The sequence below is a fragment of the Labeo rohita genome, chromosome 17 (genome assembly GCF_022985175.1).
Source record: "Labeo rohita strain BAU-BD-2019 chromosome 17, IGBB_LRoh.1.0, whole genome shotgun sequence".
In the NCBI taxonomy this organism is placed as follows: Eukaryota; Metazoa; Chordata; class Actinopteri; order Cypriniformes; family Cyprinidae; genus Labeo; species Labeo rohita.
In genome coordinates this window covers 8,002,082-8,146,260 of record NC_066885.1, presented here as the reverse complement: position 1 = coordinate 8,146,260, position 144,179 = coordinate 8,002,082, and positions in this window count along the sequence as shown.

Below are 144,179 nucleotides of genomic sequence, written 5' to 3'. Positions count from 1 at the left end.
AACTTTCAGAGTAGTTTTTACAGCTATGAATTCTCAGCAATTGTAAATACCAAATATTTACAATTATACACAGAAAAAATGACATTAAATGAAAATAAAAAATAAAAAATGAAGGAGAACTCTCCTTATAATGGACTTCATTGGTGCCCTGATTTTGAACTTCCAAAATGTAGTTTAAGGGTGTACTCACACTAGGCAGTTTGAACCGTGCCCGAGTGTGTTTGACCACCAAAGCGCGGTTCGTTTGACTAGTGTGAGTGCTCCGAACCGTGCCTGGGCGCAGTTCGTTTAGCTGTCCCTGGCCTGCTTGGAAGAGGTGTGCCAGAGCACGGTTCAGTTGGACTCGGGCACGGTTCACATGTAGTGTGAGCGCTAACCGTGCCAGAGCACGGAACAGGAAGCGTGACGTCACGTTTTTTTTCCGATGTACGGGAATTGTAGTCGGTAATCAAAGCTGCAAAGTCCTTGCTGCACTTCAGCTGGTACTTCAGAGGGGGAGTGGGGAGGGGGGACAATCATACCCGGGCCCGGTTCACGGCAACCATGCCTAGTGTGAGTACACCCTAAATGCAGCTTCAAAGGACTCTAAAGGATCCCAGCCAAGGAAGAAGGGTCTTATCTAGCGAAATGATGAGTCATTTTTTTCTGAAAATACGTTTTTTATACTTTTTAAGCACAAAAGCTCATGTAGCACAGGCTCTGGGATGCACGTCCACAACGCTATATACTATTGAATAAACACCCAGTTTACCAAAGACTAAGAAAGTGCAAGTACATTTGCAAACGCTGTTTACAAACAAAAAGGTACAACGATGTCCTCCTCTCAAGTTGTAGGAGAAAATAAGATGGAGTTTTTCGCCATACTCAGTACACAGACATGAACTTGCACGTGATTCGTAGTAGTGAAGTTCGGATCATTTTACCAGCTCTGATCTTTGAGTCTCGTTCAGCAAAATGAACAAATCTTTTTTTGAGTCATATTGTTCATTTTAGCAAAATATAATTCAAATGTTATGTGTTATTTCGCTAACACATCTACTGCTTACACAAACGTTGATCACACTACAAACAAGACAAAACTGTAATGCTATAAGAAACAGAAAAGATGAATTCATTGTTTACCTGGGTTTTCAGTCTATGATTAGCTCACCTCACCTCTTATCTGACAAGTTTTCGGGTTTGAGTTGTTCGTTCATCACGTGACAGCCCCATAAGATGAACGAATGATTCGAAAAAAAAAAAAGTTGTTTTATTTTTTATATCTTCTCAATCATTTAAAAAAACTATTTGATTGACAGCAGTGGTTCTTTAGACAGAGTTGTCCAGAAAGAGGAGGTCTATCATATAATATGAATATCACGTGTATGTGTGTAAAACCGTGCAACATACAATCGTTTACAACTTTGAAAAATTAGAGATTTTTTTCTCTCTTATAGCGCCACCAAGTGGCCAAGCTCTGCGATTATTTTCCTGTGACCTCAGATTGAGCTCTTACATAAGTGTTCTGAGTTTGGCAGAAATATCTCATTCCGTTCAAACGTTTTGGTGTCCCTTTGCGACGGTGAGTCAAAAGTTCAGCTTTTTTGATAATTGTTGATATTCACTCTCCAGAGAATCTTTCTGCACTGGTTTGGTTTCTGATCGAGCGAAAAACCTAGGACAAAATACCCCACAGATCTTTTATTATAGCTTATTGTAGTCCAGTTTGCCCTTTTTTGGACATGAGCAAAAACACACTCTTTTTGTGTTTGTACCTTTAAATGCAAATGAGCTGCTGCTTCCGCCCCTTTCCAAAAGAGGGCGGAGCCTTTAGAGCCCGCGCTTCAGATAGTCTGTCAACAACAATAGGATCTCATGCAGATTGTTTGAGCAAGAACAGTCAGAATTGACCCATCTTTCAGAATCAGCTTCTGTCCAAATACATGTTAAACTGACCCTTGTTTACAAAGCAGTCCAGCATAAAATGATTTGCACAAATATGTAAGACTCTTTGGTACAAATTCATCCAGTGTTCTCCATGGCTCAGAAGCAGATTTGTATATCCAAAAACAATATTTGTATTGTTTATGTGGCACAGACAATATGTAAATAGCTATAGCGATGATATAAACATGTTGGATTATGTGTGGCTCAATCAGGGCGGGGCTTACTGTGATGTCACAGTAGGGGAAATCAGAAACAGCATATTTTCAGATACTGCTACTGATTTATTGGGATTATATATAAAAAAAGGAGTGGGTGTATTTTTACTATTATAGGCTGGTTGTGTACACACATTAGTGTTCAAACAGCATGCAAAAGTGAATTTTGCACAATAGGTCGCCTTAAATCTGAAGTTTTAAGGAAGTAGCTTTAGCTTCTCAAATGCTGGTTTGAACTATAGACTGATGCACTAATGAGGCCACTCATGAGATCATCTGGTCTTCCTCCTCAGCTTGTGAGTCTGCATGTGGGAGTAGGAAAAGCCTGATAAACGAGGAACCAGGTTAGCAGAAAAGAGCAGAATGCTTGGGGTGCCGTCGTCAGCCGGAGCACCATCATTTGTCAGCATTAGAGCGGTATTAGCTGACATCTCTCCAAGCAGGGAAACACTTAAGATGCCAGCCCCTCTCAGAAAGTCATACTAAAGAGCTGCCCTATGCAGCCCTACATCTAACAACAGCTTGACTGGACAGCGTGCATGGTTTTCAGTTTTTAGCAGGAATAAAAGAAGTGTCGCTTAGCAGGAATTACACTATTGTGTTTTTCTTTGTAGGTTTGCCAGGTTTCTGAAGGCAGGAGTGAAAACAGTGTCAGGCCCCTGTTTATATCTGCATATTATAATGTTAATCTGCTATAATCACATTCATCTGCTCTAACTGTGAGTCACATATGCCTGTGGCTTGTGCTACTTTTGCTCAGCGAGAATACGACGTCTACGACAAATCTTTCTAAAACGTTAGAGGCACCACTGCATGCATTTATTTAGTCGCTCCCAGATGTGCACAGGCACTAAATATGCAAATAACTGCACATAAACAAACACAGACAGACACACAGATGGCAACGGGGTTAAATGGTTAAAGATATGGTATCAAATCAAAAAAGCAGATTGCATTTGCCCATTCTGATTTGATAAGTATAGGACATGGCAAAATGCCCAATTATGTTAAATTAGACCTTGTGAAATGTTGAAAACCCAGGATGGGCCAATATATAAAACCTGTCAAACTGCCTCCTTGCAGGAAGCAAAACATACCACAATTAAGTGAGTGTTTATACAAACAAATAAAAAAATACAACAAAACAAAATGCGTAGAGTACTCATGTGAACGTGCATCGAAGACTGACCAGAAAGAGAGGAAACTGTTGAGTAAAGTCGTTATTTTTGTTTTCTTTGCATACAAAAAGTATTCTCGTAGCTTCATAAAATTAAGGTTGAACCACTGAAGTTTTCTGATGTTGAACGAAGATCTTATGGGTTTGGAACATTTTTGGGTGAACTAACACTTTAAGACCCAATAAATGCTGTAGTCTTTGAAAGAACAACAAAACAAAACAAAAAACTAAACTAAACAAAAAGCTAAATAAAACAAAAACAACCTTCTAAAAAAAAAAAAAAAAAAAAAAAAAAAAAAAAAAAAAACACAACAAAACAAGGATTTTCTTAAAGACTATAAATGCTGCAGCCTTTGAAGGAACAGCAAAACAAAAACTGTTTTACAGGATTTACTTTGAAATCTAATAAACGCTGTAGCCTTTAAAGGAACAACAAAACAAAAAACAACAAAACAAACAAAACTAAAAGCAAAAAAACATCCTTGCAGGATAAGACACAAACTCTGTAGACTTCAAAGGAACAACAAAGCAAACAAAACAAAAAACAACCTTTTGCATTATTACTTTAAGACCCAATAAATGCTGTAGCCTTTGAAAACGAAACAAAACATACATAAAACATTATTATAAAAGTTTTAAAGCAATTAAATTAAATAAAAATTCTTGCAGGATATACTTTAATCCCCAACAAATGCTGCAGCTTTTTAAGGGAACCAGTATACAAAACCAAAAAAAAAAAAAAAAATAATTCCTAAAAATAAGAAGGACAACTATAAACAAATGTATAAAAAATGTACAAATGCACTTGAGATGTATTACACAATATGAAACCAAACACCAGTAATTATTATTACATCCAATAAAAATCACCTCAAGAGCAGTTAGTTTAAGCAACTGGAAAGAAATATATGTATATAAAAACTGTTTGCAGGTGCCACTTGGTCTGATATTTTTTTTATCTAGTGCAGTGCAGTGACAAGTGCGGCTGAAGTACAGTATACAAACTCATTTTTGAGGGCCGCTCTATAATGTTATCTAACTTCCGTGTTTATGTTTCATGGAAACAGACCTCTAGGCTCAAGTGGAAATGTCTGCACAGATATAAAATATCATTGATTGATCTGTTCAAGTCTTATCAGCCTGTTCTCTCGATCAGCCCTATTCAGTCCTAAATGAAACTGCCATTTATTACACAAATGAAATCGGTACTCATGACCTAAGTCATACATTTGCATAAATTGTATCAGCTATCTCTGAAAGCCCTTACAAGATGGCCATGTATTGCTGTAGGATGTTTCAGTGACAGAGGGTAATATTCAAATCTGAGAGGTGAAAACTCTTTGTGAATATCCTATTACTTGTATGAGTAATGACAAAATTACTCTTCCCTTCACAGCCTTTTTTCTATTGTGACATGGGTAATTTCTCTGGCCCCAGCCTTTTATAATTTACTAACGGCTGAATATTGCATTGGGTATCTTCCTTTTAATTGGTCATTAACAATTTACTTATAATCTACAGTTTAATCTAGAATGTGGCATCAAAGGCATAAATCAGGATGTGCTCTAATGAACTTCACAATAAGCAACCAATTTAAACCGTAGCTGATTACTTACTGTTTACATATCCAATGCACTTTAGGTTTCGCCACGCATTTACAAATTACACAATTAAAGGACTAGTACATCCAAAATGAAAATTCTGCCATCATTTACTACCACTCATGTGCTTCCAAACTTGAATGAATTGCTTTCTTCTGTGGAACACAAATATATGGCAACCTGCCTCCATAACAGAATAAAATAATAATAAAAAATATAAAAAGTAATTTTTATCTCACAATTTTGACTTTTTATTTAGCTATTACCTTCCTTAGAATTCCGAGAAATAAACTCAGAATTCTGATTTTTTCCCCCTCATAATTCCAAGTTTTCATCTTGCAATTCTGACTTTTTGTTTTGTTGTTGTTTTTGAATTCTCAGTTTACATCTCGCAAATCTTTCGTTTTTTGCCACAGAAAATAAAAAAGGTAATCGCATCTTATCTCAAAGTTCAGAATTTCGTTTTTGCAATTCTGAGTTTATATTCTGAGCAATTCTGACTTTTTTTCCCTCACAATTATGAGACAAAAACAGTGAGAAATGTGACATAAACTCAGAATTGTGGGGCAAAAGTCAGAATTGTGAGATAAAGTCATAGTTACCTTTATTATTATTATGCTATTTAAATAATATATATATATTTTTTCTTTGAGACCAAATAAATGCTTAAAACACAACAAAACAAAAACAAAACTGCCTTTTCACAGGATTTACTTTAGGACCCAATAAATGATGTAGCCTATGAAAACAAAACAAAACAAAACATACATAAAACATTATTATAAAAGTTTTAAAACAAACAAATTAAATAAAAATCCTTGAAGGATATACTTTAAGCCCGAAAACTGCTGTAGCCTTTGAAGACACAACAAAACAAAACAAAGCAAAACAAAAAATAATCCCTAAAATTTGTAAACAAAGCATATAATTATGACTCTTTTTTTTTTTTTCAATTCTGACTTTCTTCACATTTTAGATTTAGTTTAGATTTAATGGTAATTTTACTTATTTATTTATTTATTTATTTATTTATTTATTTATTTATTCATTCATTCATTCATTCATTCAGATTGAATTTTTGGGTAATTTTAGTACTTTGAATTTAAACTTAATTTCAGTTTATATATTTTATATAATATTTATCACATTTAATTTTATTTTTTTTTTAAATATATATTTTTATATTTTTTCAATACCACTTTTTTTTTTTTTTTTTTAAAAAAATCAGATTTAGTTTTTGTGTAATTTTAGTACTTTGAATTTAAACTTCAGTTTATATATTTCAAATTACATTTATCTCGAATATTTTTTTATTCTATAACATAATATGTTTATTTTATTTTATTTTATTATCTCATAATGCAACTTCATTTCTTACTATTTAATTTAATATTTATTTTAAAATTTATTTTATTTTATTTTATTTTATTTTAATTTAAATTATTTTATTTGTCTCCATTACCAGAAATTATTTTTCATAGTTTTAGGTTCACAATTATGAGTAAAAGAAGTTTGAATTGTCGCATATAAACTGTTGCGAGATAAAGTTGAAATTACATTGATTATTATTTATATTTTATTTAATTTTACTTTATTTAATTTAATTTTATTCAGTTTATTGGGTTTCTATACAAAGACTATATTTTGGGGAAAAAAAAAGTCTCGGGAAGGAAGGAAGGAAGGAAGGAAGAAGGAAGGAAGGAAGGAAGGAAGGAAGGAAGGAAAGGAAGGAAACGAAAAGGAAAGGAAAGGAAAGGAAAGGAAAGGAAAGGAAAGGAAAGGAAAGGAAAGGAAAGGAAAGGAAAGGAAAGGAAAGGAAAGGAAATGGGACCCAAAATTGTGTGGTTACCAACATTTTTTTAAAATATCTTTTTTGTTCAACAGAAGAAAAAAATGCATATAGGTTTGAAACAACATCAGGAACAAGTAAACAATGATAGAATTGTCTTTCCTTTCACAGAAACAGAAACATTTCTATAACCCAAACCTATATGACTTTCATTCTTCTGTAAATCACAAAATTACCTGACAAAAAAAAAAAAACAGCTAGTACAATGATTAACAATATCTTCTTGCGTTTGTATGAGAATGTGAAAGTACTAAATAATGACAGAATTTCCATTTCTGGATGAAAACATTGACCCTCATCCCCTGGAGAAAATAACTGCATAATTGAGCAGAGTTGAGAGCATGTTTTCAGCTTCACATGAACACATCCTCCCGGCCACCTCCTCATCAACCTTCTTGATTTCTTTAATATGAGGCATTTCGCCTCCCCGCTGGCTTCCTGACCCTGCTCTTCAGACCTCGAAATGTTCAAGAGCCGTAAAGCAGAAAACACCTTTCATGCCTCATCAGTCCCAATCTTGCTGATAGGGCATTTAAGGACTGTGAAGACTAATTCCTCCGTTATTGATGGTTAATCTGTAGAAGTGTCTATAAGATGAATTGTCAAGTGAAAATGAAGGCATTTGAAGGACGAAAACTGAACATGCTTTGCTATAATTCAGACATGCAACTAACAAATATCACATTATGTTAGTGACTTTTATATCTGCTGCTGTGAGGAGTGAAGGGCATACAATTGGAGATTAAATAAATATACAATCCAGCAGACAGGACAGAAAAACGACCTTCACGGACATGAAACAAGATTTTCCTTATTACTAGGACAGCGAAGTAGCTGTTAGCGCCAAACAACAAGTGTATATACACAATGAATAAGCATAAACATAAATCAAAAATATATTTGTATGCCAGAAGTGTTCTGTGCAGAGCTACAGCTAAAATTCATGAGGCTTGGATATATTTTTTTATTTTATTATTATTATTATTATTATTATTATTATTATTATTATTATTATTATTATTATTTTTTTTGACAAGGAAAAAAATCATGCTACATAATAATAATAATAATAATAATAATAATAATAATACATACTTATGCATATTTAACTAAATTAAATACAGGTTAATTTGTAGTGACTGTAATCATGGTTTGTGCAGAACTATACTACTATAATACTTAAAATCATATCTTGAAATAAAATTCACTAAATAAATAAATTAATTAATTAATAAAAATGTAAAAAAAAAAAAAAAAACTTTAAGGTAATTACCCATTACCTACCTACTATTCCAGGTAATTAACTTGATGTAAATAAATAAATAAATAAATAACTTTATTTCAGGTAATTGGCAAGACAACATTTCACATTTAAAGTTGGTTTAACTTGATGTAAATAAATGAATAAATAAATACTTTATTTCTGGAAATTGCCAAAATTTCTCATTTTAATTTGGTTTAACTTGCCGAAAAAAAAAAGAAATAATAAATAAATAAATAAATAAATAAATAAATAAATAAATAAATAAATAAATAAATAAATAAATAAATAACTTTATTTCAGGTAATTGCCAAGACAACATTTCTCATTTAAACTTGCTTTAACTTGCCGAATGAATGACTGAATGAATGAATGAATGAATGAATGAATAAATAAATAAATAAATAAATAAATACTTTATTTCTGGTAATTGCTAAAATTTCTCATTTAAATTTGGTTTAACTTGACGTTATAAAAAAGGTAATTGCCAAGACAATATTTCTCATTTTAATTTGGTTTAACTTGACAAAAGTAAGTAAGTAAATAAATAAATAAATAAACTGGTATTTCTGGTAATTGCCAAGACAACATTTCCCCTTTTTTTTTTGGTTCTAACTTGACATAAACAAACAAACAAAATACATAAACAAATACTGAATATTGCATACATTGCAAAAATGACTAAAAATAACAAAACACAATAAAATAACTAAAAATGAACTACAATTAAAAAAAAAAAAAAAAAAAAAAAAAAAAAAAACGATTTAGAATATGAATAAAATTCACGATGGAATCTCAATATTACTAAAATAACAATGTCATAGACCACAAAAAAATCCAGTTAACAGTATACTCCATTTTAATAGCTTCTTATCTTATAAAAATATATTAATAATTTCTAAAAAGTAAGAAACAATTTTACCAATTGAGGAGCTTAGTCAAATATATTTCTGTTCCTGAACAATGTTTTCTGACTGCTGAGCAAACTTAATGCAATTAAATTGGTATAAACTACTGTGATATTAGCTTGGGCCAGTCACTACCCATCATGCACCTGCTTTTGTAAATAAATCTCTATTTACCAGTACCACGTAATGTTGTTGGTTCATTGCTACATTAGCGCTGGGTTTGTGATTGTATGTGTTTGCGGTCCGTGTGGTTATTTATGCGTTTCTACATGGCCCGCCTGTTAGTCACCCGCCGTCAGCTTTAATGACCAACCTGTTGTTCTGCTCAATGAGTCTGTCTAAGTGTGTCATAATACAGCTCTGCTGAGACTGACCTTGACACAGAGATAATGGACCTACAGCTCACCACAAAACTACAAACAAACACTGAACACACTGTGTTTACATGCACCATTTTACACAATAACAACACTGACAACACATAAGGTCATGTAAATGCCTTAAACTGCTTGCTTTTATCTGGAAAAGGTCACAAGTTGTTTAAGTAAAACTAGATTGACGCATTTAGGTATCACCCACTCTTCTCTACACTGGCTGACTTAATGTCTGCTTTCCAGTATTCTTTATATACCATTAATATTTTGAATTCAATTTTATTGGTTAACTTTTAGTTTTTATTTTAGTTTTTAGATTTTAGATTTAACAGTAATTTTGACATTTTTATTAGTTTTTTATTTTTAATTTTTTCACTTTTATCACTTTTTTCATTTTATTTTATTTTATTATTTAACGATTTTATTTTATTATTTAACTATTTTATTTTATTTCATTTCATTTCATTTCATTTCATTTCACTTCACTTCACCTTATTTCATTTCATTTCATTTCATTTCATTTCATACATTACCAGAAATTATTTTTCATAAGTTTTTGAGATTAAAAAAATCAATGTAAAAAAATGTAAAAAAAAAAAAAAATGTCAGATTAGTTTTTGGGTAATTTTAGTACTAAAATTAACTACGTAAATGTATTTATTTCAGTTTATATATTTAAAATCACATTTATCACATTTAATTCTAATATGTTTTATTACATAACATAATAAAACGTTTATTTATTTTATTTTATTATTTAAAGATGTAACTTAATTTCCTATTTATTTATTTGATTTGATTTTTGTTTTGTTGTGTTTAATTTTTTTCTTGATTGCCAGAAATTATTTTTCATAGTTTCAGTTTTAACCTTTGAAAAAAAAAAAAAAAAAGAAAGAAAGAAAAAAGGTTCAGATTTAGTTTTGGGGTAATTTTAGTACTTCAAGGTTATTTATTTAATTTTATATATTTCAAATCACATTTATCACATTTAATTTTATTTTAAAACATTGTTTTATTTTATTATCTCAGAATGCAACTTAATTTCTTATTATTTTATTTATTTATTTTTTATCATCTCACAATGCAACTTCATTTTTTCTTTTCTTTTTTTTTTCTTTCTCAATTACCAGATATCTAAAAATTATGAAAGCCTGAATGTAAAAAAAGTCACAAAAAATGTGCAGATTTAGTACTTCAAATGTTATTTCATTTTATATATTTCAAATCACATTTAATGCTAATATGTTTTATTTTAAAACATAATAATATGTTTATGTTATTTTATTTTCTCACAATGTAACTAAGTTTCTCACTATTTTATTTTATTTTATTTATTTTTTCAATTACCGGAAATTATTTTTCATTGTTTAAGTTGTTAAAGGTAGCTGTGAACATATTTCTTGCTTGTGTGACTTTATAACTCAGGTTTGTAACATTTTTTTTTTTACCATATATGTCACAAGGTAACTTAATTTCTTACAATTTATATAATTTTGAGTTTACATCTTGCAACTGCAACTTTATTTCTCACAATTGTGATTTTATATCTCACAATGTGACTGCATATTTTACAGCTGCACATTCATTCAATTATATGTCTCACAATAAGCCTTTTAATCTCCCAATCTGGCTTTATTTCTTACTTTAAACTATAGCTCTCAATTAGGTTTTACTTTATATATTTTTAAAAAGCAGATATTTCAAATTCACTGGTCCTGGTTTTTAGTTACCAGCATTTCTTTGTGCACAGAAACATACACAATGTAGATTTCATCATACATATTTCATCGTATAATATGTACACGCTAACTCTTACCGATTTGGAAGTGCAAGTGCACCGAAGCTTGTTGATCTGTGACAAGGTCGGCCCCAGATGCAGCTAGCGATTTCTGCTTCGCTGAAATGTCATGATCCTCTTTGCGCCGATGAGAGTGTGACCTGTGTTAGCCAGAGGCACCAGCAGAGCCCTGAGAGCCTGCATCCTGACCAGAGCACTGTACACAAAGAAACACAGGCCTGATGCTGCCAGCCAAGTGGATATCTATAGAAGAAGACACATCTTGAAAAACAACTCTAGGAACAATAATCTGTGTCTTGCACTTTGACTATTTCAGGTCAAAGAAGATATTCTCCTACCCCCGGACTCGCACTAGACAGAAAACACAGCTACGCGCAGAAGAAATGTCAGGATTAGCAGACTGGTTTTGCCTCAGCAGTCAAAGGCAGTACTTATTTATTATTTATTATGATCATGTTCTTGTAGCAGCCAGGAAAGACAAATTTCATCATGCAGTAGCATTAGACCAGAGACAAGGACAAACTAAAAGGTCAATTACAGAACAGCCGTCGTACAAATGCATTTTAAATTAAGAAGTACAAACAAAGCCAGGATACAAAGTTTACTGAAGTTGTTTTACTATATTTAACAACTGTTTTACAATATAAATATTAGTAACTGTATTGTCTGTATTGACTGTATTGCAGTGCTATTATTTCACTCGTATACTATTATAGTTTTATTAATATTTCAAATCAGTTAATTTTTTTTTGTTTTCATTTTAAATCTAGTTGTGTTTTCATATTTTTTTGTCTCATTTGGTATATATTTTATATTTATTTGATATATGTTTACATTTATTATATTTATATTTTTATTATTATTATTATATAATTGTATTTCCATTTTAGTTGTAGTTATTTATGAAAAATGTTTACTTGAATTAAAAGGAAAAAGTTACTGTATATATATATATATATATATATATATATATATATGTATATATATATATTCTTATGCTTATCAAGGCTGCATTTATTTAATCAAAAATCCAGAAAAAAAAACAGTAATATTGTGAAATATTATTTCAGTGTAATATAACTGTTTTCTATGCAAATATTTTTTAAAATGTAATTTATTCCTGTGATGCAAAGCTGAATTTTCAGCATCATTACAGTCAGTGTCACATGATCCTTCAGAATTGATTTTATTATGCTGATTTATTATCAATGTTGAAAACAGATAAACTGCTTAATATTTTGTTGGAATCTGTGATATTTTTTCAGGATTCTTTAATAAATAAAAAGTAAAAAATAACAGCACTTATTTAAAATAGAAAATCTTTTTAAAGTTTTTTATTTTATTTTAATTAAATAATTAATTATTTATTTATTTTAAAATAAATTAATACTTTTATTTAGCAAGGATGTGTTAAATTAAATAAATTGTAATGTGATAAAAAAAAAAACAAGTGATAGCAAAGATACCAAAATATATTGCTATTTTGGATAAATGCTGTTCTTTTAAACTTTTTATTCATCAACGAATCCTGAAAAAAGTATCACATTTCAAAAAAATATAAATAAGCAGCACAACTGTTTCAAACATTGATAATAAAAGTGATAAATCAGCATATTAGAATGATTCTGTAGGATGTGACACTGAAAACTGGAGTAATGATGCTAAAAAGCTTTGTTTCACAAAAATAAATTACATTTTTTAAGTATATTAAAACAGAAAAACAATATTAGAAATTGAAATAATATTACTAACATATTTTCTGTATTTTTGATCAAATAAATACAGACTTGATGAGCATAATAGACATTAAAAACATTTTAAAAAATTACTGGTTCAAAACTTTTGAACAGCAGTGCATGTTAACATTTGTATATTTTTATATAAAATATATTAAAATAATTTATGTGATGCAAAGCTGAATTTTCAGCATCATTACTCCAGTCTTCAGTGTCACATGATTCTTCAAAAATCATTCTAATATGCTGATTTGCTGTTCAAGAAACATTAATAATAATAACAATAATAATAATTGTAATTATTACTATTCTATTATTATTGTACATATATTATTATTGTTAATATGCTGATTTGCTGTTCAAGAAACATTTATTATTATTAATGTTGAACTGTTCTGCTTCATATTTTTGTAGAAACACAATACACTTTTCTTCAGGATGCAACAGCATTTTTGTAAAATAAAAATTTTCCGTAACACTATAAATGTCTTTACTGTGATCAATTTAATGTGTCCTTGCTGAATAAAAGTGAGACTTTCTTTCAACAACATAAAGAGGTCTTTTGAATAGTAGCGTGTATGCTATGTATGGTGTTGTGTTCCACTACAGAGTGCTCAAATGTGTCAGAAGTGCCCTGTGTTGTGACGCTCCCTTCAGGGTTAGTTCAAAGAACTGTCAACGGCGTTCAGAACGAGCCAGCTTGGACATTTTTCCCAGCCCTAGCGGAATATCGACGTGCCCAATCTAATTACAGAGATGCTTTATCTGCGTTGCGGGTGAACTTTGTCTGAACCGCCCCCTTTGCAGCGCCAGAGGTGAAGATTAGCATCGGACCACGGCTAATACACTTTGGGCTGGTTTTGATGTCAATCCTATTAAGATCACTCCATATCTGGTTACTGCATGTAAAAATTAAGAAATTAAGTAGAGAGAATACCAATTAGCTTGTCTGTTTGACAAAATGATTAATTACATTTGTGCCAAGTTAAGCGGGGAGCTTAAAATCCCACACTGAAGGACACCCACTTTGAGCTTCTGCCATTTTGATAAAACGTTTTAATGAAGGTCTGTTTCGTTTTAGAAATTCTTGCCTTTCATGGATTTATTTAAATAAATGTGTTCAATATTAATAACTTGTATAATATTAATACTTTTATTCAGCAAGGGTGCATTAAAATGTTCATAAGTGGTTGTAAATATATTTCTTTTCAGTTCTGGTCTTTTGAACTTTCTATTCATTCAAACCTGAAAGAAAAAAATATCACTGTTCCACAAAAATATCATGCAGCAGAAATGTTTTAACATTGATGATAACAACAACAATAATAATTAAAAAATAATAATTATTATTATTATTGATGTTGTGTTGTTGTTGTTATTACTACTACTACTACTACTACTAATAATAATAATACTTATTATTTTTATTATTATTATTATTATTAATGTTTCTTGGACAACAAATCAACCTATTAGAATCATTTCTGAAAGATCATGTGACTCTGAAGACTGAAGTAATAATGCTGAAAATTCAGCTTTGCAACACTGGAATATATAGTTAAAAAAAGTTTAAAAAAAAAAAGTTACAAGTTAAGCAAAAATGTTTTAACATTGATAAGAAGAAGAAGAAGAAGAAGAATTGTTGTTGTTGTTGTTGTTGTTAATATTACTACTACAGTTATTACTATTAATATTATTATTTTTATTTATTTTTATTATTATTATTATTATTATTATTAATGTTTCTTGGCCAACAAATCAATCTTTTAGAATGAATTCTGAAAGATCATGTGACTCTGAAGACTGAAGTAATAATGCTGAAAATTCAGCTTTGCAACAGGAATTTTTTAAGAAATTTTTAAAAAAGTTTCAAAAAAAAGTTTAAAATCTTAAATAAAAACTTAAACTAAAAAACTATTAATACTTGTATTCAGTAAGGGTGCATTAAAATGTTCATAATGACTGCACATGTCAAAATATTTTTATTTATTTTACATTTTGTTCCTCTGAACTTTTCTGTTTTTACATTAATAATAATAATAATAATAATAATAATAATAATAATAATAGAAGTTTCTTAAGCAACAAATCAGTATATTAGAATGTTTTTTAAAAGATCATGTGAAACTGAAGACTGGAGTAATGATGTTGAAAATTCAGCTTAATAATAATAATAATTATTATTATTATTATTGTTGTTGTTGTTATTAATATTACTACTACAGTTATTATTATTATTATTATTATTATTATTATTATTACTATTACTATTATTATTAATGCTTCTTGGCCAACAAATCAATCTTTTAGAATGACTTCTGAAAGATCAAGCAACTCTGAAGACTTAAGTAATAATGCTGAAAATTCAGCTTTGCAACACTGGAATAAAAAAAAAAATTATATTAATAATATTATTACAGTTGTTGTTGTTTATTTATTTATTTATTATTACTATTATTGTTATTTTTATTAGTATTATTATTTTTATTATTGTTGTTGTTGTTGTTGTTATTTATGTTTCTTATGGCCAACAAATCAGCATATTAGAATTATTCCTGAAAGATCATGTGACACTGAAGACTGGAGTAATGATGCTGAAAATTCAGCTTTGCATCACAGGAATAAATTACTTTTAAAAATACTTTAAAATAGGAAAAAACATATTTTACATAACAATATTCTTATTAAAAAACATTACCAACCTCAAAAAGGGAAGTAATAAAATAGTGAAGGTATTTACCTTTACTCAGCAGTGTAAACAGGAGACAAACAGCCATTTTTAATTGCACTGTGGCTGATTTTATTCTGAAACCATCTAAACGTATCGCATCACGATAATCAAGTTATCATGATTACTTCCTCTCAGATCAACTGAGATGGTCTGTGAATACTAAGGCAAACTCTCGTTCCAGGCCCCGGAGCCCCCTCCTGTCATCCCCTAGTGCTAGCAGGCAAATTGGGCACATCAGAGCACAACAGAGCATGCAAACATGGGCAGGCGTGCCAGGAATCCTGAGAGATCCCTTCTACAGAGCCGGACAACAGGAAAGCTGCAGTATTCTGGCTGTCCAGCCTAACAAGCATGCAGAAGACGTACAAGAGAAGCTCCTCAGAGGAGCTGGCAGCGCTACAAGGGCCTGCAGAGCATCTTAAAGCACAGCGAAGGAAACACACACTCCTGTGAGCTGCTTCTGACATTCGACTCTCTTTGACAACACTTGAGTTCAAAGACACATAAATGTCAAACAGTTTAAATCGGATAGTTTGCAAACTGTAACTTTTACGTTTGGTTTTATTTGTAATGTTGTAATTGTAAAGGCCATATGCTATAGTGACCTGGATGAATCAAGAACTTTTCTGTTTAGAAATTTAACATTGATATTAGTAGATATTGAAGCTCTACATTAGATATTTAAGTTTATACAACAGTTCTTTCTGGTGCTCGAATCTGATTGGCTGATAGGAGTGCGATATTCTAGTAATAACAGAACTCCAGCTGTTTCACCGTTTGTATCTCTCCGCTTGTGGTATTTTTCCAAGCAAGTGTCATGGGGGACGCCCAACTCATCATAATTTTAAAAATAATGTTGTTTTGGTGAAATGTAGTTTTAGAAGTTTTTTAGGCAAGAATGTACATGTTTAGACTGCAGTTTGTTAATAAAGATAATGTCTATTTGAAAATTTGCTTCGATGTTTTCAGACATGTGAGCTCCAGGGCGTCAGCGGGTGCTCAGTGCTCACGAACTCGCCAGGAGCAGCCTCATCTCGTCCAGCTCTCCTGGAGTTTGCCGCTGGCTCTGATGTCTCTATAGTGGTTAAACATGAGATATAATTCATTTTTGGTAAATCTAACAAGCAGTCTTTGGTTCTTTGGTCTCATTAATCTATATTTGTTCCAGAGCAAAAAGTTTTTGCTGAGGGCAAAATCTTATTACATTATGTGTTATGTAACATTTATGCTGTATATCAGAGCGCTGCCTGTGTAATTTTGGCTGAACTGGCCAGCAACTTTTATGATGGCTGTTGTTGTTCATTAAGTTTTATTCAATAAATAATATTTTATATAAACAATAGTAGTATTTAACTAGATAAAAAAAGTTTGTCAAGACAAACTTTAAGTTGGCTTGAGAAAGCCGGACCAAAAAGTTAGAAAAAAAAAAAAAAAAGTTTGAAAAGTTTAAATAATTAAAACAGTTTCAAAAGTTTAAAGAAACTGAAATTACTTTAAGTTTGATGGTTTTCAGTCTGAAATAGTTTGAAGTTTAAAATAGTTTTAAAAGGTTAAAGTTTGAATGTTTTGAAAGCAATACAGTCTCCGATAGTTACTAGCATGTTTTTAACATGATTAGCAAGTTGCTAGCATAATTAGCAAGTTGCTAACATGTTTCTAACATGATTAGCAAGTTGCTAGCATGTTTTTAGCCTGATTAACAAGATGTTAGCATGTTGCTAGCATGATTAACAGGTGCTAAAATGTTTCTAGCATGATTAGCAGGTGTTAACATATTTCTAGCATGATTACAGCATGATTAGCATGTTGCTAGCATGTTTCTAGCATGATTAATACATTGCTAGCATGTTTCTAGCATGATTAGCAGGTTGCTAGTACATTTCAAGCATGATTAGCATGTTGCTAGCATGTTTCTTGCATGATTAGCAGGTGCTAACATGTTTCTAGCATGATTAGTAGGTGCTAACATGTTTCTAATATGATTATAGTATGATTATCAAGTTGCTAGCATGTTTCTAGCATGATCAGCAGGTTTCTAGCATGTTTCTAACATGATTAATAAGTTGCTAGCATGTTGTTAGCATGATTAGCAGGTGCTAGCATGTTTCTAGTGTGATTATAGTATGATTATCAAGTTGCTAACATGTTTTTAGCATGATTAGTAAATTGCTATCATGTTTCTAGCATGATTAGCAAGTTATTAGCATGATTCTAGCATGATTAACATGTTAATAGCATGTTGTTAGCATGATTGACAAGTTACGTTTCAAGCATGATTATGATAGTAGGTTGCTAGCATGTTCTTTACCATGATTAGCAGGTTTGCTAGCACATTTCTAGCATGATTGGCAAGTTGTTAGCATATTTCTAGCATGATTACCAAGTTGTTAACACGTTGTTAGCATAATTAGCAAGTTGTTAGCATATTTCTAGCATGACTAGCAAGTTGTTAACATGTTGCTAGCATGTTTCTAGCATGATTAGCAGGTTGCTAGTACGTTTCAAGCATGATTAGCATGTTGCTAGCATGTTTCTTGCATGATTAGCAGGTGTTAACATGTTTCTAGCATGATTAGCAGGTGCTAACACGTTTCTAGCATGATTATAGTATGATTATCAAGTTGCTAGCATGTTTCTAGCATGATTAGTAATTGCTAGCATGTTTCTAGCATGATCAGCAGGTTGCTAGCATGTTTCTAGTGTGATTATAGTATGATTATCAAGTTGCTAACATGTTTCTGGCATGATTAGTAAATTGCTAGCATGTTTTTAGCATGATTAGCAAGTTACTAGCATGATTAACATGTTAATAGCATGTTGTTAGCATGATTGGCAAGTTACGTTTCAAGCATGATTAGTAGGTTGCTAGCATGTTCTTTACCATGATTAGCAGGTTTGCTAGCACGTTTCTAGCATGATTGGCAAGTTGTTAGCATATTTCTAGCATGATTACCAAGTTGTTAACACGTTGTTAGCATAATTAGCAAGTTGTTAGCATATTTCTAGCATGACTAGCAAGTTGTTAGCATGTTGCTAGCATGATTAGCAAGTTTTAAGCATGATTATAGTTGCTAGGCTTGGCTAGATAGATCAATAGATTTGAAATATTAGATAGAATGGAAGTTTGAACTGATTAGAAATAGTACATAGAATGGAAGTCTTGATTTAGTCTCAAGTGATTCTGGGAGTTTAAGTTTGAATTTTGACAGCTGAAGTTTAAATAGTGTTGGCTCATTTGAACATTCCATCAATGTAAGTCTATGGGATTTTTAGGATTTTTAATCTTTAATTTTATGAAAACTATAAGTCATATCAGTTAGAAACTATATAGCAACCCGAGTCAGATCAGTCTGAAGATCTGGGCTGAGTTTGGTGGTTCTACCTTGAAAGCTCTAGGAGGAGAAGCGTTCAGAAATTTGGCTAAGAAGAATAATAATAAAACACTTAAATAGCAGATCAGTAGCCGACCTAATTACAGTATTTAGTTTTGCGAAACTCTGTGTTCCTGATGGGGATTTTAGTTACATTACTCCATTTTGTGGCAACAAGAGACTTTATGAGTGAGTCAGCAGCAGGGTTGCCAGGTTTTCACAACAAAACCTACCCAGCTGCTACTCAAAACTAGCCCAATCACTTTTCGAGGGGGGTCGCTGGGTAAAATACACATTTTTTGGCATGGTTCCCCTAGTAAAATTTGTATTCCAAGGGATAAATATCATGTTATTGGGGTCGCTTCAACCTGTGGCAACAGTGTTAAAGTAGCCCAATCCCATGGTAAAACCACAGACTTGGCAACACTGGTCAGCAGTAAAGACTTTTATATTAAAAGACACTGTTGTAAACAAGGAAGTTATTTTTACTTTCAACAACACCTTGTAAGATGCACTGAGCAGTGCTGTCATTGGAAATCACCCTTAATAGATGAAAGGATAGTACGATAAAGATATTGCTCTCCTCAGCGGACATTGAAACTAATCAAAACAAAACAAAATAAGAACAAGCAAAATAATCTTGTTTTCTGCTTGAGATAAGATTAGTTTGCTTACCCCATTGGCAGATTATTTTGCTTGTTCTAAGCAAAAACTCACTTATATTTGATGTCTTTTTTCTGAAAACAAGACAATTTTTGCTTGTCTAGAAAATCCTTCTTGATTTAAGAATTTTTAGATATTTAGGCTGGAAACAAGACAAAAAAATCTAAGTAAGAAAAGCATTGTTTGCAGTGTATAGGCAAATAATGAGAAAACTGCAAATGGTAAAACTACACTACAAACCAATGTGTTTGTAATTAAGACAATACATCAAAATAACATGGTAAGACACACCAATGTGAAATATCCAGCATTAAAACGAGCTGTTTAATACAGCTAAGAACTCTGGACGTGGATGAGACCAGAAGCCAGACCCAAAAAATGTACAAATGGCTGCAGCCACTCTTACGGAAAGAAAAATGTGGATAGATTAAATGAATAAATATATAAATATGGCAAATATGTTACTAGACTTTTGGTTTGTTTTCCAGACCCATCTAAGAAATCAGTCAAAGATTATTTGTTTGCCTTCCTGCTCAGTTCACTTTTGGCTATATTTCCATTGGGCTGAGCCAGGATGATGGAGGAAATCAGATGAGAGAATATCAATACCTTTGACGGTGTATTTTGGTATGACACCAGACAGCAGACAGCAAACCTCAGCAGACCAAATGAAGAACGCACTCTATGAAGCTCTGATAAAAAATCTACCTTGTGAAGACCAAACCTTTCCTCAGCATCACTGAACTAAAAATAAACTTAAGAGCATTGCACAGAACAATGCCAATGTGTTTGATAATGCCATCTACTGGTAAATGGTACATTCTCATTACATGTGTGGATATGCATGTACATTCAATCTAAAACAATAGAATATTTGATATGTAAAATATAATATTATCATTTGTTGTGTATAAGCTGTACAGTGGGGATCAAACGGTTTTACTAAATTACTAAGTTTTAATAAATTATTATTATTTAGTAGAAATTCTTAATGACAAATTATACGTTTAATAATTTAATATAAATTGTAATCAATTAAAACAAATTCAGAATTTTAACAGACGAGTAATTCACTTTATAATATAATATAATATAATATAATATAATATAATATAATATAATATAATATAATATAATATAATATAATATTTATTTTATACCTAGTTGTAAATATTTGAGGAATATTTGAAAATAAATCAAAATAGAATAAAATAAAATAAAATAATCTTGTAGCAATGCTAAGGTCATAGGTTTGAAATGCATGATAATAACAACACTATCTTAAATGCATGTGAGTGCAATGCTTATTTTCTGTATTTTTTCAAACTTTTAAAATTAAATAAATTATTTTATTTATAGCTTTAATTTTAAAGTTGTTTAATGCAGACCTTAGACCTCACTGTACAAGAAAAATAAATATATAAAATAAAATAAAATAAAATAAATAAAATAAAATAAATCTTGTAGCAATGCTAAGGTCAAAGGTTCAAAATGCAACAACAACATCATTATCTTGAATGCATGTGAGTGCAACACTTATTTGCTGTATTTTTTCACACTTTTAAAATGAAATAAAATAAATGTTATTTACAGGTTTAATTTTGAAGTTGTGTAAAGCAGACTTTTTCCCCACTGTACAAGCTAAATATTAAAAAAATAATAAAATAAAATAAAATAAAATAAAATAAAATAAAATAAAATAAAATAAAATAAAATAAAATAAAATAAAATTATGTAGCTCAAATAGAGAATGGCACTAACAATGCCAAGATGATTCCTTGGGATGCAAAAATTTAAAAAAAAAAAAAAAAATTAAATAAAAAATGTAAAAATTATATATATTTGCATGCTATGATTGGACAGTCAAAGTCTAGTAGAATGTGCAAGGGTGAGTGTGGGTGCATATACATGTACTGAATTTGAATCAGGTGAGCTTAAGCCATAACTGACAATGAGTTTGATAGCACATTAAGCAATTTATAAAATGACACATAATGAGCTTGTCACATCATTACACCTGGTAGCATGCATAATGTCCCATTAATATCCCTATAATTGATACAATGAGCACAGCACTTTAAGCTTTTCCAATCAACTCGAAAAGCGTGCACGGTTCAACTATCAACAAGTCCTTTTAATATTTAGGTGGTAATTGACTGGTTAAAAATAAACACGACATTGTGTTATTAGCTCATGAAAAATAATCTAAATTGGGAAAGAGAACTGAGAGTGAAAAAGAGCTGTGAGTGAACAATGAGTCACTTCATCATGTTTTTTTTTTTTAATACAAAGAGAATATTACACACCTAGCATTTCTAGCCATTGTTCAACAAACTTAATAAGGTATGACACATTTTTATAAATGCATAGCTCCATAACTCAATTTAAAGTGAGAGAACACCTCACCTAAAGATCTGGAAAATAGAACATTTTCCAAAACTCACATCACAGTTTATAATGACTTCCAATTAACTGTCTCTAACTTCTTGAGCTCACATTAAAGCACAGGAAACAAAGGCAAGAAGATGCAACATTACAAAAAAACAGATTTCTTTCAGGTGGTTGCCAACATGATTTAATTGCTCCAAAAATGTCCCTTGACGGTCATTACAATGCACAAAACAACTTAATGGTTTTGCTGATAATAATATCAGTGTCTGTGAATATTGCACATTTTAACACTATTAACCAAACTTTTGCAAATATCAAAATGAATATCTATTTTTATACTGTGCATTATAATTTTGTGATGCATACACTCAAAAGAATCTAAAATGGCAGATTTTTATTGTTAGTTTTTTATTTTGAATGTATTTACGTGGGCCAAATTTGACCCATGATGACATTTTATTTGGCCCACCATCCCATATTGAACCATATTATCATATTAAAAATAAAATAAAATAAAATGTATCAAGTGAATCTGATTAATTTAAATGAAAAATAATATATTATTAATATAATATAATTTAAATATAATAAAATAAAATAAAACAAAACATGCCATTGAAGCATATATTATTTTTAAACATTATTTTGTCTTATTTTTGCAATTTATCAAGTGAATTTGATTTAAAACAAAAACAAAACAAAACAAAAAAAAATACTGTACATTATAATTTTGTGATGCATATATTCAGAAGCATCTAAAATGGATGATTTTAAATTCTCAAAATGTATTTATTTATTTATTGTATTTAGGTGGGACAACATTGACCATGGCGACCTTTTATTTTGCTCATCATCCCAAGTAAAATAAAATAAAATATGGAAAAACACGCCATTGAAGCATATATTACTTTTTAACATTATTTTGCTTTATTTTTGCATTGAAATGCAAATTTATCAAGTAAATTTGATTTAAATAAACAAATAAATAAAATGTACACATTTTTAAAAATAAACATTAAATACTGTACATTATAATTTTGTGATGCATACATTTAAAAACATCTACAGTGGCTAATTTTAAATTTAATTCTTTTTATTTTGAATGTATTTAGGTGGGCCAAAGTTGATCCATGATGACCTGTGGCCCACCATCCCATATAAAATAAAAAAAAAAAAACATTAATTAAAATAAACATTAAATACTGTACATTATAATATAAAGCATCTACGATGGCTTATTTTAAATGTTAACTTTTTATTTTGAGCATTTAGGTGGGCTAAAGTTGATTCATGATGACCTTTGGCCCACCATCCCATATAAAATAAAATAAAATTAAATTAAATTAAATTAAATTAAATTAAATTAAATTAAATTAAATTAAATTAAATTAAATTAAATTAAATTAAATTAAAAAATTGAAGCATGTTTTTTTTTTTTTTTTGGTATGGAAACGTGCAGTGAGTTTGATAAAAAAATAAATAAATAAATAAATTATTATTAATGCATTTATGGGGGGCCAAAGTTGATCCATGAAGACCTTTGGCCCACCACCCCAAATAAAATAAATAAAATAAAATAAAATAAAATAATTGAAGCATATATATATATATATATATATATATATATTTTTTTTAATACATTATGTAGTTTTATTTTGCATGGAATCGTGCAGTGAATTTGATAAAAATAAATAAATAAATAAATAAATATATAAATAAAATCTAAAAAAAAAAAAAAAACATTAAATAAAGCATTATACATTTTAAAAATATACAGTTTACTAATAGTTACTAATAGTTACTAATAGTCTGGCCCAAGTTTGATTTTAGGCCCTCTGTATTTAAAAGTTTGAGCGCCTTTGATATACTGTTTATGTTAATATAGATTAGTATAGATTAATATAGACTAATTTACTATTTATATAATATAGATAGACTATTTATGTTAATATAATAAAAGTAATTATATAAGAATAATTGATGCATCCCTAAAATTTTTATTTTTATAATATTTGTACAGTTCCTCTACCATTTAAATGCCTTCTATACTTATTATTTTACATTTTATTTTAGCTTTTGTAAAGCATTTTGGTCAAAACTGGTTGCTTTTAAATGTGCTATATAAATAAACCTCTATTGTACTGTATTGTAAAAATTGTCTGTGTCTAAAGTCAAACCGTAACCTTTTATATCATATATAAAAGGTTTATTTTTATAATAACTATTGTGGAACATCACATTTATGAGGTCAAACCGCAATTTGAACCACCTATGAAAAAAAAAAAGTGAGTAGAAGTGGGTTACAACGCCAGCTGATTCAGACCTGCACTTCCCACACAAGTCTAAACCTCATGTGCTAACCGCTAAACCACAGCTCACATCCTTAAAATCCCATTTACTTAAAAAAATCCCAACACCCAGTGTTTTACCTATAAAGAAAACTACAGACTGCATGATAAAGCACCAGTGTGTGTTTAAAATAACGGAGGAAAGTTATGATTAAAAAAGCACAGTGGGTGGCAATAAATCAACATGTGAGACAAGCTGTCTTTGACTATCTCTGTTAAAGAAGAGAACAGTTGAGCGGGGACGTGATAGATGAAAGGTTTTTCAGACAAACATCAGAGCTCAGCGCAGTCGGAGTGGAGAAACATCACAAAGCTGGCTGTTTGTTAGCTCCTGACTGACGTAATCCATAGTTGCAGACAAATGACTGACTTTATTGACAGCTCCTGCAAAAGCCTGTGGGCGGCTTTCTTCACCGTCACAAAAAATGTTCACACAAAGCGGAAAAAAACAGATACGTTCCTTCACAATCAGAAAGATGCTCTGCGATGGGCAGGGAGGAGACGCTTAAAGGGTTTTCTGAGGTAAAATGCTGTGTGAGGACCTTCGACACGCTGCATTTCAGAATAATCCGACTCTGTAATTTAACGAAATGACCTTTTAAGGAGGTCACGTCAAAATAAGATTAAAAAGTTTTTACTCAGCCGTCCACTAACACAGCTTGCGTTGGACCTTGGGTGAACTCTGAGTTTCTCCTGGCTTGCATCAGGTGATGGAAGAAAACATGCCACTATTTGTGCAACATACAATATGTGATGACGCAGATCTGGAGAGGAGGGCACTCAAAGGTCTACAGTACGATTTATAATAAATAACATAAGTAATCTCAAGATTCAATCTCACAAATCCACAAGAACATACCTCGAAAATCTAAAAGAAATAAATAATAAATTAATAAAAAATATAGACACTCTTACGATCATAAGGATTTATTCTTTTCAAGACAGTTGAGCATATTTCCCTAAACTTTTGATGCAAAAATTAAATTAAATTAAATTAAATTATTATATTAATTGCACTTATTGCCTAAAAATAAATCTTATGCAATAAATTATAAAGAAAATGAAGACATTCTTGAGATTTTAATCAAGATTTCTTATTTTCAAGAAAATTAAGTATATTTTCCTAAGATTTAATGCAATTAAAAATGTAATTAAATCAATTGCCCTTGTTGCCTAAACATAACTCTTATGCAATAAATTATAAAGAAAATGAAGACATTCTTAAGATCATGAAGATTTCTTATTTTCAAGACAATTAAGCATATTTCCCTAAATGTAAATGCAATGAAAAAAAGTCATAAAATTATTAAATTAAATTAAATTAAATAGAAATTAAATTTAAAAAATAACTCTTATTGTATAAGAGTTATTTTTAGGCAATATCGGCAATTTAATTGAATTTTTAATTGAATTGTATTTTATTTTAATTTAAATTTTTGTAATTAAATTAAATTAAATTAAACATTAAATTAAATTGCCCTTATTGCCTAAAAACAACTCGTATACTATAAATTATAAAGACAATTAAGACATTCTTAAATTACCAAGATTTATTATTTTCAAGAAAATTAAGCATATTTCCCTAAATTTTAATGCAAAAAATAAATTTAATTTAATTTAATTGCCATTATTGCCTAAAACTAACTACTATGCAATAAATTATAACGAAAATGAAGACATTTTTAAGATCATCAAGATGTATTATTTTTAAGAAAATTAAGCATATTTCTCAAAGTTTTAATGCAACGCAAGAATTAAATTAAATTGCCCTTATTGCTTAAAAATAAATATTATCCAATAAATTCTAAAGAAAATTAAGACATTCTTGAGATTTTATCACAATTTCTTATTTTCAAGAAAATTAAGCATATTTCCCTAAATTTTAATACAATTAAAAAATTTAATTAAATATTAAATTACATTTTAAATTAAATTAAATTGTCCTTATTGGCAAAAATAACTCTTATGCAATAAATTATAAAGAAAATGAAGACATTTCTTATTTTCAAGACAATTAAGCATATTTCCCTAAATGTAAATGCAATGGGGAAAAATATAATTAAATTATGAAATTAAATTGCCTTTATTGCCTAAAAATAACTACTATGCAATAAATTCAAACGAAAATAAAGACATTTTTAAGGACATCAAGATTTCTTATTTTCAAGACAATTAAACATATTTCCCTAATTTTTTATGCAAAAATTAAATTAAATTAAATGTCCTCATTGTCTAAAATAACTCTTATGCACCAAAAAAATCTGTAATGTAGAAAACATAAATAAATAAATAATATGCATAAATGATATGACATGCTGATAAATGACACGCATTACAAGTGTAAAAGGCATGAAAATAATGGCAAAAAAAATCATAATTATTAAACAGCCTTCATTTTTGCAAAATATTCTATCTTTTCTTTCCTTTGACTTTGAGGTAAATTAATGTTTTCATGACTTCCTCCCTATTATCAGAACCCACACCAAGTGCATTTCTGAATAATTAAGAAATCCAAACGAGAAAGTGCGCTTTTCACCTCCTCACAAAGTTGCACGGGTGTTACTATCCATCTAAAATAACAGCCGTGTGTTTTTTTCAAGACTGACAGATGAGTGCAGGGTGGAGATTTAGAGCCTGAAAACGTGAGAATCACAGCCTTTAAAAGGTTGCAAAAACTATTTAGGGCCATGCTGACAAACCACATCTGAAGATAAAACATCTGCTCTAGTTCTCTTTCAGTCCCTCATATATAAAGCAAATGGTATGTTGGTTTGCAACCGTTCATCCCTATGTCCTGTCAAACAAAACAGACTTTAATAAAAATCCCCGAAGTGAGTCTCCTAAGCAGGGTTCAACCTCAAACCACCTTCCTTCTAATTCCTAAAAGCCGCTTTGCATCACTGGCTTACCTAAGATGAGCGTGAGGTTACCAGGAAGACCTTCACAGCTCAAATATTTCCAAGGCCATTGATTTTTGAGGTCAAAGGTGCTTGACTTTCACAGCGGGACTGTCTTGTCATTATATACATACTAGTGTCATCCTCTGACACTCTAGTTATGTGAGAAGATTACGAAGGTTTCAGCTCTCGTCAGTGTTGTGAGAAAAAAAAAAACTGTCTCTGAATCATTAACAGTTTCAGAGATGAGAAATCTTTTAAAAATCTAGTGGCAAGCTCTCTTTTCTTTTCTTTAAATGTAAAATATGTAATGGCAAAATATTTATGGTAAAAAAATGTTTTAGAATTACTGTTATTAATAATAACATTGCTAGTAACAAAATGTAAAATAAAAAAAATCTGCTAATTAAAAAAAAAAACTGGACTCATAAACCTGCTCTTAAACAGCTTGCGACAACAAAAAAAAAAAAAATATTTGCATGAAAAATCAAGCCTCATCCTCTCACATAGACAATTCTTGGCCAGAATAAGCTTCATTTTGGCCCTGACTTGATGCAGTTTAGTCAAAAGCCTGGCTCTGTGAGACTTATCATTTTATTGACTGATATTATCATAAAATCTGTTATGGCCAGTGATCCAGAAGTGTTTGACTGTTTGAGTTCTGTGCCAATATTAAATGGCCAGACGCTATTAAATGTGACTATATTGATTTGCTTCAAAAAGTATCAGTCATAAGACACAGTTCACGAATCATAAAATTTTAGCACGGAGAGAAAGGGAAGAGAAAATCACATAAGAAAATAAAACTACACAGAGCAATAATAGGGGCCTATCACTTCTGTGATGCAGAATCACAGCATCCAGTCATAAAAATGAATTTACTTTACTGTAAAAAGCAGAACGGCGTGCAATTTGGGACATTTTGGATGAATAAATCAAAACGTAGGGTTGCACAATGAACCAAATTGCAATATGGAGTACAAGTCAAATCATGGCGTTTGTGATAGTTTTAACATATGCTGTCTCACTATATAAGGACGTGAACACAAACTTCATCTCCAGAGCTGCTCTGTGTGTCACTTCATCAGGAATTCACCATTTCATTTAATAAAAACTACACACTGAAACACACAGAACAGACAGAAAAATGTTCTTTCAAATACGTTTAAAAATATTAAATTACTAAAGTTTTATGCCTAAATAAAATAAAATAAAATAACTCCTATGCACCAAAAAAGCTGTATTTGTCCTTATTGTATAAAAACTTCTACGCAATGAATTATTAAATTAAATATAATGTAATTTTCCTTGTTGCATAAAAAACTCTTATGCAATAAATTATAAAGAAAATGAAGACATTCTTAAGATCTTCAAGATTTATTATTTTTAATTTAATTATAAATTAAATTAAATTGTCATTATTGCCTAAAAATAACTCTTATGCACCAAAAAAGTTGTAATGTAGAAAACAGAATAATTAAATTAAATTAAATTAAATTATTAAATTGTTCTTATTGCATAAAAACTCTTACGCAATAAATTATAAAGAAAATGAAGACATTCTTAAGATCATCAAGATTATTTACAAGACAATTAAGGGTATAAAATTAAATAATTAAATTAAATTAAATTAAATTATTAAATTATCCTTATTGCATAAAAACTCTTGCGCAATAAATTATAAAGAAAATGAAGACATTCTTAAAAGCATCAAGATTATTTGCAAGACAATTAAGGGTATTAAATTCAATTAAATTCAATTCAGTTCAATTATTAAAGAGTCCTTATTGCATACAAATTCTTACGCAATAAATTATAAAGAAAATTAAGGCATTCTTAAGATCATTAAGATGTATTATTTTCTAGACAATTAAGCGGATTCAATTAAATTAAATCATTAAATTGTCATTATTGCCTAAAAATAACTCTTATGCACCAAAAAAGCTGTAGAAAACAGAATAAATAAATAAATAAATAAAAGATTTGCATTAATGATATGACATATCAAACAACATAGAATTTCTGAATAAATAAATAAATATTTTCATACTATATATATTTTATACTATATTTGTACTAGAGAGAGTTATTGTTAAAGTTTTATCCATTCAACCGACTAAATATGCTTTTTGTTTAATTCAATTAAACACTTAACTGAAAACACAAAATTTGGGAAAAATTAAATGGAATTCGGGGTAAAGGAAAACAGATTTCAAATGTCCCTTAAAATGTTTTTTTTTGTTTGTTTGTTTGTTTGTTTGTTTGTTTGTTTTCATTTTGTTTTCTTGGTCAGTTGTATACGTTTCATCATTTCAGTTAATTGGAAATGCTGTTTTGATGACCAAAATGTAAAAAAACAGAAAAACAAAAATTTGGGGGGTAAAAGTTACAGAGAATGTCACAGGTCCCTAAAACAATAATCTATTTAGTGTTTCTCTTTTTTAAAAAAAAATGCATTTACAAATAGTATTTGCATTCCTAAAAAAAGAGGGGGGAAAATTCCTACTCTTTCATGATTAACAGTCACATCAGGCTGTAGGCTCCCAATGGAGCGTCAGATGATGGTTTAAGACCCGCTCTCCATTCCAGTGCTACATCACAGCATTTCTCTCGTGTGCAACAGAAGAGAATAATGCAATGACATTCACTGTGCCTCTATCAATGACTCCGCTTCCGCTGGGAGAAAACATGCAATCTGACGCAAAGTGAATATTTACCCTGCTGTTCCGACTCTCCGGCTGGAAAGAGTGGGCAGGTCTGGCATTTCCACTGTCGGCATAATGCACTCTCGTCAAAAAAAAAACAGAGTCTAATGTGACTTTCACGCATTTAGATGCTTTAATTATACACTACCATACACTAAAAACAAGCTACCAGTGTCTCTTGACCACTGCACTTTCCATTTAAATAATGCATGTAATTTCATTTAAAGCTCGAGGGCCTCTGCAAAAGATCTGGCACTGTTAACATATCAGTATGGCGTTGCATGTGTCATTGAACATGGCATTTAAAATGCAGGTGGTGGCTTTACCCAGAGGTCAGATGGTGGACACACGCAAGCATATCCATCTGTGTAATGTGTTTGGACAGACAGAGTGAGACACCGCTGTCCTTTGCGACACAATGAGCTGATCGTGCATTAACACATCTCATCCAGAAACCACATGACTGAACAGAACAGCGGATGTTCACTAATCAATCTAGACACGGCAAAAGTGTTTATGATGAGGTTCTGGCGCACGAGGGAAACTGGATGGGTTTCAAAAGCGTGTGAGCTGCCTCGCTGTGTACTGTCAATAAAAAGCATAACCGAAATTGAACATCAAAAGTGACAGATTTGAGACGCTGCTTAAGGGCAGTAACGTCAACGGTCACTCAAATATGCCACACAAGAGATTCAATTTGCATTCACAGCTGATGCCAAAATATAACAGCAGGAGCCGTGGTACACATTTTCAACAAATGTACTTTATATTCTGTCCTGAAAATATTTCAAGCATTTCCCTTGACTATATTTCAAATGCTATGGAAGCCACTGAATACTAAATAAAAAAGGTTATTGCAACATTTTATCTCACAGTTTCCCAGAACTGCATGGTACAAACTTTTTTTTTCTCAGAATTTTTTCTCAGAAATAAGAATTGCAAGATAAAAACTAATATCTAAACTAATAAGGTTTTTTCTCAGCTCTGACTTTTGTCAGAATTGTGAGATATAAACTTTCATTTGCGAGTTACAGTCAGAATTACGTGACATAAACTCACAATTCTACATTTTTTCTCAGAATTGCACGATATAAGCTCACAATTGCAAGAAATAAAGTCAGAATTGAAAGATAAAAATATCTTGCAAATATGATTTTTTCGTAATTATGACTTTTTTCCTTGCAATTCTGACTTTTTTTTTCTCAGAATTGGGAGATATAAATTCACAATTGTGAGTTATAAGGGCAAAATTACATGATATAAATTCACAATTGCGAGTTAAAGTCAGAACCGCAAGATATAAACTCACAATTGACTTTTTTCTCAGAATTGCATAAAGATCAAGATTTATTATTTTCAAGACAATTAAGCATATTTACATTTTATAATAAAAAAAATTAAATTAAATGAATAAATTAAATTGTAAAAAATACAAATTAATATTTGCTAAAATATTTAGCTAAAAATTAATTAGTTATTTTTAAAATGATACTTTATATGATTTCAATTAATTAGACAAGCTGTTTTAATGAGCAAAGTTTCATTTAACCAAAGGAAAATAAAAAGAAAAAACAAACACGTAATCCAAAAAAAAACCTCACACACAATTCTACAATTCTAATTTTATAGCTCGCAATTGCAGGTTTATATCTCACAATTCTAAGAATGTATCTTTTTTCTCCTCAAAATTGGACTTTATAACTTGCAAATGTAAGTTTATATCTCAAAATTCAAAGAAAAAAGTCATAGTCACGAGAAAAAGTCATAATTGTAATTCAGACTTTATTTTTCGTAACTGTGAGTTTATATCATGCAATTCTGAGAAAAAAGTTAGAACTGTGAGTTCTAACTTTTTTCTCCAAATTCTGACTTTATCTCGCAGTTGCGAGTTTCTATCACGGAATTCTGACCTTATAACTCATACGCAATTGTGAGTTCATACCTCCCAATTCTGAGAAAAAGTTTTAAACCATCATCTGGCACTCCATTGGGAGCCTACAGCATGTACGTTTTTAGGAGTAGGATTTTTTAGCTCTCTTTTTTATAGGAATGCAAATAGTATTTGTAAATGCATTTTAAAATATGTATTTATTTACCCAGAAATCATATGTTGTTTGATATGTCATATCTATTATTTTTAGGTAATAAGCACAATTTAATTTAATTTAATTTTTGGAGAATTGTGAGTTTATATCTTGCAATTCTGACTTTAATTTAGATGTAATTTAGAGTTTGCATCATGCAGGTCTAAGAAAAAAGTCATAAAATGCACTTTGGCACTGATTTATCTCCAAATAATGTATATAATGCTATCTACAAGGCCTAACTAACTGAAATAGGCACCTCAGTAGATTTTGATGCAGACCTTATGAGTCACATAAATGTTGTCTTGTATTTTCAGTCATTTCAGGCCACTGCGGTTATTTCAGTGTTGTTTGAAAGGCGATTATTAACCTGTCGGGAGACTTGTCATTTTACCCTCTGCACACTTGAGTTAACTTAAGCTAGACAGCCAGCGTTAACATGTGGGTCAGACAGGGCTTCTCAAATGCTACAGGCCCAGTCTGTCTCCTGCTGAGAGAGGGACACACGAGATGAAGCCTTCAGGTAAATTACCTGAAAATGAGAACATCTCAAGAACAGTACAAATAAATACGAGGCATATTAGATTAAAGGAATAGTTGACCCAAAAAATGAAAATGGGTTAAAAATGTACTCACCCTTAGGGTGTCCAAGATATAGATGAGTTTGTTTCTTCATCAGAACAGATTTGGAAAAATGTTTCAACACTTCATGTTTCATCCTCTGTAGTGAATGGGTGCCGTCAGAATTAGAGTGCAAACAGGTGATAAAAATCACAATAATCCACAAGTAATGCAAGTAATCCACAACCTGTGTGTTTGCAATGAATAAATCCATCATTAAGATGGTTTTACCTTCAAACCATTGCTTCCAGCTAAAACACAAATCCTCTGTCATATTGATTTCTCTAGTGAAAAAAACATCTAGTCTGAATCAGGAGAGAAATATGCACAAATAAAGCAACGCTGAAAGTGAAAACAGTCCAAAACAAATATGTGGGTGAATTTTGATGTGACAGGACAACAGGGGATGGACTTTTTCACTGGAGGAAGCATTATCATGGACTTGAGTAACTATTTAAACAGCTTTTTGCTTAGTAAGATGTTAAGTGATGGCCTGGATTTGTGTGTATTATTGTGATGTTTTTACCAGCTGTTTGGACTCTCATTCTGACGGCACCCATTCAATGCAGGGGATCCATTGGTGAGCAAGTTCGTAATGCTAAATTCCTCCAAATCTGTTCTGATAAATGTACATCTTGCATGGTCTGAGAGTGAGTAAATTTTTAGCAAATGATCATTTTTGTCTGAACTATTTCTTTAAATCTTGAAAAAGTACTGTAGTTTGATCTGTAAAATGTCCTCATAAGCTGAAACCTTCTCCAGACGCAGACTACATCAAAATCAACCCATTAAAACGCCACTGTTACTGTCTAGCAAAGTTACCAGAGGCATTGAGAAATGGCTGGTAAATGGAAAGGGAGTTATATCTGTTCCTAGAAATAGACGATTAGCTACGGACAAGATAACCACATGTAGGCATCAAGTTAAGATGATGGTGCACATCCAACAAAGCATGCATTATTCTTCAACTACATCCAACTAAAAAAGATTACTCCAACATCACGGGCTATTTCAAGGTTCTGAATAAAGAGCCTTAATGTCCTTGTCATACAATAACTCCTGATTTTTTAATGGGGCCATTTGAAAGAAGAGGGAGGACAGGGGAAAAAATGGGACCATGCATTGCAATTTGTTGGAGTTTGCAGGAAGCCAGTGAACAGTGTTCACTTTGAAGTGCTCTAAGTGAAATTGGTAGGGAGGCAAGTAATTGGACCTGATCCCATATACTTTGCTAACCGCGGAAGCTAACAATCCCTGAGCTCCTTTATTCTTTTTGCAATTATAAATCCTGGCACCAGCAGAGGGGTACAGTGGGCACTGACAATTTAGACACGTTGACGTTAAATCATATTTGAAAAACAGCTATAGAGCATAATAGGTTTTTTCAGCATGTGAGAAGTGAGGTTAAATCAAACCGAGCTGCCACGTAATTTCATATTTCTCTAAAGGTTTCTATTTCTTGTTCTTTGTCTTTCTCATTCTTCCAAAGAAAATGCAAATTAAACTTTCCTAATCATCTTACCATTTGCTGAAACGAATATGTAATTGTTGATTAAGCAGCCATGTTGGATAAGTCTGGCTACAGGTTTCCTGTTGGTTTTGACAGTTTTTTGCAAACGCAAGCTGTTTCTCTTAGAAGGAAGGTAGGAATAGAGTAAAAATCCCATTCATTTTCTCCATATGGAAATTGATTTGAAAGATAAATTACAATCCTTTAAAGACAGACTGTGAGCTACAGGTTGTTAATCAATGATATATGCTTTTGTTGAAGCTGTCAACTTGCATTATTTCAACTTACTTTCTAAATAATCGCATTTAACAGTGGAATTCTACATTACCAATGATTCAGTGAGGAAATATCACCAGTCAGAGAACTTGAAGCACTGAAGCACGTCAGTTTTCCTACACTCTCAAATTACTTAAATATTTGCATGCATGATATGCACATTTTGCAATATACATAAAATATATTGTTTCTACAGTTGACGTCAAACGTTTACACCCCCCTTTCAGAATCTGCAAAATGTTAATTATTTAACCAAAATAAGAGGGATCATACAAAATGCATGTTGTTGTTTATTTAGTACTGACCTGAATAACACATTTCACATAAAAGATGTTTACATATAGTCAAAAAGAGAAAATAATAGATGAATTTATAAAAATGACCCTATTCAAAAGTTTACATATGCATTATTCTTAATATTATATTGTTACCGGAATGATCCATAGCGGTTTTTATTTATTTATTTTTTGTTTTGTTTTTGTTTAGTGTTGTTCATGAGTCTCTTGTTTATCCTGAACAGTTAAACTGCCTGCTGTTCTTCTGAAAAATCCTTCAGGTCCCACAAATTATTTGGTTTTCCAGCATTTTGTGTATCTGAACCCTTTTAACAATGACTGTTTTATTTTGAGATCCATCTTTTCACACTGAGGACAACTGAGGGACTCGTATGAAACTATAACAGAAGGTTCAAATGCTCACTGATGCTCCTGAAGGAAAAACGATGCACTAAGAGCCGGGGAGTGAAAACTTTTTGAATTTGAAGATCAGGGTAAATTTTAATTATTTTGTCTTCTTTGTATTTTCTGTAGCCTCTAAAGGGTGGTTATAAATAAAAAAAATGTGATATTCAGGCAAAATCCGAAAAATGTCTGCATTCATGCCGTTCTAAAGCTTGGGAGTGCCAGGATAAATTGTAATATAACTCTGATTGCATTCGTCTGAAAGAAGGAAGTCATATACACCTAAGGATGCATGGAGGGTGAGTAAACAATACGCTACAGTAGTGTTGGGTCCTAACATCATGATATTATTGTGCTAATGTATTAAATTATTTACATACTTAGTTTCATTGCCCGAAACCAACTCCAGCATAAGGCTAAAAGCAGCCTAACATAATCAAAGAACATCATCACTGATTAGTTTATGCATTTTAAAAAAATGCTTGTGTTATAAGTGAAGTTATCTACACTGTATGATGAATACATCTCTTACCACACACGTGTGCGGTGCGTTACTGCTCTGAAGCGGCCACTCTAGTTAATGCTTGTGTTTATACCCTCTGCGCTGCGGCTTGTTGAAGTAATTCTCCGCGCTGCATCACCAAAGTTAGGCTAATCCCCCACCTCATCCCTACCCTCCCTACAACAATTCGAATTTCCATGGACGGGATTTAATTTAATGATATTCTAATGGACCGTGTTGTGACATCGTTGCATGACGAAAGCAAACGTTGTAGTCCAAAGGAGCCGTTTGTTGTAGTTCTTGAAAAAGTTATTTTTTAAAAACGAAATATCTCCTTTTGAAGTGGACTTTGAGATTTGTAACTTTGTAGATCTTTTCTATGCCCAAAGATACACACACACACTGACTAAAGTTCAAAAAGTGAAAAAGCATAATAGCACCCCTTTGAATTATCTATGGGAAAAAGGAAAAAAAAAAAAATACCATGAAAAAGTGAAAAGCGGCCTGTTGCACTCTAATAAGGTGCAAGAAAGTAAGAAAGATGATATGTATATTTGTAACTTCTAATTTGAACCAAGTTTACCAAACTCAGATTAGGACAAATGTCAAAACATTAGTTAGTCAGCCTGCATCGATAATGAGTCTGTGGTCAATTAACGTGGTGTATTTGCTCATCAATTTTGCACACAAGCCTACAGCAAACCATCCAATTACTGTTGAAATGAAGACTAAGCCTAATGGCGGGTCCAGTGAAATGTTTAAAAACATCAATGCTGAAGAGACTGAAAAAAAAAAAAAACTTTCTAGTGCCATCTTTTAAAGTTTGTCAGTGGCTAACTTCTAATATAAAACATCCACAAGCTCTCAAGAGATTCATGGCTTTCCATTTCGAGGTTTCACAATGAAAAGGTCAAATCTTCACAAAGTCCTCTAGCAAAAGAGCTCAGCAGTACACTAGCAATCTGGTACAATGAAAAAAAAAAATCTGAACAATTCAAATGTCCATTTGTCATTGGCGGAAAAACACCTGGAGTGTGAGAGAGCTCTTTTTTTAATGTCTAGAATATTAATGGACTAATGAATGGTGAATTTCACACCATGGGGCTGATTTCATGCCATACGTCCTCCAGCACAGCCAACCTGCACTCTAAAACACTCCTTTATATCCCCGCCGAAACGCTGCGTCCTCCTGACTGTTTGACTGCCTTCAATATTTTATAAAGAGGGATCTTTGGAGTAAATGGAGATGGTTGATAACGTTGATGTTTTTCCCTGCACGGTGATATGAAACCTGACATCGGCTGCTGTGTGACTCAACTCTTTGGACCGTTTTTCCCTATAGTTTAATAAAATATGTGCATGGCTGCTTCCTGCGTTGAAAGGCCTGATTTAGGCCATTACTGTCTGCTTGACTGCCGCAGAATTGCGATCACATGACTCGGGTTTTTCAACAGGAAAATACTGTCGCCCTACTGCAAAAGGTCACCTTTATCAAGATGAAATCATTCAAGCTCAGTAACGGGGGAATTAAAAAGAGCATACATACTGCATATTATTCTCCTCATAAAACATAATAGCTTGGAAATACAGAAGCAGGATATACAGGAGTGGGGTTTATTATATTAACGTACAGATCAAAGTAACACTTTACAATAAGGTGTCATTTGTTAACAGTTAAGGTGTTAACTAACATGAACGAACAATGAACAATGCATTTGTTATAATATTTATTAACCTTTGTTAATGTTAGTTAATACATTGTTTGTTCATGTTAGTTCACAGTGCATTTACTAATGTTAGCAAACACAAATTGTGATTTTAATAATGCGTTAGTAAATGCTAAAAATTAAGATTCTTAATTTCATTCTTAGTTCACATTAACTAATGTAGTTAACTGATATTAACTAATGAACCTTACTGTAAAGTGTTACTTTAACTACTTAACACATACTTATTAATACTTCATTGTTCAGTGTACATTTTTGTGTTGCTCTAAGATTGCTGGGATGTTCTGGATTGTTACTAGGGTGTTACTAGGTGACTGTTTACTGTTATTATTATTTACAGTTGTTGTTGTTATTTTTATTTAAACAACAAAAGAGCAATAAACTAAATACTATTGCACTGTAAATTAATAATAACAATTATACACTCCTTTATTACTACTCCTACTAAAAATAATAACCATAATACTACTACTACTAATAATAATAATATTATTATTATTATTATTATTATTATTATTATTGTTGTTGTTGTTGTTGTTGTTGTTACTGACAAATTGCACCTTTAAAATTAATATTTTTTAAATTAATTCATTATTTAAATGATAAAAAATAAACAAAATGTTATTGTACTATTGATAACAACAACAACAACAATTATTATAATTAATTTTGCTGTTATTATTAATATAACAGCATATATTAATATATGTTATGTAATTACAGTATTATTAATATTATTATTGATTTACAGTACAATAACATTTTGTTTATTTTTATAACTTAAGTAAGTTGTAGTTGTTGTTGTTGTGTAATGATTATTATTTTACAGTAAATATTTTGTTTATTGTTCTTGTTTATTGTTCTAATTTAAATAAAAATATATAAAAATAAAATAAAAAAGTTTTAATTTTAACAAATATTTTTTAAAATGGTAATTTTATAATAATAACAATAATAATAATAAAATAACAATAATAACAACTATTAATAATAATTATTATTATTAATATTGCTGTAATTACTGTTGTTATTATTATTATTAGTTGTTGTGTAATTATATTATTATTATTATTATTGCAATATTGTATAATTATTATAATATTATATAATAATATAACATTATAATTGTTTATCATTCATAATAGTTAAAAAATATTATAATATTACATTATTATATAATATTATTATAATATTACATTACTATAAATATTATAATATTATTACTGTATAAAGCATTTCATTTATTTAATTAATTCTTTTAATTTTATTTAAAAAAAATACAAATACTTACTAATACAGATATTTAATATCTTAATTTCTTTGGTCTCATACAATAAACTACAGCACTTTTATTTTGGTTGAAACTTGCTTTGAGAATATAAGGTTTTTCACTATACAAATTTAGGAAGACATTTGGTGCATGGGTCCTAAGATTTACACTGTTTACATGGGTTATACTTCAGTTTGGGAACTACAGAAATGCATAAATACAGGAGGGGGGGCGGGGATCACCTGAAAACAAACATTGTCCCTTTCCTCCTGCTTCACTCTGGCAGCATTACTGCAGGAACATCTGGAAATACTGTTAAGCCCTGTAACAAGAAAATGGTAGAGCACAATTAATTGTACTATCACTTTAACATTGTCATTTAATTAAGCAATTTGTCAATACACTTGGTGCCGCAATCCCCCGATGTTTGCAAACATGACCAATTTATCTCAGTAATAACCCTGGGACAGTTTATAATGAGGGATAAACTCCGGTGGTCCTGTGTGATATGTCTGGGGGCTCCAAAATGCTTATGCATCTGAGTAATTGTTGTTATAAAATCCCGATTAACCGCTTAGCTATTTGTCAACTGCCTATATATTAGTTCCTAGGCCTATTGTAGCAGCAAACAAGTGTTTATCATTTCAATCAGCCCTTCAACAAATCATCTATTATATTACGTTTTGTTGAACAAAAATCCCAGAGCACTGGTAAAAGACATTTTTGATGTTTGTGGTGGGCTGATGACATCTCATTTTTCATTTTTAACTTCCCCTTTGATAAAATCACAAAAAACATACATATGATAGATACATACATATAGCTGATATATTATGCAAATATACGCAAGATATGAAATGACTGCCAAAATAAATGATGCATCAAAAATAAAACAGCATACAGACAAATATAATAAAGTGTCAATAGTGATAATTATAACATTACAGGAATAAATAGAAATAAATAAAATAAAAACGAGTAAAACATAATATTTTTATATATATTATTTTAAATAAATATTTTTGATCAAATAAATGAAGTGTCTGTGAGCATAAAAGCATTTCATAAATCAATTATCAATGTTTTACTGAACCCATATATGCTTTTACTGCAAATAAATAAGTGCATAAATATATAATTAATTTAATAATTGATGCATACACGATAACTCTCATGCAGCCAAATGTAATTCTCAATGTACCATTATCTAAAAAGTCAGAGGTGGCCAATGTCCTCTTTCTGTGCGAGAAAGAGGTGGTTAACCTTGGCCTTTCCTGATAGCAAGCGTTTTTATTACAGTTCTCAATTGAATCTATGTCACAGCCAGATATTATTAGGGCAGCGGCGAGCCATAACATAGATGCGTCCCTTTCAAGTTTCAAAAACAGAACACTCAACCAAGAAGCAGCAAAGAAATAAGCAATCATCCAACACTGGCTGATGTCGCAGTATAATAATGGTTGCTGACTGCTTGAATTGCTTTCAATTACAGACACAGCCTGAAAACAAAGAAGGATCAAGGGTAATTACACCTCGGGGGAAATACATCAACGTCACATTACTCAGCACTTCCATCTTGATTTGTGATTACTAGTGTGCAACTTGCTCCTTATACTTGATGCACAGTCATGCAAAAAGACCAGCGGTTGGTAAACATTTGGAAGACTTTTGTTAAGTCGTATTTTGAATTCCAGATCCTATTTTCCTATGACAGCACGTGATCGAGCATCATTCCAAAATGATTAAGTCAAATTATGTCCGTAAATGAAAAAGTAATGAGTTGAAGGTCAGCTAAAGGTGAATTACATGCCATTCTATGTTCGGTTTCTGATTTCATACCGAGCCAAATCAGGTCCTAATGATGTCTTTGATTGTAATTGCTTGAAGCGCCAAGCAGATGAGCGACTCGCTGGCCACTCATGGTCATTCAGAGATTTACTTCTAGTACAACTACTGATGGCAACTGGAGTTCAATTATTTCACAGCTGTCTAATCCAAAGGTCTTTGTTTCCAAGACTTGAGTAAATTCCAATTAGGTTGGAAACCGGTTCTTATTCAAAAACGGTTCAGCTGCATTAATGGTTCCCTCAGACTGAAATACTTCGACAGAGTTTCCCGCAACTCTCTTCATCACCACCAACTGAATATACAGCGTGATACGCTTCCCCAAAGAACGAAGACATAGAGCTCAACCGGTGCAGTCCAAGTTCCCAACAAATAATTTAACTGAGTACACTGTAAAAAATAATTTGTTGAGTCTACTTAAAATAATTTGTAACCTGGCTGCCTTAAAATTTTAAGTTCAGTCAACTCAAAAAAAGTTTATTAAACTTGAAATGTTAGATTATACTAAGTGGCAACTTAGATATTTGAGTTGAATTAACTTAAAATTTTAAGGCAGCAGGGTAACAAATTATTTTAAGCTGACTCAACAAATTGTGTTTTTTATTTTTTACAGTGTATGAGTATTTATGAGAATTTTCAGCTAATTAAATACATACAATGACTAGTGTAATTTAATTTAACAATAGGTGCGTTTGCAAAATGACGGTGCTTCCATTAATCATTGTTATGCAACTAAAACGTAATTTTTTTTCCTCTCACGATAAGTAATGACAATGGATATTGGTGGGATTTTGACGGATTTTGCCTGTATTTAATCGAAGGAGGCATATGCATGTACCTTTACAGAAAGAGCGCAGAGAGCCGCTTCAAACATGTACGTGTAAACACAAGCATCAGGGTTGCCAGGTTTTCACAACAAAATTGCTACTTATAATTAGCCCAAAACTAGCCCAATCGCATTTCGAGGGGGGTTCCCCTGCTGAAAAAAAATCATTCTCCAGGGGAAAAAACACACATTTTTTTGTTGGAGTTCCCCTTGTAAATTAGCATTTCAGGGGCTAAATATGACGTTATCGGGGTCGCTTCAACCTGCAGACATCAAAAACAACCCGTGGTAACAGTGTTACAATAGTCCAATTCAGCAGGAAAACCGCAGACTTGGCAACACTGCCGCCAACAAAGCCACAGATGTGTGCAGTGTAAATAGTCATTAATGGTTTATAATTAATGGCAGGGAAAGCACCTTATACTTAAGAGCAGCCACGTATGAAGTGTTTCTTGGAGGTTGTAGTACACTGAAGAATGATCACATGACCTTTTTACATACGCCATGTGACCTGTAAATGCGAGAAAAAAAGTTTCCATTGCAGTTTTGCGAAATATTCCTTTTGTGAATTGCCTGAAAAACCACCTCATGCAAGTGTAAAAACATATTTGCGATATATGGGAGTTTTTGTGCAATTGATGCATTTCCATTAGGCGTATTTTCAATTTGCAATTTCAATTTGCACAGTTTGAAGTGTAATGGAAATGCAGCTACTGTTACTAATGAATTGGTTCTCACTTATCTCATCATTTGACAATTGAATTGCATTTCTTTTCCCCAAATATTTCTTCCTCAAAATTGGACTTTATAACTCACTACTGAGTTTATATCTCACAATTCTGAGAAAAATGTCAGAATTGATAGGTATAAACTCGCAACTGCAAAATATAAACTCACAATTGCAAAAACAATAGCCAGAATTGTGAATTTTTCCTCTCACAATTCTACCTGTAATTCTGATTTTGTTTCGCAATAACACTTGTTTATTTTTTATTCAGTGACGGAAACAGGCTTCTACACATTCATGATCGGGCTCACGCGCTAATATTTAGGAAAATGTTACGTTACTTAACTGTTTTATATCTTACAAACAGAGAACAAAAACCCATACAGGAATATTTATTTCAATGCTTTTGGACTCTTTTTTTTTCAACAAAATAAGTGTCATGCACGATAATGTTAGCTCGAATGTCATTAAAACAACAGTTACAACATCATCATAAACGATATCGCACCTCCCTATTTACAAGCACCAAATATACTAATGAAACTATTCAAGACATTTCAACACTAAGTCTGAAATCAAATTTTCCACTGTATGACAGGAATTCAATTAATAACATCCAACACTGGCAAATATAGGGTTAACGAACTGTATAGAGACTCTGTGGACAAGCTGTGCATCAATATTTACTGTCCTGCCTAATGAAGACAGCAGCACACATCTACAAAAAGGTCATTAAACATTCAACTGTACAAAGTACTACAGTTCTTTTCCATGAGCCTACCGTGATCTTTTCAAGCAGAGCAGATATGACAGATGTATTGATGAACTACACTTTGAGTAATTACATAGACCGCTAGTGTTCGGGAACCAGCATTTTGTCAAGGGAGGAACGGGACCAAAAGAACAAACAATCAAGGCTTATTTGCCACCAGGAGACATTGATTATCTTTCTGTCTCAGTGAAGAGTTCCAGCAGGCTTCTGATGAGCCATCATCAGGCGTTCTGCAGTTAACAATCCAAATCAATGTTTCCTTCACATTTTATGCTATTTCTGTAGCCTCAACTGAATAAGGTAGGTCATTTTACCTTTCTAGTGTCATTTCAGTCATGTTTAAAAACTTTCAGGCTTAAACTGTTGATATAAAATGTCAACAGAGCACAATAGACCGGTCCGGAAGTAAAACTCCCATTCATTTCCTCCATAGAGAAATTGATTTTTAAGAATAACTGTTATAAATCCTTCAAGACAGATCTACAATAAACTAAGAAGTTTAGAGTCAGTACATAAAAAAGTTACTATTTTATTTTTTTTAAAGAGTGACAACAACATTAGATCCCATTGACTTTCATTATATTAACAGAGAAAACACTGAGACATTTTTTTTACATTTCTATTTTTGAAAATAAGTTACGGAAAAGTCTAATATTCCTGGGCGAACTGACACTGTTAAAAAAAAAAAAAAAAAAAAAAAAAAAAAGTCAAATCACTGGTAGCAGCGACTGCCAAACAAAAACCTTAAATTAAAGTAAAATATTTTAATTGAAACAAGGAACAATCCATAAAAAGTGTTTTTTGAAGACCTTCAATGAAAATTTCTGTTTTGTTTTTTGTTTTTTATTATTTAAAGATTTTAAATCCTTATTTAGAAAATTAATGTGAAAGATACAATACATTTTTTAAATTATGTATTCGAAAGAAAGTCAAGTTTGAAATGACCAGTTATGGAAAATACAAATTATGTGTGAACTGTCTAAGCACAAAATCTTGTACAATTTTTCCCTTATATTCAAACACTTTTTTCTTTAATAAAAGTGTTTTTTTTTTAATTATTTTGAGTATTTTAAATGCTTATACAGAAAATTAATGAGAAATGTGTTTTTGAAAAAGACGGGTTTGAAATGACAAATTATGAATATTACAAATTATGCGTGAACTGTCTATTTATCTAAGCACTCAATCTTGTACCATTTTCTCCCATTTTCAAAAACTTTGCTTTAATCAAAGTGGGTTTTTTATTTTAAGGATTTTGAATTCTTTTAGAGAAAATGAACGAGAAAAATATAATAAGTTCTTTAAATTATATGATTTGGAAAGAAAGTCAGGTTGGAAATGACAAATTATCTGTGAACTGTCTATTTATATAAGCATACAATCTTGTGCCATTTTCTCTAATTTTCAAACACTTTTTGCTTTAATCAAAGTGTTTTTTTATTTTAAGGATTTTAAATCCTTATAGAGAAAATGAATGAGAAAAATATAATAAATTATGTAAATTATGTTTTTATATGACAAATTGTTGAAATTAAATATTATGTGTGAACTACTGATCTACGCACACAATCTTGTACCATTTTTTCTCATTTTCAAACGCTTTAATCAAAAAAAATTTTTTTAAGTATTTTAAATGCTTACAGAGATAATGAATGTAAAAAATACAATAAAGGATGAAAGAATTTTCACTAAATGAACACTACCCTACGCTAAAATGTTTCTAGCTGTTCTACATTCATGTGAAAAACAAAGATCTCAGGTATCACAAGTACTTGGTGTAAGATAAAACTGGAACAACAAGTTGAGAAATGTATTTTAGAAGTGCTGCCTGGCCAGAGGGAATGGGCCTTCATCAAGCTTACGTGAACTACAAAACACGAGAAACACTACGGCAAAACTGGAGCCTTTCTAAATGGCATTCTTGAAGGTCATGGACGCGTTTTCAGAGACGGCTCAATACTGCCGCACTTTTAATGTCTTTCCCTCAGAGTCTCATGGGGCCGACGCATTGTTTTCCCAATCTTGGATTCTATTCAAAATGTGTGTTTTGTCAATCTACTGAGAATTCAGAGATGGCCTGAATTTAGCACAAGACATCTGCCTGCACAAACGGACAGACTCATCTTTACAAGAATCAAATCCCCAGAGGGCTGACCTTGGGAAACTCCATTTGATGTTTGCAATACACTTGTAACGTGTGCCAGGGGATTGAAAAAAAAAAAAAACTGGGCCCGAACACAAAGCATTAACTGGGACGAGCTAACTGAGTAGGCGAGAAAGGAGGCCATTAGAAAATAATAAGGCTACTGCTATTGGAAACGCATTAAATGAATCCGAGTAGTGAAGTCATACGCAAATTAAATTCTGTAAACTTTGCTTCTAATCTAGACGCCTGTACAATTGGCTCTGTTTGGGAGAGAGGCTCATAAAAAGGTCAGAAAGATTAAAGAAGTGTAACAAACAACAAAACTCAGGAATAAATTATATTTTGGATAAAACTGAAGAACAGTAGACATATCTGTGCAATAAATTCATCACAATTTTCAAGGCAACAGGTTTGAACGTTGTCAAATTATATATATATATATATATATATATATATATACACACTGACCAAAATTATAAACAGAACACTTTTGTTTTTGCCCCCATTTTTCATGAGCTGAACTCAAAGATCTTAGGCTTTTTCTATGTACACAAAAGGCCTATTTCTCTCAAATATTGTTCACAAATCTGTCTAAATCTGTGTTAGTGAGCACTTCTCCTTTGCCGAGATAATCCATCCACCTCACAGGTGTGGCATATCAAGATGCTGATTAGAAAGCATGATTATTGCACAGGTGTGCCTTAGGCTTGCCACAATAAAAGGCCACTCTAAAATGTGCAGTTTTATCACACAGCACAATGCCACAGATGACACAAGTTTTGAGGGAGCATCCAACTGGCATGCTGACTGCAGGAATGTCCACCAGAGCTGTTGCCCGTGAATTGAATGTTCATTTCTCTACCATAAGCCGTCTCCAAAGGCTTTTCAGAGAATTTGGCAGTACATCCAACTGGCCTCACAACCACAAACCAGGTGTAACCACACCAGCCCAGGACCTCCACATCCAGCATCTTCACCTCCAAGATCGTCTGAGACCAGCCAACCGGACAGCTACTGCAACAATCGGTTTGTATAACCAAAGAATTTCTGCAAAAACTGTCAGAAACCATCTCAGGGAAGCTCATCTGCATGCTCGTTGTCCTCATCGGGGTCTCGACCTGACTGCAGTTCGCAGAATCTCACATTCAATGGCGTCTGGCACTTTGGAGAGGTGTTCTCTTCACGGATGAATCCCAGTTTTCACTGTACAGGGCAGATGGCAGACAGCGTGTATGGCATCGTGTGGGTGAGCGGTTTGCTGATGTCAACGTTGTGGATCAAGTGGCCCATGGTGGCGGTGGGGTTATGGTATGGTCAGGCGTATGTTATGGACAACAAACACAGCTGCATTTTATTGATGGCATTTTGAATGCACAGAGATACCGTGACAAGATCCTGAGACCCATTGTTGTGCCATTCATCCACAACCATCACCTAATGTTGCAACATGATAATGCACAGCCCCAAGTTGCAAGGATCTGTACACAATTCCTGGAAGCTAGAAACATCCCAGTTCTTGCATGGCCCGCATACTCACCGGACATGTCACCCACTGAGCATGTCTGGGATGCTCTGGATCGGCGTATACGACAGCGTGTTCCGGTTCCTGCCAATATCCAGTAACTTCACACAGCCATTGAAGAGGAGTGGACCAACATTCCACAGGCCACAATCAACAACCTGATCAATTCTATACAAAGGAGATGTGTTGCACTGTGTGAGGCAAATGGTGGTCACACCAGATACTGACTGGTTTTCTGACCCCCCCAATACAGTAAAACTGCACATTGGATGGATTATCTCGGCAAAGGAGAAGTGCTCACTAACACAGATTTAGACAGATTTGTGAACAATATTTGAGAGAAATAGGCCTTTTGTGTACATAGAAAAAGTCCTTTGAGTTCAGCTCATGAAAATATTACTTCTTTTGTTGTATTTTGGGTCAAATAAATGCAGGCTTGGAGAGTAATGTGAAAGCATTATTTTTTCCATTCTAAACATGTTTTTTTAATTCAATTTAATTTAATCATTAAATAGGCAATAACAACAATTCATGAAATAAATAAATACATTTCTTTTCTACATCCCAGCAATCTTACAGAGCTGCTTCCCAAAACCTACAACCAACCACGTGGATGTTCTCAAATAACAATCATGATCTTCAAGGATGTCTGAATGATTTCCTAATCCCATTAGGGCTATTTCATTGCCAACCCTATAATCTTCTGTCAGCATGTGCTGTGATTTTTTACTATGTTGTGGATATGTCCAATACTGAAACAACATTCTTCTCTATACAGACGTGACCTATAGATTATTCCAGTTACATTATGACCCCTGTTTGACCGAATGACTGCAGGCATCAATAAAGGAAAATGAAGCTTACGCTGAAGTCGTCCTTGCGCGGGATATGTTGTCAGACTCTAATGGTGTTCTCATGAGAGTGGTGTTCCAGCTAAGTGCTTACAGGTAGGGCCGGCCTTCAACAAATCAACTGATGCTAAAGAGCAAAGCTGGACTGGAGCATCTCAACAGACAAAGTGGTTCCTAAGAGAAGCATTCAGAACTAATATATAACCTCAATAAAATCTAATGTGATTAGATTGCCTAGACATGTATTCCCATCTCAGACATATTTACTCAGACAAACTTTCGCTGGTATATTTTTCCCTTGTCTTAGTATGCAGCTGTTCTTGGGATGTCTTCAGAACAAATAGCTTTGTAAAACGTGTACTTGCTAGTTTTATGAAATTTATTTTTATGTTTTAGAGGGTAAACATAAAAACCTGGAGCAAAATGAGAATTACCCCTTGAATTATATTGTATTATATTATATTATATTAGATTATATTTATTAGATTAGATTAGATTAGATTAGATTAGATTAGACTAGATTAGATTATGCAGAATCCAGTCATTAAAATGGAATTAACTCAGAATGTTATGGAGTATACCAAATTATGGATGAATAAATCAAAAGTAGGTCAGTACACTTAACTTAAATACTCTCAGCGGGCTCAATATATGAGTACATGAACACAAACAATCTCTAGAACTGCTCTTAGAGTCACTTAATGAGCATTTTACGTTTTATATATATTATATATATATATATATATATATATGAAATCAATTATTTGGAGATGCTTTTGATTATTAAAATTTAATGAAACCATTAAACTGGAATCCAGAAAATTAATGGAAAACTGGATTTGGTAAATAAATAAATAATCTGAGAAAAAAAACCTATATTTTTAACACATTTTTTCCTAAACTTTCAATAAATTGCTGTTATATTGTGTCATTTTCGTAATTTGAAATTAACTAGACATGTTATTTGATTAATTTAATTTAATTAGTAATGAAACAGTCTTGAAAAATTAAAAAACCAAAAAACTGAAAAAAACAAAACAAAATAATAATACATACACCTTTACATTATTATATTAATTATATTATATTATATTTAAAAAATGAAAATGAAAATAAATAAATAAATAAATACAACTGAATGAGAAACAAATAAAATATTTTTAACAATTTTTTTGTTAAACTTTCAATAAATTGCTTTTAAATTGTGTATGTTTCAAAACTTAATTAGACACGCTATTTGATTAATTAAAAAATATATTTAACCAATAAAACAGTCTACAAATATGAAAATGGAAAAAAACTAAATTTGGGGAAAAAAAAAAAAAAAATATATATATATATATATATATATATATATAGCAGAATTTGGAAAAAAATAAAACTGATTTTTTCGGGCACTGCATACACACTGGCCTACATACAGTAATACTGGTTTATATACTATGGCAATTACCCTTTATATTATTATATTATATTATATTATAAAATATAAAAATAAAAAATAAAATAAATAAATAAATACACCTGAATTTGAAAAACAAAACATATTTTTAACAAATCTTTGGTTAAACTTTCAATAAATTGCTGTTAAATTGTGAAAAAGTTTTTATGGAAATTACTCTTTACATATTATATTATATTATATTTTTTCTATTATATTATTATGCATAGCATACATGAGAATTACCCTTTGAAATATTATATTATTTAATATTATTTAATACATAACACACACAGGTCTACATGTAGTGAGTGAGTGGTCTGTGAAATATTATATTATATTATATATTCCCAATTGCCACATACCATTTTGTTGTAAAATGTACTATTAGGGCAACTTTCCAAGGACTTTATCTTCTAGAGGATTGAAAAGGTGTTGTATAACCGCATTTGCATCCTCTATAGATAAAAGGTTCCCTATATGACGTCTAAATGAGAGTCTTGCTTCAATGAATTGCAAAATTCATAGCTGCATATGATGACCTCACCAATGATGTTTGCATTTTCTCAGATATTGCCATGCTGAGTCCTGAATAATGAAAATGGAATGTCCTTGTATCCAATTTCATCTATTTTCACTCAGCACCTCGTCTGGCGCTAATGCAAAACATAAAGGATCATAAAAAAGGAATTATTACATTAGCACTGTCATCAAACATCATCAATGACAACCAAATGCAGGGGTCTGTATTAATGATAAAGTTCTCAAACTAGCACAAAAACATTCTAACCCTGTCAGACTGAGTTACTTTATAAAAGCGTGTGCTTTATACATTATTCCATCTCATATTTAGTCATACTTTTTGTTGATTATTATTAAGTATGCACTGCCACTCATGTCTCCTCAGAGAAATCGTCCCTGCTCTATATCCTCTCCATAACGAAGCATCTCTGCATGCAGGTCTTTCTGTCATATTACCCACAATCATGAATTTTTATTGGCTGCAGGGTCTCTTTCCGCCTGCCCTATCTCTGCGCTTTTCGCTCGCTTCCGCCAGTCGCATCCACAATGAGCCGCTCAAAAGTGTTACCATTCCCATCATCTCTCGCACGGCAACCCTGTGAAATCTGTGTATAACAAGCTCAATGCAGCTCAGAGAGAGAGTCCACCCGCTCATCCTCACCCTATATCTGCTAAATATTGTGTCCAGAATCCTTCTTCTGCATATTTTTCACAGCTCAACTGAGAGAGCCACAAAACAGGAAGAGTGCAGCTGATAAAGATGGATTGTAGAGCTACTCGGAAAAATATCTTTTTCTGAATGGTCTGCATAATAATGCTTCACCTCGCGCAGCTGCAGGTTACCGAGCGCTTCTATAAGCAAACAGACTAAAGTTGAGGAAATGTGCATGTTGCTGACCAGTGGTGGATGAAATGCACAAATGCATAACCTTCAGTTATAGTGTAGATATCTCAACTGAATCTGACACTAAAATATGTGCTCTTAAAGCATGTAAAAAGTTAAAGGTTAAAGCCCTGGGCTGCTGGAAAGATGTAATGGATGATCTAGAGATCTATAAGGTCCACTGTGCCTCTGAGCAATGCACTTAACCTCTCAGGCAAGTCTTCATGCAGTAAGTAATAAGAAAAGTTAAAAGCATCTGTGAAAATAACTACTTACTGACTAAAAATATGTTTCCTGTATTGATTTCTGAGAGCTCAAATGTCATAGATGAGCAGACTAATAAGAGAAAAACATTTTATCAGGTCTTCAACAAGGTGGTTTCATAAAAAAAATAAATAAATAAATAAAATAAAATCTAAACAAAAATATAAAGTTAACTTAGCAAATAAATACAAATTTACAAGAAGAATGAAAAATACAACATTAAGGCAACTTTAAGCAAATGTAAAAAAAAAAAAAAAAAAAAAAAAAGTTTTAAAATAAAAATTACAAATAAAAATGCGGTAAACAAAATTGCTAAATAAGTAAATAAATAAAGGTGAAAACACAACATTACTTAATCTTTAATCAATGCTAAATAGTTTTTCAAAAAGCATTTTAGAAAGAGAAATGTGTTAAAAAAGTAATTTAAGTTACCTTTAACCATAAGGGAAAAGCAGTAAAATAAAATAAAATAAAATAAAATAAAAGTAAGAATCAACTTTAACTGAAGCAAATTAATACAAAAAATATGTGCTAAATAATATACAACATTACTTAATATTTTAATGTTTATTAAAATATATTACTTAATGTCAAAAAGCCTTTAAAATATGTGTTAAACAAAAGGTAAATTAAGCTGCTTTTAACCACGGGGGGGAAGCTAAAAAAAAATAAAATAAAGTAAAATAAAAATTAAAAAATTAAAAAATTAAAGCTATTGCTATCTTTAATCAAATTTGCTTGTTAATATTAATCAAATGAAAAAAAAAAAATAAAAAAAAGCTTAACAAAACGTGTTAAAGACAAAAAATAGGGGTTCCTTGGGCCCTCTCACTATTCGCCTGAAAAACACTAATGATAAATATTAATTAGATGGCATAACATTAGCCCAATAGACTTCACTTTTCTGCTAAAGGCAGGCAAGTGAATGCCAGAAATCGGAGGAAACCCAGCTGCATGTTTGTTCTGTCTTACAGCAGCCTAAGGTGATCAGCCAGTCTTTCAGAGAAACACCTGCCTGCCAAACGCCAGCTTTGGACAAAAGCATCTAGCAAATGCACACTTACTAGACCATCTTAAACCGTCTAAACAAACCACCTTAGCATGTACAATAACAGCAGATGATTAAAGGGACAGGCCTACAGGGACAGCACTCAGTCGCTTCCCTCTCACGATATTTTCTTCAATTAGAATGTAATCTTGTGATACGCACGTTGATTGGGAGGCTTATCGAAGACTTCCTCCCGAGAACAGATGTGTCATGCTCATAAAGTGTCAGTAATCTGCAAGTCTCTCTAGCCTCCATTCCTTTGAGTGCAATCTATTAACTGCAACAAGGTTAAATTATGAAGTTTTAAAAGTCAAGTCACCAACCTTCAACCCCTCAAGTTTACTTAGCTGGTCTATTTGGCAATTCGTCAAATTTGCTAGTATGGTTAGTCATCTGTGATACAGGGATTTAAGTGATCAGTCAGCATCTCACAAACCATTTCTCTTCTGACCCTCAAGACCTTACTGACTGACAGCAGGACCCATTACAAACAACGAGGCAATTCGAGTCTCAGGAGAGCAGAGCTTTCCATCTGTGACATGCTATTGGCAGGTCGCTGATTGGGCGGCTTATCAACAACTTCCTTGTGAGGACAGATGTGTCATGTTCAGAAAGTATCAGTAAACACAAGATGTCTATGAGGATTTTAACCTTCTCATTCTATTGCATGTTTTATCTTTTAAAAAAGAATCTTTTTATACACTAACAACCCTCTACAATGCGAGTAAATCACTGGCGTACTCTTCACTCTGGGCGACTAAATGATGTCTGACATTAGCCATTGGCTAGTAAATTATTAGATTTTACTAGCCAGTGTGTGAGTTGGAGGCTAGGTATAAGTTTAGCAGAGATATATTTTCACTCACCAAACACTCTAAGCGATAGACCAATTTGGAGTAGACGTCACAGTTACGTCACTTGCAGCTGTGTGCACATAGTGGTTGCAAAAAACTTGATAACAAGTGGAAGTAAAGAGGTAAAATCCATGGAATAAGGATAAAAAACTATTTTTGTGCCTTTTGATGTCAAAATCGGCATGCAAATAATTTTTATAGAATACTGTTGTCAAAGACACCATTTGAAGCCAAACGCATAGGTTTAAACGGACATGAAAACGGCTATGATTACTTTTAAATCATAAATTTGACTTAAACAATAGGTCTACATAATATTCACATATGCTGTTCATAGGGGACATATTGTATTAGCCCTACAGTTACAGCATGACATATTATTTAAACCTATTACTATTAAAGGGGTCATCGGATGCCCATTTTCCACAAGTTGATATGATTCTTCAGGGTCTTAATGAAAAGTCTATAATGTAATTTGGTTAAAAATTCTCAATGGTTGTGTAAAACAACACACTTTTTACCTTGCCAAAATCAGCTCTGCAAAAATTATCTCATTCTGGTTGATGCTGCTTTAAATGCAAATGAGCTCTGCTCGTCCCGCCCCTCTCTTCTCTCTGTGGAGTGACGAGTCTGTTAACTTTAGCCGCATTTAACCGTTAAGGCGATCACAAAGATTCATAAAAAAACCCTTATACTCACTTCTGCTGTAAGTGAAGCTGGATCATGAATGATTCGCGCGAACATAGACGGATATATGTAGATCGGGAGGTGCATTCCCTTCACAAACAAACGTAATCTGCTGCATCTTTAGCGCCTCAGATGTCGGGAGTAAATGACGACCACTATGTTCATTATTACATCCAGCAACACAACACCTCAATCGCTCAATTGGAGATATTCTTGTCTAACTTACATCCCTGCTCCAGCATCGAAACAAAGAGGTCGGACTGTTACAGCTGATCTGAGGTAAAACGCTCATGTCAATCAACTATCGTGGAAGCGGCCTCTGTGTGTGTGACGCCACAACGACAGGCATCTGAGAATGGCTCGATTTGAAAAAAAAGGGATATTATTTTACAGATTAATTAAAAACCACTGCATGGATTTTTATCATTATAGGGTAGATTTGTACATACACTGCCAACACACATTAATGTTCAACCAATTGTAAAAGTGAACTTAGCATCCGATGACCCCTTTAACATTTTTACATAACATTTATTTATTTTAATCTTACGATTCTGATTTTTTTTTTTTTCTCACAAATGCAAGTTTATATCTCTTAATTCGGACTTTATAACTCGATTTAACTAAAAAAAAAAATAGTGCATTTGTCAATTCTGAGGGGAAAAAAAAGAAGAGTGGGATATACGTAAACTCTTATTCTGCGCCGAGGGGAAAAGAGAGAATGATGAGTTGTTCTTCCTTATTAGAACTGTAAGATATAATCTCGGAATTGTACAAATAAAGTCAGAATTTCGAAATATAAAATCAAATTTACCTTTTTTAAATTATTTTATTATATTGCTCCATAGACTGCCAGTTGAAAACTGTAACTTTCTGTCACCAGATAGGCTCCGCCTACAAAGAACGTCATCCCTGCTTTGGTTCTGTAAGACTATCCACTATCTAATGTCAATTTCGTTGAATAACAGTGCTTATCGCTGGGTGACAAGCTCTTGTAATATGCAGAGAACATTTTGAAAATGACATCTAATCAATATGATCACGAACGCAGACAGTAGGATTAATATTAATGAACCCAGCAGCTTATTAATCCTTAGTGCATTTTGTATTGTTATTAGCTGTAGAATTCGTAGTATTATTATTATTATCATCATCCTTTCAGTATTGTTAGTTTTTTTTTTACAGAAACACTAAATGACCAACAATATCTAAAGCACCACCACTAGTCTTATACTATAAAAGATAGATGAGAAAACATTTTTAAAAAAGGCAACTTAATGCAGTAAGACTTTTGAGTTCTCTCAACAATAGTTTTTCAGTTCTTCGCAGTAAAGAAAATTAGTTTAGCCAATGTAAATTTGTTTGTTAATGCAAAGCTAATTGTGCAAATAGCAAAATTGAAAAAGTGGGGGAAAAAAGTGAAAAGTGGGGAAAAAAAAATTCATTTACATTTTGAATGGCCTGATGTTAAGTAAATTTTAGCAAATTTTTATTTGTGAGTGAACTATTTTTTTAATTTTAAACAAAACACAGAAAACTAATTCAACAATTAACTGAGGGGAAAAGAGAGAATGATGAGTTGTTTTCCTTATTAGAACTGTAAGATATAATCTCGGAATTGTACGAATAAAGACAGAATTTAAAAATATAAAATCAAATTTACCTTTTTTAATTATTTTATTCTATTGCTCCATAGACTGCCATTTGAAAACCATAACTTTCTGTCACAAGATAGGCTCCGCCCACAAAAAAAACATCATCCCTGCTTTGGATCTGTAAGACTATGCACTATCTAACGTCAATTTCGTTGACGTATTAATTACATTTATTTAATAATCAACATGTGTGCTCCATGGTGCATAACTGGTTTTTAATATTTTAAAGTGTAACTTGTAAAGTGTATCTCTTGTCTTTGTATTCAGCTGGAATAAGAAAATAATTATTACATTATTTGGCTGACAACACTGAACAAATGTGAAGATAATTATGAGATATTGTGACAAAGATCAAAACATGAACTTTAATCTCAAATCTGGCAGGCGGAACGGTTTGGAGAATTATGACTAAATTGAATATTTGACAATCTACTTCTTGTTTTTAATGTAATTACTCTTGGCTTGACTTTGACTTGAGCTACTGACACTTTCTTCAGAGACTCTAGCATCACCACAACAGCAAGTGTTACTGAAAACAGCTCATTTGCAATATTCCGAAAAAACATTAATCATGTTGAACATGAGACTTAATGTTACACAGTTTACACAGCGACAGTCAACTTTTCTTCAAAATATCAAGCGCACCAAAAACAACTTTGTTATTTAAATTCCATAAATGTCATTTTTAATCCATGAACAACTTTGTCACGTCTGTACAGTAACAACTGTCCAATATCAAGTCTTTTTCTCCCTATAATTATAAAAAGTACTGCATTCTGAGGACTGTCACTTGCTCTCTTGATTAAGTCATGCACTACACAACCAACACTAGCTAAAAGAATGCTTTGTAATCATATGAAATGCTTTTAATTACAAATACCAGATGGCTAATCCAAAGAATAACAATCAAGGATAAACATTTCTTAATTAAAATGTTTTGTGATAGTAAATAATATTGAAAAGTGCAGAAAGCTGAACTGAATGGAATGTTCTGTTTTGTGTAAATACTGTATAAATAAGAATAAATATTAAAATTCACACTGTTTTGCAGCAAGGTTTTAATAAACATTAAATGCTGACAAGACCTTGTCTGTGCAAAGTAGTCGAATGCTAGAAACAAATTAATATGTAAAGAAAATGCAACACAGGAATTACATTACAATAATAGATGTTCATCTGAAGTGTTCAATCAAAATTTTTGCAATGCTTTGCCCCGTAAACGCCCAATGTAAATGCATCAAAATATTTAAAATTATTTACTGTGATAATTGGAAGAATATCGTATATAGCTTGTTCTAAACAAATATTCCTTTTAAATTAATGTGGGTAAATTATATTTTAAATGTTAAAAAATTATATTATTAAAAAAGCACAAATTAAAAAACTAAATTAAATTTAAAAATACAATTATTAAGAAAAAAAATTAATTAAAAAAATAAAATAAATGTGACTTGAATATTCTTGTGTTCATAGCCAGGTACTTTAGATAAAGTACCTTTTAAACAGTTTTTTTTTCTTTTCCTTTTTTTCTTTTTCTTTAGCATACTGCAGCTTCTCATCATTACACGTGTTATCCAGTAATATGATGCAATGCTTCCGTGCAAACATTCCATTATGTGGTGAATCTTGCATGCTACATGAAACATTTAAATCACAGCTGCGCATATTTTTAACTTCCCTCTTACACCTCTGCGTCGTGCAAAAATCATTTCCTTCCCATCCAGCCTCTCAACCATCAAGGCAGCATGAATAAGCAATGCTATGATACGAAGGGAAGATCTGTCCCCGATTATACTAAACACAGATCTGCTTCTGGATTCAGACTGCATTTACATTGTCGCTCAACAACAGCTCACTATTGTAAACAGCAACCACAACAACAACCCACCAATTTTTTTAACAATACTGTAGCAAACAAACAGCCACAATAAACAAGTCATCAATAATAATTTTTTAACAGTGATCTCTATTAAATTAAAACATTGCAGGCGGGTGACAGGTCGGTGGCTTTCATACAGTAGAAGGTGAGCTTTTTTTAATGTTGGGAGCAAAGAGTTTAATTGCATTGTTGAGTATAACAGGAACGCACTTGGGAAAAGAGCTAACCCACTTTTTTGCTCAGTGCCAAGCACGTGTGTAATTAAAAAAACGTCATGCAACGATTTATTCACAGCAAGATTTTTTCTCCACTGCACCTCCAATTAAAAGTACTAATGTTAATGCATTTTTTGTGTGGATATAGTGTCACAATGGTCGAATTAGTGAGATGATCGTTTTATCTACTGTACATGTACATTTACTGTATGGCTAGAGATCAGCGTGTTTTAATTAGTGCAGTGAGAGCTAGTTGCGGTTTACTTGTTAGCTTACACAGTGAAACCTCATGGAAAGGTTGCATCTTTAAATTCACTCCTTTAAATCATCACCACAATAGCCAAACACCATGGAAAAAAAAAGTGTCATGTGAACCAGCCTCATTTTACAGGGAATAATTCAACTAATCAGCCTTAGACCAATTAGTTAGAAAGTCAGTGTACCAGAATGATCAGGTTACTAGACTATAAATACACTACTGCTCAAAAATTTGGGGTCAATAAGATAATTTTAAAGATATATATAATAGTTTTATTCAGTAAGGATGCATTATGATATTACAAAATAGCTCTATTTTAAACAAAAGCTGTTCTTTTAAACTTTCTACCCATCAAAGAATCCAGAAAAAAAGGTAAGTTTCAAAGGTTTTCACAAAATTATTAAGCAGCATGACTGTTTTCAACTTCAATAATATAAGAATTTTTCCTTGAGCAGCAAATCAGCATATTAGAATTATTTCTGTTAATTAAACTGTAATGATGCTAAAAAAATTCAGCTTTGCAACAAAGAAATAAATTACATTTTAAAAGTTATTAAGCTAGAAACCAGTTATTTTAAACTGTAACAATATTTTTTTTACTGTTTTTATTGTATTTTCAATCAAATAAATTAAGTAAAAAATACATAAATAAATAGTAAGCATAAGTGACGGCGTACACTAAAACATTTATTAAAAATACCAACTTTTTAACTTATTTAACTTCTAAATAGTAGTGTATACAGTACAGATTTGCACTAAATACATTTATATGCACTTTTTGTGCAGTCAAACTATATTGTCTTTCAGTCCAAACATATACGGCACAATGCATAATTAAATATTTCAAGGATTAATTACACACTGCAGACTAAATACTCTTTCAGAGCAGGGTCATAACACAGAGTCCAATAACAGACCAATTAAAGGGCTAGTTCACTCAAAAATGAAAATTCGGTCATTAATTATTCACCATCATGTCGGTCCAAATCTGTAAGACCTTTGTTCATCTTCGGACCACAAATTAAAATCTGTGAGCTTTCTGACCCCCACACAACTGACATGTTCAAGGCCCAGAAAGGTAGGAAGGACATTAATAAAATAATCCATGTGACATCAGTGGTTCAACCTTAATTTTATAAAGCTTCTAGAATACTTTGTGTGCGAAGAAAATGAAAATATAGACTTTATTCAATAAATTTTTCTCTTCAATGTCAGTCTTTGTTGCACGTTTATGAGAGTACCACATCAAGTGTGTGGTGCAGCTGACGCAGGAGCCAGCGTTCTGATGTAAAACCTGCACAAAATGTATTTTTGTAGCGTCATAAAATTACGGTTAAACCACTGATGTCACATGGAATATTTTAACAATGCCCTTCTGGGCTTTGAACCTGGTAGTTGCATTGCTGTCTATGCAGGGTCAGAAAGCTTTCAGGTTTCATCAAAAGTATCTTAATTTGTGTTTCGAAGATGAACAAAGATCTTACAGGTTTGGAACGACATGAGGGTGAGTAATTAATGTCTGTTAGTTCTGTTAGTCAGACTTAAAAAAAGGACCAGGCCTTGAACTGAAATTGAAGTCACTATAAGACAACATAAGTATCAGCGTGGGAAAGCTTGCATATATATCATTTTCGTCTCTCAGTAAGTGCAGAAGGGACCAGGCCGTCTACATGTTTCACACTATGTACAGGGGCCTTCCCAAGGGCGGCCCTGAGACAGGAACCAGTTTGTCATCTGGTGTCCTTGTCCTACTTTAGAAACCACCCTGTTTCTGCCCACAGCCTCAAAGGAGCCCAGAGAACGCTGCTCCTCTCACCAAGGGTAAAAAACCGATGATGACCTGGAAGTGAACAGCACTCACCGTGGAACATGTTCCCATTTTCACCCTGACACGTTGGCAAACACACATCATCGCCTCGCTAGCGTCTGCTGAGTGCAAGCCCCACTGCCATCCCTCCATTTCCCACCGCTGTGGCGCACTTTCAAACATTTAACATTTGTCCTATTTGAGTTAAAGTGCAATCGCGGGATTAAACTACGGTAAGAAATGCTTCTGCTTTAAAAGCGCTCCTCAGAGAAACGTTTTACTGCCCAGAGGTTCGTCTATCTCACCTCTGGAGACATAATGGAGCTCTCAGTTGTGTGACACTTAAGTATCAACTCTCTCAGATGTTTCACTTAAAGCACTGGGGTGAAGATACTTTAAAAACCTGAGCTGGAATATACTAGCAATATCAATTAAATTAAATGAGTCAAGCTTCCCTTTAATGCTAAACTATAGTACACTAACAGCATGAACTAATTAAACTATTTTGACAATATTTAAGAGGATTATTTCTTTGTAAACATACTAAATGAATGAGAAAACACTATTTGAGGAATCAGAGCAGTCTAAATGAACAGTGAATGCATTAAATTGGATAGTACACCCAAAAAATGAAAATTATCCCATGATTAATTCACTCTCAAGCCATCCTAGGTGTATATAACTTTCTTCTTTCAGATAAACACAGTCGGAGTTACATTAAAAATGTCCTGGCTCTTCCAAGCTTTATAATGGCAGTGAATGGCTGTTCAGTTCAATTCTGAAGTTCAATAAAGTGCATCCACCCATCATAAAAAATACTCCATATGGCTCCGTTAATAAAGGCCTTCTCATGCAGATTATATACGTTTTTATAAGAAAAATATCCAGCGGATGACGTAGGGTGATGAACACAGAAGTGCAGAGGAGAGAGCAAAACCAAACACTGGTCAAGAATTAGAAGTACAAAATTAGGATTTGTAAAGAAAAATGTTGGAGGATTTTGATGTAAACCAAGAGGACTGGTTTTCCTTAAGCTATGCCTACGTCCTACGTCATCCGCTGGAACGCCACTCTCTCGTGAACACACATACGACAGTTGGAAGCTAGAGACTGTTTTAAATATAGATATTTTTCTTATGCAAATGCATCGATTCACTTCAAAAGGCCTTTATTAACCTCCCCGAGCCGTGTGGAGCACTTTTTATGATAGATGGATGCACTTTATTGGACTTTAAAATCTCAACACCCATTCACTGCCATTTTAAAGCTTGGAAGAGCCAGGACATTTTTAATAGAACTCTGACTGTATTCATCTGAAAGAAGAAAGACATACCTAGGATGGCTTGAGGATGAGTAGGGTACAACGGGGGTAAAAGGCACCTTTGCTATTCGGCAGTCATGGCCTAATGGTCAGAGAGTCAGGCTTGTAACCCAAAGGTTGCTGCTTCGATTCCCACACCAGCAGAAACTGAAGGTGGGGATTGTGAATGAACAACACTATTTACACCTTCAGTACCCTGACTGAACTGCCCTTGAGCAAGGCACTGAACCCCCAGTTTCTCCCTGGGCACTGGAGCAATGGCTGCCCACTGCTCCGGGTGTGTGTTCACAGTGTGTGTTTGTTCACTTCTCACTACTGTGTGTGTGCACTCGTGATGGGTTAAATGCAGAGGTTTCGAGTATGGGTCACCATACCTGTCAATACGTCGTCACTTTCATTTTCCTCTAAACCACTATGGCACAAAAAACGTGGCGTAGCACTTTCCAAAACATCCGCTTTTCAAGATACACGTGCAAATTTGTCTGATCCTTGACATGATCGCGGGCAGCAGCGCAAAGTCAATTCTGTGCTTCATTGATCTAATATTTGATGTTTTTAAAAATGTTATAGATTTAAGTAGCAAATGTAAATTCTAAAATTCTTGAATATATCTTAAGACAAAGGTCTTCTTAATGATTCTCAGTTTTGTTTAAGATAAGTAAAACAGCAGTTTTGAAATAACAAAATAATATGTAAAAGTATGGTATTTGGGATAAAAAGCGCCCCTGCTGTTGAAGCTAAAAGGCACAATAATTAACATGATAATTAATAGGCTGATTTTTCCATTTGTTGGCATGACATTGTTAGATTCAGATGGCAAATATAATATATTATGTTAGGTGCCCATCTTCGAGATAATCACCATGAAACCTATAGGATCTACTATGTACTATAGGATCTCTTTCAATGCTTTCAGAATCTTTACATTTTAAAATGATTTTGTTTCTGTATTTAAAAATATGTTTTATATTAACATATTTTAATGACAGTATATTTATTGAACAAAAAAATATTATTTTATTTATAAAAAATAAGCAGAAAATAGTACAAACTTCGCTAAATTGATTGTTTTGAACAAGTATTAACTTAGACATCATTAAAAATAAATATTATTTTAGCTAAAGTATTTGTATCAACGCTGTGCCCCTTGGCACCTCATACATTTATAAGATTTTTAAACAATGACTTGTATGATTTATTTTCACACAAAATCTGTGTGTTCGATACAAATGTATGTAATTTTCTGCAATCAAAAACTTTGGGCGCAGTGAAAAGCACATTTTTTCTTAGGGTGTGCCTTTAGCCCCGTTGTGTCCTAAATCACAGAATAATTTTCATTTTGAACATAAATTTGCAGTGCGTACAATAAGAAATCTATAGAAAATACCATAATTTACACTTTTGTTGAAGACTTTGGGATCATGTGGGCAATTTAATATTTTTATTTAGCAAGAATGCATTATTTTGATCAAAAGTGACAGTAAAGTTCTTCTGAACTTTCTATTCATCAAAGAATCCTCAAAAAAATGTACCATGGTTTCCACAAAAATATTAAGTAACTGTTTACAACATTTTAAAATGTTTTTTTAAACAGCAAATCAGAATATTAGTAATAGTAATGATGCTGAAAATTCAGCTTTGCCTTCACAGGAATAAATTACACTTTAAAATATAATAACATAATATTTCACAACATTACTGTTTTTACTGTATTTTTGATCAAATAAATGCAGACTTAGTGAGCATAAGAGACTGCTTTCGAAAACGGACCCCAAACTTCTGAACCGTAGAAACTTTTAAGAAAGTTTGGGCCATTTTCTTTCAGACCTAAAATTTACTTTCTTAATAGACTCAAATTATTGGAATTGATTCATTGAGGTCCATTTTTCCAAACCAAAAAGGTTTGTCTTTGTAATCTTTCATCAAAACGTCACCAAACCCTCTTATTTTTCAACCCCTCCAACCACCTGTCACACAGAGACCACTTTCCACAATCAAATCAATACACAAAAATCACCTTTTTTCTCAAATCCCATTTCACTGTGAAACAAGTCACATTGCCAGAATAAAATAGCTTTAGCTTCATTTGCTCCTCATTTAATCTTATTAATGTCTAAGATAAACAATTAACATTAAAGAAATCAAATTACTTTCCTTTTGTGCTATCTTCAAATGAGACAGACAATGGCATAACAGATCAAGGTTATCATTTAACACCATAATCCGTTCATGCACTCAAAGCTGTAGTATAGCATCTTGTAGGTTGTAATTTACCTTTATTACATGGTTTATATTAAAAGGATTATTTTTGTGGCTCACAAGGCAGAATTAGATAAACGGTTTAAGCCTGCTCTACTGGGCTACATCCATTCCAGTTTAATCAGGTGTCCTGGAAGAGCCAGCGCTCCACATGAGGCAAGCTAGTACCGTACGGCTACAAATCAATGAGCTCCACTCTGTAATTGCTCCTCAGGTTCTTCCCACAATGCAACTGCGCCAAGGCAAAGAGAAAGCCGTACTGATATGGTGCTGTACAGCTAATTACCAGTGATAGATAATGCTTAATTAAAACTTCAGAAAGACAAAAGATCTGAATGAGCCATCATTCGTAAAGTAATGGTTTTGGTATCTGGCCGAATTTCTGCTAATTCAGAGTGCTTATGAGAAATGATATGCAAATATCCACCACCATGATGCCAGGATGTTCTGGGTGGTTGCTAGATGGTGAAAAGAATTAAAAGAGTTCAAGCTGAATTCTCCATAATATTCTGGGGCCAGTTGCATCAGCTTAGATGAAGCGCAAATGGCAACTAAGTTCAAATTTATGCAATACTAAATATTTAACCACTGCACCATTAAAGGATTAGTTCACTTCAAGAATAAAGATTTCCTCATAATTTACTCATCCCCAGTGTCATCCAAGATGTTCATGTCTTTCTTCAGTCAAAAAGAAATTAAGGTTTTTGAGGAAAACATTCCAGGATTTTTCTTCCATATAGTGGACTTCAATGGGAGCCAACCGCTTGAAGGTCCAAATTGCAGCTTTAATGGGCTCTACACAATCCCAGCTGAGGAATAAGGGTCTTATCTAGTGAAACATTTTCTAAAATAAAAATAAACATTTATATACTTTTTAACCACAAATGCACGTCTTGCACTAGCTCCGCGACACGTGTCTGGTTCACGCTTTATGTAATCACGCTGGAAAGATCACGTGTGGTTAGCTCTTCGTTTGTGTACTTCGGTTCAAAAAAGTAGGGTAGGGTGAAAATCTCCATCTCATTTTCTCTTCCAACTTCAAAATCGTTCCACATTGTTATTTTGCCTTTTTTGTAAAGGGCGTTTGACTTTCTTTGCACATTCACTTTGTAAATAATGGGTTGTACTTCTGCATAACCTTTCCAACGTGACTATGTAATGCATGAGGTTGAACTAGTGCAAGATGAGCATTTTTTCAAGAAAATGACTGATCGTTTCACTAGGTAAGAACCTTATTCCTCGGCTGGGATAGTGTAGAGACCTTTAAAGTTGCATTGACACTGCAATTTGGGCCTTCAACCTGTTGGCTCCCATTGAAGTCCATTATATAGAGAAAAATCCTAGAATGTTTTCCCCAAAAGCCCTTAAAGGAGAAGTCCACTTTCAAAACAAAGATTCATATAATGTAGTCACCCCCTTGTCACCCAAGATGGTCATGTCTTTATTTCTTCAGTCGTAAAGAAATTACGTTTTTTGAGGAAAACATTTCAGCATTTTTGTCCATATAGTGGACTTCTATAGTGTTTGAAGTTCGAAAATGCAGTTTAAATGCGGCTTCAAACGATCCCAAATGCAGTTGTAAACGATCCCAGCCGAGGAAGAAGGGTCTTACCTAGTGAAACGATCAGTTATTTTCATTTAAAAAATACAATTTAAATACTTTTTAATCTCAAAGACTCGTCTTGTCTTGCTCTGCCTGAACTCTGTGTATTCTGGTTCAAGACAGTTAGTGTATGTCGAAAAACTCCAATCGTATTTTCTCTCTCAACTTCAAAAATCATTTCAAAATCACCCTACATTGCTGCAGAAGTACCGACCCAGTCTTTGCAAAGTGAACATGCAAAGATCAAACACCCTTAACAAAAAAAAAAGGTAAAACAGCGAGATGGGAGTTTTTCGAAATACACTAACTGTCAGGAACCGGAACAAAAACAGCTCAGGCGTAGTAAGACAAGACGAGCGTTTGGCATTAAAAAGTATATAAATTGTATTATTTTTATTAAAATAACCAATCGTTACGCTAGATAAGAGGCTTCTTTCTCGGCCACATTTGAGATCATTTGAAGCCGCATTTAAACTGCAATTTGGAAGTTCAAAATCGGGGGAACCATATCAGTCCATTATATGGAGAAAAATGCTGAAATGTTTTTCTCAAAAAACATAATTTCTTTATGACTGAAGAAAGAAAGACATGAACATCTTGGATGACATGGGGATGAGTAAATTATCAGGAAATTTTTATTCTGGAAGTGAACTAGTCCTTTAAACTTTAAATGTAATATGTAAACCCAAAAAATTACAGAAACCTCAGACCAGCAATAATGAATAAAATAAAATGCACAGTGATTAAATTACACTAGTGAGCTCATGTTTTACTTAGAGTTAGTTTACCCTAAAATTACAGTTCGGCCATGTTATTTCAAACCCATATGTCTTTCATTTATCAGTGCAACAAGCAGAAATATTTTAGTTAATCTCACCATTTTTGTCAGTTTTTTGAAAGTTTACGCAACCCAAATTTTCACACATCATAAAGTACATCACAAAAATAACCCATATAAATGCAGTTTAATCCAAGTCTTCTGAAGAGACATAATCACTTTATATGATGAACAGATTTCATTTAGGCTTTTTTTCAAACATAAAACATTGATCAGTGCATATACAGTTGAAGTCTGCAAACTGTTAATAATTTTACTAAAATAAGAAGGATCATACAAAATGCATGCTATTTTTTATTTAGTACTGACCTGAATAAGATATTTCACATAAAAGACATTGACATATAGTCCACAAGAGAAAATTTATAGTTGAATTTATAAAAATTACCCTGTTCAAAAGCACATACACTTGATGCTTATCACTGTGCTGTTACCCGCATGATCCACAGCTGTGTTTTTTTGTTTAGTGATAGTTGTTCATGAGTTAATGCCATGAGTTTCCTGCTGTCCTTCAGAAAAATCCCTAAGGTCCCACAAATTCTTTGTTTTTTCGGCATTTTTGTGTATTTGAACCTTTTCCAACAATGACTGTATGATTATAAGATCTATCTTTTCACAACTGAGGGACTCATATGCAACTATTACAGAAGGATCAAACACTTACTGATGCTCCAGAAGGAGAAACGATGCATTAAGAGATGGGGGTGAAAACTTTTGGAATATGAAGATCAGGGTAAATTATATTTATTTTGTCTTCTGGGAAACATGTAAGTATCTTCTGTAGCTTGAAGGGCAGTATTAAATGAAAAAAAAAGAAAGGCAAAAAAAGAAAAATGTTATATCCTCATTCTGTTCAAAGGTTTTCACCCCCTGGCTCTTAATGCATTGTTTTTCCCTCTGAAGCATCAGTAAGCGTTTGAACCTTCTGTAACTACATAAAGCTCATCAAATATAGTAAACAAAAGCTCAACTGTGATTTCTTAACCTCATTTTTCATACATAGGAATTAGTACATAATGTCTAGAATCACAAAATGTACATTTTTGTATGTTTTTATTTAAGCTGAAATGTACAATTTGGACATATTTTAATATTTAGAATATAAAAATGGCTATGTATTTTAAATTAAAAATCCTTTTTATGAAAGTTTATGAATCTTTTATGCCATTAAGATATTGTATCAATGCATTTTTATTATTTTATCGTTAAACAATTTAGATTTTTAGAACCCTTAACTAAAGCGACCCATTTTATAGTGCATATAAAAAGTTATAAAATGATAAGTGACCAAAACATGCAGGGAAATGACTACTTTAGTAGCAAACAGAAACGAATGGCTTTTCAAACAAACTTCCATTTACAAATTTCAAGCCAGCTTATTGGATTAATAATGACAGACTTTATAATATGTGACTACCCATTACAGCCTAGTAAAGTCTTGTTTTGAGACCAAATGGTGCAGCCAAATTAAATACAGAGTCAGTTACACAAACTTTCCTTTTGTTTGTCCCAATTAAACCAAGACCTAACAAATGGATGCATATTCCTCCAATGTTCTGTGAGTCAGGGATTTTACTGCGTGTCAGAAAAATTGCAAATTCAATCAAGAAGAAATGTAATAGCATGCCTCTTCTTAATAAAACGGACAATTTGAGATATCATTCATGTCTGAAGCGCAAATGGTGCAGGAGAAGTTATGCGGCAAAGTTTAATACTTTGTTTCAGAGGTTTGTTCAAATCAGTAACCCTACATATGAGCAATAATAACAGAGACACGTCCCTTAGCAAGCACCACTAACGACGTTAATGATGCCCGACTGGGAGTGGAATAGCAAAATGAAAACAGGATGAACTCCGTGTGAGTGATGGAAGCGGCCCTCCACCTCCTCAGCAATAACGGCCTCTTATCGGCCCTGTCGTGCAGGAGAAATGTGGATTTCATTATTTGTTGCAGTTAATGTTTGGTTCTGGTTGTTGACAGGCACAGCTGGCTGAGAGGAGATACTCAGCCAATGTCATCCCCATTAATATCACTTATTCAAGCGCACGGCTGAAAGAGAGAGAGGCGAGGAGTTGGGGAATAGTGATGGAGGAGCGCAGAGACAAGAGGAAAGGGGAGCAAGAGAAAAGGCTACCCACGCTGAAACCTTGACTGATGCTTTTTACACGGACTGAGAAAATGCTTCAGAGAGGTAACAGCACCGCCACGGGTGACACTGAAGCTTGACAGCATTTCCTGTTTTCTGAGAAAAGACGTGTGGTAACAAAGCACTGGAGGCCACGAACTATGAAGGCACGTCAATGAGAAAAGACACAATGGTGAGATCTGGTGCGCATACAAGTGAGGTAGACTACTTTGTCCATTCATTTCTATTTTTTTCCCAAAGTAAAAAAAATAAAATAAAATAAAATAAAATAAAATAAAATAAAATAAAAACGAAAACTGGGGAATTACTAAAACTAAAATAAAGCACATTTTCATGAACCAGAAAGTAACAAAAATTCATTTGGAATTAATTATTCTATTAATGGTAACATTTTTATTTTATTTTATTTTATTTTATTTTATTTTATTTTATTTTATTTTATTTTATTTTATTATTTTATTTTATTTCGATTGAAAGAGATCAGTTCATCAAAAGTAAATATATCGATCAATATTTATGATTTATAATTTAAATATTTATAATTTATAGATTTCATTTTCTATTTGCAGTTATTTTTATACTTTCTATTAAAATAACCCTGCAAAAATTATTTCCACAAAAAAAAAAAAATTAAATAAGCAAAACAACTGTTTTCAACATAATAAATAATAATAATAATAATAATAATAATAATAATAAATGTTACTTGAGCACCACACAAACTAAAATACTAAAATTCATGACTCCAAAATTAACTAAGACAAAACAAAAATGGCCACAAATTCATTTTCATAGATCTATAATATATTATAAAAACCAAAACTGAAATAATAATTATTGCATTATTTTATTTTATTCTTATTTTTATTGATTGATTAATTGATCAAAAGTATATATATTTATTATGTTACAAAATATCTTAACTTAAACTGATTCTGTTTTTGAGTTCTGTTTATACTTTCTATTCTAAAAAAAAATTGTTTCCACAAAAAAAATATCAATGATGATAATACGAATTATTTCCTGAGCACCATATAAACTAAAATACTAAAATTCATGACTAAAATAAAAATATAAATGCCCACAATTTTATTTTTAGATCCATAATATATTCTAAAAATGTAAACTACAATTTAAAAAAACTACACAAAAATACAAAAATCATGACTCCAAAATTAACCAAAATAAAAATGGCCACAAATTAATTTTATTTTTACATCCACAATATATTATAACCGAAATAAAAAAAAATAAATGATTAATAACATTTTTATTTTATTTTATTCTTATTTTGACTGACTGATTAAAATTAATTGATCAAAAGTAAATATATTGATCAAAAGTAAATTTATAAAGTTACGAAAGATTTAGATTTCAACTGATTGTTCTTTTTATACTTCCTATTCAAATAATCCTGAAAGAAAAAATTTTTTTTTTATAAAAATATTAAGCAAAACAACTGTTTTCAACATTGCTAATAATATAAAATGTTACTTGAGCACAACATAAGTGTATGTAATATAACCCTATAATATAATGTAATATCTCACAATATTACTGATTTTAATGTACTTTTGATCAAATAAATTAAATAAAATAAAGGGGCCCTATGAAATCTGTTTTATTTTTTCCCAAATTCCATTTTAATATTTCTAGACTCTATTTTAATGTTTACATAAAACAAAGTATTTATTAAAAAGCATGTCTAATTAATTGAAATCATGAAACTTGTAGAATTTAACAGCAATTTGTTTATTTTATATATATATTTTTATATTACATGTTTAAAGGCCCTATGAAATACGTTTTATTATTTTTCTCAAATTCAGTTTTGTTTGTGAATCTGTTTTCCATTAATTTTCTGGATTCTATTTTAATCGTTTCATTACATTTTAATAATCGTACCGATTTAAAAGCAGGGTATCGCGATACTTTGTAAGTACCAGTATATTGTGCAACACTACAGTACAGCATTGTGATTACTTCCATGGAGGAATGCAAATGTTCAAGAACTGTCAACAGAACCAATTGTCATGCAAATCGTTTAGTCCCAGTACTTTTTTGAATCGTGCAACTGATTCATAATAAGAATCCTGTACTTGTCACTGAGGTCACGGCATAAACACACCAAATCAATCATGCTTAATGCAAAAATCAGCATCGCTGACTCATTTGCTCAAAGGAGGTTAATAGAGGAAAGGTGCTGGAGGGGAAAATGAAAGGCTGATTGTCTTGTCACAGGTGATGGTAGCAACACAGTCTTGCTGACAGAGCCATGCGGCTCTCAGAGGGTGAAAGTGCTGGAAGAGGGGTGACCTCTCACACCACAGTACTCATGGGAAAAAACACACTGTCAGCTGACCAGCTCTTCTTCCTCACATTCAGTCTAATCTTTCTCACAACCACAGAGTGCTCAAACACTAATACACAAACACCTGAGACACCAAGACAATTACTGCTCCTCAGACCTGCCCTGAATCTCAAACCAAACCCATGTAATTTTCTGTTTTCTATGGAACACAAAAAGAGATACGGCGCTGAAATTTGAGCTATTTACTAAAAATGACACATTGAAACATGGCACACATCAAGGTAACAGGAGAAGTTTTGGTTTGTTCCCAGTTATTGTATAATTTCATACGTTTTTAAATACAGTACTCAAGTTATTTGAGCCTCTTTGTCCATTCACTTTTTTTAAGAAATTAAACTAAAATACTAAAATTCATGACTCCACAATTAATTAAAAAGAGGTAAAAAAAAAAAAAAATAGATACTTATTATGTTTATTTTTAGATCCATGAAATATTTAAAACTAAATTAATTAATTAGGGCTGTCAAACGATTAATCGCGATTAATCGCATACAAAATAAAAGTGTGGGTTTGCCTAATAAATGTGTGTGTACTGTGTGTAATTATTATGTTTATATAAATACACACAAATTAATGTGTATATTTAATAGAAATACATTATTAATGTACAAAATATTTTTATTTATATATAATATAAATTCTATAAAAATTATAATAAATACATATACTTGTAAATATTTCTTCAATATATACATGAATGTGTTTGTATTTATTAATACATAATAATTACACACAGTACACACGCATATATTAGGCAAAGCAAACTTTTATTTTGTATGCGATTAATCACGATTAATCATTTGACAGCCCTAAAATTAATTAATTAATTAATTAATTAATTAATTAATTGGAAAAAAATAGAAACTAAAATACAAAATTAAACCCTAAAAAAATATCAAAATTAATGACCGAAATAAAACTAAACTTAATTAAACTTAAATACTAAATGAAATACTCCAAAATGAACTAATAAAATAAAAATGGCCACAAATTAATTTTAGGTTTAGACCCATGATATATTATGTGAACAAAAACTAAAATAACTGGGACATTTTTAAACAACAACTAAAATACCAAAATTAATGACTCCAAACTTAATTAAAATAAAGTAAAAATGGCCACAAATTAATTTATATTTTAGATCCATGATAAAAAAAATGGAAGATCCATTATATATTATATTTAAATACATAAATAAATAAAACTGGAAAAAAAAGGAGAATACAATAAAAAAAAAAAAAACTAAAATTCATGACTCTAAAATGAGCTAAAATAAAAGACATGATATAACATCAAAAACTAAAATAAAACTACAATTAAAACACACACACAAATACTAAAATTCAATACTCCAAAATAAAATAAAATAAAATAAAGTATAAATGGCCACAAATTAATTTTAGTTTTACATCCCTAGTATATTATAAAAACAAAAACTGAAAACAGAACATTTAAACAATTTAAAAACTAAACTACAATGCTAAAATTAATGTTTAAAAAAATAGCTAAAATAAAATAAAAAAGGCCACAAATTAATTTTAGTTTTAGATCCATGGCATATTATAAAACTTGAAACCTTTACAGCCTACTTGTCTTAAAAAAGAAAATGCCACTTAATAACAGCAGAACAGAAACATTGTTAAACATACCAAAACTTAAAAAAATATTTTTAAATAATATTAAACATACAATAATAATACAATATTTTTCGAATATAAACAAAAAAAAATCAATTTTAATAAAATATAATTAAATAAGTTAAAATATTACATTAACAATTTTATGATAACAAATCTACTAAATTACTAAAAAACTAAATTGAAAAAATAAAAATAAAATATAAATAAAACCAAAATGATAAATGCAAGTTATTTTGACCAAGTATCTCCTTAGTGTTCCACAGAAAAAGAGAAAAGAATTTTGAATAAAATGAGGGCAAATGAGAGAAAATGTAAAAATTGCATTATTTCTGCTTTTTGGCAAAGACACCAGCACTAGCAGCCGAAACGCATTCCGATGACCAACATTTCGCACACACTGTCCTGAGGACTTCAGGATGTGAAAGTGATCTCTGAAAGCTCTTCTGAAAATACTGCAGTGGCCTCACGGCAAGTCTGTGAGCAGAAACACAATCATTTATAATGCTATTTAAGCCGTTTATACTGCAGACCAACAAAAACTGAATTAGTTTCCACGACAGACGGGCATCATAACGATCTGTGTCAGCTAAAACACACACATGCATTTGCACAAGTCCATGACAGCTGGTATAAAGTAGTTTACCTGGGCCTGGAGGGCAACAAACTAATCACAAGCTCTCTCTGAATGTTATTTGCACAGGTAATACCTCCAGGAATATTCCCGCTGTTGTAAGGACGTTGTATCAATGAGATATTACGAAGAGGTGATATGCCGCTCAAGGTCGCTGAGGCACGGCTTCCCGCAGGGGCATTTCATGGAAATGTGGGTAATATGTTTAGCGACAAGAGAATGTGATAAGACTACAGCTTTCTCGCCTTGTTAGAGGGAAGGGTAAACTAGCACCACAGCTATTTTGCATAGTTTTCTTTTTGATGTGACCAACTGATATTTCAAGCCGGCGCTAAAAATACCTGCTTTCCTGCGAGCGCTCAAGCACTCGATGCTATAAACTCTTTTTTTAATGAAAAAACTTTTCAAAACTTTGTCATGGTGACATTTAGTAGCAGAACTAGAGAATATTTTTGAACCACTGCAATTAATTGAACCGGCCAGCCATTTCATCCCACTCTTTTTTTTTAACCCAATTAAAATGAGGAAACTATTTTTCTGATGTCTACAAATCAATATCCTCTTCAGCTTTGATCCCCGCATCTTTCCTCACTTTCACAGCCTATCAATTACATTTTAATCGTTTGAATTGTTCTTGTCTGTTATAGAAATGTCAGAAAATTTCCATAGGATGCACACTGGGATGCAGTATTGAGTTGGTAAAAATAAAACTGTGTCTATATTTATGCCAAATGCAAGAAGTGCCTTACAGGGCCTTCAAAAATTGTAGACAAAACATCACGGCATCAGATCTATTGATATTTATCTGGTCTGTGATCGGAGCTTCAGGGGAGCTCGGAGTGAACCTAATGAGTGCTCCTGATATAGTCGACAAGACAACAGTTTCTGGCATATCGGATAAGCAGTAAGAGGGGTCTGTGCAATGCCAAACTGTGCATTGATTCATGACTAACACCGATGTGAAGCTAACTGCTGTCCACCTGAACACACCTCTGCAATCACAAATAAAAACAGAGGCTCTTGCATGCAAAATCTGCTCCAAAACCTAGTGAGCTGTCTCACTGAATACCGCCTACACAGGCAGCATTCTACCGGTCATGAAATCTCATAAGTGACCCTCTAAAGAAAGACTTCATTCGCAGTTGATTTCAGTAAAATTTGATGCCACGAATGTAATACATTGCAAAAAATGTTTGTAACTTTAAAAACTGTCAAAATGTTATAGTAAACATCTGTTAATTTGTTTAATGGCAAGTTCCCTTACACTGTAAAAAACAATTTGCTGAGTCAACTTAAAATAATTTGTAACCTGGCTGCCTAAAAATGTAAAAAAAAATGTTCAACTTAAAATGTTAAATTATACTAAGTGATATTTGATTTGAATCAACTTAAAATTTTAAGGCAGCTGGGTTACTTACCCATCTGTTAAGTTTAGCAAACACAAATATCTAAGTTGTTACTTAGTACAACTTAACATTTGAAGTTGACTAAACCTATTTTAGTTGACTGAACTTAAAATTTTAAGGCAGCAGGGTAACAAATTATTTTAAGCTGACTCAACAAATTGTGTTTTTTTATTCTTTACAGTGTACTCTATACAATGAAAAAATGAAACAAATCTACACACTCTTTTAGAAATAAAGAAGAAGAAGAGCTATCACTAGGTTGGTACCTTTTCAAAAGATACACTTTTGTACCTGTTATGTTTTAATATGTACACTTTAAGAAGTAATATGTACCTTTAAGGTACCAAAAAGGACTCTTTAGGTACAAGCATGTACCACGCCAGTGACAGCTTTTGTACCTTTATTTCTGAGAGTGCACAGAAAAAAATAAATAAATAAATACAATACAATACATTAAAAAATAGGGCACTATGTACTATAGTAACAGGAAGGAATAACAGTAGAAGTCAAAGAAGGATCGAAAAAAGAAGTCAAAGAAGTTGAAGGACTATTTATTTATTTATTTATTTAAAGGTGTTTTACCAATATTTGTAAAGCACTTCACATCGTTCTGTTGTGTTTTATGGTTAAGGGAAATACAGGGAAAAGCTAAAGTTATAGAAGAAGAAATCGTCAAAGGAGGACTGAAAGATGAAAAATTCAAAGAAGAACGGAAAGTCAGAAGTTAAAGTAGTAACGGAAAAAGCGGAAATCATAAGTCATCGAAGTCATCGAAGAAGCAAAAGTCAAAGAAGGTAAATAAACAGCAGTTGAAAAAGTTTTTGAAAAAGTTGAAGGAGCGATAAGAAGCCGACAAAGTCGAAGAAGCAGAAGTCAGAAGTTGAAGAAGCATAAGTAGAAGTTGTCAAAGAAGAAATCGAAGAATAAATAGTTACAGAAGAATTCAAAGAAGAAAAAAAATCTTAGAAGAAGCTGAAGGAGTCGAAGAAGGAGTGGAAAAAAGAAGTTAAAGAAGTCGAAGAAGAAGCAGTCATAAGAAATCGAAGAAGCCAAAGAAGCAGAAGTTATAGAAGAAGTCGAAGAAGTTAGAAAAGTCCAAGGAGTGACAGAAATCATCGAAGAAGCAGAAGTCATAGAAGTCGAAGAAGCAGTCATAGAATAAATCAAAGAAGTCAAAAAAATTAAAGAAGCAGAAGTCATAAAGGAAGGCGAGGAAGCAGCTGAAGAAGTCAAAGAAGCAAAAGTCAAAGTATAAGTCAAAGAAGTGGCGAAAAAAGAAGTAAAAAAAGTTGAAGCAGTCATATAAGAAATCATAGAAGTCTAAAAAATCAGAGAAGCAGAAGTCATAGAAGTCAAAGAAGTTACAGAAATCGAAGAAGCAGGTGAATAAGCAGAAGTCAAAACAGTTGTTGAAAAAGTTGAAGGAGTGATAGAAGCTGAAGAAGTCGAAGAAGCAGAAGTCACAGAAGTTTAAAAAGAAGAAACAGAAGAATAAATAGTTATAGAAAAATCAAAGAAGAAAAAAAATCATAGAACAAGAAGCTGACAAAGTCGAAGAAGGAGTGAAAAGTCAAAGGAGGAGTGAAAAAAGAAGTTAAAGAAGTCTAAGAAGAAGCAGTCATATAAGAAATCACAAAAGTTGGAAAAGGCAAAGAAGCAGAAGTTATAGAAGTCGAAGAAGTTGAAAAAGTCCAAGGAGTGATAAAAGAAGGCAAAGAAAGCGAAGAAGCAAAAGTCATAGAAGTCGAAGAAGCAGTCATAGAAATCAAAGAAGTCAAAAAAGTTGAGGAAGCAGAAGTAATAGGAGGCGAAGAAGCAGAACTCGAAGAAGCAGAAGTTATAGAAGCAAGTCAAAGCAGTTGTCAAAGAAAGAGTGAAAAAAGAAGTTAAAGAAGTTGAAGAAGCAGTCATATAAAAAAAACTGCAGAAGTCGAAGGCGGTGAAGAAGTAGATGTTGAAGAAGCAGAAGTTATAGAAGTCGAAAAAGTCGTTGAAAAAACTGAGAAAGTGATAGAAGCCGAAGAATTCGAAGAAGCAGAAGTCATAGAACTCGAAAAAGTTGGAGGAGCAGAAGTCATAGAACAAGTCAAAGAAGAAAAAGGAGAATAAATAGTACAATAAAAAAGAAGCTGAAGAAGTCGAAGAAGGAGTGAAAGTCTTCAAAGAAATTGCAGAAGTCGTCGAAGAAGAAATAGTTACAGAAGAATTCAAAGAAGAGTAAGTCATAGAAGTGTAGTGGGACATGTCATTTTACAGTAAAAAAAACCTTTTAAATGTACAAAAGTCATGTTACATCTTATGTTTTAAATAAACATTTATTATTATGACTTTCTTTTTCCTCCTGTGTTTTTAAGATGGATGTCAGTATATTACAATGGTACAAAACAGATTTGATGTCAACAGTATTTCAGTTAATAAATAAAATACAATAACATACAGGTGTTTTTCTGTGAATTTAAACAAACTTCTACAGTGACAACTCTTCGACAGTGAACTTCTGGCAAACACAGCTGCCCTTTGTTTACCATAAATTTCACTATTTTCTTTTTTTCTTCTTTTTTTCAGTAAACCTAATAAGCATAAAAATATAAATACACAAATATAAATTTACCTATCCACCTCATTTATTCTTCAACGTGGAAGTAAGCCTATGGGTGTCACACCCCTGTGGACTGTTTATGTTGGTTTCTCCCTCTTGTGTCCATATTTAGTTGTTCCTCTTTTCTGTCCTCATTTAATCATCATTAGGTTTCCTTGTATCACCTGTGCCTTTATTAAGTTCATCGTTATCACCTGTCTTTATAAATTGCATTCTGTTCAGTGTTTGGTGTCCGGTCTCGTCAATGTATGCGTGTATCTACCCTCCTCCTGTGGATTTACCGGTTTTGGAATTACCTGTGGAATATAATAAAGACTTTATCTTCGACCTTCGTCTTCATTTGCCCCTTTCTCACAAGAAACGTGACATTGGGCGGTTCATTAGCTGCTATAAGAAAATAATAAAGTGCAATAAATGGTAAAACTCTTTGCATTACAAACCAGTTTGTTCATAATTAAAATAATACAATAAAATAAAATGGTAAGACACACCAATTTGCAATATCAAGCAGCGAAACGAGCTGTTTCATAGAACTAAAAATAGCTGGGCACGGATGAGATCAGAAACCAGACCCAAAAAATTTACAAATGGCTGCACCATGCTCTATCCTCGCCTTGTGTCACAAAGCATTCTGGGAATGGTTTCTCCACAAATGATACATGCAGATTTTGGCCAAAATTAGTTTTTGAAACGCTCTTACAAAAGAGCACTTAAGCAACATGAAAACTGTGTGATGTATTCACCATCTTGTTATTCCAAACACGTTCCAAGACTTTTTTTTCTGTGAAATACAAAGACAAATTTCGAAGTCTGTTCAGAATGTTTTTTTTCCAATTATAATGAAAGAATAATAAAGCTTTTAGGCTTCAAAAAATGACTTGCACAGCATTTTTAGATCATTTATGTGGTGCTTTTAAGTCTTCAGAATGCATACAAATAGCTTTATGCCAGAACAAACCAAAATATGTGTTATTTGCTGAAAAATCTTGACCTCAACCCTAGCGCTTCCTTAGCGCCTGCGTGCAAGAAAGAATCACCCATGTCTGATTTGTAAATTAATCATTTGTTTTTTTACTTTTTTTATTTAATTGCAACAGTAACCAATTAATATTCACACATAATCTTCACTAAAATCACTTAAATTTCACAAAAGCTACTACATAGCATCAGAAGATGATTAGGTTTAATATATTATATTATATATTTTCTTTTTTGAAAGAGTTTGAAAGCTCTGTATTCATCGTACTTGCATAGAAAATACAAACAAACACATCATTTTTCCCTTTGAGTTCCACAGAAGAAAATCACACAGGTTTTCAATCACACGAATGAATAGCAGAATAGCCATTTTTGGGTAAAGTATTCCTCTAAATGCCTATCTTGTGGGTAAGCTTTTGTGTTGAGAGGCCACCTATGACGCCTTTAATATGCTGTTTCTACTCACTAGGTTTTGCAACAAGGCATCTGTGATGATATCCATTTGAACTTTCACCCTACAAAGAGAAATGAACCATTACAATATGGATGTGAATGATTAACACTATAGTAATGAAAGGTCAGCAAGTTTAATAACACATTCACAGGTGTAGGTGTGATAATTGTACAGCTAGTGTGAATCATGACTGTCTCACTAGCACAGGTCAAGACGACTAAGGTTAATCCTGGACCTGGACATCTGCCTGATACAAGCATTAGAAAAATGGTCCAAATCATTGCACAGAACATGACATGAAATGTAATTAGCAAAATCCACAAAATATCATTATGCAAGTAATTATTTAGACCCCAAAACAAGCTACCTAAAGTGGTCCCTCCACATTCACAGGTTGTTAGACAAATAAAATGTGTTTTTTAAGCATTCAGCTCAAGATTAAAAGAGTATGTTTTTTAATAATTAACAAATTCAGTGTACAAATAACAATTTGCTGTTTTTAGATACTTGAAAATGGATGAGCCATAAATTTAAGTTAATTGCATTTATATTAATTATTTTTTCTGTTTATCTGAAGTTCAGCCTGTTCACATTCATAATTTGCAGGGAAAAAAAAGAATTCAGAGTTCACTGACAGTTTCATGGCAAATAAACTAGCTTTTGCAACTTTGGAAATGTTAATATTTTCATTGGCCTCATTTATTACGCCCATTGGGCGAAGTCCCAGAAATTAAATGAAACTGTAAATCGACTTTAGAGTGTAATAAAATGACAAAATAAAACTAAAAAGTTGTTATTGTGACCACTGTAGTCAATTTATATTTTTGTTTTCATTTTCAAATGCAATTACAGCAAGAAAAAGCTTTTTTCCCCCTTCCTGAATTTTTAAATTAGTATTTTAAGATGTCTAATCATATCTGTTTCTCATAGTGCATTCATAGTGCCCTTGTGCATTCTAGCAAGAAAACACAATCTAAGGTCAAAATTTAACCGAAGGCATATGCACATTATTTGCGTTATTATTCGTTCCCAGTGGGTTGCGTGCTGACAGCAGATCAAATAAAGATTAGCAAACTTGCAGAAACGATTAGGAAAAAAATAAAGCAATCACACAAATGATGCTGCAGGGAATTGGGACAAATGTGCACTGGCGTTTGGAAATATTCTGCAGTGCTGCTTAGCCTACAGCCAAGCTTGTTTATGCACATTATAGACACTGTTTGTGACAAGATAAATGTTTAATAACCATTGTGACTTTATGATGCGTAAAAAACACACGTTTTAATAAACACGCCAGGAGACAATTCCAAAATTAGACTGTCCCTGACTCAACCATAGGATTGGAGGGGTGTCAAAATAAATGAGACATCCTCACCAAGCTGCAGTTGGCCAGTTCTCAAGACCTTTAACTGCACCTTTCCATCAGAGCTGACAACACTGATTCAGTCTAGCAGACGGGCTTCTTATAGATCACATTCCTCAAGTGTTGTCAACTTTATCTCTGACTAGACCACAGGAGAGAGGGTAGAATGAATATAAAGCGATCGTTCTGATAGTTAAACAGGATGTGACATCATACTCCATATCAAAGCTTAGACAAAGTGAAGAAGATCCAGCCAGTGGTTGCACTGTGCTTTTAAAAGTACTGTGGCTGCATCACAAGAAGTTTATAAATAGTTTTCATTAATTATGACAAAAATGTTAACACCTATAAATGAATGTGTCATGGAGAAGCAAAGTAATAATTGACTCTCTCGCATCTCTCTCGCATGTCATTAGCACGAATCTTTCACCTCCAAAGCAGAAAAATCATCAGTAGCTCCCAGACTTTATTAGTCAAGTGCAATGGTGTCTCTTAAAGAAACAGTTCACCTGAAAATTTAAATTTGCTGAAAATGTGCTCACCCTAAGGCCATCCAAGATGTAGATAAGTTCATTTCTTCATTGGAACAGATTTGGAGAAATTTACCTTTAAATTGCTTGTTGACATATAGATCCTCTGCAGTGAATGGGTGCCGTCAGAATGAGAGTCCAAACAGCTGATAAACACATCACATCCACATGACTCCAATCCATCAGTTAACATCTTGTGAAGTGAAAAGCTGCGTGTTTATAAGAAACAAAAGGAATTTTATCTTTAAACCTTTACTTCTGGCCAAAACATGAGTCTACACTCCAAAAAAACGCTAGGTTGTTTTTTAACCCAACCGCTGGGTTATGCACGTTGGGTCAATATGTTGGGTTATATTTCCAGTGTTGGGTAGTTTTTGTGTAACCCAGCTGCTGGGTTAGTGGCTGGGTCAATCTCACTGACCACTGACACTATACCCCCCTCCCCTCCCTCCAACGAAACAACCCAGCACGGACACACTGCAACCCAGCTGTTGGGTTACAGTTAGACAGTGTTGCCAAGTCTGCGATTTTCCCGCAGAATTGGGCTACTTTTACACTGTTGTCGCTGGTAGATTTTGAGGTCCCTGGGATGAAGCGACCCAATAACCTTATATTTAGCCCATGAAATGCGAATTTACCAGGGGAACCCTGGCAAAAAAAATTGTGTATTTTATGCCCCGGAACGTGATTGTTGACGGGGGATCCCCCTCGAAACGCAATTGGGCTAGTTTTGAGTAGCAATTGGGCGTTTTGTTGTGAAAACCTGGCAACCCTACAGTCGGAGCACGGGCCTTTCATTCTCTTCAGGAGAGAGTGAGCCCTCAGTGCTGCCGATTTGGTGGACTTCTTCAGTGAAATTCTTGTATTAGTTTTATTTATAATGCATGCGTTTTATTTGTCTATAAAGTCTTTACGCAACATACAGGGACAAAATATCAGTCAGCTAAATGCGTCAGCAACCGTCATGTCGCATGACAGAAATGCCTTGTCTAACAGATTTTATTCATTGTAATACTGATTCTCATTAATTCGGATGTTAAAATATGTTCTGAAAACTCTGAACTGTTTGTTAATGGACAGGTTAGTCAGTCACAGCACCTTTTAGATAAGAGTGAAACGCGAGGCAGCGGCGGTCTTAAATTCGCAGATTACCCGGGAAACAGCAGCCCATCGCCGGCTCAGATTTCAGCAACACACCGGCATGAGAATTGGCACTATTTCGGATTACTTGTGGATTATATTATGCCAGAGGATCCAGTGGTGAGCAAATGATGCTAAAATGCTAACATTTCTCCAAATGTGTTTAGATAAAGAAACACTCATCTACATCTTAAATGGCCTGAGGGTGAGAACATATTCATTTTAGACTTTTATAAAAACATTAATATATGCATGTTACTAACTGGCTACATTTTGTGTGAAGTTACTTGATACTGACTTTTTGTTTTGTTTGAACTGTTGTATAGAATTAATATTACACTCGTAATTGCACTGAAAATGTGCATTTTTGCTTGTGATGTTGCTTAAGTGATGACATATCCAGTCGCCCGTGGTGTGTTTTTGTCTTTCCTGCATTGTGTGAAATGCACGCTACTAATGATAGATATGGCAAACCACCACCAGAAATATAATCATAATGTTGTTCTAGGTATTATAATATTTGTCACTAAAGATGTGAAATGGCTGTTAATGTATGAGTATCTTAAGAAGCTCCCTGCAGAGGCAGCAGACACCAGCTGTGTAGCGCTGAATACTGACTCTAGTTATGGCATTTTAATGCTTTAATGCACTCCTTTGAATCCATTCAGCCATGCATAGCAAATAAGCAAAGGAATACAATTACCTCTAGTTTGGGAGGCTTTTCTCTCATCTACGCAGCTCCTTCATGTACTTCTGATTGTATCACTCAAAGGTCAAGCGTGTCTTTGCTTGAATATAAAACGTTTTGCTTTTCTGCAATATTCAGTAGTTTTATTTCCCATTAACTCCATGGCCAGAGGACAAGCAAAGCAAAGGGAAAAATTCAAAATTTAACATGGCAATTTAATTTTAGTATTTGACACCTCTCTTCATCATAAACCCAATCACCTTCTGACCCCGGGGGGTCCCAATTATCTTGGGATTGTTTGCTAAATGCTCCTCGTGAAGATATTTAGAAACATTTAAGATGACAATGAGTATAGGCCAAATGTTCAGAATGTTTTCACATTTTCTAGAGCAATTTTGATTAAAAAAAAAAAAAAAAAATTACAAGCACTGACATTTGAAAAAGAACTTCCATGTTTATAGGTCATCGGCTGCCCATTTTCCAAAAGTTGATATGATTCTTTAGGGTCGTAATGAAAAGTCTATAATATACATTGGTTAAAAATTCCTCAATGGTAGTGTAAAACAACACCCTTTTTACATTGCCAAAATCAGCTCTGAAAAAATCATCCCATTCTGGTCGAGGCTGCTTTAAATGCAAATGAGCTCTGCTCACCCCGCCCCTCTCTTCTCTCTGTGGATTGACGAGCCTGTTTACTTTAGCCGCATTTAGCCGCATTTAACCGCTAAACTTTCTAACTAGCACATTATTAGGAAAGGCGATCGCAAAGATTCATAAAAAAAAACCCTATACTCACTTCTGCTGTAGTGAAGCTGGATCACGAATGATTCGTGCGAACACAGATGGATATATGTAGATCAGGAGGTGCATTCCCTTCACAAACAAACGTAATCCACTGCATCTTCAGCAGCTCAGATGTCGGGAGTAAATGACGACCGCTACGTTCATTATTATATCCAGCAACACAACACCTCAATCACTCAATTCTTGTCTAACTTGCATCCCTGCTTCGGCATCAAAACATGAAGGCTGGACTCTTACAACTGATCTCAGGTGAGACGCTCCTGTCAATCAACTATTGTGGGAGCGGCCTCTGTGGGTGTGATGCAACAACGGCAGGCATCTGAGAATGGCTCGATTTGAAAAAGGGGATATTATTTTTACAGATTAATTAAAAAACAACTGCATGGATTTTTACCATTACAGGGTAGATTTGTACATACACTGCCAAAACACATTAATGTTAAAAACAGCATGTAAAGGGTTCATCGGATGCCCATTTTCCACAAGCTGATATGATTCTTTAGGGTCTTAATGAAAAGTCTATAACATGCTTTGGGTGAAAATTCTCAGTGGTTGTGTAAAACAACACCCTTTTTACCTTGTCAAAATGAGCTCTGCAAAAATCAACCCATTCCGAGGGATTGTTCTTTTAAATGCAAATGATCTCTGCTCGCAGCACCCCTCTCTACTTTCTGTGGAGTGACGAGCCTGTCTACTTTAGCCGCATTTAGCACATTTAGCAAGGTTAAACTAATATGGTTATGTTAGCATGACAGACATGATAATCAAAACCAAACAGGTGTTTTTTGGCAGAGTATCTAAGGTATGAGCTATTAAGGCACAGCCCTGTTCTGGAAAAGGGGGCAGGGAGCAGCAGCTCATTTGCATTTAAAGAGACATGCATGAAAAATGTTTCTGCTTCCACTCAAAATGGGAATTTTCAAAATGATATAATAAATGATCTGCGGGATATTTTGAGCTGAAACTTCACAGACACATTCTGGGGACACCTGAGACTTATATTACATATTGTAAAGTGAAGCATAATAGGTCTACTTTAAAGTAGACATCTACAGACATGATGCAAGTTACTTAACATAAAAGGTACATAAATATTAGATTAAAAATTCACTTGGTTAAAATATATATTAGATTTGTAAACACATAAAATTCTTACATTTTAGATGCTTTCAATACAACAATAATGTACACTTCAGTGTCACTGCAAACACATGAGAATGCAAGCAAGCTTAGAACCACATTTTCTATACAAATACCTACAATAGCTAATAAGATCATGTTGATTTTCAGCAACAGGTTTTAAAGGGTTTTTAATGGTATGTTTTTCTGTAATGAGCTTCTGGTCTTTCCTTGAACCCAGCAGCTTTCTCTTCCATCTAAAAGTCCAAAGAAGATCCTTTAGGACACCTCCTGTGTGTCCTTGCTCAGATCTATCCTGCTTGGTAACACATAAAAAAAGAGAAGTGGTGAAACATGAGCACACTCTACAACTTTTCACTGAAAGCCTGCCTCACGCTGTCCTACTTAAGTCCTGCTTAGTTTGTGCTGCAGACGTACAAACGCATTAGTCTGATGCACACCGTTTTTCCAGAAACCTACGGAAGACTCTCAGCGTGAGGAAAAAACAGTCATGCTGAGCAATGTGCTTTTTGGGTACAAAAAATAACAACATTTTTCAGTAGTTAAATAAGTTCCCTAGTCACTACCAGGACATTTTCCCTGAACACGTGTATTATAAATAGTCCAATTAAATGGTGGATCTGTTTTTTGAAGAAGAAACTGAACTTCGAAGATCAACTCTAGGAGAATTTTTTTGTATAACAGAAAGAATTAGGTTTTCTATGACTAGTGAAATGCTTCCCAATGTAAAACTGCAACAATAGGTGTTGATATTATTTCTTTAGACATTACTTTCTCAAAGTGTCGTCAAGCTCAGAATGAGTCAGAAAACACAGCTGTACATTTCAACCAATTTAAGTTTAACAACCTTACACAGCGCTTACAGTACACTTCAAACTTTCTCCCACAGATGTGAGGCTTGTCAGCCTGTCTCAGCAGCGCTCTGGGCGGGTTGCACTTCTGAGGCTAAACGTCATATGGGATGTTCTTCAGACACCGCTACGCCACAGCTATGGGAATTGTTCCATTCAAAAGTCTGTGTTACTATCTGCGCGTTATCAAAAATTTAACGTGTGCGTGATGTGAGCCTCTGTCTCCTGCACGCCAGCACCCAGGGCCGTCTTTGATCAATTATTCCAGATTCGTTCAGTCCCCTTTGAATGCGGATCAGCGTGTTTGCCGGCAGCACGATGTTAACGTTGTTTAATTACTGAATTGTTTGTGTGAGAGACGCGCTCGGTCGTGCATTTGTGTACCGAAACGGTGTTTACACAGCTTCACCTCAGCAAAACAATTTACTAGCGAGTCATTTATCACTGATTATTTGAATGAAGCTTCTTAATGGCTTCTCATAAGGATTAGCTGCAGAATCTGCTCTAAATGCATTAGCTGCTTTTGATGGCAGGTAAAGGACTATGATGAAAAACAAGGACATTAACTGTGAGGTTGACAAAAAGTAGTAATCCTGGATGCTGACTGGCAATGCAATGATGCAAAACATTAATCTATCATTTACTAATGCATTTTGAATGCACATTTTTGAAGGGGAAACATTTATAATTTTAATGCATGTAAAATATTTTCTTCAAATTATCTTAGAATCATTGTAATGTCTGTAGGCTGACATCATTTTCCTAATAAGAGGTTGTCGCCCACACAGGCATAACTGAACAGGTGGAGTTGGCTCATATAAATAACATCTATCATTCCTTGTAGCAGTACACCTGTCAAATAATGAACACATTTTATGTCAGACAACTTCCAAAATTAAAATCCTGAACTCGGTGATCCCGTTGCAACAGTTTCTAAGCTAATAGTGCACTAGAGGGAAAGATTGCCAGTGAATAATGGCTCACCTGTGTTAATTATGGTTTGTTCATTGCACAATGCTTTCGTTAGACTTTGAATGTAGTGCACAAGTCATATGGACAATTTTTCCGGTTAAAAATGGGGCATGTAAAAAAACAAATCTGTATATTTTTCATTTACTCTTTTTCCAGAGTCATATTCGGGTCTCTGTTGACCTTCTCCATTTGACTCACATTGTACGCTGTCATCTCACTGAATAATTAATTTTTGCTTGAACAAACTGTCACATCACTTTTGAATCATAATGTGGGGTGGGCAGAGCTGCAGGTGAACACAAAGACTTCTGCTGTTGCTAAAACACAACTGCACTAATCAATGCTGATAAACCTTTAGCTCAAAGCATTATAAATATTTATGAATTATAAATATTAACAAAAGATTTTGATTAGTAAATGTATAATATAAATGTATAATATATTTTAAAAACATAAAAAAAGTGATATATACAGTATTTAAGTAAGAAAGAAAGATGTTTACATATAAAAATATTTTTATTTAATATTTATTATATATAAAATGTTCACAAAATATTTAGATTATTAGATTTATAATATAAATGTATATAAAACATATACAATATATATTATATATATTATATATTATATAAAAATATATAAAAAAGTTACAATTTATAAATATACAAAAAATAAATAAACATAAATAGCACGAGAGATAGAACAACAGATAGAATTATATAGATAGACAGATAGAGAGAACAATAGACAGATAGAACGAACGACAGAACGATAGATAGAACAATAGATCAAGAACGACAAAAGGATAGATGATAGGTATATAGATAGAATGATAACCACAGAACGAACAAACGAACAAATAGAAAACAAATAAACAAACAATAGACCGATAGAACAAAGAAACGAACAATAGATAAAACGACAGAGAATGATAGACCGATAGAACGAACAACCGATAAAACAAAAAACAAACAAATGATAGATAGATAGATAGATAGATAGATAGATAGATAGATAGATAGATAGATAGATAGATAGATAGAAAGATAGATAGATAGAAAGATAGATAGATAGATAAATAGAACGATAACCCTAGAACGAACAAACAACAGACAGATAGAACGAACAAATGAACGATAGATAAAAAGATAAACCGATAGAACGAACAACCGATAAAACAAAAAATGAACAATAGAGATAGATAGATAGATAGATAGATAGATAGATAGATAGATAGATAGATAGATAGATAGATACGATAACCGATAGAACGATAACCATAGAACGAAAAAACGAAGAAACAAACAAACAACAGACAGAACAAACAAACGAACGATAGATAAAAAGATAGACTGAACAACCGATAAAACAAAAAACAAATGATAGATAGATAGATAGATAGATAGATAGATAGATAGATAGATAGATAGATAGATAGATAAACAGAATGAACAAATGAACAGTAGAACAAACAAACAATAGACAGATAGAACAAACAAACAAACAATTGATAAAACGACAGAGAACGATAGACTGATAGAATGAACAACTGATAAAACAAAAAATAATAGATAGATAGATAGATAGATTGATTGATTGATTGATTGATAGATAGATGGATAAATGGATAGAACAATAACCATAAAACAAACAAACAAACAAACAAACAGACAGATAGAACGAACAAACGAACGATAGATAAAAAGAGACCGATAGAACAACCAATAAAATAAATAAAGAACGATAGATAGATAGATAGCTGATAGATAGATAGATAGATAGATAGATAGATAGATAGATAGATAGATAGATAGATAGATAGATAGATAGATAGATAGATAGATAGATAGATAGACAGAACAAACAACAGACAGACAGAACGAACAAACGAACAATAGATAATGACAGAGAACGATAGACTGACAGAATGAACAAGCGATAGAACAACGAACAATAGATAGAATGATAGAAAGGGGGAACAATAGATAGATAGATAGATACATAGATAGAGAGATAGATAGATAGATAGACAGACAGGCAGACAGACAGACAGACATACTGACATTTACATTCTTCAATAAAACATTTAAATATTTGTTAATTTTATACACACATTGTTATGTGTTCACTACATGTTTCCTAACCATGACCCTAATCTGAAAATTAGACACAATATGATCAAATTCTCACCTAATTAAACCCCGGGTGCTTAAACATGATATAAACACAGTGTCCACTGGGTAATGTGATATTCAGCATGTTAACAAATGCCCTCTGTTCTCATTTTGTCAAACAACAGACCAAGCTTATGCAACAAATTACTGAATTGCACCCCTAACGCCTCTCCTCCCCCCCAGGAGCCCAGGTAAGATGATTCATTCAGCCCCCAGGGAACTTTCAAACCCAGTATCAAGGATGCTTTCTCCTTAATTTGTAAAGAAACACAGTAAGTCGGCAAGAGAACGGACAAGGCGAAGGCTCCGAAGCAATTTCTGCCGCATTAGTGCATCAGCGTGGCGCAGCACAAATTGTTGCGTTTAACCCTGAAGTGCTGTTCTACACAACCTGAATCTGTCCGTTCATATTTAAACTCCCGCAGTGCATCGCTCAATGATTGAGTTGTAGTGCTGGCAGAGGAGGCAGAATGGGAGGAGCTGAATAGATTGCTATAGACCTCGCTCCTCCGAGAGTGTGCTCATTTCAAAGAACGTCTCATTTAAAATTTGTCAGATTGTCATCTGTGGTGGCACAAGAGAGACGGAGGAGACGAAGACGCTACCTGCTGGGGCCCAGATTAAAAGCATGACAGATAAGCGTGTGCTTAAACAGAGCTCTCGCTGAGAGATCTGCCACATCCAAGTTCAGCAGGTCACTGAAAGTACAGTGGCTATCGCTCTAACAAGAGCAAAACACTTCTTTTCCTGATGAGTTATTGATGTGTCTCCTGACTGAGGCCTAGGTCCAGTCGCTAACTGCTCGCAACAGTCAGTTGAGGGAAAATCGAGTAGCTCGTTTTCCACATGACGCTCTCTAACCTGTGAGGTTTTAATTGGGGATGATCAAACGGTCAAAACGTTTCACAATGTTTAAAACTTAATGCTATTTTTATTCTGTGATTAGTTGCAGCAGCATTGGGAGGCAATTATACAGAAATGCTTTGCTCAGGAATTTTTTAATGACAACATTTCAGATGCTGTGCAACAAGATTGGTTTGCTGGTTAGTCAGGTTATGCCATCCCATAGCGCAAAGTCACATGACTTTTTTGATGTGCATGGAGGATTTTGTTTGGGAAATGTGTTTCTATCTACCACTATCTGCATTAACTCTTAAAAAAAAAAAAACACCTCAAGTGAGCAGTAAAAACTTTTTTTGCGAATTAAGGGATTTTTTTTTTGTCACTTTATCACTTCCATCACTCATTTCTGGTGCTATTCTTGAAAATATGCATAAAAACAGAGTGATGGAAACATAGCTAGTGACATGAACCCATTCTGAAGTTCCGATCTAAATCAGATTTGCAGTCCACGCTCTGAAGTTTCAATCTGAAGCAAAATATTCATGAACCTGCTCTGAAGTTCTGATCTAAATTAAATAATTTGTGATATGTGCTCTGAAGTTCTGATCTGAAGCAAAAGATTCACAAACCCGCTACGAAGTTCCGATCTAAATCAAATGATTCACAATCCACATGCCAAAGTTCTGATCTGAAGCATAAGATTCACAAACCCGCTCTGAAGATCCAATATAAATCAAATGATTTGCGATCCACGCTCCAAAGTTCCAGTCTAAAGCATAAGATTCACAAACCCCCTCCAAAGTTCCAATCTAAGTAAAATAATCCGCGATGCATGCTCCAAAGTTCCAATCTGAAGCAAAAGATTCACAAACCTGTTCTGAAGTTCCATTATAAAGCAAATGATTCACAATCCACGCACCAAAGTTCCAATCTGAAGCAAAAGATTCACAAGCCCCTTCCGAAGTTCCAATCTAAATCAAATGATTCGCGATCCACGCACCGAAGTTCCGATCTGAAGCAAAAGATTCACAAACCCCCTCTGAAGTTCCAATCTAAATCAAATGATTCACAATCTGCTCACCGAAGTTCCGTTCTGAAGCAAAAAAATTCACAAACCCGCTCTGAAGTTCTGATCCAGGTCAAATAATTTGCGATGCATGCTCCAAAGTTTCATTTTAAAACAAAACATTCATAAACCCGCTCTGAAGTTCCGATAGAAATCAAATTGTTTTCTGATCCACTCTCCAAAGTTCTGATCTGAAGCAAAAGATTCATAAGCCCCCCCCCGAAGTTCTGATCTAAATCAAATGATTCACAATCCGCTCACCGAAGTCCCAATCTTCAGCAAAATTTTCACAAACCTCCTCCAGAGTTCCGATCTAAATCAAATGACTCACAATCCATGCGCCAAAGTTCCGATCTGAAGCATAAGATTCACAAACCCCCTCTGAAGTTTTGATCTAAATCAAATGATTTGCAATGTGCGCTCCAAAGTTCCAATCTAAAACAAAACATTCATGAACCCGCTCTGAAGTTCCGATATAAATCAAATGATTTGCGATCCACGTTCCAAAGTTACAATCTAAAGCATAAGATTCATAAACCCCCTCCGAAGTTCCAATCTAAGTAAAATAATCTGCGATGCATGCTCCAAAGTTCCAATCTGAAGCAAAAGATTCACAAACCCGCTCTGAAGTTCCATTATAAAGCAAATGATTCACAATCCGCGCACCAAAGTTCCGATCTGAAGCAAAAGATTCACAAGCCCCCTCCGAAGTTCCAATCTAAATCAAATGATTCGCGATCCACGCACCGAAGTTCCGATCTGAAGCAAAAGATTCACAAGCCCCCTCCGAAGTTCCAATCTAAATCAAATGATTCACAATCTGCTCACCGAAGTTCCGTTCTGAAGCAAAAAAATTCACAAACCCGCTCTGAAGTTCTGATCCAGGTCAAATAATTTGCGATGAAACTTTGGAGCATGCATTCTAAAACAAAACATTCACAAACCCGCTCTGAAGTTCCGATATACATCAAATAATTTGCAATGTGCGCTCCAAAGTTCCAATCTGAAGCAAAAGATTCATGAACCCGCTCTGAAGTTCCGATATAAATAAAATGATTTGCGATCCACGTTCCAAAGTTACAATCTAAAGCATAGGATTCACAAACCCCCTCCAATCTAAGTAAAATAATCCGCGATGCACGCTCCAAAGTTCCAACCTAAAGCAAAAGATTCACAAACCCACTCCGAAGTTCTGATATAAATCAAATGATTTGAGATCAGTGCTCCGAACTCCTGATCTGAATAATGATTTGCAAACCATCATTTCAGATCAGGACTCGGAGTGTGGATCACAAATTATTTATTCACGTAATGATTTATAAACCTGCTGCGAAGACCCGATCTGAATTAAATGATTTGCCATACGTGATCCGATTGGAGTGCTTCAAAACAGCGAATCGTTTTGCAACACAATGGTTCAACTGATTCTGAGTTTCAAAAAGCTTTCTGTCTTTGTCTAAATCATTAAAAGTGAAATTCGAAACTGAATGGCTCTTTTAATTTGATCTGGTTTTTGCTAGTAAATCGCTTGAAATGAATGATCAGAATCATAAGCGTTATGTTTACATGACACCGTCAGTACTACTACTGGTTTAGCTCACTAGTTTGATGACATTAACTAAAATAAGTGGGAAAAAAGTATATTGTTTTTTAAATTTTGTGAAATTTTATGTCAAAAGATATGTGCTTATTGAAAAAAAATCACGTTCCAATAATGCAACCACTTTTCAAGGGGTTTCAAGGGTTTTCCAGGCCTTAAATTTCATAAAGTTAAATTCAAATACTTTAAGCACTTCAAGCGCTTTGTACGAACCCTGCTCCCAAATGATCCTGAAAAAGCAAACATAAAAAAAGTGACATGAAATACAACACCTACAGTTCCTCAAAAAAAAATATCTGTGCACTTTTCTCACTGAGCTGAATATCACTGGACCAAAATTCTATCTATCATGACAGACAGAATGACAGATGTGAAAGTTATAAGATCTTGTTGCAACAAACACAAGATATATATTCACCTCAAAGAAGAAAGTATATGGACTGCATTTTGTCTTTGGGGGTGTCTTTTTTATTCATATCAATACAAAAGTGGGGTTGAGTGAACTTTTTTAACATATTCTTAAAGTTCAGTTTCACCCAAAAGGCAAAAAAAAAAATGGACAAATGAACAATTTTTTAATGGACACGCAGCTCTGAAACTGACACACCGACCTCAACAATAGCACTTTATAGTTGAGCCCTGTATAAAAGCAAAGCAACTTTTTAGAAAAAGAGTTCTTGCTAAAATTGAAATATATATACTTTAGGCTGTAATAAATAATAAACTAAGTATTTCATATCAATAAAGAAGCCCTATAAATCCCTTTTAAATTAGGGGTTTCGTTTGGAACCTTTTAGTGATTCAAAAATCTGAAGCGGGTGACAGAACCTTTTCTGAGTGCAGCTCTGAATAATGTGTTTTTAGACCCCTGTGTTTTGCTCCATTCTGTTGCAGTCAAGCTATTAGTATAATTGAAAGCTTGCATCTCATCTCCAGTTATATCACCACTGGGCTTTAATGCACACTGAACTGCCTTTTACACTGAAATTTACCTTTTCATCTATAGTAGCCAATGCTTCACAAATATATGTAGTGCAGGGATGCTGCATGTTTATTAAGTCTAACCTAGGGCTACAAGACTCTTTAAAATATACCATAAATAACATACAGTGCACAGAAATCTCCTGTGAAATCTACACATCCCTACCAAAAGGTTGACAACCTCCACTGCACACGGTGACTTTGAGTCCGGAGCAGCGATTAACCCTCAAGAGAGGTTTAGAGGGCGTTCAAACCGTTATAAGCAGCAGTTCAACTGAATGGAACAGAATCAGAAGGGTCCTAAAAGATCCTTTTTATTTTTAACTTGAAATATTGTCTTAAAAGCATGACACTCTTTGCCAAGGGCCAATGGAGACCTCATTATATAAAACAGCTTTAACATACTGGTGCTCTTCGGTCATTTTTGACTGAAATTTTTATATTTTGGTTTGTCCGAATTTTCTATTTCATTGGAATGGTACAAAACTTGTGCTGTGAACACACACACACACACACACACATAGGTTACACTTAAAAATGGCTGCATTGGAAATGAATGGGTAATGAATCTTGTGAAAACATTTAGTACTTTGCCCAGAAAATATGTTACTGAAAGCTCCATTTTTGTGTTGTCAACCTCAAATTCGGAACACAGCTTCTTTAGATTTATGGCTTTTATTTTTTTTCCCCCTTCTTCTTAATATGTAACCCTGGACCACAAAACCAGTCTTATGTAGCATGTGTATATTTGTAGCAATAGCCAACAATACATTGTATCCGTCAAAATTATCGTTTTTTTTCTTTATGCCAAAAGTCATTAGGAAATTAAGTAAAGATCATGTTCCATGAGGATATTTTGTAAATTTCCTACCGTAAATATTTAAAATTTAATTTTTGATTAGTAATATGCATTGTTAAGAACTTTTTTTTTTTTTCACCCTCACATTCCAGATATTCAAAGAATTGTATCTCGGCCAAATATTGTCGTATCCCAACAAACCAAACCATCAGTGGAAAGCTTATTTATTTAGCTTTCGGATAATGTATAAATCTCAGTTTCAAAAAATTGACCCTTATGACTTGTTTTGTGGTCCAGGGTCACATATCACGTCTTTATATCATGTCCTGGGGAAAAAAGTATATGTATCATTTAAATGTGAAAATAGAATTTTGTGCATTTTTTTTAAATAAGAATAGACTTGCGTCTTTTTTTTTTTTTTTTAACTTTTTGACTTTTTTGACTTTACAGTATGGAAGCCTGTTTCCACCACTAATTAAAAAACTAATAATAATAAAATAAAAAAAGTAATTGTGACTTTTTTTTCTTAAAATGTGGACTTTTTTCCCCCTCACAATTGCGAGTTATAAAGTCTGAATTGCGAGATATTGTGAGAAAGAGTCAGAATTAGGAGATATAAACTCGCACTTGCAAGGAAAAGTAGAGAATTGTGAGATACAAACTTGCATTTGCAAGAAGGTCAGAACTGTGAGTTTTTATTTTTATTTCTTTTTTTCCTCACAACTGCAACTTTACATCTTGTAATTCTGACTTTTTTTCTCAGAATTGCGTGATGAACTCAAATTACGAGTTATAAAGTTGTAACGTGGACGCTGAGGCAGAAGTAGAATCCATTTGCAGAAGTTTATTGCAAACGACAGCAAACATAAACGTGTAAACAGGCAGAGGGTCGATAACCAGAAAAGCAGTCCAACAGCATATAAAACATAAACGTAATCCAAGCAGCAGAGAGATAAAGCAGGCAGTGGGTCGAATACCGTGAAGTCAGTCCAGAAACAGCAAACAATCCAATCAGGGGTAATCCAGATAGCAATAGTCAAAAGGCAGATGAGGGTCAAACCTCGAAAACAGTCCACACAGGCAAACAATCCAATGGGGTAATCCGTAAACTCAACAGTCCATAAACAAAGCAAGGTAGCAACAGGTAATCCAACAGAGTAAATATAGAAACGCTCGGTAAGGCAGGTTAGACTGGCAATACTTCACCAGGTGCAAGCACATGGTGAGTCCTTATATACTGCCAAACAGGAAGTAACAGTAGAAGCAGCAGAGGGAGCATGCAGGCAGTCCTAGGGTGAGGGCTCCCTCTGCTGGCTTGGCGTTACAAAAGTCTGAATTATGAGATATAAACCTGCAATTTTAGCGTTTTTTCTCAGAATTCTCTCACAATTCTGACTTAACTCGCATTTGTGTGAAAAAAGTCACAATTGTGAGAGAATTCTGAGAAAAAAACGCTAAAATTGCAGGTTTATATCTCATAATTCAGACTTTATAACTCGTAATTTGAGTTCATCACGCAAGATATAAACTTGCAACTCTGAAACAATTCAGAAATTCTGAAGTCTCAAAAATTGTTTCTCCTTAAAATTGCGAGTTTATCTCTCCCAATTCTGAGAAAATGTGTCAAAATTGCGAGATACAAAGTCGCATTTGCAGTAAAAAGGCCAGAACTGCAAGATACAAACTTTCATTTGCAAGAAAAAAAAATTGTGAGATACAAACTCGCATTCGCGAGAAATAAAGTCAGAATTGCAAGATAAAAACTTTCAGTTGTGAGGAAAAGTCAGAATTGCGAGATACAAACTCACCTTTGCGAGAAAAGGTCAGAATTGCAAGATACAAACTTGCAGTTGTGAGGAAAAAGTCAGAATTGTGAGATATAAACTCACATTTGCGAGAAAAAGTCAGAATTGCGAGATACAAACTTGCATTTGTGAGAAAAAAGTCAAAATTGCAAAATAAAAACTTGCATTTGCGAGAAAAAAAAAGTCAGAATTGCGAGATACAAACTTGCATTTGTGAGACAAAAGTCAAAATTGCAAAATAAAGACTTGCATTTGCGAGAAAAAAAGTCAGAATTGCGAGATACAAACTTACAAACTTGCATTTGCAAGAAAAATTGCGTAGAAAAAAGTCTGGGAGATACAAATTGTGAGGTTTCTCACAATTCTGACTTTAGAACTTGCAATTGTGAGTTTATATTATGCAATTCTGAGAGAAAAAAAAACATTAAAATGGTGAGATAAAAAGTTGCAATAACATTTTTTATTTTTTTATTCAGTGGCAGAAACAGGCATCCATATATCATCACAATTTTTTTTTTTTTTTTAAAGGACCAAACAAGTTAAGGAATTGATTATAACAGGTAATAAATGGATTATAAATACAGCATAAATATAATTTAGTACCATAAAATCCCCTAAGATACAAAATACTAAATAAAAACATTAAACCAAAATATAGTTCATTCATTTCACTGAAGTAAAAAAAAAAAGCCAAGCGCGAGAAAAACCAGAGGGTTAAAAATACCCAGGCTACTTAATCAGAGGTCAATATAGGACAAAACGTGTGTGAGAGACAGGACAGTACAGGTTTGCGTGAGTCCTAAAACAAAAGCACTTCCTCACTTCCCATTCCATGCATTTACAAAGACCTCTGAGCACTAAAGTGGAGACACTAGCCTTTTAGCTTAGTTGTTCGGATACACGGTATGACAGAATCAAGCTTTCTTCTCAAGAAAGCCGCCCGACGAGTGCGCTCGTGGAAGAAAGAGGAGAAACAAGGCAGGAGATGCACTTCTTGTCAAAACAATTCTTGAGTACGTCAGATCTGATAAGACTCACGAAAGCAATTCGTGCCTGTTGGGAGGATGATTCCTCGGCTCAGCATCAGTGCGTGACAAAAAAAATATGAAATGTCAAGCACAGGCCATTTTCCAGGCAGCGCCTGAAAAATGAGGATGAGAAAATAATCAACAGTACAAAAATAAAACAAAACAAATATAAAAAATATGAGAATGAATAAACAGCAGCAACAACAATGGATAAAGTTTTGTCCATTATATTTGAAGGTCACATGAGCAAATCATAAGAAGCTGTTCTTCATGAGCTTCAAGCTCAGTGCGCAATTAATTCATTTTAATGAATTTAATATTCAGCTTCGCAATAAGAGCAACGCCTTCTGTGCTGCACAGCAAGAGGCAATCCATCATTTTAAAGCTGCTAAAAACACAAAGTTGGACCGTCAGCGCCATTCGACAGATGCAGTCACAATCCATTCTTTATTCTCTGTAGCAGAATGCTTCTTCCTGTATTTTATCTTTACTAGCTGTTTTAGTGTTGTATTAGCGCTTAATGCGTCTGTGTGATTAATTACCCAGCAGCCCTGGCTCCATTAGAATATACAGGCTTTTGAAGTGCTGTGTGCTGCGCTCTTAACTGCTCGTGTTAAATGCAAATGCTGCTCATCAGTGGACTGGGAGATAATCAATTAGAATCTCTAGGGGAAGGACTAAAATTACCTGCCACCTTTGCCATGTGGAGATATGGGTGCGCGAGAGGGGAATTCGAGAGCAACAAAAAAAAAAAAAAAAAAGTGAAGAATGGAAGAGCATTTGTATAACGGACGATTCAAAGGCACAAAGGTTGCTGCCATTGCAGATGACCACAAGGTCGTTAATTAAATCTGCATAATTGGCAAAGCAAGCACTCTCACATTTTCAGCAGCCAACATAAAACATAACCTGCATTTATAAATTATTTCCAGAAGCTTCCAAAATGTTGTACTAATTTAAAATGCAACAATATGAAATGTGTAATCTACTGTATGTAGAGCAGATGCAAGACTGCAAGCTGTTAAAAAATAAGTAAAAGTATATTTTTCAGTATGTTGCAACAGTATTTATTATTCCTAATTAATTTTACATGATTAATGAATATTTTTACACACACACATTAAAATATTTATGCATTGTTCAAATATATATATATATTTATTTATTTATTTACTTATTTATTTATTTATTTATCAATTATAGATACATCAAAGAATAGATGTAATAATAATTAGAACAGTTATATAATAGAATAGTTTTATTGTTTTTATTTTATCTATCAATCATAGATGCATCAAATTGATCAAAAGTGACCATAACGACATTTATAATGTTACTAAATATTTATTTTTAAATAAATGTTCTAAACTTCTTATTCATCAAAAAATCCAGAAAAAGGTGAAACGTGGTTTAAAAAAAAAAAGCTGCTAAAATGGTGGCTAAAAATTAATCACAGGAATAAATTACATTTTAAAATATACAAAAAATAAATAAATTAAATGGTCATAATTTTTTACAACATTACTGTTTCTACTGTATTGTTAATCATAAATGCAGCCTTGGTGAACTTAAGAAAGTTAATAGTAAGAATAGACGTAATAATAATTAGAACAGTTATATAATAGAATAGTTTTATTGTTTTTATTTTAACATTATTTTTAACATAACACTACATTTCTAAATGATAGATTTCCAGAAGCTTCCAAAATTCTGTACTCAATATAAAATGTGAAAATATCTACTGTAGAGCAGATGCAAGACTGTAAGATGTTTTTATTATTCCTAATTAATTTTACATGATCTAATTAATGAATGTTTTACATCTATTTTATATACTATGCCTATAATATTTAATTATGTATTATTACTTTTTTATGTATTTATTTATTTATTTATTTATCATCTTTTTTTTTTATAAAGGATGCATAAAATTAATCAAAAGTGCCTGTACATAAAAATGTTATAAAACTTTTTATTTCAATTTTCAGAAGATGATTTCTGAAGGATTATGTGATATTTAAGCAATGGCTACTGAAAATTAATCACATAAATACATTTTAAAATATTTAAATACTATATTTATATATAAATAATATATATTTAAATAGTTATTTTAAACAGGGCTGTCAAACGATTAATCGTGATTAATCACATTCAAAATAAAAGTTTGTTTACATACTATATGTGTGTACTGTGTATACTGTGTATTTTACTCCTCAAACTGACAGAAATATTAATACAAAACAGAATATTTATACAACACAAATTCAGGACTGCCAGAGTAAAAAATTCAAATTGGTTAAATTTCCACTATAATTTTACTATAAAAAAAAACACCCTTGTTTATAGAACTTAAATCCTTTCTTCACAGCACACAGCAATAACATTTGTAACAGCTAAAAGACGATAAGCACTCTTCTGAACTACAATCTTTGGTGATTATGTAATCTGCCACCTAAAAAAGTAATTTGCCTGCTAAAAGTGTAATTTAGGAGCCTCATGTTTTTACATAGCAGCTGGTGCAGCTCTTCCCTGAAGTTTCCCGTCGTGGATGCAAAGACAAACGCTGTGTTGCTGGATGCGCGTCTGAAGAGTCAAGGGTTAAATGAATCACTGTGGCATTGTTGAATCATCTTGTGACACCAGTGTTTTTCTTTAATGATGTTCATGAGAGCTCTGACCCTGTGGGTCCATGTACCCGCATCCTGATGAGTTTCACAGCTCCTTTACTCTGATCTCTGGAACAAAGATGCCACAGTAACCGAAACAAGGAGTCTTTGAAATGTACCGGCAAGCCATGTATGTACAAGACACATAGATCGCTTGGGCACATCTGTTGATTCTGTAATATTTGCTTTTCTGCTTGTACCTCCGTGAGCTTGCATTTATTTTTCAATGTGTAATTTGCAAACAGCAGGCAGATGTGCCATTATCCAGCAATTAAGGCTTCGTTTCACTGACCTTCCCTGAATCGCCTGTCTTCAGTGACTGAGCAGCGACTGCTTTTTCCTCGGATCAAAGGCTTGGAGTATTTTAATGATTCTACACATTTTCCCCACACACACAGATTCCCATAATCCTCAGTTCAGATGCTTGGTGGTATTTTGATATTGTTCTCCTTGTAAAATAGACTGAAAGAAGAAAAAAAAAATTTTGGCTCTGTTCTTTTTTTGCTTGTTTGACACTCAAAAATAGAAATAATATAAATCAATTTTTCAAATTTGCTATTAAGGAGCCAAAAAGGAATGGTATGTATATGTTATATACCACAATCAGATCATTAAGTAAGGTCACTGACCTATTAAAGAAAAAAAATAACATCATTCAAATTTCAGCTGCATCATGAATATTTAAGGATCGTTTTATGAAACAGGTGTCTTTCCATGTTTAATAAGGTGATTTTAAAGTAAACTGTTGTAAAATTTTAAGCGTACTATCAAAATGTGTCTGATACAACATATTTAAATGTTAATAAATCCCATTATACCAAGCTAAATTAATAGGTTTTATGCATTATATAATTTTCTATTATATGCATTAGGATACATTTTTAATTTAAAACACTGACAACATAACAGTGTTTAAAGAGTATTTAATAATAATAATCAGTAAACAATTTTTGAAATAATTTGACACATTTCAGAAGGAGAATTGAATGCTGATTTAATACTCAGTTGTGTAAAAATAACGGTAAAAATGCTGGCTTACAAAATCTCCAAAAAAATTAATAAAAAAAGATTATTATATTATATTATTATATTCTCTTACTAGCTGTCATCCTCTCAACATAATTATAAAAAAAAAAAATCAAGAAATGAATAAAAAGATCATACATATAATATAATATAATATAATATAATGATGTTAATAATAATATGGCCCAATATATGCAATTAAATAATTGTAATATTCTATGTAATTGTCATACTCTCAACAAAATTTTAACAAAAAATAAATTAAGAAATTAATTTAAAAAAGAAGATATAATATAATATAATATAATATAATATAATATAATATAATATAACTGGGGAAGCCCATTTCCGCCACTGAAAAAAAAAATAAAAAAAATAAAAAAATGTAATCGTGACTTTCTCACAATTCGAACTTTGTATCTTGCTATTACAAGTTTACATCTCACAATTCTGACTTTTGTTTCTTGAGATATAAACTCACAATTCTCACTTCTCAGAATTGTGAGATACAAACTACAAAAAGTTACAATTGCTAGTTTATCAGGCAATTCTAAAAAAAAAAGTCAAAATTACGATATGTAAACTTGCAATTGAAAGAAAAAAAGTCAAATTGTGAGATGTAAACTTGCAATTGAAAGAAAAAAAAGTCAAATTGTGAGATATAAAGTTGCAGTTACCTTTTTTGTTTCATTTTCAGTGGTGGAAATGGGCTTCGATATACGTGTATGTGTCTAACAAACACAAATGGCTGGAACGACCCTTAAAATGATACTCCGGTGAGAGAACAGACTATCAACAACTGTTATTGCCAATAAATCCTCACATAGACCCCTGTAAAAGATTTATATGTCGGTCATAAACACCTATTTAAAATATATTGCTTCTTCATAAACGCATAACAGGCATTTACGAGCTCTGACTTCTCTCCTGCCATCACCTTATGCTCAATCCCGCAGTGTCTTGGTGCTTGTTAAACCGCACTTTTGAAACAATTACACAAACAGGTGTTTCAGAGTCTTGGGTAGACTTTGTCAAACTTGCCTGACTTATACTCCCACCCCCTTGGGTCAGGAGAAACAGGAAGTCCTTCTGCTGTTCACTGATTAATGAGGATATCAGCAGAGGTCAAGCAAAGCATGTGGCAGAATAATTGGTACAATCAAGCGGAGGTCTTGCTTACCTGAAACCGGCAGTTGCAGGGTTTTTTTTGCATAATGTCCCTATACTTGGGAAGTGATGTGGATTAATTACTCATGAGGATATGAAGCGGTAAAGAGATGGGAGAAATGACCTGCCTGTGTGAGTCTGTCTACTGAGAGTTTCTCACTCAGTCAACCTTCATCACTTAGAGACACCAAGACGCCCCCTCATCTCATCTAAACTGCTTAAAAGATCAATAGTTTCTACCAAAGACTTAAATAATCATTATTACTCACCCCCGATGTCATTCCAAACCCAAATGCTGAATTTTACACTGCTGTTTTACAATGTTTACACCATAGCTGTCAAATTTTAAAAAGACAGAGCCAAAAATAAAACAATGAGTCACAATCTGATGACACCTATGAACTATTTTTTAGTGATTCAAAAATGCAACAAATGTAGTCAGCCTGATTTTTGTGAATTTGCTCTGTTTAGTAAATCATAAACATACAGTGCAACAAATGTAGTCTGGTTAAAAAAACAAATTATTCTTATGAACCAATTCTGTTTAGTGAATCAAAAACAGTGCAACAAATGTAGCCTTATAAAAAAAACAAATGACTAATGAACCGATTCTGTTTAGTCAATCAAAAACATATAGTGCAACAAATGTAGTCTGATTGAAAAACAAATGACTCTTATGAACTGATTCTGTTTAGGGAATCAAAAATATACAGTGCAACAAATGTAGTCTGATTAAAAACCACTGACTCTTGTGAATCTATTCCATTTACTGAATCAAAAACATACAGTGCAACATACAGTGCAACATACAGTGCAAATGTAGTCTAATTAAAAAAAAAAAAAACTGCAACAACAACAACAACAACAACAACAAACAATTGACTTATGAACCAATTCTGTTTAGTGAATCAAAAACAAACTGCAACAAATGTAGTCTGATTAAAAAACAAATGACTCCTATGAACCAATTCTGTTTGGTGAATCAAAAACATACAGTGCAAGAAATGTAGTCCACATAACAAACAAATGACTCATGAACTGATTCTTTTTAGTGAATCAAAAAATACTGTGCAACAAATGTCGTCTGATTAAACAACAAATGACTCTTGTGAAGCAATTCTGTTTAGTGAATCAAAAACAAATTGCAACAAATGTAGTCTATTTAAAAAAAGACTCTCTTGAACTGATTCTGCTTAGTGAATCAAAAACAATCAGTCCAACAAATATAGTCTAATTAAAAAAAACAAATGACTTACAAACCAATTCTGTTCAGTGAATCAAAAACATAAATTGCAACAAATGTAGTCAGATTAAAAATTAAATTACAAAGTGATTCTGTTCAGTAAATCATACAGAGCAAATAATGCAGTCTAAGTGACTCTTATGAACCAATTCTGTTTAGTGAATCAAAAACAAATTGCAACAAATGTAGTCTGTTTAAAAAAACTAATTCCTAAGAACCGATTCTGTTTAGTGAATTAAAAACATACAGTGCAACAAATGTAGTCCAAATAACAAAGAAATGACTCCTATGAACTGATTCTTTTTAATGAATCAGAAACATACTATGCACCAGATGTAGTCTGATTATACAGTGTAACAAACATAGTCAAATTTTTAAAAATATATATAAAAAAAAATAACAAATAAAAAACATGTGACTCTTATGAACTGATTCTGCTTAGTGAATCATAAAAAATGCAACAAATGTAGTCTGATTAAAAAACAAATGACTCTTATAAACTGATTCTGTTTAGTGAATCAAAAACAGTGTCAACATAGTCATTCTAATTAGGAAAACATATGACTCTTATGAACTGATTCTGTTTAGTGAATCAAAAACAAACTGCAACAAATGTAGCCTGATAAAAAAAAGTGACTCTTATGAACTGATTCTGTTTAGTGAATCAAAAACATACAGCGCAACAAATGTAGCCTGATTTAAAAAAAAAAAAAAAAAAAACAAGTAACTCTTATAAACTGATTCTGTTTAGTGAATCAAAACCAAATTGCAACAAATGTAGTGTGATTAAAAAAAAACAAGTGACTCTTATGAACTAATTCTGATTAGGGAATCAAAAACAGTGTCAACATAGTCATTCTAATTAGGAAAACATATGACTCTTATGAACCGATTCTGTTTAGTGAATCAAAAACGTTCAGTGCCACAAATAGTCTAATTTAAAAAATAAGAGAGAGACTTTTATGAAGTGATTCTGTTTAGTAAATTAAAAACATACAGTGTAACAAATGAAAAGATAACTTCAAAAATCATATTTTTTCATGTTTCATTGTGCATTCCAATTAATCCCAATCAAACTGCAGCTGGGTTATTTTGAATAGGTAAAATATAACTAAAAAAATACAGTTAACTAACACAATAAAACTTAATAAAAACATGATAACATAATAAAAAAAACATGATTTTTGAAAATTTAAAAAACGTCATTCATTTTTACAAATTAAACTCTTCAAATGTATTCTGATTAAAAAACAAATGACTCTTATGAACCAATTCTTTTTAGTGAATCAAAAAACAAAAATGACTCTTTAAACCCAGTACTTTAAGAATCACTAGACCGAACTCAAGAATTCCCATTAAAATCAGACTGATAAATCCATTGCTGACTTACTGAATCATTCACAGTAGTTACTGAATCTTTTTTCACTAGTACTTACAGTGACTAACAAATATTTACTCATTAAAGGCTGGATGGATGAGTTATTTTATATTATAAACAGTGCCACAGTACAGTTCAGATTCATTTTTATATAAAATCTAAACCTTAAACAGAGGGAGAGAGAGAGAATACCTAAATTAATCAAAATCAAGAGCTTGTGAATCTGAATGTAATCAAACTATTTAGAAGGAATATAATGTAAATCATGTTGCCGTTTGAAAGCCATGCAATGAAATGCTGTACTTCTCATGGTAAATAACTGCAAAAAGGTTTTGGAATGACTCGGGGGGGTGAGCAAATCCAATCACAAGGCTTCTATTGTTACATTTTCCCTGATGTTCACGAAAAGAGCAATGTAATAAAGGCTGAGCGCTGTTAAGTGGCGCCTACATCTCTTCTGGTGATTGACTTTCACAAAGCAGCGTACTGAAAACTGTTCTCCTGTAATGAAGAACACGTCTCTCTCAGCGTTTTCATGCAAGCGTGAATCCGAAAATGAAAAACAACGTGAAAATGTTAGCGACCTGAATTGCATAGCACAAGTCCAGGATAATATCAGCTAACATGATTAGGTGCTACAAAACGTCCTGCGCCTCATTTTCTCCCATGCTGCTGTGGTGGAGACATGGAGATGCTCTCAGGTCTGAATTATGTTGCTGAGAGTCGTTGACGTCTCTCGTGAAAAGGTATGCACACTTCAGCTCAGAGTTATCATATTTACGCGCTTAAGTGATTCTCAGGATAGAAAAGCTTGGTAATTATAGCGACTTGCTGAGTGGTGATTTGTTTCTCATTTACAGTGAATGCTGACTGCAATAGCACACTTCAAAACAGCTTATGGACCTAACAGACAGATATTACTGAAGTATGACTGTTTGCATAAAATAAATGCGACGTATAATGAACAACAAGCTTCTCTGTGCTCTCTTGAAATAAAAAGCTTGATGTAATCATTTTATGCTCACTGGATCAGAAAAGATTGTCTGATTCAATAAATAACCATGAATACATGAATAAAGATTTAAATAAATAAATAAATAAATAAATAAATAAATAAAGAATAATCATAATAATATAATAAGTTTTATTTTTACCAAACTCTGTTTTCCTTCAATTTTCTGGATTCCATTTAAATGGTTTCATTACATTTTATTAATCAAAATTTTTTTTCCGCTAAATAAATTCTGGTAAATATTTCTTCTTTAAAATATTGTAAATGTAATAACAATTGTATTATTAGCAGCAGTATATTCATTAAATTACACCAAGTAAAATAAAATGCAAAAAAATAAATAAATAAATAAAAATAAAAAAATGAATAAAGTAAAAAAATAAAATAGAATAGAATAAAAATAAAATATAAAATGAAATAAAATAAAATGAAATAAATGAAGAACAATTTAAATTAAATAAAGAACTTGCAGAAGAACAGGTCATCAGTGCTTTTATTAATGAAAGCTATTAAATACAATTTTCTTACTATAACTTTTTATACTTTTTTTCTTACTATAATTAAATATATTTTTTTTTAAATATAATTTTCAAAACTGAAATAAAGATTACAGCTTAGAAATATAAAAACATACTGCAATGCCAAAAAATTAATTAATTTATTGACTGATCGATTAACTACAAAAACTCACAATTAAAGGTTTCAGTCATATCTTTAGCACAATGTAGGATGAGTTACTAAACAAATTTAATATTTAAATTAAATAAAGAACTTGCAGAAGAACAGGTCATCAGTGCTTTTATTAATGAAAGCTATTAAATACAATTTTCTTACTATAACTTTTTATACTTTTTTTCTTACTATAATTAAATATATATTTTTGAAAATATAATTTTCAAAACTAAAACTGAAATAAAGATTACATTAAAGCTATACAGAACTGATAAAATAAAATATTTATTTATTTATTTATTTATTTATTTATCTATCTATCTATTTATCTATCAGAAATGCTGTCCATTTACTAAATATTATTTCTATTTTTTTTAAATATTCCTAAAAAAATAATGTTTTAATAATTTTATTGTTAGTAGCAGTATATTCACCAATAACAATAAAACCCAAAAAAATAAATAGATAAATAATAATAATAATAATAATAATAATAATAAAATATAAAAAATGTATAAATAAAGAACAGGCAGAACAACAGGTAACATCAGTGCTTTTATTAATGAATACAATTTTTTTTAATAATTTTTATACTTTTTTACTACTATGATTAAACATAATTTTTATTACTAAAACTGAAATAAAGGTTACATTAAAGCTTTGCAAAACTGGTAAATTAAAATAAAATAAAAATTTATTTATTTATTTGTTTGTTTGTTTGTTTGTTTATCATAAATAATCATAAACGTATCATTTTTTCCGCTAATTAAATTCTGGTAAATATTTTATAATATTCTTGTATAATATTCTTAAAAAATAATGTTTTAATAATTTTAGTAGTAGTAGTAGTAGTAGTAGTAGTAGTAGTAGTAGTGTTGTTAGTATGATCATTAAATTAACGAAGTAAAATAAAAAATAAGAATGAATGAATGAATAAATGAATGAATGTGCTTCTCCCAGCTTAGAAATATAAAAACATATTGCAATGCCAAAAAATTAATTAATTTATTGACTGATCGATTAACTACAAAAACTCACAATTAAAGGTTTCAGTCATATCTTTAGCACAATGTAGGATGAGTTACTAACCAAATTTAATATTTAGTGATCTCAACAAACTCCCAACCCCAAGCATTGGCAATAGTACTAGAGATTCCTCAAACCACTATCATTCTGCCTCTATCTGGCATTGACAGATGCAGGAAAACCTTGTGAACCATTTCTGAATCAGTTTTACCCCGAAAAAAACACACAAACACATTGATCTTGTCCTTCCAATCTCTCTCACACACACAAACAAGCGTCTACACGCCCACCCGCCCTTAATTTATGTGTCTGAAACACCCTGCTGTCTCAGATGGCACAGTGAACGGTTTGTCTCACAAATGTGTTCGTGTGAGTAGAGGAGCTGTCTGAAATGCTGATCGCTGGCCTGTGAGGGCGGCACAGAGGGACCAGCGGAGGGCACAGCCAGTGGCCCCTAAACAGAAGCGCACAGACTCTTGAGAAGTTACCCACAGGCTAGGCTCTTTGCAGGGGCTGCAATCTTCATCCAGCACGCAATCGGTCGGGCAGCGGGGAAAAGACAAGACTGCCAAACCTCCCCGACTACAAGCTGTTCTTTAGCTGTCAATCATCTAGGTGTGGACTACAGCGGGTGAATGAATAAAGCTGTCCTGTTTTATTGATGTTGGTTACAGCACGCTGCATTGATTTCTGTTGCGCATTTGCTGCTGGTTTTGTTTCTGCTTGTGATTTGACATGTTGGCAGTTTATTACAGCATGACATCTCTATCACGTTGTAGTTGTTCTGCGTCTGTGACAGTTCGAGCACTCGTAATGGAGTAAAACATAGTCAGATTTTTTCAGAAATGATATGAAGTGAAATGTGATCTTTACATGAGCGTGCTAAAGCGTCACTGTCAGGCGTTATACCTCTTTTCCACAGGGTTTACAATGTCAAGCTCCAATTCCATTCCCTGAAGAGTTCCGTCATCTTTAAAGCAATTCTATTTGCAGAATTAGAGTTCCTACAAAATCTTAACTATGCAAATACAATAATACATGTTTTAAATATTCCTTTTTTTAAATATACACTCTTTTTAATGATACTTTTCAAACAGAGTTATTGAATGGAAAACAATATAGCATTTGTTTCAACATAGCAGAAAAGTAAATCAAATGAGATTAAACAAAATATGTATTTCTCTCTGGATTAATTACAAAATATATATATATATATATAATAATATACAGTCATAGTACATATGTTCATACAGTATAATACATACAGTACTATATAGACGTATTACAGTGAAAATTCAAATATTGCCAATATAAGGAATACATTTTACAAAAAAAAAAAGATAGAGAAAAAAAAACACACACACACACACACCAGAGCACATTTTTAAACCATAATTGTCACTTGGAACAAATAAACAAATAAATAAAATACATTTTCTTTCCCCCTTTCTGTGCTTTCTGTTTCTTAATCAGTAAAAAAAGTGGGCGAAAGTAGCAAAGATCAATATAGAGGGAGGGATACTTATGAATTTCCATTAAGAAAGTTATTTTTTAAAGTACAAAAGAAAAGGTTGCCAAATCATGTTAAATGGTTCTGTTCTGCCAAGCATTGTAAATCAAATTTTTTCTATTTGAATAAATTGTAACAAATCGTGCATCCAATGATAATAACTAGGCGAGGGAGGGTTTTTCCAGTTCATTAGTATGAGTCTTTTAGCAATAATTTTTGCTAAAAGAGTGTTTGACTGTAAAGGTGATAAGGGCACTTTTGTGGGATTGAGACCAAATAGTGCCACTAAGGGACATGATTCGACTTCTGAAACAAAAACGTCAGAGATTGACTTGTCAAAAATTGATGTCCAAAAAGACGCTGGACAAAGCCAAAACGTATGATAAACAGCTGGTGCTTGTCGGCATCCGTCACAAGTAGGATCAACATTTGGATATATTTTAGACAACTTAGCTTTCGTCCAATAAATTCTGTTGTATTCTAAAAATTGTATTAATGAGTGGCGAGAACAAATTGAAGAAGCATGCACGCGACAAAGGACTTTTGACCATTCCTCATCTGTAAAAGCATGGTTAAGATATGACTCCTAAATTTGCTTGATTTTAGACAGCCGTGAAAAATCTGACAGTACAGTAAATGAAAAAATGGTTTTGTATACTGGACACAGCACCTTAAGAGACTTTTATTTCCAAAATTTGATCTATCTGTTGTTTAACAGGTGCATTGGGAAATTGAGTGAATCTATTTTTTATAAATTTGCGAGCTTGAAGATATCGAAAGAAGTGCGTTTTTGGACGATTAAATTTTTTAGAGAGAAATGAAAATGTTACAAAACTATTTTCATGAAAAAGGTTATTAATTTTTACAATACCCCTTCTAAACAATAATGCGAAAGCTCCATCTGAAAGAGAAGATTAAAAAAGGATTTTTGTATACAGGAGACAAACCCGACATTGCCTGAAAGCCAAAGTGATTTCTGAATTGTTTCCAAATTTTTAAGCTGTAGCACTAAAAGGTTTAGAAGAATAATTTGAAAATATTATAGATAACGAAGAGCATAGAAAAGCATGTAAAGAGACTCGGATACATGAAGCACTCTTCATTTCAACCCACCCTGGCTGGAACCCATTGACAAAGACCATAGTGTGACTGACTTCAGTGTAAAATGCTACGAATATTGGCCGCCCAGTAATAAAACAAAAAATAGGGAAGTGCGAACCCACCTAATATTTTGGTTTGCTGAAGAAATTTTCAATATAGTGACTTAAAGGAGAAGTCCACTTCCAGAACAACATTTTACAAATAATTTACTCACCCCATTGTCATCCAAGATGTTCATGTCTTTCTGTCTTTAGTCGTAAAGAAATGATGGTTTTTGAGGAAGACATTTCAGGATTTTTCTGCATATAATGGACTTCACTGGTGCCCCGAATTTGAACATCCAAAAAGTAGTTTAAATGCAGCTTCAAGAGGCTCTAAACGATCCCAGCCGAGGAAGAAGGGTCTTATCTAGCAAAACAATAAGTCATTGTTTTCAAAAAATAAAAATTTGTATACTTTTTAAGCACAAAAGCTCATGTAGCACAGGCTCTGGGATGCACATTCTTGAATGATTCATTAATTTTGAACGAATCTTTAATGTGACTCGGTAGTTATGAAACTCTTGACGAAGAACGAGTTATCTCGGGGAGTGATTCATTCAGTCACGCAAGCTGTTTCAAGTCTTCAGGTTTTTCGAGTCATTCCTTCATCTTATGGGGCTGTCACATGATGCTATTTTGCTAAAATGAACGAAATGACTTGAAAAAAAGATTCATTCATTTTGGTGAACGAGACTCAAAGATCCGAGTCGGTAAAATGATCTGAACTTCCCATCACTACTACGAACCACGTCTTCGAATCACCACAAGTTCATCATCCGTGTAATCTCAAAAAGGTAGAGTATGTCGAAAAACTCCATGTTATTTTCTCCTTCTCTTTCTTGATGCTGTTAAACTGATATATATATATAAAATGTGACGAGTCAGCTGCCTCCCCCCTAATTATCATCGTCACCCCGTCCGTAATCGCCGCCCTTCACCAGGCTCCCGACGGGAGTGGGCGTGCGAGAGAGGAGGGGCGCTGAAACAGCCAGGTCTGGCGGCGTGTGATGAGGCACACCTGATGTGAACGAAGCCTCATCACCGCCGCTGTTAAAATGCCGAGCGCGCCTCTCCTCGGGAGACCGGTCTCTTCCCCGTGCACACACGCCGGTTTCCTCGTGGGTCCAGGAAGGGAGCGTAGAGGGACGAGCGCCGCCGAAATGATGGACGAGCTGCCAGACCCGCGGTCCGGACGTGAAGCCGCACCCAGATGGCTGCGGGCTAGGATGCCGGGCCAATTTACCCGCCTCAGGAAGTGCCGTGATGAAAGGTGGATGAAGCCGCTGAAGGAAGCCGCTACCCCTCGTGCCGCGGACCTCGGCAGGGAGCGAGTGCGGCCGCCGGACTCCTCCCCTTACCTGGACCCAGTGGCGGTTCTAGACAAATTTTACTAGGGGGGGCCAAGAAGGGGCCAGTGTTTAACCAGAGGGGCACATTAAAAAATGACAACAAATGATATTTAAAGATTATAAACTTTATTTTACTTTAAAATCATACAAACATTTATTATGGAACTAACATGAACAGCTGTATATTTTTATTAACTAACGTTAACAAAGATTAACAAATACAGTAACAAATGTAAAAGTGTTACTAAGCTTTTAAACATCTCGAAACCAGCCATTTACAAACTTGATTTCATTACCAGTGTGAAAAACAAAAGTAACACGGTTATGTGCAAGAACAACAAGTCACTCACGAGATGAAATTGTTTCGCTTACCTTCGACTCTTGCAACAGGAGAAATGAATCGTAGCTCCTCTATCCAAGAGTAGTTAGTTGTTGCTGCGCTCTCATTCACCGAGCAGCGCCACAGTGTTTCGGTGCGCCGCTCTAATTTACCGTGTAGAACGATGCGTCGCATTAGTTCCGCTTTTGGCGCTCGTGTGTGCTCGCCGAGGACACCAGATCCCCCATTTATTTTGGACACTTTTATTTCCCCCTTTTGGACACTTTTGTTTATATTGTTCAATAAAAGCCTCTCCGAGGCCTGACGTCACGCCCACTGTGTCTGTCGTTATGCTCCTCCCGCTACTATATATATATATATATATATATATATATATTTTTTTTTTTTTTTTTTTTTTCAGGATTCTTTGGTAAATTTAAAGTCTTTTCTAATCTTTTGCAACAATATACAAGTCTTTACTATAATTTTTGAATCAATTTAACACATCCTTGCTGAACTAAAGCATTACTTTCTTACAGAAAAAGAAACAATAAAAATTTACTGACCCCACGTTTTAAAATTATAGCTTATATTGTTACAAACAAAATAAAATAAAAAAACGAATTCTGTTCTTTTTTTAACCTTTTATTCAACGAATTTTGAAGAATGCACCACAGGTTCCAAAAAAATATTAAGCAGCTCCACTGTTTCCAACATTGATAATAAATCAGCATATTACAATGATTTCTAAAGGATCATGTGACACTTAAAACTGGAGTGCTGAAAATTCAGCTTTGCATCACAGGAATAAAATATATTTTAATGTATATTAAAAATAATAATAATGAAAATAAACTGTTATTTTACATTGTAATAATATTTTACAATATTACATTTTCTCTGTATTTTTGATCAAATAAATGCAGCTGTGATGAGCAGAAGCTTATTAAAAAAACAAATTAAAAATCTTAATCTTACTCTACGTCACGTTGTGACATGTCAAATCCCTATTGTACGTCGACTTGACACACCAGTGTCTCAATTATTTATGAGACTGCACATGTTAATTTTCTTATGACAGACACATCTAACTGTGAGATTCTGTATAGTTAGTGAGAGACACGTTCATGAGATAAAAGTGAGTGCTTGTTTTTGCTTTGTAAGATAAATTCGTTCTGTAGACCTTGAGTCTCCGACAGGGGGATTCATGACACTTCAATCCACATCAACCAATATAGACATATTTATTAAAATCAATTGAATCAATAGGCACTGCAGGACCACCAAGTACAATCCGATATCCTATTATAAACTGAATTACTCAAATAAAAGTTATTCAACAAAAGTAAACACACTTCAAGGTCTGGGTCCGGGTCTGAGTGTGCTTCCTGTGTATGAAAAGTTCAAGCTTGACGTTTAGCAGCAGCTATAATATATTATTTAGGGCGTTCGACAGGATATTGATATAGCAACTTTGTTTTCAAGTAAGTTTCGTTCATAATGTTTCCATTTTAAACTAGTATAAAATTTCATACCTGTATTTTCCCTCATAACTAGTAGTATAACAAGCCTATAAGCAAGCTTAAAGGGAACATATGGAAAACAGAGGTTTTCTCGTTCTTTAATATACTGTAATATAACTCAATCTACTTGCAGAAATACATTAATGTTTACAATGCAACACCTCCCTTACAAGTCTACACAAAAAGTTTATGGAAGCATAGCTGCCAATGTTTATATAGACGACTACTTAGTTTTCGGCAACCTTGCCATCGATTTGCATGCAAAGTGGTTAGCCAGTCATAACTAAACAAATTTTCATATAGAAGTACAGAAGCAAAAACAGCCTGTTTAACTCTCAGAAGAAACTTTTGAGAAGAAAAACTAAAAGAAACATATGATTACTTTGAAATACCTTTACATATTTTTCATAAATGAATATAAATGAGAATGAGAGAGGCTAAAACCATTATTAGTTTGTTTTTTGTAAACCAAAGATAACACACGCAGAGCAAGCATTGCTCTTTCATAACTGTTATATTTCCCAAATGTTTTGACAACAATAAAAACGGATTATGGTTCTAAATTAAAACTATATTTATACTTCAGAAAGCAAACAACACTATGATTGGTCCACAAGGAACTAATAAAGTCAAGAGATAAAGAATATTCTAAATGAGTGTTTAATTGAATTGATCAAAGCCATCACACAGTAACCTTTGAGTGATCTACTGTCTCATTTCAAGGTAAAAAGCAGTGGAGCGTTTCGAAGCGCTGCCAAACTCTATCCCTTCCTCGATGGTTAATGCGGTAAAGATGGGTGGTCCCGGTCTCCACAGGGGTGGGAAAACTATTATTCATCCCCACATGAGGAATGATGGGATGTTATGGAGTGTGAGGGATGATAATAAGAGAGCTGTTCATAGAAGACGTCTACAGAAGCATGTCTGTAGAGTCCCAAAATGAACATCTGTTCATCTCTTTAACCTTTTGTAAATTGGATCATTTAGAGCATTTAAATTTCATTTAAAAATGTAAACCCAATTATCCTGCTTTTATCTTTTCACATTTCTGGTAAGAATGAAGTTAAAAGGCTAATCAGAAAAATACTGCTAGCACAAAATGCCTCCCTAAAAAAACTAATCTGTATCATTCAAAAACACGCAGGGGGATCCTTACAAGCTCAGCAGCCTTATTTATTACTTGTTAACGGTTTTTCTGAAATTTACTTCTTAGAATTAGAACAGAATTTGCTTCTTAGTGTTGTACCAACTAGCAGCTCACTTGTTTTCTATTTCATCTGCAGGGTTGTGTGATTCAGAATTGAACTGAGAATGTGTGAAGGAAAATTAAACTTAAAAATATAACTATAAATTAAACGAAAAATAGAATAACAGAACAATAGAATAATGGAATGATAAAAAATAGAAAGATAAAACAAGATAGATAGATAGATAGATAGAACAACAGAATGACAGAACGTTAGAACAATGGAACTTTAGATAGATAGAACGATAGATAGAACAATAGAACGACAGAACAATAGATAAAACAATAGAGTGATAGAACGGTAGATAGAACGATAGAACGATAGATAGAACGATAGATAGAACGATAGATAGATAGATAGATAGATAGATAAATAGATAGATAGATAGATAGATAGATAGATAAATAGATAGATAGATAGATAGATAGAAAGATAGAACGACAGAACTTTTGAAAACGATGGAACTTTAGATAGAACAATAGATAGAACAATAGAATGACAGAACAATAGATAAATAGAATGATAGAACAATAGAATGAAAGAACGATACAGTGATAGACAGAACAATGGAATAATAGATGGAACGATAGATGAATGATAGAACGATAGAACGATAGATAAACAAAACAACAGATAGAACAATAGAACCACAAAACAATAGATAGAATGATAAATGGAACAATAGATAGACAGAACAACAGAAGGACAGATAAATAGAACAACAGATAGACAGAACAAAAGAACGACAGAACAATAGATAAAACAATAGAGTGATAGAACGATAGATAGAAAGAACAATAGTTGGAAGATAGAAAGAACAATAGATAGAACGACAGAACAATAGATAAACAGAACAACAGATAATATATAATGATAGAACAACAGAATGAAAGAATGATAGAGTGATAAACAAAACAATTGAACAATAGATGGAAAGACAGATGAATGATAGAACGATAGAAAGATAGATAGATAGATAGACAGAACAACAGAATGATAGAACGACAGAACGATACAGATAGAAAAATAGATAGAATAACAGAACGATAGAGCAATAGAACGATAGATAGAATGATAGATAGAACAATAGAATGATAGATAGAACGATAGATAGATAGATAGAACGATAGATAGATAGATAGATAGATAGAACAACAGAATGATAGATAGAACGACAGAATGATAGATAGAACGACAGAACGATAGATAGATAGATAGATAGATAGATAGATAGATAGATAGATAGATAGATAGATAGATAGATAGAACAACAGAATGATAGAACGACAGAACGATAGATAGAACAACAGAACGATAGAGCAATAGAACGATAGATAGAATGATAGATAGAACAATAGAACGATAGAACGATAGATAGATAGATAGATAGATAGATAGATAGATAGATAGATAGATAGATAGAACAACAGAATGATAGATAGAACGACAGAACCACAGAACGATAGATAGATAGATAGATAGATAGATAGATAGATAGATAGATAGATAGATAGATAGATAGATAGATAGATAGATAGATAGATAGATAGAATGACAGAACGTTAGAACGATGGAACTTTAGATAGATAGAACAATAGAATGACAGAACAATAGATAAAACAATAGAGTGATAGAATGGTAGATAGAACGATAGAACGTTAGAACGATAGAACGATAGATAGATAGATAGATAGATAGATAGATAGATAGAAGATAGAACGACAGAACTTTTGAAAACGATGGAACTTTAGATAGAACGATAGATAGAACAATAGAATGACAGAACAATAGATAAATAGAATGATAGAACAATAGAATGAAAGAACGATACAGTGATAGACAGAACAATGGAATAATAGATGGAACGATAGATGAATGATAGAACGATAGAACGATAGATAAACAAAACAACAGATAGAACAATAGAACCACAAAACAATAGATAGAATGATAGATGGAACAATAGATAGACAGAACAACAGAAGGACAGATAAATAGAACAACAGATAGACAGAACAAAAGAACGATAGAACAATAGATAAAACAATAGAGGGATAGAACGATAGATAGAAAGAACAATAGTTGGAAGATAGAAAGAACAATAGATAGAACGACAGAACAATAGATAAACAGAACAATAGATAATATATAATGATAGAACAACAGAATGAAAGAACGACAGAGTGATAAACAAAACAATTGAACAATAGATGGAAAGATAGATGAATGATAGAACGATAGAAAGATAGATAGATAGATAGATAGATAGATAGATAGATAGATAGATAGATAGACAGAACAACAGAATGATAGAACGACAGAACGATACAGATAGAAAAATAGATAGAACAACAGAACGATAGAGCAATAGAACGATAGATAGAATGATAGATAGAACAAAAGAATGACAGAACGACAGAACGATAGATAGAACAACAGAACAATAGAGCAATAGAACGATAGATAGAATGATAGATAGAACAATAGATAGATAGATAGATAGATAGATAGATAGATAGATAGATAGATAGATAGATAGATAGAATGACAGAACGTTAGAATGATGGAACTTTAGATGGATAGAACAATAGAATGACAGAACAATAGATAAAACAATAGAGTGATAGAATGGTAGATAGAACGATAGAACGTTAGAACGATAGATAGAATGATAGATAGAACAATAGAACGATAGAACGATAGAACGATAGATAGATAGATAGATAGATAGATAGAACAACAGAATGATAGATAGAACGACAGAACGACAGAACGATAGATAGATAGATAGATAGATAGATAGATAGATAGATAGATAGATAGATAGATAGAACGACAGAACTTTTGAAAATGATGGAACTTTAGATAGAACGATAGATAGAACAATAGAACGACAGAACAATAGATAAATAGAATGATAGAACAATAGAATGAAAGAACGATAGAGTGATAGACAGAACAATGGAACAATAGATGGAACGATAGATGAATGATAGAACGATAGAACGATAGAACGATAGATAGAACGATAGATAGATAGATAGATAGATAGATAAACAAAACAACAGATAGAACAATAGAACCACAAAACAATAGATAGAATGATAGATGGAACAATAGATAGAACAATAGAGTGATAGAACGATAGATAGAAAGAACAATAGTTGGAAGATAGAAAGAACAATAGATAGAACGACAGAACAATAGATAAACAGAACAATAGATAGCAAAAAGAACGATAGAACAATAGATAAAACAATAGAGTGATAGAACGATAGATAGAAAGAACAATAGTTGGAAGATAGAAAGAACAATAGATAGAACGACAGAACAATAGATAAACAGAACAATAGATAATATATAATGTTAGAACAACAGAATGAAAGAACGATAAAGTGATAAACAAAACAATTGAACAATAGATGGAAAGATAGATGAATGATAGAACGATAGAAAGATAGATAGATAGATAGACAGAACAACAGAATGATAAACAAAACAACAGATAGAAAAATAGATAGAACAACAGAACGAAAAATAGAAATAGATAGAATGATAGATGGAACAATAGAATGATAGATAGAACAATAGAAATGACAGATAAATAGAACAACAGATAGATAGAAAAGATAGATAGAACAATAGATAAAACAACAGAATGATAGATAGAACGATAGATAGAAAGAACAATAGTTGGAAGATAGAGAAGAACAGATAGATAGATAGATAGAACAATAGATAAACAGAACAATAGATATAGATAGAACAACAGAACGAACAGAATAGAAAGATAGATAGAATGATAAATAAAACAATTGAACAATAGATGGATAGAAGATAGATAGATAGATAGATAGATAGATAGAAAGATAGATAGATAGATAGACAGAACAACAGAATGATAGATAGAACGACAGAACGATAGACAGATAGATAGAAAATAGATAGATAGAAGATAGATAGATAGATAGAGCAAAGAATGACAGAGATAGAACGATGGAACTTTAGATAGATAGAACAATAGAATGACAGAACAATAGATAAAACAATAGAGTGATAGAATGGTAGATAGAACGATAGAACATTAGATAGATAGATAGATAAATAGATAGATAGATAGATAGATAGATAGATAGATAGATAGATAGATAGATAGATAGATAGAACAACAGAATGATAGAACAACAGAACGATAGAGCAATAGAACGATAGATAGAATGATAGATAGAACAATAGAACGATAGATAGATAGATAGATAGATAGATAGATAGATAGATAGATAGATAGATAGATAGAACAACAGAATGATAGATAGAACGACAGAACAATAGATAGATAGATAGATAGATAGATAGATAGATAGATAGAAAGAATGACAGAACGTTAGAACGATGGAACTTAAGATAGATAGAACAATAGAATGACAGAACAATAGATAAAACAATAGAGTGATAGAATGGTAGATAGAACGATAGAACGTTAGAACGATAGATAGATAGATAGATAGATAGATAGATAGATAGATAGATAGATAGATAGATAGATAGATAGATAGATAGAACGACAGAACTTTTGAAAACGATGGAACTTTAGATAGAACGATAGATAGAACAATAGAACGACAGAACAATAGATAAATAGAATGATAGAACAATAGAATGAAAGAACGATAGAGTGATAGACAGAACAATGGAACAATAGATGGAACGATAGATGAATGATAGAACGATAGATAGAACGATAGATAGAACGATAGATAGATAGATAGATAGATAGATAGATAGATAAACAAAACAACAGATAGAACAATAGAACCACAAAACAATAGATAGAATGATAGATGGAACAATGGATAGAACAATAGAATGACAGATAAATAGAACAACAGATAGCAAAAAGAACGATAGAACAATAGATAAAACAATAGAGTGATAGAACGATAGATAGAAAGAACAATAGTTGGAAGATAGAAAGAACAATAGATAGAATGACAGAACAATAGATAAATAGAACAATAGATAATATAGAATGATAGAACAACAGAATAAAAAGAACGATAGAGTGATAGACAAAACAATGGAACAATAGATGGAAAATAGATGGAAAGATAGATGATAGATAGATAGATAGATAGATAGATAGATAGATAGAACAGAATGATAGACAGAACGATACAGATAGAACAATAGATAGAACAACAGAACGATAGAGCAATAGAATGATAGATAGAACAATAGAACGATAGATAGAACGATAGAATGATAGAACGATAGATAGATAGATAAATACATAGAACAATAGATAGATAGAACAACAGAATGATAGATAGAATGACAGAACGATACATAGATAGAACAATAGATAGAACAACAGAACGATAGAGCAATAGAACGATAGAACAATAGAACAATAGATAGAACGATAGAATGATAGAACAATAGATAGAACGATACATAGATAGATAGACAGATAGATAGAATGAATGATAGATAAATAGAACGACAGATGGAACAACAGAATAAGAGTGATAGACAGAACAATAGAATGACAGTATGATAGATAGATAAATAGACAGATAGACAGAATGACAGACAAATACAACGATAGATGAACTAAACAACAGAATGATAGATGGAACAACAGAATGATAGACGGTGTAACAGAACAAAAGAACAATAGATAGAACGATAGATGGAATGATAGATAGAATGATAGAACGACAATAGAACAGAGCAATAGACAGAACAACAGAATGACAGACATGTGTGTTGTTGCCAAATCAATTTAAATTTTAAACTCATGAATTTAAAGGGAGTCAATTACTCATTTTGAATTTTGCTCAAGGCTGTTCATTTGAAATGCCAAAAGAATCATGTATAATACTATAAACTGCTCATTAAGTACTTTATATAAATTAGCAGACTTGCTTTTATTTAAAAAGCAAATAACAAATTAGGAACACCGCAAGCAATTTATTATGCTATTGAAAACCGGACTAGACTAAAAGCCAAGAGAATAAAAGGCAACAATATCTGGAATCGAAATGTTCCCCAAACTCTCTAATGGTTCATATTTCTTGACATGCACTTTTGCACAGATCCATAGAGGATGTTTTTCTTATTTTTCACTCAGCTCACCCACACACGGGTTTAACACTCTCCAGTGAGGTGATTTTACATTTTTTCAGGCTACAGAACAGTACGGCGATCAATAAGCAGATTTTGCATGTGCATGTAACACTGCAAGACTTGAAACCCTAAGGAAAAAGAAAAACAGGAAGCATCGATACACCTCCAGCATTTCCAGCATCCTCATACTTCAAATGCCTCTAAACAGTAAGACAACACTCAAACACTTCCCGATACACTGGTGCCAGAACTGTGAACCGCTCTCAAAACATTTCCACACACTTGAGAACCAAGAACCTTTCTTGGTGAGGATCTCACACCAACTTCACAAACCCAAACATTTCCAAACTAGGCATCAATTCTGGCACACTGTCAGTAGAAAATGGGCTTCGGAAATCATGTGGTCAACTCTTCTACTGCCTTTCACATAAGCAATCTTTCATTTTTCAACACAGGCATCAGGAGTGCTGTGAGGCCCAAGTTTATTTCATTAACTCTCACTCCTCAGATTTATAGCTCAGCTGAAAACAGAAAGAGGGCATCTTGCATCTCCGTCAATTTGAGGCGAATGGAAAGTCAAATCCACTCCCTGGAAAACTGTTGTCTGAGACGGTGACCTCAAAAAATATTTGGACACTCAGCGAAACTTAATGTATGAATGTCTCTGCATTATACAACAAAATATCAGTCCATTGGGCAGTTCTCTGTGAAATGGATTTAATGCAGGCCTCCTGTGTTTAAAGAAGAGATATTAAAGTTTCAAACAATTAGGCAACTACATAGTAGATGCACAAACTAGATTTCTCAAGAAAATCTAATCTTTTGGATGTCATTATCTGTCAATCTACACAAAAAGGTAGAGAAACAAAGCAACAACAGCATGGCAATCTACACAGAAACACTTACCAATGCTTTTAATCTGATTGAGCTTTAATCGGATTAACTCAAATCATAAAGTGTTAAAAAGTTGCTGTTAAAATGGCTTCCTGCACATAAAATAGTGTTTTTTCTTTAATAATCAAAGCAGTTCAAAAGTGCATATGAATCTTAAAACTGTTAAAGCTAATGTACATGACGTTATACAGCACAATGGTGCCCAAAAGTCTAAGGTTACTAATAAATGTGTGTTTTGTATATTTCAAATTGCAAATTGTGTCCTGAGAATAACAATGAGCGAGAAATGTAATTTCTGAATGTCTTAGTATTTGATTTGTCTCCTTTTTGCTTTAATGACAGCAGCACTGGAGTGAACATGAATAAAGCCTGTTTATTTCCATGTTTAAATTAAAGATTTTCTCTTTGGAGTCAGACCTGTCGATTCTACAGCCTGTTGTATTCATTACAAGTGAGATATAATACAGAATATATATATATGCACACACACACACACACACATATATATATATATATATATATATATATATATAATACAGGAAGGTTTTAAACCCATGTCTTAAATTAAAATCATAGGTGACCGAAAGCAGAATTGCAAATTCTTTTATAATTAAAGATGAAATCTCAACACTTGACAGACTTGAGACCTTAATTTTTTCTCTGGTAAATGGTAAATTGCTGAACTGAGATTTCTTTTGACACAAAAAAGAGTGAATTGCCACACATTTGCAGAGTTATTAAATACAGACTTGTTGAATGATATCTGAAATGAGAAATGAGTGAAGACGATCAGTTAGGTGTCCAACCTAAACATTCGATTTCATATTTTAAATTAAATTCAATTATAAATCTCATTTTGAATTTCTTAAAGCTAAAACAGTTTTTTAATCAAATGTCATTTTTATAATTTATTAAAATATTTCACATAACCAAATAATGAAAAAATGGGGTGTTTACAGTTTTTCTACTGGGCTAAATGTGCTCATTGTACGTGTACTTTGAACAGTAAGATTTTTTATGTTTTTTAAAGAAGTCTCTTCTGCTCACCAAGCCTGCATTTATTTGATCCAAAGTACAGCAAAAAACAGTAAAAAATATATATATATTTTTACACTATTTAAAATAGTTTTCTATTTGAATATATTTTAAAATGTAATTTATTTCTGTGATTTAAAAGCTGAAATTTTAGCATCATTACTCCAGTCACATGATCCTTCAGAAATCATTCTAATATTCTGATTTGCTGCTCAAAAAAAACACATTTATTATTAATATTATGCTGACAATAGCAATAATGACTGACAATAATTAATGCAGGCTTGCTGAGCAGAAGAGAATTCTTTAAAAACATTAAAAATCTTACTGTTCAAAAACTTTTGACTGGCAGTGTATGTACACACACAAAGAGCACATTTAGCCCAGCGCACAGCAATTTTGGATGTTTGGTAAGTTCATAAAAGCTTAAAAACATTTGACTGGTAGTGTATAAGCATTTTTACCAGCTGATAACTCACAAAGAGCTTTTAATATGTATAAACGAGCCAAAACAGTGCCAGGAATTCCTCTGTTGCACACACAAATGAAGATCTGCTGTAAGGACAGCAACATTACACACTTACTAAAAGAAGAAAAAGTGAAAAAGCAAAACAGGACACCTTTAATTTTTAACAATATAATCAAATCATAAACAGAAAACAGCATAAAGTTGCTTTCCCACTAACATCTTTTATAAATATAGTCCAAAAACAGCCTCATTTATCTGCAACAAACAGCTGTACTGTGCAATTTACATGTTGTCACCCTGAAACGTCTGCATTAGATATCACCGGCTAATAACCTTGTTCCACGCTGTTTCCACCAAATATCTCCAAATTCCTCATAACACATTGTGAAGGTTACCAGGTTGTCGGAATGGCAGACAGGCTAATAGAGAATTTGCACCATTACAAATTGAGCTTTACGGATGTTGGGCTCATTACAGCCCGATGGAAGACAGACATTCAGGCCGTTAAATGCCTTTAGGTAGAATGTCACCATTTTCCGCAAGTCCTCATTACCAGTCATGCGAATCTGTTCCCATCACAAATTTCCCATGCAGCGATCGCGCGCCCCATCTATGTGGAGGTTTCTCAAGATGTCGTATGATCTATTTCCACATTAGATTTGTCAGTAGTTTGATTTCTATAGATAGACAGGTGTCATATTAATACAAATTATTATTAATAATTTACACCCAATTCATGTGTGCGTTTCAATGTAATTTGCCCCAGACGCCACTCCGTTAACCCCAATTTTGCTTATGGCTCCATAAACTTCCATGAACTTCCTGTGCTGTTCCTCCTCAATTTTCCACAGGTATCTCCTCTTTTTTCAAAGACTCAGAGGTTATCGGGTGCTCATACGTCATGCTAGTTTGTTGGTAAAAGCTCTTGAGGGAGAAGTGATGATGCCAGCGGCTCTCAGAAGTAGATGTCTCTGGTGGTCTCGGGGGACAGGTAATCAGCCTGAAAGCGATTAGAGGCCTCCAGTGAACAGGGCAGCAGGTGAGAGCAATCATCTGCTAGGTTACAAGCTGCCTGCAAAGTTGTAGAGACCAGCACTGAATCACTTTTACCTGACAGGTATGTGGTTTGGGTAGAGTTATTAATGCTGTAAATAAGACCATTAAACTGCAAGGCAGAACTTTTAGAAGTTCATATCTCTAAAATGAGGAGTATAAAACTTTCTAGTTCGTAAATCTAATGAAGGCTCTGTATTCTACACTTCCGGAACATTTTTTTCCCCCCAAAGTCCACTTATAATGTTAGTCAAGGTTTCTTTGCACAAAAAAAAAGCCGTAAATTAGTTTAGCACTATTTTCCACCTTCTGTCTGACCCTGAAACAAGCTGGTACCTAACCGTTGTTTGCTTCTCCACCTTTGAGGCTTTTATATTTACTGTATAACTTCTGCTATGATTGGCTAACCTCTGAGCACAGAGGCTCATCAAGGCAAGCTCAGTTGCTGAATCCAGCTTTGACGTTGATATATGAAGGTAAACAGTTGTGTTGTCTAAAGAAATATATGCAGCACAAAAAGTAATCTGTTCCTAATTTTGAGGCTTAATGGAAATGACTGGGACCAATTTATTAAAAAATAAATAAATAAAATATACAAGATGTAAACAATATGCATGCTAACATGATCACTTACAGGCCTTTTCTGTATCAAGTTATATCCATTTTATAATTTTGCTGCAATGACAGTGGCATTCACTTTAAAACGGCTGTAAAAATGATTTAAACAGCTCTACAGCTCAAATAGTGTGTGTTTTAATGGTTACATATATATATCACTTTTAATGTAAGTGCTTCAAGCTGCAACCCTCTTTTAAAGATACTGTAATATTCCTTTAATGACAACCCGTGAATTAGCCATATATTTAGTTATTATGGCCATCCATTAGTATTTCTAATTCCTATTTTTTTATAAATTAGCTAGGCAGATTGGAGGGACTTTTATGTTGCAGTATATCTACATAGTACAAAGTACAAAAATATTCCATATTTGAAGTTCAACATGAACAATTATGTTAAACAGTGGGTCTTATGATTTTTTAAGGTGTCCTAATATTGTGTTGGAGTCCCCTACGACAGGTTTAAATGCATGGTCAGAAATGTCTCACAATATACATGTATACATCGAGTCATTTGTCAATGACTTCCAAACGGTTCGTTCAAATCAGTTCTGAGCGTAATTTCTATAAACCCCTCCTTTTCATAAGACTACTCTGCTCTGATTGGTCAGCTGGCCAAGTCTGTTGTGATTGGTACAGAGAGGAGTACTTGAGCAAGTTAGCGAGCGTTACCATCTGTGTTGCCAAGTCTGCGGTTGTTTTTGATGTCAAGGGTTGAAGCGATGCCAATTGTCATGAATCAGGCCTCTGTGGCTCCCTCCGATCACCACCGGAGGGCACCCTCCCCTGAGTACTAACCCATTTGGACTCCATTTCCATAACACCCTGTACCTGGGTCTGATCACCTGTTCAGGTGCCGCCAATCAGCCACCCTTTATACGCCGCTTCCGGACTCACTCTCCGCAAAGTCTTGCTTGCTTTTGCTACATTTCTGAGCGTTTCCCTTGTGTTTGGATTATCTGTGTTTGACTTGGACTGTTGAGATCACTGATTCCCTGCCGCCTGCCTTTGGACCTATCGCTTTGTTCTCTGGACTATTGTTACTCTGCCTGCCACCTGCCCCGACTTCTGCTCGCCCACGGATTACTCTTTTGGATTGTCTCTATTGTTCTAACGCTGTTGTTGACCACTGCCTGTCTGACCTTGAGATTCTTTTAATAAAAGCTGCAAATGGATCCACATGCCTCTGACCCCTCATTACACCAATAACGTCATATTTAGCTCCTGGAATGCAAATTTATTTTACGCAAATGTATTTTACACCCCAAAAGGCGATTTTTAATGGGGAATTATCAGAACGATTTCAGTAAGACTGTAATATTGTGTTTTACCTAGAAACCTAAAGCTGCACTAGGTATATGTCACATTTTAGCACAAAACAAATTATATTTTGAGCCCTCAATTGAAAATACACATAACATATCAATCATACTTAGAGGTTGTGGTTCAGGGACGCTTGTTAGTCCAGATAAAGAAGATTAGAAGCCAAAGAAAATAAAAGTGAAGATTAGAGAAGCAGTCCTTGGTAAAATGATGAGCACACAACAAAAAGGTTTGAATTGTACTGCTGTGGTATCATGGAAAAAATGCATTTTAAAGGAGTAGTTCACTTTCAGAACAAAAATGTACAGATAATGTACTCACCCCCATGTCATTCATGTCTTTCATAAAGAAATTACATTTTTTGAGGAAAACATTTCAAGATTCCTCTCCATATAATGAACTTCAATGTTGCCCCTGTGTTTGAACTTCGAAAATGCAGTTTAAATGCAGCTTCAAAGGGCTCTAAATGATCCCAGCCGAGGAAGGTCTTGTCTAGGTCTGCATGAACTCTTTTTTTCCTGGTTCAATACAGTTAGGGTATGTGGAAAAACTCCCATCTCACTTTCTCCTCCAACTTTAAAGTGCCACTATTATGCCTTTTCAAATATGACCTTTCATGTAGTGTTTCATGTAGCTGTATGTGAACATAAACTATCTGCAAAGTTGTGAAGCTGACAGTGCACAATAAATAAAGTTATTGTCTATCAAAAAAAAGAGTCGGCTCACATTTGCCTGAACGAGTCATCAGGATTTCGAATCTTTTTCTGTTACGGCCACATGTCACGAAGTAACACATTTGCATAATGTCCACCCACGTTCTACGTCGCGAACAACTTGCTCGCCCATAAATTTCCATGTGGTTTACGTCACATGGAAATTTACACGTACATTATACGGAAGACGCTGTATCATACGCTGTGAGTAAAACTGTTTTATATTCACTTCCAAAAGATAATGAATCTACAGAGATTGTATTTTCTAGCGATCGTTCAAAATAAGTAGTAGTGTATGTTATGTTGTGTAACAACCCTGCACATGTCATGCTAACCGGCTAAATCACGCTTCTGTAGTTCTCTTGTTCAGCTGTGGACCCGCTGTAGTCTGACAATTTGTGATTGATGCAGCTTGACTGTCTGTCTGTCTCATTAGTTGGAGTAATGATAAAGGATGGCGCACGAAGCGGCTTTCACACAGAATGCGGAAAGCGCTGTGCTATGAAACCCATTCGTTTTAATTGCTTCCACCTCGCGAGGATGGCTTGTTTCTGTCTCGACCAAAGCGCACGCGCAGCGGAGCGCACGCCGCAGACAAAGTCCAAATGAGTTGTTCAAATGAACTTTTGCCGCTGCGCTCTGAAGGGCTGCACTGAACCCTGGGGCCAGCGTTCGGTGTGAAAGCCGCCTTAATGCATTATACAGCGTTGAAGTTTACAACATAGAGGTGTGCCCGGTTCGCTTACATAAGAAAATTGCAAGCACTTTCCACGGTAGACCGTGCTTGACGATCAGCCACTTCAGCCGTTTCATCATCAGACTCGGGCTCGAATTGGTAAGATAAAATCGATGCCATCTTTCTATGTATTGACAAGTATCCAGGGCTGTCAGTAATTTATGGCAATGGGCGTTTCGTTCTCCGACACGCTGTACGCGGTAAACCAATCATAAAGGATTGCGCATCTGACCAATCACAGCAGTGAGGGCTCACGGAAAGGAGGGGTTTAGAGAGACTGATTCTTCAAACTGCTTCGCACGAGTCGTATATGAATCATTTAGAAATGGGGTAAAATTAAATCTATTTTTGGAGAAAACTGAAGTGTTTTTTGACCTTGCATACATGTAAACCTGTTTTGGGAGTCTATTAAAACAATATTAGCAACATTTAAAATGGCATAATAGGGACACTTTAAAATCGTCCTACATTGCTGTTTTACCTTTTTTTGTAAAGTGTGATTGATCTTCTTTGCATGTTCACTTTGTAAACACTTGGTTGATAGTTCTGCAGTGATTTAAGGATTTAGGATGAGCTTGAAGCTGAAGGAGAAAATGAGATGGGTGCTTTTCGACCTACCCTGACTGTCTTGAACCAGAAAAAACAGTCAACGCGGCCCCAGTCAAGACAAACGTTTGAGGTTAAAAAGTATATAAATTATACATTTTTTAGAAAATAACCAATCATTTTGCTAGATAAGAACCTTCTTCCTTGGCTGGGATTGTTTAGAGCCCTTTGAAGCTGCATTTAAACTACATTTTGGATATTCAAACTCAGGGGCACCATAGAAGTCCATTATATGGAGAAAAATCCTGAAATGTTTTCCTCAAAACACAATTTCTTTACAACTAAAAGACATGAGCATCTTGGATGACAAGGGGGTGAGTACATTATCTGTAAATTTTTGTTCTGGATTTTGTTCAGCAATGATGTAGACACACTAAATAGAAGTGTTTATGGGCAGGGCAGGCTGTTCGTATTTTGCGGGCAGGCGGGAATTATGCCAATATGCTACCTAGTGACATAGATCGGTAACAGGCAGAAGATTCGAAAGTATGACGACTCGTTAAGGTGATTCAGAATCGACTCTCTTTTGAGACAATATCTTTATTTATCATGCACATTAAAGGGCCATGAAACCCCCCTGTTTCAGCACTGATTAGTTCTCACCACACTTTTGAAAAATGCTGCAAAAGTGGGCGTGGGGCGCTGTGGTGTGAAGGGGGGAGAAGGGAGAGAGTGAACTTCAGGTTCAGATGGTTCAGACAGTTTCATTTCACTCCCATTGAGTTAACAACACAAATAAATGCACAGCCATTTGCACTCTGCATCGAAAACATATATATGAGCCTGCTGTTGCACCTCTATTAACTTTTAAGGCTTATTTTGCGGGATTCATAATCCTTTTGATGGGTTGCGTTAAGGAGTTGTAAAAACCACTATTACACTCACCTTATGAATGAATCCCATTTGTGCGAACTCTACTTACAAAGCAAACAAAAACAAACACTCTCCAATCCTTTAACGTTTCTCTCAGTTATTGTACGCAATCTCACAGTCTGAAGCGTCTGTCATAGCAAATCAACACGCGCTGTCGTGAATAATAAAGGCAAAGCATCTTCTCATAAGATAAGAATGCGCAGCCCCATGAATAATTGTGAGACACTGACACGTCATTGAAGTACTATAGTCCATTGTCACGTCACAAACGGTGACGTCAGCACAATGTAGATTTTAAACCCGGAAGATGAAAATGGAGCAAAAAACTAACCCGTTTTCTCCAACAATTAAAATTAACAGATGCTAACATTGTCATATATGATGTGCAACACAAACACCTCTGCTCAAATCTCAGAAAAAGTACTCTGGGGTTTCATGAACCTTTAAAGGATAGCTACATTACAAACCACAAAAATGATTTCTCTTTAAAAGGAATTAAAAGGGAACTCTTTAAAATGGATAATTCACCAAACAATGACAGTTCTGTCATTAATTACATTCAAAAAGTATTCTTGTAGCTTCATAAATTTACGGTTCAACTACTGATATCACATGGCTATGTTAACAATGTCCCTACTACCTTTCTAAACCTTAATCATGTCAGTTGCGTTGTTTATTGGTTAAAACGTTTTCGGATTTCATCAAACATATCTTAATTTGTGTTCCGAACATGAACGAAGGTCTTACGGATTTAGAACCACATGAGGGTGAGTAATTAATGACAATTTTCATTTCTGGATGAATTATCCTTTTAATCTTTTTTTGAAATACTGTTATTCAATTCTAATTATATGCGCTTCAGCGCACCCCATCTGACTTGGATGAACTCCTGCTGGGAGTCTATTCTACAAAAACACTGTGAGAGCTATAACTGCATGTCCTGACACATGATTCAGTACATGAGACAGACTTTCAACCTCAAAGCAAAGAGAGCAACCTGTTAATAACATGTTGGCCCATAATTTTCCCGCATTTCCAAACAATGCAAATGACAAAATGACCCACAAAAAAAATTAATGAAACTGAATCCATTTGCACGATATGAACTGAGAACCTCCAGTAGGCTTTTAACCGAAATCACCTCCCTCTCATCGACCCCAGGTCTCCATCCAACATGTTCTTAATGATGCCTCCTCTTCCCATTAATTAAATTTTTACTGTGTGGACTTTGTCTGCTCTGTCCCCGTAATTGTGCTCGGGGTCGGAGTTAATCTCCAGAAAATTACCTGCCAGGGACGGACAAGGTGGGAAAAGTCATTATTTCATCTCGTATTATCATTATCCCCAAGACTGGCACGGCCCTGGTCGTCGACGGGCTTCCTCTCCGCGTGTGGCGGCACATCGCCATTATGGGCAGCATTTTCTTTAATCATGACTGCACATTACCAGCACTGGGATTAGAATATGATTTATGACTGCCACCAGGAGAAAGGTTAGAAAATAGACTGGCAAAAGTTGCCTTTTATAATGAGCTGATTCGCAAAATCTAAATTGTGAGCTGGAGGTCTAGAAATGCTTGTGTGAACTTCATCCACCAAAATAGATCATCAGGCATGAGTATTTGTCAGCACTGACACATGGATAAACAGCAAAAAGCTGTAGTACAAGTCCAAATGGAGCAATGAATACAACATAAAACCTTCAACAGTGCCAAGTCTTAGGGTGAAACACTTTTCATTTGTTAGGGTTTAAAAACATAATTTCAGATTATCGTGATAAAAATGCAGCTAGGGCTGTTAGTTGATTAAATACAATCATCTCTTTGATGATCTGCCAATAAATTAATTAAATTCAACCGTCAAACCACATACTGTTTTTATATTAAAGTTTTATGAAGATAATTCAAAAGCAATACATTATTGCTCCAAAGGCAGGGACATTTCTAATTACAGTTGGTTTTATTATTAATTACTAAATGTCACAACACTAAACTGGCAGGCCTAAATGCAACATATTAATTGATAAATAAATCTTCTTGTGTACTTTGTACTGTCAAGAGGATTTGTCAAGATCATTTAATAAATGATCACATTACATTTAATAAATTATCCAGAGACTTCCTTAACCTGCATTAATTCAAAGTAAAGGTTTCTGACTTTTCTTTCTAAGAAATGCACTGTAAAAAAAAAACTATTTGTTGAGGCAACTTAAAATAATTTGTTACCCGGCTGCCTTAAAATTTTAAGTTCAGTCAACTTTATTCAACTTGAAATATTAAGTTGTACTAAGTGACAACTTAGATATTTGAGTTGATTCAACTTAAAATTTGAAGGCAGCCGGGTCACTTAGCACAACTTAACATTTCAAGTTGACTAAACTTATTTGAGTTGACTGAACTTCATTTTAAGGCAATTTTAAGCTGACTCAACAAATGTGTTTTTTGTTTTTTACAGTGTGGGCCCAAATGTTCTCTTAGTTTATATAAACCAAAAAGATTTTTTAATAGTGCACTAATTATAATGGTTTCACGCTTAAATAAGTAGTATTTTTGACAGTGCTACAACAGGACTAGTGAGGACTACTAAATTATTATATTTTCAAAGATTATTTTACCAAAATAAGAGGGATCATACAATGCAGCATAAATACAGTCCACATTTTGTTTACAACATCTTAATTCAGCAGTGGTGGACAGAGTCTCGGCGGAAGTACTGAGACAACAAATTTCTGTGGAAATTCAGTTTTACAGGCAGAATAGAGGCTGGACAGACAATAAGAACCCTCTGAAGACTGTCCTCATCCTCCAGCAAGCTCAGAAGGAGCCTCACATCCCTACAGCAAGAGCTTATGGATTGTTCAGGCTGGATGAATATTTCACCAGAACAATACTTGAGCCTAATGTCTGAGTGCAAACTTTAGGTTTGTTAAGAACTCAAAGCTGTTTTTCTTGTTGCGGTCATTGTCAAGTGCATGCAATGAAGGCTGAGGGCCCTTCAGAGAGTATTTTGCAAGCTGGGCCCCCAGGCCCTTCTGAGACGACTATTATTAGTTATCTATTGCTAGCCTGCCACAAATAAGGTCATTTACATAAGTCTTAAAGGTACAGCAGCAAAAGGGTGGAAAATGAAAAACAAAAAACTTAAACTTTGTGAAAAAGTAATCTCGTTCACTAATAAGTGGATTGCAAGAGAAAAATAAGATCAAATAAAAGCTGCTCTTAGATTTCCAACTGATTTTAAAATTGAATTTGTGCACAAAATATCTGGATGCTGGTTGTGACGGTAATGTACAATCTGTGCAAATACAAAACCTCCTTGGTGACTAACTCCATTTTGAATTTCATGAGCTGCTGGTGTTGAACAGGGAGAATGAGAGCCTCTGTGATAAAAATGGATTTACATGGACACGCCAATCCTTACACAGTTACAGCTTGTACAATTTCTCCCCGACAACCGAGAGTCTTGGGAACTCACCAGCTTATGGAAGCTCATACATGCTCAGTCTGAGATTAACTGTCTTTCATATTGCGTGAAGGCTTTACATTGCCTGACATGCTCATTTATATGCCACAAAACTACAGCAGAAAGAAATTTAAACGGTTATCATTCCATACTAAAACTAAAAACAATATTAAATACATTTTTGCAAACTGAAATAATTAACTCAAGTAAGAAAAAAGAATAAAAACTAACAGCAATAAAATAATTAGCCAAAACAATTATTTTCATACATTTTAAGCTCATCACATGCAGTGTTGCCAAGTCCACAGTTTTCCCGCACAATTGGGCTACTTTAACACTGTTGCCGTGGGTTGTTTTTCATGTTCACGTGTTGAAGTGTCCCCAAAAACGTGATAGTTAGCCCCTAAAAGGTGAATTTCCCCCAGAACGTGATTTTACCAGGGGACCCACCTCGAAATGCAATTGGGCTAGTTTTTGAGCAGCAATTGGGTGGGTTTTGTTGTGAAAACCTGGCAACCCTGAACACGTGGCACTAAAATTGAAAAAGTTTAGGGATGCACTGAAATTTCAGTCACTGAACATTTTTTATTCAATTTCACATTGCAGATTCAGTTTATCTATGGGCTTTTTACCACATTTTTCTCCACTGCATTTACATTTTGGTTTGTTTTATATAAAAATTTCTTAATTTCTCTAATTTTTTAATATATAAAACAAATCCAATTAAACCCATTTTGATATATATATATAATATATATATATATATATTGACAGCTTCTATGGTTTGAAAAATGGCATAAGCTTGAAGGAAATTAGTGTAATTTCTTAATTTCTCTAATTTTTAAATTACATATATCATATGTGACCCTGGACCACAAAACCAGTCTTAAGTCGCTGGGGTATATTTGTAGCAATAGCCAAAAATACATTGTATGGGTCAAAATTATAGATTTTTCTTTTATGCCAAAAATCATTAGGAAATTAAGTAAAGATCATGTTCCATGAAGTTATTTTGTAAATTTCCTACTGTAAATATATCAAAACTTAATTTTGATTAGTAATATGCATTGCAAAGAACTTAATTTGGAAAAATTTAAAGGCTATTTTCTCAATATTTTGATTTTTTTGGACCATCAGATTCCATATACTGAAATAGTTTTATCTCGGCCAAATATTGTCCTATCCTAACAAACCATACATCGATGGAAAGCTTATTTATTCAGCTTTCAGATGATGTATAAAGCTCAATTTCGAAAAATTGACACTTATGACTGGTTTTGTGGTCCAGGGTCACATATTATATAGGGCTGTCAAACTATTAATCACGATAAATCGCATCCAAAAAAAGTTTGTGTTTACTTAAAATATATATGTGTGTGTGTGTGTGTGTGTGTGTGCATATTTATGATGTATAATGTATATAAATAAAAAAAAAAAAGGTTTTTGGAGAATAAAATGTCAAAATTTGGTTGAAATAATGTTACATTGTCATTCAGCAGTGTAGCAATATTTATGTAAAAATTCAAACATGCTTATTCTGACTTGTACATATATTAAAATATATAAAAGAATAAGCGAGCATATTAAACTTTATTGTGTTTTAAATGAGTAAAAAATTCTTACTGACAAATGGGCAAAACCTAGGATAGTAAGCAAACTTTAAAAATTGTAGAATTACAACTAAATTTGTTTTTTGGGTGAAAGTAATTTGTCTTTTAATATCATAAAAGACGTATGTCATAAATTGATTTTTGTTGTAAATATGCCTGACAAGATTGTTACACTGAATAACATTTTAGTGGGTATATTCTGTAAATTAGGGAAAATGTGTGATATTTATTTTGCTAAGAAAAACAAAAATTTGAAGCTTTTTAATTTTGGGGGGAAACAACAACAATTTAAAGCATTATTACAATTATTGTTTTTATGCTTAAACCCTTTTTCGTCTTTAACCAATGTGTGTGTATGTGTATATACACACACACACACACACACACACACACACACACACACACACACACACACACACATCCTAACTAACATAAATAAAAATTAAATAAAAATATGCACATTAAATAAAAACTTAAAATGACCAAAATTATTGCTAAGTCCTGACACGAAAGACTAAATATAAATTAAATTTGATTTAAAAGTAAATATAAGGTGTATTAAGATAAAATAAATAAGAATGCAAAACAACAATAATCTGAGACCTGTTTTTGAAGAAAAACTTATAAATAAAGGAAAGAGGAAAGGTAGGACGTTGATGCATGTCTAAACGCAGTAAATTTCAGTGGTAAACTATTCTAATCATACAAGCAAGAAGCTGTCCATTTCTGCAGGTGCCCACATGAATCAATCAATATAACGGTGGTATTTAAATAATTATCATGTCCTTGAGAATCTCAGCATCGACATTGAGAGCACTAATATTGATTATGCAGAACATTATATTGAGAGACAGGGTTGCGAAGCGTGTTCAGGGCCATGTACGAGCCGGTCCTCTGGGGAGGTACATGATCCGGACGTGGGAGAATTGAACCCGGTGAAATCCTTTAGCTCTCTCCTGCTCAGCATTTCTAATGAATGTAACTTGAGGATTCTCAAGAGCTTCTCAGGCCGGGGGAATTATCTCTATCACCGCTGACATAGAAGAAAACTGCACTGGCTTTTAATGGTGACTCGGGCATTATCTTCAATTATAAAATGTCAGTCATATCCAGAGCCTGTACTGCTGGTCAGTACAAGCTTACATAAGCAGCCTTTAAATACATCTGCTGCCTTATTCCCGTTAAATCAGGAACAACACGCTGAAGCTGAAGAGAAGGTGAACTTCATGAACTTCAAACATGTTTTTTTTTTCACTTCACTCAGAGTCTCTGAGCTTTAAACTCCAAATTGTAGCTTGTTATGGCGTATTCAAATGTCAGAAACAGGATGTCGAACCCCAGGGCATTGCGTCTAATGGGTCTCTTTCCTGTCTGAGAAAGTTTACTGTACCAAACTTTAACTCGAATCACCTGACGTATTTGTCTGTGTAGCCTTCCCTGCCTGTCATTTCAGTTTCTTCCCACTGAAATAAGAAACTGGTCTGTACAGGAAAGACTGACCTTGCAGATATGTCCTAAAGCTGTATCCGTCACTCTCAATTAATATTTGCAGCTTCCTGGTAGATGGTAGCAGTGCTAGTGCATGTGGGCAGGATGTGGGTTCAGAACAGATAAATCAAAATAGAATAGAAATCGTGATATGGCTGCGTACGATTATTAAACTGCAAAAGGCTGAGATTAAATACTGCATATAGTAAGCGCTCCAGACTTTACAGTGAAGGTGAGACACTCCATTCTGTCTGTACTCTGCTAATGGGCATTTGCTAATTCATAGTACAAAATGTACAGTTATTCAAAAAGGCCATCTCACTATGGCCCTATTTGGTTTTTGCGATGCAGAAAACATCAAAACGGCAGAATCAAGTCATAAAAATGGAATTTATAGTATAACACGGAATGTTACAAAATTCTGAAGATAAAGATTTGAAGAATAAATTAAAAGTAGGGCTGTGCACTTAATCAAAATGCAATATAGATGCGAAAAAAGTGCATCTGCCACTTCACTATATGTGACCCTGGACCACAAAACCAATCATAATGGTCTATTTTTCTGAAAGCTGAATAAATAAGCTTTCCAGTGGTTTGTTAGGATAGGACAATATTTGGCTGAGATACAACTATTTGAAAATCTGGAATCTGAGGGTGCAAAGAAATCAAAATATTGAGAAAATCGCCTTTAAAAGTGTCCTAATGATGTTCTTAGCAATGCATATTACTAATCAAAAAAAGTTTTGATATATTTACAGTAGGAAATTTACAAAATATCTTTATGGAACATGATCTTTACTTAATATCCTAATGATTTTTGGCACAAAAGAAAAATCGATAATTTTTGGCTATTACTACAAATATACCCGTGCTACTTAAAACTGGTTTTGTGGTCCAGGGTCACAACTTCATACTTCATTTGGTATTTTTATAAAATACCTTATAATTGTTCACTGTTATAATTTTAAAAGTAAACCTCTGTTGTGAAGCCAAAAAAAAAAGAAATTAAGTTTTGTGTTTGATCACATTTTAAATTAAATTATTAATGTTTTATGCCCTTATTTGATTGCCTTTTTAGTTTAAATATTCAATTAATGAAATATTAAATTGTTGTTGAGTTTTATAACTTTAATTGATTATACAAGTTTTTTTGTTTGTTTGTTTGTTTGTATTTTGCATATAAAAGTTTAAAGAGAAAAGAGAAAGAGAAAACATTTAAAAAGAAAACAAATTTTGAGGAAAAAAATAGAACGGTTTTCACATCCTAACGGCCCTAAACTTTTTATTGTTTAAATATTAAATGAATGAAATAAAATTGTTGTGATTTTTATAACTTTAATTGATTAGACATGTTTTTGTGTATTAAAAATTAATGAAACTATTTAAACAGAATCTAGAAAAATGAAAATAGAAAACAGGGCCCAAAAAATTTGATTTGGCTAAACTTTTAATAAATTGTTATTGTTGTTAAATGTTACATTTTTCATGATACTGATTATCACACATGTTTTTTATTACTAAAATTAAAACAGAATCCAGAAAAATTAAAGCAAAAAGAACAAATCCAAGTTTCGTAAAATGAATCAAATTAAGATATCAGGACAGAACATATTACTGTATTTACAACATGTTAAAATAATACAGTGAGACAGAAATGTGAGAGGGCCGGTGGAAACAGCGTACAGCGGCTTTGAACTGCTTTTGACCTCCTTCAGTACAGGTCCACTGCACATGTCACCATCTCCACTCAACATAAACCAATGTAAACCACCAACTATCTCACTAAAAGCCTTTACAAACTCATCCGATCAATTGTTACGCCGTGCAGAAAACCATTTGAGAATCGCCTCGTTCTGCTTTTGCAGCCAAAGACTTTTCAAGGAGCTTCAACGCTTAGCCACTTCAGTGGGCAGAGTAGAGGAGGACAGGTGATGATACTGCAGACATCACATCTCAAGAAGACATATCCAGAGCAGCTATTACACACTTAAGAAACAGGCTGTCAGAAGGTTTTTTAAACCTCAGCATTTTTCCTGTGATATACTTTCACATTTACATTGGAACAATTCCACACCCTATGTGCACGAATAGTCAGTGGTTTACTACAGCTAGATGGAAGCAAGCGGCATGTGTTTTATCTCCTGAACAGGTTTTTGTGAGTTCAACAAGGCATGAATTCAACAAGGTGCTGGAAACATTCCTTGGAGAATTTCATGGAGTTATAGTCAGTTTTGCAGCTACACATGCCTGCTTCCATTTCACTTCATCCCGATGTTTCGCTGGCCCATTGAGTCAAAACTATAGATGTATTTCAAAGAAACAGCCTGAGAAGATGCTGAGAAGAGACATTTTTTACATTTTCCTTCATAACTCACAAACTACAACTTTAAGTATAGGAATCATATCCTGAACAGTTGAACTGCCTGCTGTTCTGCATAAAAATCCTTCAGGTCGCACAAATTCTTTGGTTTTTCAGCATTTTTGTGTATTTGAACCCTTTCCAAAAATGATTGTATGATTTTGATATCCATATTTTCACACTGAGGACAAATGAGGGACTCGTATGCAACTATTACAGAAGATTCAAATGCTCGCTGATGCCTCAAAAGGAAACACGATGCATTAAGAGCCGGGGGGTGAAAACTTTTGAACAGAATTAAGATGTGTACATTTTTCTTATTTTGCGTAAGCATCATATTTTTTTCATTTAGTACTACCCTTCAGAATTTACAGAGGATACTGGCATGTTTACCAGAAGACAACATAAGTTAAATTTACCCTGACCTTTAAATTCAAAAAGTTTTCACCCCTGTTTCTTAATGCATTGTGGTTTTCTCTGAAGAATCAGTGCGCATTTGAACTTTCTGTAATAGTTGCATATGAGCCCCTCAGTTGTTCTCAATGTGAAAAGATGGATCTCAAAATCATACATCATTGTTGGAAAGGGTTCAAATACACAAAAAAGCTTAAAAAAAGATTTTGTGGGACCTGAAGGATTTTTTTCTGAGGAACAGCAGGCAGTTTAACTGTTCAAGACAAACAAGGGAATCATGAACAACTATGACTAAAAAAAAAAAAAAAAACACATCTGTGGATCATTCAGGTCACAACAAACTATTAAGAATCACAGGTATGTAAACTTTTGAACAGGGTAATTTTTTATAAATTCAACTATTATTTTCTCGTGTGGACTATATGTAAACCTCTTTTATATGAAATGTCTTATTCAGGTCAGTACCAAACAAAAAATAACATGCATTTTGTATGATCCCTTTTATTTTGGTAAAATAATTAACATTATGCAGATTCTGCAAGGTGTATGTAAAAATACCAAAACTTTAAATTAAATTAATGTTAAAAACAAAATTCCAGCTAATTCAAACTATTAATAAAAACTACACTATTATCTCAATGATACTAAAATAACACCGCTGCCTGTTCACCGCAGGTCAAGAAAGTGTGTTACCGCAGCCCTCTGTCTCCCAGTACATATGTTTATTTCATAACAACCATCCAGAACAATCCACAATGATATTTTCTACTTAGCCCTTCTCCTATAAGGTTACTTGATAGTTAGCACACATTTACTGCCTATCTGTGTCAACTCACAGAACACTAATTTAAAGGACAGCCAACATGGAGCTGGCTAACGCTCAGTGTCTTGCTAAAGGGCATAACTGTGATTGGAGAAAAGGGTCCTCAGTTACGCTGCAGTCTCTGGGTCATTCCTACTTAGGATCAAACCTACAGCCACTGACTTGAATTCAGAATAGTTGGACTCCAGCACATGGATAGGGCCTACAGCTGGTATCCTCTTAATTTTGTAGACAGTCACATAAGAAATAGCAAGGCAGGATTCAGACTTAATCTTTTCTTGTAACATCAATATTTTTACAAAGTAAGGCTTCAATAAATCAGTACTATATTATCATAACTCAACCCTACTACACACAAAACACAATTATGCCTTTCAGAAGTTCAGATTTACAAATTAGTCATCAACTCTGACAATACAATATTTTTCAACATTGCGTCCAAGCATCAAATCCAAAAGCCTTACCATAATTGTCCTGTTGAAACTCATTGGGTGCTGTAAACTGATTTATTCCACAAAATGGTAAACCCATTTCAGGTGATTTCTTCTTCCTGCTTATTTTTTTTAATAGTGGGTGACAACTAACATTTAAGGTGCATTTCTGCCACCTGCTGTACTGGTACATTACTTTTCCTTCTTAAAAAAACTTTTAAGAAAGAATTTATTTTTCTTATATTTTTCTCTTCATGTTCCACCATCTCTTCTTGCAATCACACAAACCTGATGGATGCTTTCTCAATAAATACAATGTTTTATATAACCAGTATGTTCCAGCTGATTTGGTTTATTTTCCAAGATAAATGGCAATGAATGTTATTTGTTGTCTATAGTGTCACTTTCCAATGTGTCTTTTATTCTGCAGAATCATTATGCCAATAGACCAATTCACTGTTTGCAAACAGTGATGACCTTTCTACCACCACTATGCGCGTGCAGCTGCAAATGACGTGACTGTGACATCTACTATGAATTGGTGTATGGATAAGCTTTTTTTACCTCACAAATGACCAGCAGATTTATTTTCCCTCCATTCCTTCTGAAATTCAATTCTGAATGGTCATTTTTACACATTCACCCACATGACAACTGAATGAACAAACCATGCCTGATTTGCAGAAATTATTATCTGCATTTGTTTACTGACATAATCACAAGTTTGCTGTCAGATGTGGGGTTTGAACCTACAAGGCAATTTTGGTCTAACCCCTTAACCACTCCGCCATCCTGATCAGGATGTAAAATTATATCTTGTAATTACATCTATTACTCTAAGAGGCACCCACTACTGTACGCTGAAATGATTAATTAAATGCCTCACTTTAATTACCAGGAGAGGGGTTTGAAGCCACAAGGACATTCATCCATTGGATCTTAAGTCCAGCGCCTTAACCACTTCCTGCCTCAAATTTGCACCTGCTACTCTATGTTGTAATTGTAAATGCTTAAGCTTGTAATGTAAATGCTTAAGTTGAGAGCAACAGTTTTGTTACCAGGAGTGGGGTTTGAACCCACAAGGGTTGTGGTCTATTAGATCTTAAGCCCAACACCTTAACCACTCAGCCATCCTGGTTTGGACAAATCATTGTATCCTGTAAGCACCTTTCAAAGTTGCACCTACTTCTCTGTTTTAATTTTAAATGCTTAGACACAAGAATTTTGTTAGCAGGAGTGGGGTTCAAAACCATAAAGATCTTTGCCCATTAGATCTTAAGTCCAACACCTTAACCACTCAGCTATCCAAGTCTGGACAAGGCATTGGGTCCTGTAAGGACCTTTCAAAGTTGCACCTACTACTCTGTTTTAATTTTAAATGCTTAAACATCAAGAACATTAAGTTGACTGCCATAGTTTTGTTACCAGGAGAGGGGTTCAAACCCACAAGGACATTTGTCCATTGGATTTTAAACTACTTAACCACTTGGCCATTCTGATCAGGACAAGGCACTCTGTCCTGTAAGAGCCTGTCAAATTTGGTACTCAACTTAAATCTAACCACTCAGGCTATCCTGGTGGCTACATGATAGCTTTACCTGTAAAAGAACCTCAAATTTGCGTCTACTGTACTCCTCTATGGTGTAAATTTAAAAGTTTAATTTGTGCTTAAACATCAAGTTAAAAACCTCAATTCTACCAGGAATGGGGTGTGAACCCACACAGACATTTATCCATTGGATCATAAGCCCAACACCTCAACCACTCAGCCATCCTGGTCAGGACAAGGCACTCAGTTCTGTAAGAGACCCTCAAATTTGCACCACTGTAATTTTAAATTAATTTGTGCTTAAACATAAAGATGAAAGCCTCAGATTTGTTACCTGGAGTGGGGCTCAAACTCACACAGATATTTGCCAACTGGAACTTACGTCCAACAGCTTAAACCACGCAGCCATCCTGATTAAGACGCAGCAGACTTACTATAATAGAGCCTCAGATTTGCACCTACCCCTCCATGCAGTAATTTTAAATGCTTAACTTGTGGTTGAAAGCCTCAGGTTTTGCTTTTGTTTTTTTTTTTTTACCAGGAGTGGGGTTTAAACTCATGAAGACATTTGCCCTCTTAAGTCCAGTGCCTTAACATCAGTACCTTTTAGCAATATAGCTATTTATTGATCCATTGGATCTAAAATCCAACAGGCAGAAGATTCCCCCTTGTGTCCAGTGGTAAGCCATTGTCTATGAAGGCTCCCTGTCATTACAGTTTTTTTCTGTTTTCCTCTTAAAAGTTTTACCACCACTGTTTTTGAAACCCTGAATTTCAGCAAATATTAGCGTTTTTCCAAAGATCCATTAACTGTTCTTTCATTCGTGAAAAACTAATGGCTTTGGCTAATTAAGCTGATGATTAAAGTTGGATCAAAGCTAGATGGAGGCTTCCCACAACCTTGACCAGCTGTGAATAAAAGCACAGTGACTTTATGTCAAACCATTATGACAGTTATTAGTTTGTTAACAAGTAATGAACTCTGCTACTCCAATATTTATCAGATGATTTGTGATTAAAAGTCACATTCACATGTGACTTTAATTTAACCATACATTATCATAAAACTTTGGACAGACACAGAAATGAGTATCATTTTAAAAGAATTTTCAGTTGCAGAGCACTTTTCTCATTTACACAGCACAAGAAGGTTTTGAACGGCCTAAGATAAATGAGTAGAGAAATGTCCTGTCATTTTCTACATACTCAGATAGCGACTGTATGGTTGTGACTGGAAGGGATTAGATTCGATTCCTGTGAATTAAACTGTCCATCAGTCAATTACATGATACTGGCTGTTTGCTGACCTTCTTATCTTACTGCATTAGTGTTTCTGAAGGCCAGTAATTGGAACAGGCTGGACAAGGAGCGATTGTATCCCCTCCATCTCACAGTATCTCCTGAAGTCAAAGATGCATATCTCATTGGCACAGGCTCCAGGTCCAAATCATGGTCCTTGTTCACAAAGGGCCTTGGTGTTCAGCATACTTCGTCTCAGGGCTGTGTGACCTTCGGGTCACTGGGCAATCCATAATGCATCCTTGACAGACTTCATACAGCTTTATTGCTGAGAAACAAGCCTTCAGGTGAATTTTAGCCATTACTAAATCATCTTTACCTCACAAAACATAATATAAATGAAAAATATAAATATAAATAAGTAGAAATTAAAAATAGAAAATATTTCATTTTTATGTTATTGGTAGGTTCAAAAAATAAATGTATTATTTATTATTAAACCTGTTATATTATTATAATAATGAAATAATACGTTTTAATTGTAATTATAACTTTAAATAATTATTATTTTATTTTTAACAATCTGTTTACCAACTTATGCTTACGTACAAGGCACAATCTAACAAGACAAATTAAGCAACCTTATCCTATAACAATGCTGACAAACTGACATCCTCTGCGGACTCACTAAATTGGAGCGGGCAGGACAGCGTGGGCGACATTAAATCAGTGTTTGCCCTTCAAAATTGACTGTGACATGCACATACGCTCCAGGAGTGGAACATCCTGGACTCAAGTTTCTTTAATACACCAGATTGCATTCTGCTAGGTCCCTTAAGGAGGTGGGATCTTTATTGTTTCTGCTAGACTATAATGTGATTAAATGGAAACATTTGTGCATCTTTGTGTGTCTCTCACATCTCAACTAGAATTTTAGAAGAGATTTCAATATATCAATATAAAATATTTCTCATCAAATTCTTCCTAGGTACACTTTAAAAAACAAGTTTTTTTTTTTACAGCAGTGCCATAGAAGAACCATTTTGAACCTTTCAGTGAACAGACCCCAAACCAGCCCAAATTTTGTCCACCCGTCAAAATCAAATTCAAAACCACACAATCTGGCAACACTGGTCCCTATGGTGGCTCCGTAGAACTTGTTATTTGTTTTCTATGCCTTTCCGAATACGGATTCACTATTCAGGCACATCCCTAATGGAAAGGTTCCAATAAAGAACTTTTTCTTTAATAATGTAGCCTATATTCATTTTATGGATATATACTCTTACAGTATGTCAAAAATAGACACTCTCAAGAGGAGTGACAACTGAGTGTATGTGTCATATGAATCCTCAAATGCCTTCCTGACCTGTGGTCAAACCTGGAAGCAAGCAAACCATCTATGTGTCCATGACTCAGTGAAGAGACAAACGGCTCTTGTTCCTCAGAGGACACTGAGAGCCAGTCAAACCCATGATCTTTACAGCTTCCTGAGTCCACGACAAGACAGAGTGAGGAAATACGAAGTGACGTGGAGACATCTGTCTTGACAAACACAAAGACACAGACTCGATCGCACGCACGCAGACCAATACGTGCATGCACAGACCCGCACTGGCCACAGATGGCTTCTATCATACCAGATGTGGGAGGTTGCCAAGACAGATGGACAGCAATTTGCAGTGAAGAGCATATTGGGACACTGAGGAGCCAGTCTTTCTCATTTTTTTTAAAGCGGGATAAGGGATTGTCTGCATATGGACATCTCAGTCTGACGTGCTGTCTTTCCACCATCAGGTTGACTGATCTCAGGGGCATCGCTCCATCTCGTAGCAGAGCCAAATATCAAGCATTGTTTGCCGGAGCTGCTCTCTTCAACGTCTCCACACAAGGAAACATAATTGATTCAGGCTCTTTTGTGACAGCAATTTTCCTCTGGCTGTTCCGTTCATGAAAATTAAAGGCAGACTTTAATTTGGGTGCCTTTACACCATCGTGTCCTCATCTGCCGAAGAGAAAAGATTCATAAAACACTTTGATTAAGCAGCTGACAAGCTGTCATTGGCTGACACTTGATATCCGCTATATGGACTGTACAGCACACCATTGTTTTTGCAACCAGGATGAGAAAATTTGTATATTTTAATATCAATTTAAACATAATAGTACCATAAATTTAAAGCAATGTTACATATAATAATAAACAATTAGAATTATAACAATATCTGTAATTATAAATTACAAATTATTATTGTAAAATTACATATTGAAACAAAAAGACATACCATATATAGCTACAATACAGCTTTTTTTTTTATTATTGTTATGAAGAAGAAGAAATTTTGTATATTTAAAATTATATATTATATATATATATATATATATATATATATATATATATATATATATATATATATATATATATATATATAGTCACGGGGGCGGAGCAAAGCGACAGACACAGTGGGCGTGACGTCAGGCCTCGGAGAGGCTTTTATTAAACAATAAAACAAAGTGTCCAAAAAAGGGGGAAAAAGTGTCCAAAACAAAAGGGGGATCTGGTGTCCTCGAAGTGACGGGGTTCCGTGAAGGAGGGGTAGTGTTCCAAAAGGGAAGGGTCCAGGTAAGGGGCGGAGTCCGGCGGCCGCACGCGCTCCCCGCTCAGGTCCGGGGTGCGAGGGGCGGCGGCTTCTCTAGCGGCATCGTCCTCCTCCACCTACGCGGCGCTTCTGGGGGATAACACGGCCCGGCATCCTGGCCCGTCAGCCGTTACGGGTGCGGTCCTCATCCGGACCCGCGGGGTCCGGCAACTCGTCCTGCGGCGCTGGTTCCCTCTTCACCCCTTCCTGGACCCACGAGGACACCAGCGTGCATGCACGGGAAGAGACCGGTCTCCTGAGGAGAGGCGCTCGGCATTTTAACAGCGGCGGTGATGAGGCTTCATTCACATCAGGTGTGCCTCATCACACGCCGCCAGACCTGGATGTTTTTTTCGACTCGTCACATCCCCCCAAGCGACATCCCGTTATCGCCGCCCACGCAGGAGTGCTACCTTCCTCAACCAGGCTCCAGCGGTCGGAATTCCTCTCCGGGCGACTCCCTCTCGCAACGCCACCGGACCGGGGACAGAGAAACCGGAATTTAGTCGACAGCCTCAACCAACCGCAGGGTAAGTGATATTAAATGAAACAAGTCACTTACCCCTTTAGCGGCTGGGAATCACCGTCGTCTAAATCTCCATTGATTTTGCGAGCGAGAGGGGATGACGTCACCAGGTGATTCCCACTGCGCTGCCTAAGCTCCGCCCATGCCCGCATTCTCCACCACTTGTCACGGGGGCGGAGCAAAGCGACAGACACAGTGGGCGTGACGTCAGGCCTCGGAGAGGCTTTTATTAAACAATAAAACAAAGTGTCCAAAAAAGGGGGAAAAAGTGTCCAAAACAAAAGGGGGATCTGGTGTCCTCGAAGTGACGGGGTTCCGTGAAGGAGGGGTAGTGTTCCAAAAGGGAAGGGTCCAGGTAAGGGGCGGAGTTTACGCGCTCCCCGCTCAGGTCCGGGGTGCGAGGGGCGGCGGCTTCTCTAGCGGCATCGTCCTCCTCCACCTACGCGGCGCTTCTGGGGGATAACACGGCCCGGCATCCTTATCCTCATCCGGACCCGCGGGGTCCGGCAACTCGTCCTGCGGCGCTGGTTCCCTCTTCACCCCTTCCTGGACCCACGAGGACACCAGCGTGCATGCACGGGGAAGAGACCGGTCTCCTGAGGAGAGGCGCGCTCGGCATTTTAACAGCGGCGGTGATGAGGCTTCATTCACATCAGGTGTGCCTCATCACACGCCGCCAGACCTGGATGTTTCGGCGCCCCTCCTCCTCCCACACGCCCACTCCCGTCGGGAGCCTGGTGAAGGGCGGCGATTACCGACGGGGTGCAGCTGACAATAAGGGGGGGAGGCAGTCGACTCGTCACAATATATATAAGAAATTTGGTTTATTATTTACAATTATGCAAGAATTTTTTATTTAAAATTAAGCAGAATATATATTTAAATATATATTTCTAAATATATTATTTAGATTTTGAATTATCATTCCGAATATTATTATTTTGTTACAGTTTTGTTTTTTATATCGTAAGAATAATTTTAAATTATGCAGAATTTTAATTTTAAATTAAAATTATTATTAATAATTTTATTGTTAATCTTTATTATTATTATG